Source organism: Oncorhynchus clarkii, chromosome 31 (genome assembly GCF_045791955.1).
Source record: "Oncorhynchus clarkii lewisi isolate Uvic-CL-2024 chromosome 31, UVic_Ocla_1.0, whole genome shotgun sequence".
NCBI lineage: Eukaryota > Metazoa > Chordata > Actinopteri > Salmoniformes > Salmonidae > Oncorhynchus > Oncorhynchus clarkii.
The window spans coordinates 31,930,857-32,072,031 of record NC_092177.1 but is presented as its reverse complement, the minus strand read 5'-3'; the positions used below and the strand labels follow the sequence as shown (position 1 = coordinate 32,072,031).

Here is a 141,175-nt window from a genome sequence, read left to right as displayed (position 1 = left end):
TAAAAGGCACATAAAATCAACCGTGTAATGTTTGGATTCAGTCTTGTGTCAGGTGAACGGTCGGGTCCTCACCTTTGGTCTAATCATTTCCCCGTAATCCCTAAACTGTTCCCTTTCAATTGCTACCATGGTTATGCATATTATGTTCACATTTCTTCTGCGAGAAACATTTGAAATGTAGCCCTATCCACATAGTTGTACGAGTGTAAAGGGTTAAATCCTCTGAGTAAAATGATTTTAAAAAGCCAAGCCTGTCTGGTTGCTTTCATTGACAAGGGACATTGCCTTCAGAAAGTATTCATACCCCTTGACTTATTCCACATTTTGTTTTAGATTTTATATTTGTCGTGTTACAGCCTACATTTAAAATGGATGACATTTATTTCTCTCACCCATCCACACACAATACACCATAATGACAAAGTGAAAACATGTTTTTAGAAATGTTTGCACGTTTATTGAAAATGAAATACAGAAACATCTCATTTACATAAGTATTCACACCCCTGAGACAATCATGAGTAGAAGTACCTTCGGAAGGGATTACAGCTGTGCGTCTAACTGGGTAAGTCTGTAAGAGCTTCCCACACCTGGATTGTGTAACATTTGCCCATTATTATTTTCAAAATTCTTCAAGCTCTGTAAAATTGGTTGTTGATCATTGCTAGACATTCATTTCCAGGTCTTGCCATAGATTTTCAAGTAGATTTAAATCAAAACTCTAACTAGGCCACTCAGGAACATTCCCTTTCTTCATGGTAAGCAACCCCAGTGTATATTTGACCTTGTGTTTTAGGTTATTGTCCTAATTAAAGGTGAATTATTCTCCCAGTGTCTGGTGGAAAGCAGACTGAACCAGCTTTGCCTGTGCTTAGCTCCATTCTATTTCTTTTTTATACTGAAAAACTCCCCAGTCCTTAATGATTACAAGCATACCCATAACACGATGCATCCGCCACTATGCTTGAAAATGTGGAGAGTGGTACTCAGTAATGTGTTGTATAAATAAAATATAAACTACCCTCCATTAAACTACTCTCCACTAAACTACCCTCCACTAAACTACCCTCCACTAAACTACGCTCCACTAAACTACCCTCCACTAAACTACCCTGCACTAAACAACCCTCCACTAAACTACCCTCCATCCATAAGCTCACTTTTCCTCTCTCCCCCAATCCTCCCCAAAGAAGGAAATATAATATAATAATTATAGCATGATTAACCCCTTTCATCACATCATTAACCCTGTTGGTCCCCAGAGCGGATCCTGCCTATGGGCAACAACACACACACACATGAAAGGCCCACTTGACTTGTAAAAAGCAGAGGCTGGTTTCCCACTTCTCCCCAGTCATATACAGTGCCTTGCGAAAGTATTCGGCCCCCTTGAACTTTGCGACCTTTTGCCACATTTCAGGCTTCAAACATAAAGATATAAAACTGTATTTTTTTGTGAAGAATCAACAACAAGTGGGACACAATCATGAAGTGGAACGACATTTATAGGATATTTCAAACTTTTTTAACAAATAAAAAACTGAAGAATTGGGCGTGCAAAATTATTCAGCCCCTTTACTTTCATTGCAGCAAACTCTCTCCAGAAGTTCAGTGAGGATCTCTGAATGATCGAATGTTGACCTAAATGACTAATGATGATAAATACAATCCACCTGTATGTAATCAAGTCTCCGTATAAATGCACCTGCACTGTGATAGTCTCAGAGGTCCGTTAAAAGCGCAGAGAGCATCATGAAGAACAAGGAACACACCAGGCAGGTCCGAGATACTGTTGTGAAGAAGTTTAAAGCCGGATTTGGATACAAAAAGATTTCCCAAGCTTTAAACATCCCAAGGAGCACTGTGCAAGCGATAATATTGAAATGGAAGGAGTATCAGACCACTGCAAATCTACCAAGACCTGGCCGTCCCTCTAAACTTTCAGCTCATACAAGGAGAAGACTGATCAGAGATGCAACCAAGAGGCCCATGATCACTCTGGATGAACTGCAGAGATCTACAGCTGAGGTGGGAGACTCTGTCCATAGGACAACAATCAGTCGTATATTGCACAAATCTGGCCTTTATGGAAGAGTGGCAAGAAGAAAGCCATTTCTTAAAGATATCCATAAAAAGTGTCGTTTAAAGTTTGCCACAAGCCACCTGGGAGACACACCAAACATGTGGAAGAAGGTGCTCTGGTCAGATGAAACCAAATTTGAACTTTTTGGCAACAATGCAAAACGTTATGTTTGGCGTAAAAGCAACACAGCTGAACACACCATCCCCACTGTCAAACATGGTGGTGGCAGCATCATGGTTTGGGCCTGCTTTTCTTCAGCAGGTACAGGGAAGATGGTTAAAATTGATGGGAAGATGGATGGAGCCAAATACAGGACCATTCTGGAAGAAAACCTGATGGAGTCTGCAAAAGACCTGAGACTGGGACGGAGATTTGTCTTCCAACAAGACAATGATCCAAAACATAAAGCAAAATCTACAATGGAATGGTTCAAAAATAAACATATCCAGGTGTTAGAATGGCCAAGTCAAAGTCCAGACCTGAATCCAATCGAGAATCTGTGGAAAGAACTGAAAACTGCTGTTCACAAATGCTCTCCATCCAACCTCACTGAGCTCGAGCTGTTTTGCAAGAAGGAATGGGAAAAAATTTCAGTCTCTCGATGTGCAAACTGATAGAGACATACCCCAAGCGACTTACAGCTGTAATCGCAGCAAAAGGTGGCGCTACAAAGTATTAACTTAAGGGGGCTGAATAATTTTGCACGCCCAATTTTTCAGTTTTTGATTTGTTAAAAAAGTTTGAAATATCCAATAAATGTCGTTCCACTTCATGATTGTGTCCCACTTGTTGTTGATTCTTCACAAAAAAATACAGTTTTATATCTTTATGTTTGAAGCCTGAAATGTGGCAAAAGGTCGCAAAGTTCAAGGGGGCCGAATACTTTCGCAAGGCACTGCATATGACTGGGGAGAAGTGGGAAATCAGCCTCTGCTTTTTACAAGTCAAGTGGGCCTTTCATGTGTGTGTGTGTTGTTGCCCATAGGCAGGATCCGCTCTGGGGACCAACAGGGTTAATGATGTGATGAAAGGGGTTAATCATGCTATAATTATTATATTATATTTCCTTCTTTGGGGAGGATTGGGGGAGAGAGGAAAAGTGAACTTATGGATGGAGGGTAGTTTAGTGGAGGGTTGTTTAGTGCAGGGTAGTTTAGTGGAGCGTAGTTTAGTGGAGCGTAGTTTAGTGGAGGGTAGTTTAGTGGAGGGTAGTTTAGTGGAGGGTAGTTTAATGGAGGGTAGTTTAGTGGAGGGTAGTTTAGTGGAGAGTAGTTTAGTGGAGGGTAGTTTAATGGAGGGTAGTTTAGTGGAGGGTAGTTTAGTGGAGCGTAGTTTAGTGGAGGGTAGTTTAGTGGAGCGTTGTTTAGTCAGGGATAGTTTAATGTAGGGTAGTTTAATGGAGGGTAGTTTAGTGGGGGGTAGTTTAGTGGAGGGTAGTTTAGTGGAGCGCAGTTTAGGGGAGGGTAGTTTAGTGGAGGGTAGTTTAGTGGAGCGTAGTTTAGTGGAGCGTAGTTTAGTGGGGGGTAGTTTAATGGAGGGTAGTTTAGTGGAGCGTTGTTTAGTCAGGGATAGTTTAATGTAGGGTAGTTTAGTGGAGGGCAGAAAATAAAGGGAGAGGCTCAGAAGAGGCAGAGAAGACGACGTTGGAGGGAGAGAGTATTCCTGAGCTCATAGTCCTAATTTTGTGGGCCGTTGTAAACCTATTCATGGTCCAGGGTTTGGACACCCTTTTATAGAAGTGGATCCAGTGGAATGTAGGGGATAGTATCACAGTTCAGGATAACAGGATTTTGGTGGCAGGTAGCCTAGTGGTTAGAGTGTTGGACTGGTAACCGAAAGGTTGCAAGATCGAATCCCCGAGTTGACAAGGTAAAAATCTGTCATTCTGCCCCTGAATGAGGCAGTTAACCCACTGTTCCTAGGCCGTCATTGAAAATACGAATTTGTTCTTAACTGACATGCCTAGTTAAATAAAGGTAAAAAAATAAAAAATAAGACCCAGATGCAGACAGGTCAAATCACAGATGTTTATTGACAAAACAAGGGGCAGGCAAACGACAGGTCAAGGGCAGGCAGAGGTCAGTAATCCAGGGCAAAGTCAGTACGGTACAGAACTGCAGGCAGGCTCAGGGTCAGGACAGGCAGATGTCAGTAATCCAGGGCAGAGTCACAAAGGTACAGAGCGGCAGTCAGGGTCAGGGCAGGCAGAATGGTCAAAACCGTAAGAACTAGAAAACAGGCGTACGGAAAAGCACGCTGGTAGGCTTGACGAGACAAGACGAACTGGCAACAGACAAACAGAAAACACAGGTATAAATGCACAGGGGATGATGGAGAAATGGGTGACACCTGGAGGGGGGTGGAGACAAGCATAAGACAGGTGAAACAGATCAGGGTGTGTGACAGATAGAGGGATAGAGGGAGAGGAGACAGTGAAGGCTAGATGACATGGGGAGTTATATAGGAATTACCAGGGTGCTTGTTAATAATGTCATACTGGCTTTAATGAGTCATCTCTGTGTCCCTGTCTGAGAGACTCTGGGCCAAGCAGACACTGGATTTACATCAATATGACCCCTGATAGTGCTTCAATGTCACGCAAACACACGCGTGCACACACACGTGCACTCACACGCAAAAAGCATGGCGAAGCATTTTCTCTAAACCCATTTTCTTCTTCTTTGATATGTATCCCTCACTCTCCATCTCTCCGAGGTCAAAGGTGAAGTTGAAGGATGCTGTCAGCAGCATCGGCCTCTCTGCGACTGACACTCTAGAGTGAATGCTGAGTCTCTAACACAATCATCTTCTACCACAGCACATCTCTAAGCTAGACTAGAGCCTGAGTCTGGTTTTGGGTCTGACCACACTGTGGTTGGTTCATGACAACCCTTCTGTGTGAGTTATTTCATCCCTGTCAGACCCCGGAGCTCTGCATACATGTCTAATCTATTTGATTATGTAATGGTGAAGTCATGATGTCATTAATATGGATATGCTGCCTGTCTGCCTGTCTGCCTGCCCTCATCCACCCATACCAAACACTATCTTGGCAGAGTGCCATGGGCTGTCCATAATGTGGCCTAAAGATCTGCCAGAGAGAGACGGATGAAAGAGAAGGATGAGAATGAGAGAGAGAGAGAGGGGGGGGGAGGGAAAGAGAGAGAGGGAGAGAGGGAAAGAGAGAGAGAGAGAGAGAGGGAAAGAGAGAGGGAGAGAGAGAGAGAGGGAGAGAGAGAGAGAGAGAGAGAGAGAGAGGGTGGCAGAGTGAGAGGAGGAGGGATGTTTTAGTAGAGCTACTTCTCTATCTACTTCTCATAACCCTGTCACCACCTCCCTCCTTTCATCTTCATCCCTCTTTTCCTCTCCTCCCCTCATCTCTTTGACCTTACATGATCATGATCCACACCAGACTAGCCATCTAATACCTAATTGGACCAGATTATGTGGCCAAGCTCAACGCATATAGTCAGCCACCAAAGCTAAGACATCGACACGTTCGTGCATCTTTGAGAGGAGCAGAGATCTTCTGTAATGAGAATCTCTGATGTATTTTCATAGCGTGGCTAGCTTGTAGGAGTTGCTCAGTCCGTAAGTGGTGGGGTAATGCATTATTAAGACTGGCGCAGGATGAATATTTTACATGATTTCCTTCATGGTCACAGTGTGACGGCACTCATCCAGCTCCTGCGTAGCATTTCAGACTCAACGCAAAGTGTGTGTGTGTGTTTGCATTGTCTGAGTGTTTGTTTGTGTGCATGTGTGTAAGGCAGTAGGATAGTCTCTCACGCTCTGTCTGTCATTTTGTCATCAAACTTTTAGAAACCCGCAGAGTCTCACATCATTCTTTTAGACAGGAAGCTTCCTGTGCCCTTGTTCTCCTTAGGTCTCAATTTCCTATTCTTATTCTCTTGTTCTTTGCATCCCCCTCCTCTTTCCATTTCTCCTCCTACTTTGCTCACTCTTTCCTCTTCTATCTCTCCAGATCAGTACTAATTTCCTAACTACTTTGGAAAATGCATTGCAAAGCTCCACAACCAGGCTGCTCTCATCTATATCCTTCTCCTTCTCCCTTCCAGCTCCTTCTCCCCTCCCCTCCATCTCCTTCTCCCCTCCATCTTCTTCTCCCCTCCCCTCCATCTCCTTCTCCCCTCCATCTTCTTCTCCCCTCCATCTCCTTCTCCCCTCCTCCATCTCCCCTCCATCTCCTTCTCCCCTCCTCCATCCCTCCATCTCCTTCTCCCCTCCATCTCCTTCTCCCCTCCTCCATCTCCTTCTCCCCTCCATCTCCTTCTCCCCTCCATCTCCTTCTCCCCTCCCGCTTCTTCTCCCTTCCATCTCCCCTCCATCTCCTTCTCCCCTCCAGCTTCTTCACCCCTCTAGCTTCTTCTCCCCTCCAGCTTCTTCTCCCCTCCATCTCATTCTCCCCTCCAGCTCCTTCTCCCCTCCATCTCCTTCTCCCCTCCAGCTTCTTCTCCCCTCCATCTCCTTCTCCCCTCCAGCTTCTTCTCCCCTCCATCTCCCCTCTATCTCCTTCTCCCCTCCAGCTCCTTCTCCCCTCCATCTCCTTCTCCCCTCCTCCATCTCCCCCCTCCAGCTCCTTCTCCCCTCCAGCTTCTTCTCCCCTCCATCTCCTTCTCCCTTCCAGCTCCTTCTCCCCGCCAGCTCCAGCTCCTTCTCCCCTCCATCTCCTTCTCCCCTCCATCTCCTTCTCCCCTCCATCTCCTTCTCCCCTCCATCTTCTTCTCCCCTCTGTGGTGTATTGAGAAATGTATTATGTGTTAATGAGTTTAGATTTAAAATGGTTGCAAATAGCCAATGGGATTTGTATGCAGGGGTTGAGTTGTTTGAATTAACAAATGATAATGGGGTTTCCGTTCTTGCATTGAAGTGATTGGATTACGAGATGCAAGGGCGGTAATAGTTCAATGATGTATTGGGGAGTTGGGCTGAAGACTGTGGAGAGTAGTCGACCGTAATGTGTTAAGGAGAACATTAAATAAATCTGTTCGGTTTATTACGCTTCGGAGTCTTCAGTAAAAGAACCCAGCATCTTAGGATGCAACACCCTCCATCTCCCCTCCCTCTCGCTCTCACCACCTTCTACTCTCCCCTCCATCTCCTTCTCCTTCTACCCTCCATCTCCTTCTCCCTCTCCCCTCCATCTCCTTCTCCCCTCTATCTCCTTCTCACCTCCTTCTCCCTTCCATGTCCGTCTCCCTCTCCATCTCCTTCTCCTCTCCATCTCCTTCTCTTCTCACGCTCCCCTCCATCTTCTTCTCCTCTCCATCTCCTCTCATCTCTACCTCCTTCTCCCCTCCTTCTCCATCTCATTTTCCCCTCCATCTCCACCTCCATCTCCTTCAACCTTCCATGTCCTTCTCCCTCACCATCTCCCTTTCCATTCCATCTCCTTCGCCCCTCCGTCTCCTTCTTCTTCTCCCCTCCATCTCCTTCGCCCCTCCATCTCCTTCTCCCCTCCATCTCCTTCTCCCCTCCTTCTCCAACTCCATCCTCTTCTCATCTCCATCTCCTTCTCCCTTACCCTTAATCTCCTTTCTCCTCTCTGTCTCCATCTCCCCTCCATCTCTTTCTCCTTCTCCCCTCCATCTCCTTCTCCTCCCCTCATTCACCCTTCCTTCTCTCCTTTTCACTTCCTCATCCATTTCCTTCTCCCCTCCAGCTCCTTCTCGACCCTACATATCCTACTCTCCTCCTTCTCATTCTCTCCTCCCTCTCCCCTCCTGCTCCAGACCCTCTCTCCTCCATCTTCTTCTCCCTTCCATGTCCTCGCTCTCCATCTCAACCTCCTTCTCCAACTCCATCTCCCCTCCATCTACTTCTCCCCTCCTTCTCCATCTCCAGCTCCTCTCCTTCTCCTTCTCCCCTCCTCTCCTTCTCCCCTCCTTCTCCATCTCCATCTCCATCCCCTTCTCCTCTACATCTCCTTCTCTCCTCCCCTCAATCTCCTTCTCCCCTCCATCTCCCTCTCCTTTTCCCCTCCCTCTCCCCTCCTTCTTCCTCTCCAGCTCCTTCTCCCCTCCACCTCCCTCTCTCCTCCAAATCCAACTCCTTATCCCCTGCATCTCCTTCTGCTCCCCCAGCTCCTTCTCCCTTACATGTCCTTCTCCCCTCCCTCTCCATCTCCTTCTCCTTCTCCCCTCCATCTCCTTCTCCTCCCCTCCCTCTCCCCTCCATCTCCTTCTCCATCTCATCCCCTCCCTCTCCATCTCCTTCTACATATCCTCTCCCCTCCTTCTCCTTCTCCCCTCCCTCTCCTTCTCCCCATCCATCTCATTTTCCCTCCTTCTCCTCTTCTTCTCCATCTCCATCTCCTTCTCCCCTCCTTCTCCCCTCCATCTCCTTCTCCTCCATCTCCTTCTCCATCTCCTCTCCTCTCTCTCCATCTCCTTCTCCATCTCCATCTCCTTCTCCTTCTCCCCTCCCTCTCCTTCTCCTCTCCATCTCTTTCTCCTTCTCCCCTCCCATCTATCTCCTTATCCCCTTCATCTCCTTCTCCATCTCAATTTCCTTCTCTTTCTCCCCTCCATCTCCTTCTCCCTTCCTTCTCCTTCTCCCTCCATCTCCTTCTCCCGTCCTTCTCCTCTCCTTCTCCCCTCCCTCTCCCCTCCTTCTCCCGCTCCCCTCCATCTCCTTCTACCCTCCATATTCTACCCTCCTCCTCCTTCTACCTTTCATCTCCTCTCTCGCTCCAATTCTTCCATTCAGCCTTACGTCTCCCCTAGCTCTCTTTCCCTGTCTCCCACTCCGTCAGCTCTGACCTCATCCCTCTTTCCCCCGAGCTCTCTTCCTGGACCTTCCATTCGTAGGTGAGGGGTGACAGCTGTTCCAGGTGACAGGGCTTCCACAAGAACATATAGGTTGTGGTGAGGGGACATGTGTGGTAGGGCCAGACTGTGGTATTAGGGCATGGTCGACTAACCGGTAACATGGTAGACTAGCGGTAAGGCGGGGTATTCTCCCGTGTTGAGGGTACGGTATGTGCCAGGGGCCAGACAACCGTGACTAAGTGGAGGAGGCGCTGAGCTAAATAATTCATTCCTATGGTAAGCTGTGTGAACACACACACACACACACACACACACACACACACACACACACACACACACACACACACACACACACACACACACACACACACACACACACACACACACACACACACACACACACATTAGTAGACACAACTTTCACAAACACACCCCCACACAGTGCAGAGTTCTAATCTTACTTCCTAATGTTGAATATTTATGGCAGAACAGAGAAACATTGTAGTGGGGTAATCTTTGTTATGTGATTATTATACAGAGCCTTCGGAAAATATTCAGACCCCTTGACTTTTTCCACATTTTGTTACGTTACAGCCTTATTCTCAAATGTATTCAATCTTTTTTTCCCCCCATCAATCTATACACAATACCCCATAATGACAAAGCAATAAAACAATACCAAGTTTACAGTAACCTGATCACCCAGGCCCAATCTCCACATGATGTCACAGCATCTAAAGGCTGTGTGGGGGATGAGACCCAATGTAAATGAGACCGAATTCCTGCGAGGACAATAAAACCATTTGCTTAGATTAGAGTTCACCCTGTCAAGATACAAGTTACCACAGAGATTGTACATCCATATACAGTTGAAGTCGGAAGTTTACATACACCTTAGCCAAATACATTTAAACTCAGTTTTTCACAATTCCTGACATTTAGTCCTAGTAAAAATTCCCTGTCTTAGGTCAATTAGGATCACCATTTTATTTGAATGTGAAATGTCAGAATAATAGTAGAGAGAATGATTCATTTCAGATTTGATTTCTTTCATCACATTCCCAGTGGGTCAGAAGTTTACATACACTCAATTAGTATTTGGTAGCATTGCCTTTAAATTGTTTAACTTGGGTCAAATGTTTCAGGTTGCCTTCCACAAGCTTCCCACAATAAGTTGGGAGAATTTTGGCCCATTCCTCCTGACAGAGCTGGTGTAACTGAGTCAGGTTTGTTGGCCTCCTTGCTCGCACACACTTTTTCAGTCCTAACCACACATTTTCTATAGGTTTAAGGTCAGGGCTTTGTGAGGGCTACTTCAATACCTTGACTTTGTTGTCCTTAAGCCAATTTGCCACAACTTTGGAAGTATGCTTGGGGTCATTGTCCATTTGGAAGATCCATTTGCGACCAAGCTTTAACTTTCTGACTGATGTCTTGAGATGTTGCTTCATTATATCCACAACATTTTCCTGCCTAATGATGCCATCTATTTTGTGAAGTGCACCAGTCCCTCCTGCAGCAAAGCACCCCCACAATGTGATGCTGCCACCCCGGTGCTTCCCGGTTGGGATGGTGTTCTTCGGCTTGCAAGCCTCCCCCTTTTTACTCCAAACATAACGATGGTCATTATGGCCAAACAGTTCTATTTTTGTTTCATCAGACCAGAGGACATTTCTCCAAAAAGTACCATCTTTGTCCCCAGTTGCAACCCGCAGTCTGGCTTTTTTATGGCGGTTTTGGAGCAGTGGCTTCTTCCTTGCTGAGCGGCCTTTCAGGTATAATATGTCGATATAGGACTCGTTTTACTGTGGATATAGATACTTTTGCACCGGTTTCCTCCAGCATCTTCACAAAGGTCCTTTGCTGTTGTTCTGGGATTGATTTGCACAAAAGTACATTCATCTCTAGGAGACAGAATGCGTCTCCTTCCTGAGCGGTATGACGGCTGCGAGGTCCTGTGGTCTTTATACTTGCATACTATTATTTGTACAGATGAACATGGTACCTTCAGGCATTTGGAAATTGCTCCCAATGATGAACCAGACTTGTGGAGGTCTACCATTTTTTTCTGAGGTCTTGGCTGATTTCTTTGGATGTTCCCATGATGTCAAGCAAAGAGGCACTGAGTTTGAAGGTAGGCCTTGAAATACATCCACAGGTACACCTCCAATTGACTCAAATGATGTCAATTAGCCTATCAGAAGCTTCTACAGCCATGACATAATTTTCTGGAATTTTCCAAGCTGTTTAAAGGCACAGTCAACTTAGTGTACGTAAACTTCTGACCCACTGGAATTGTGATACAGTAAATTATAAGTGAAATAATCTACCTGTAAACAATTGTTGGAAAAATGACTTGTGTCATGCACAAAGTAAATGTCCTAACCGATTTGCCAAAACTATAGTTTGTTAACAAGACATTTGGGGAGTGGTTGAAAGCCGAATTTTAAGTTACCTCAGAGATCGTTCATCCATATAGATAGCATCAGAGTTCTACCTCAGAGGACAAGTTACCACAGAGATCGTTCATCCATATAGATAGCATCAGAGTTCTCCTCAGAGATCGTTCATCCATATAGATAGCATCAGAGTTCTCCTCAGAGATCATTCATCCATATAGATAGCATCAGAGTTCTCCTCAGAGAACAAGTTACCTCAGAGATCGTTCATCCATATAGATAGCATCAGAGTTCTCCTCAGAGATCGTTCATCCATATAGGTAGCATCAGAGTTCTCCTCAGAGGACAAGTTACCACAGAGATCATACATCCAGATAGATAGCATCAGAGTTCTACTCAGAGCACAAGTTTCAGATAGATAACAGACATGGATAATATAGTATTATTATATCACATTCAATAGTCATTCCTATGGATATTTTAACAGAGAGATACATGGCCCCTCAGAGGGGGAATGGCTGGCTAGTCCTTTGGCATTGTCCTTTGTGTTTTGCTAGGCCATGCAGCCTCAGGTGACAGAGAGCACATAGTTTAGGACCGGGCCTACAACATAAAAAATAACAGCATGTTAGTTTTGGCTAAACAACAAAAATATATTTTAGGAAGAAATACCTCAGCTGGCTTGAGTGCATTAATGTTGCTATAGGAATGGCTTAGGTATGAATTATATTTTAATGTAGATATATTCAGTATTTTGGAGGAAGGAGAATTGTGTGTGTGTGTGTGTGTGTGTGTGTGTGTGTGTGTGTACCTTAATGACAACTGGGACAGAAGATTTCTTCCTGAATCCAGATTTGGAGGCGAAGACTTAATTCCCTGCATCATATATACACACACGATTACAGTCTCAGAGAGAGGGAGGGAGTGAGGGAGCGAGGGAGAAAAAGCGAGAGAGAGATAGAGACACAGAGAGAGAGAGACGGAGAGAGCTAGAGAGAGAGAGAGGGGGGAGGGGTAGAGCAAAACAAGGTGTACAATTGTAGCCTACTCCTTGAAATAAATCACGAAGACACAAATAGCATCTTACTTGCCTGTAACATCTCTGCTAAAAGCACAGGCTTTTACTGTTAGTGTGATATCAATGCACTAACTAAACCATAACAATCTACACATTACTAGAGATATGTCTGCATGGCCAAGTTGGAATAGTATGTGTGTGTGTCAAGAGTGTTTCTCACTCAACGCGTACAGTAAGGCCTGTTCAGTGAGCCTATTATAGCTGGAAGCCTTGGGTTGCAGTAGTGCTTTGCAGCATTGCGTATGTGGCCTAATCAACATGTCTATGTGTCACGGTGATGAATGTGATGGAGTAGGATACAGTTCTACACTGTACACAGCAAGTTGACCTCTATCCACACAGGGACTGGTGGGAACGTGTGTGTGTGTGACAGGGAAGCCCTTTTCCAGAGTCAGCGTGAAGATCGCGCTCGTGCGTGCCTGGGGAGGAGGGTTCGGAAGAGGAGTTTGAGGGAGAGGAGGGGTGGGGGTGTGAGGAGAGGAATCCACAGGGAGAAATCAGTGAAGGAGGAGAGAGAGAGGGAGAGGACAAGGCAGCCCCAAAGTGTGTGTATGTGTGTGTGTCTGTGTGTGTGTGTGTGTGTGTGTGTGTGTGTGTGTGTGTGTGTGAATGTGTGTGAGTGTGTGTGAGAATGTGTGAATGTGTGAATGTGTGTGTGTGTGTGTGTGTGTGTGTGTGTGTGTGTGTCTGTCTGTCTGTCTGTCTGTCTGTCTGTCTGTCTGTCTGTCTGTCTGTCTGTCTTTCTGGCCTGGTTGGAGGCAGCTGAGAACGGCATCAGGATGAAACAGTTTGATAACTACACTATAATGTAGAAAGAATAATTTTGTTTGTGACACTAAGCACACGGAGTTGTTCTTCTTAACTGACAGAGACAGGCAGGCAGGGAAGCAGGCAGGCAAGCAGGGAAGCAGGCAGGCTATCCCTTTATTGTTTCATCTCTATACTCGGGAGTCATGCTCGAGTCCTGCTCACTAGGAACAGTAAATCATCGTTCTACCATTTCCACTTGCAATACATCCCATAATTCTATTCAGAACAGATGGTTGATATCTCAACACAGGATTCGGGTTGTGTGGGTTTTTACTGAGTTCATAGTACTACAGCAGTACTATAGCGGTCTCTGTACTGGTGTGGGGTGTGGTGGTGACGTGATCCATTAATAGCTAATAACAAACATTTTGGGGGGAGAAACGCCATAGTCACAACCTTTTTGAACAGCTCATTGCTCCGGTAAGGAGGACGATATGAAATGTTGTAGCGGGGGTTTGCATGCTAGCGTTTTAGTCCGTCTCGACGTCAACCTTTTTTCTCCTAATACTACTTGTCAATCGTGTCAATTATGGGCTGGATTCTATGGGCTGTGACGTCACGTGTCAATCGTTGGCTGGATTCTATGGGCTGTGACGTCACGTGTCAATTGTTGGCTGGATTTTATGGGCTGTGACGTCACTTGTCAATCGTTGGCTGGATTCTATGGGCTGTGACGTCATGTGTCAATCGTTGGCTGGATTCTATGGGCTGTGACGTCACGTGTCAATCGTTGGCTGGATTCTATGGGCTGTGACGTCACTTGTCAATCGTTGGCTGGATTCTATGGGCTGTGACGTCACTTGTCAATCGTTGGCTGGATTCTATGGGCTGTGACGTCACGTGTCAATCGTTGGCTGGATTCTACGGGCTGTGACGTCACGTGTCAATCGTTGGCTGGATTCTATGGGCTGTGACGTCACGTGTCAATCGTTGGCTGGATTCTATGGGCTGTGACGTCACGTGTCAATCGTTGGCTGGATTCTATGGGCTGTGACATCACGTGTCAATCGTTGGCTGGATTCTATGGGCTGTGACGTCACGTGTCAATCGTTGGCTGGATTCTATGGGCTGCGTGAAGCAAATGCAATTCAATGACCACGTTATGGGCAATATGCCATCCTCTTCTAGATCGCGTTGACAGAGGGCCACTGATTTGGACATGTCTTGTCTGTCTGAGAAAGAGTGCATGTTTGATAGTGGGGTTTAATGTCAGAGGAGGAATTTCTATTCTTTCACTGTCACGACTTTCTACTCAACTCAGTCAGATGACCTATAACCCCTGTATCCCAGAATGCACTCTGCTGATGCCGAGTGGCAATTTTCCCATAATTCGCTTCTCTCCTTCATCCTTCTCCCTCTAAAACACCTGCTTTGATCAGCTTTGAGTCACTGAGACAGTTTTCTCTTATCAGGATTTGGGCCTCTAGCTAGTGCTGTAGCATCTAAAGCCCAGTTAACCATTAAAACTATGCACTAACCCAGCTTTAAAGGTTTTCAACCACAACATCTCTGATGACTATAGTGTTTCCTGTTGCTGGTTGAGAGATCACTATTCTTCACAGCGTACAAAGACATCTTCAAACAACAGAACAGAAGTGGTGTTTTTTTTTTTTTTTACAGTTATTAGTCATTTAGCAGACACTCTTATCCCAACCTACTTAGCGTTAAAGAGATTGAACGGGATCTTAAGCACTTTCAAATTCGTAACATATTGTATGAATTGGAATTTGTTACATATATATATATATATATATATATATTTTTTTTTTTTTTGCAGGACGTAACATATCATACTACGTGGGTGACGTTGTATACAGTTGTGCACAACTTTTGACAATCCGTTTTGGCTCATGAGCACTACTTTCAAAACTACAAGACTGAAATCACACAAAACATTGACACTGCATCTTTAATGTATTCATCTTAAGGTAACTAGGTGAGACAAACACATATCACAGCCCTGTAGTAACACTGTAGCATTAGCATAGCATAGCATTAGCATAGCATTAGCGTATTCATTACTGGACGCATAGCCTATAATAGCTACTGTGAGTGAGACAATAGTCTGTACATTTCCTTTGAAACTAGGCGATTTGAGCGTTGATGGCCCTCGCTTGCCTGTCCTGGTTTTATTCATCATGTGTAATCCTTCAAATAGAAAACAGATTAAGATTAACCCTGGGGAGAAGAATACTGTTTTTCTTATTTATACTCCTTTACTGAGTCAAATTACGCAGATAATAACTATGGGCCAAACAAGAACAACAGCAACATCAACAATAACTGTAGTAGCAAACAACGAGAGAGAAAGAGAGAGAGAGAGAGAGAGAGAGAGAGAGAGAGAGAGAGAGAGAGAGAGAGAGAGAGAGAGAGAGAGAGAGAAAGAGAGAGAAAGAGAGAGAGAGGCAAGTAGGGTAAGCACAAGTACTCACACACACTGCAGCTGGCCCCCATCGCCTGTGAAGGGAACCGGCGTGCAGGTTTCTAGCCCGCGAGAATTCCCTTTTCCAAGTGATTAGAAATCGGGCAGGCACTGAGTGAGCGGGAGCCTCTCAGAGGCAGCAGCTGTCCGGCCCACGGCTCCAAGTGGAGCGGAAAATCAGGATCATTTCATTGTGATAATTAGCCTCATATTTCCTGACTACTTCCACAGAACAAAGAGCAGAGAGGAATAGAAATACAAAAGAGTGCACTCCCTGCCTGGTTTCCCACAGTACCCCCCCCTCTCTCTCTCTCATGTGACTAATTTAATGCATACTGCTATTCTTAACAGTAAATATGTCTGTCAGCTTTAAATGTGTGGTTGCTCTAGACAAGAGTAAATGCCATAATTCATTATCAGATGCTTTCTGTTGGCAGCTGAACTCTTTCCTTCAATGGTTTAACCTCCTCATACATAAAAAGCACAACACACACACACACACACACACATTTCCATCATTGTGATCTGCGAGGAGTTAATTTGTGTGTTTTTCATGTGGTTCTTTTCTCTGGGAGATGAATCGGTATGTTTATCTCTCTATCTGTCTCACTCTGTCCCTATCTCTCTCTATCTCTCTGTGTGTATCACTCTGTCTTTATCTCTCTCTCACTCTCTCTCTTTCTCTCAATTAAATTAAATTCAAGGGGCTTTATTGGCATGGGAAGCACATGTTTACATTGCCAAAGCAAGTGAAATAGACAATAAACAAAAGTGAAATAAACAATCAAAAATGAACAGTAAACATTACACTCACAAATGTTCCAAAAGAATAAAGACATTTCATGTCAAATCAAATTGCTTACTTACAAGCCCTTAACCAGCAATGCAGTTCAATAAATAGAGTTAAGAAAATATTGACTAAATAAACTAAAGTAAGAAATTAAATAAAAAGGGGATTGGGTTCAATGTGAATAGTCCAGGTGGTGATTTGATGAATTGTTCAGCAGTCTTATGGGGGTAGAAGCTGTTAAGGAGCCTTTTGGACTCCGACTTGGCGCTCAGGTACCGCTTCCTGTGCGATAGCAGAGAGAACAGTCTATGACTTGGGAGACTGGAGTAGTTGACCATTTTTAGGTCCTTCCTCTGACACCGCCTAGTATATCGGTCCTGGATGGCAGGAAACTCGGCCCCAGTGATGTACTGGGCCGTATGCACTACCCTCTGCAGCGCCTTACGGTCGGATACCGAGCAGTTTCCATACCAGGCGGTGATGCAACCGGTCAGGATGTTGAGGATCAGCGTGGCAGATGTGTTGTTGCCTACCCTTACCACCTGATACCGAGCAGTTTCCATACCAGGCGGTGATGCAACCGGTCAGGATGTTGAGGATCAGCGTGGCAGATGTGTTGTTGCCTACCCTTACCACCTGGGGGCGGCCCGTCAGGAAATCCAGGATCCAGTTGCAGAGGGAGGTGTTAAGTGCCAGGGTCCTTAGCTTAGGGATGAGCTTTGTGGGTACTATAGTGTTGAACACTGAGCTGTAGTCAATGAACAGCATTCTCACATCCCTTTTGTCCAGGTGGGAAAGGGCAGTGTGGAGTGTCATAGTATGTCTATATACGGTGTTGTAACGATGTGCAAATAGTTAAAGTAAAAAAGGGAAAATAAATAAACATAAATATGGGTTGTATTTACAATGGTTTTGTTTTTCACTGGTTGCCCTTTTCTTGTGGCAACAAGTCACAAATATTGCTACTGTGATGGCACACTGCGGCATTTCACCCAATAGATATGGACGTTTATTAAAATTGGATTTGTTTTCTAATTCTTTGTGGGTCTGTGTAATCTGAGGGAAATATGTGCCTCTAATATGTTCAGGTGGGTCGGAAGTGCAGCTCAGTTTCCACCTCATTTTGTGGGCAGTGTGCACATAGCCTGTCTTCTCTTGAGAGCCAGGTCTGCCTACGGCGACCTTTCTCAACAGCAAGGCTATGCTCACTAAGTCTGGACATAGTCAAAGCTTTCCTTCATTTTGGGTCAGTCACAGTGGTCAGGTATTCTGCCACTATGTACACTCTTGTTAAGGCCCAAATAGCATTCTAGTTTGCTCAGTATTTTTTGTCAATTCTTTCCAACGTGTCAAGTAATTATCTTTTTGTTTTCTCATGATTTGGTTGGGTCTCATTGCTCTCTCTGTGTGTATCTCTCCGTCTCCCCGTCTGTCTCTCTCTCTCTGAGGAGGTTGGCACTTCGCCGTGCCCCTCGGGGTACCACCAGTAGGAGCTGAGGTTGGCGCTGCGTCTAGGCGCTCTTGCTCACCCAATTACACGCTAATCCCGACGCTCTGCCCAGTTCTCTCACAAGTGCATGCACACACACGCCCCAGCTCTCCCACCTGGTGGTCACTCTGTGCCTCTACTGGTTGTTCTCTCGCACTGTGAAACACCTTGTGCTGACATTCAGTCATGGTGATGTGCTGCTCACACTCACACTCACTGGCCACGGCATATAAAGTGACTAGACAACAGGATAGATAATAAACAGTAACAGCAGCATATGTGATGAGTCAAAAGAGATTAGTGCAAAAAGGGTCAATGCAGATGTAACTTACTATTTAGCAGTCTTATAGCTTGGGGGTAGAAGCTGTTCAGGGTCCTGTTGGTTCCATACCTGGTGCATGGTACCACTTGCCATGCAGTAGCAGAGAGAACAGTCTATTACTTGGGTGGCTGGGGTCTTTGACCATTTTTAGTGCCTTCCTGTACTGGGCCGTACACAATACTCTTTGCAGCACCTTGCGGTCGGATGCCAAACAGTTGCCATACCAAGTGGTGATGCAGCCAGTCAATATACTCTCAATGGTGCAGCTGTAGAACCTTTTGAAGATCTGAGGGCCCATGCCAAATATTTTCAACCTCCTGAGGGGGAAGAGGCGTTGTTGTGCCCTCTTCACGACTGTGTTGATGTGTGTGGACCATGATAGATCCTTAGTGATGTGGACACAGAGGAACTTGAAGCTCTCGACCTGTTCCAGAACAGCTCCATCGATGTGGATGGGGGTGTGCTCGGCCCTCCGTTTCCTGTAGTCCACGATCAGCTCCATTGTCTTGCTGATGTTGAGGTAGAGGTTGTTGTCCTGGCACCACAATGCCAGGTCTCTGACCTCCTCCCTATAGGCTGTCTCATCGTTGTCGGTGATCAGGCCTACCATTGTTGTGTCGTCTACAAACTTAATGATGGTGTTGTAGTCGTGCGTGGCCATGCAATTGTGGGTGAACAGGGAGTACAGGAGGGGACTGAGCACGCACCCCTGAGGGGCCCACGTGTTGAGGGTCAGTGTGGTGGATGTGTTGTTGCCTAGCCTTACCACCTGGGGGCGGCCCGTCAAGAAGTCCAGGATCCAGTTGCAGGAGGTGTTTAATCCCAGGGTCCTTAGCTTAGTGATGAGCTTAGAGGGCATAATGGTGTTGAATGCTGAGCTGTAGTCAATGAACAGCATTCTCACATAGGTGTTCCTTTTGTCCAGGTGGCAGTGTGGAGTACAATAGAGATTGCGTCATCTGTTGATCTGTTGGGATGGTTTGTGAATTGAAAGTGGGTACAGCTTTCTGGGAAGATGGTGTTGATGCGAGCCATGACTTTCAAAGCATTTAAGGGCTACAGATGTGAGTGTTACAGGGCGATAGTCATTTAGTCAGGTTACCTTGGAATTCTTGGGCTGAGATGGAGAGAGAAAGAGAGAGAAAATGAAATGAAAATAGAATAGTCTGTACTCAGCCACGAGAGAGAGAGAGAGAGAGAGAGAGAGAGAGAGAGAGAGAGAGAGAGAGAGAGAGAGAGAGAGAGAAAACACACTGAGTAATCTCCCAGAGAGAGAGAGAGAGTGAGAGAAAGAGAGAAAGAGAGGGGGGTGGAACCAAATGAGAGGCAGAAAGACAAAGAAAAACAGAGGAACTGGATAAGAGCCAGACAGACAAAGACAAGAGAATATTACTGGACAAAGCAAAGGATGTCGACACAGCCCAGCTAAAAAGATAGACACACGTACACACATACTGTAGATGGCATATTAAATGGCATATTATATTTAAGCAATAAGGCCCGAGGGGGTGTGGTATATGGCCAATATACCACGGCTAAGGGCTGTTCTTATGCACGGCGCAACACATAAGAAAAAACCCGGAGGTGCATTATTGCTATTATAAACATAATTAGAGCACCCGTGGTATACGTTCTGATATCATGGCTGTCAGCCAATCAGCATTTAGCGCTCAAACCACCCAGTTCCTAATATATGATATATTAGATTCCACAGCAGCAGGATAGGGTGTGGTGTAAGGTTAGAGCTCACGGGCTTGGTTCCTGACCCAGAGAGGCTGCTGGATCAGCAGTGTGTTTGGTTGGGCCACGTCAAGCAGGTCCTGTCAGGGGCTATCAGAGTCTGTGTGTGGTGACACATGATAGAGTCAGAACTCTGAGACAGTATCTGAGACTCCAACTCAGAACTCTGAGGCTGACTAACTGATGGAAAATGACAAATGAAAAATCAACATAGAAAAACAGTCTCAGAGAGAGAGAGAAACAGACAGACAGAGGGAGACAGAGAGAGAGAGAGAGAGAGAGAGGTTTGGGAGAGAGAGAGAGAGAAAGATATATATTTGAGAGAGAGAGTGAGAGAGAGAGAGAGAGAGAGAGAGAGAGGGGGGAAGAGAAAGAGATATTTGAGAGAGGGAGTGAGAGAGTGAGAAAGAGATAAACGAATGAGAGAGAGAGAGTGAGTGTGTGAGAGAGAGAGTGATGTGCCATCTCTAGTGATGTGCCATGTCAGCATTAGGTCAGAAGAAGATTAAGTTTCGTTTCATAAAGCACTGAGTCAGCCATCCTTCCCTCTTCCCCCCTTCTCATAGTAAAGGACTCCCTCTCTAAGTAGGATATCAATAGAGGTGAGGGTCTAGCACCACTCACGTTCCTCTTTGAGGACAGGCTGGTGCTAAACCTTTTATGGGCATCGCTTAGGATGAAGAACTGGTAAGACTTTTTGTATCATATATTTTATCAACTGAAACTACCGGGAATCATCTGCTGACATCCATCCCGACTTCACTGCTTTAAGCGCGCCCTAGTGGACAGTCCGTGCCCTGCACGTGGACTTTCAACAGACATGAACCTCTTCGTCTTTCAAACTGCTGTGATATATTAGGCCACCAAGCCAGTGTCTCAGAAGATCATTACAACAACAGCTAAACGTGAAGAATTTAGTCTACGTGCTACCGTTTCCCCTCAGGTGCGCATGCACGCACGGTCATCTGCCAGGTGCTGTGGATTCTTAGCTGTTCCTCTGATTGGTTTAGGATCCCGTTTAAACCCCATTCAAACTCCCGCTCTGCTCCCTCCTCTTTGTCACCGCGCCACACGCTGGAGAGATGTGCAGAACAGCCGCCGGTGCCAGTCCTCCACGCAACTGGAGTTTTGTTCACGGGGAGCTCAGTGGAAGGCTCTTTTTTAATATTAGATAGGGTTTATTTTTCATTGTCAGCGTTGCCTACGGAATTATGAGACTTGTTCATTGCTACGGGGGCTCTCGAGAAGTTGTATGTCTTTAATGCATGATATTAGTTTATAGAAGCCTCTACAGAGCGGATGAGAATCATCATGAATTTGCCGGTACCTGTGCTTGTCCTTTCGGCGATGTGTGCGTTTTGTCTCGGCACCATCCCTGGTAAGTACAGGAACTGGAACAATTGCATGTCTTGTACGATAAGTAAGGTGAGTTATAAACGTGTGGTGCTTGCGAGGGATAGCCTATATGGAACTGAAAAGTGCACTAGGTTAGGATGGAAATAGAGGTACCTCTATCCAAGTCACGGTGGGAGCATAACACATCTGGCCTTACATCCAAGTTACGATATGACCTTCCTCGAGATTCCAATTACTCATATTACATCTGACAAACTGGAAGCATTAGCTGCGCGCCTGTTTCTCCAAGCAACCAGAATCAATCTCCGGAGGACGCTCGCGCCGGTCTGGTTCAGTTTCTGCTGACAGACAGAACCGGTCGACGGAAGCAGTGACAGACACGGTGTCAGGTGACAGTGTCTGTCTCCCCTTCTGTTCTCTTTCTGAAACTAACGGTCATAATATCTATTGAATTATTGAAGGGTAATTTCCATTTGTCAGTAACACCCCAAGGCTATTCGTAAACAATTGGTATATATGTGTGAAGGTTATGTTGAAGATGGCAATATCTAAGTAGAGGGTTGCATTTTATTTCTAATGTAATACAGTTTTGATTCCTGGAAGGAAATGATGTTAAGGCTGACAGAATGGGAGCCGGAGGGTAAATTCGCTCTAGCTGCAGGTTATTGGGCACATGCACACCCACACCCACACATTTTAAACACTTTATTTTAATCCACCAATCATATTTTTCAAAAAAAGGATCTACTATTTCAAAGGTCCCTGTATGCACTGCCCTCAAGGGTACAGCGAGCACCTCCCTCTCCAAACAGCTAGGCTGCCCACGACAGCTGAAACAGAGCGGAACCTAGCCAATTGCTTTGCCCTAGTTTTTGTCAGGCCCTGCAATCTGGAGGCCACGGTCAAGCCTGTGGCTGAGACTGACGAATGTCAGCGCCTCCAGCTTGCACCTACACCGAGGCTGTCCAAGTGTCCAAAGCATACAGAAAGCCAGGGAGGGATAAACCGAGACCACAAAAAACACATCCTTTCAGCTACACACTCATCTCTCCTGGAGGAGATTCAGAGGAGTTTCAAGTCCTTTGAGAATCAGCCACAGGCTGCCCTGTTGCTGTGTCTGTGTCCCACTAGCCTTCTGTCTGGCTCTCTGCTCCACCCCAACTCCTGTGTCATTGTTCAGCTGTTTGTTCATACTCTGATTCGTATTACTCAACCCCTTTCATGCAACCCCAGTAAACACCATCTACGTGCTAAACTAAAATTAGTCACCTTTTGGTCTGTGACGCTTAAGCATTTTATATTCAAAATAGTTGTTTAATTGACATTGAGCTTTCGCTCTTCTCTCAGCCCATTTAAGCTCTCTCTCTTTTCCCCTTCCCCCCCCCCCCCCCCCCCCCCCCCCCCCTTCCTCTCCCATCCCCAGGTGAGTTTGGCTCTCTGGCTGACATGGAGGACCTCCTGTTAAGGAACCTGTTCCAGGGGTACCAGCGCTGGGTCCGGCCCATCCAGCACGCCAACGACACGGTCACAGTACGCTTTGGACTCAAGATCTCACAGCTGGTGGACGTGGTGAGGATGCCGTATGCATGCACAGGCACGAACGCACACACGCTAAACGCGCACCGTGGCGAAAGACCTTGCCATGTAAACAAACGGTAAAAGACATGGACATCTCAAAATATCTTGTCTGATTTGCTTGAGCCACGTAGTTGTTGTAATTCTGACCCTGTCCATGTTGCTCAAACAAGTAATGCTGAAAGAAAGGAATCTTCTAAACCACAGTGGAACAACTCCACTCCTGAGCTGACCAAGGTCCTGAAATAAAGCTGGTGGCCTCAGTGGGACTTCTATCTAGCTTTTTCTCTCCTTTTATGAAACTGTCGGAACACGCTCTTTTCCAACAGAGCTTTACACTTTTCAGGGCCTGATTTGATAAGGTGAGCTGGTTTAGCTCTTCTGTCAAAGAATACAAGCAGCCAATAGAACAGTCCCATTCATGGTCTTAAATATGAACCTTGCTTAAACAAACAGCAGGGTACATATCTCTCGCTCTCTGAGGGGAGATGCCTGTGGTATGTATGTAATTGTTTCAACTCAAAAAGAGAGGTTGTAAATACTAACTGATATCATACCAAATAATGAGAATGAAAGAATATAGGAAAAGAGATTGGGTGGAGGGGGGGGGGGGGGGGTGAGCTGAAGCACAGGAGTAGGAGGGATAGGAAGAGAGAGGTGAATCACAGGAGAAAGCGATAGAGAGAAGTGCTCTGCTTCAGGCTGATAAGTGGTGCCAGTGTTGCTAGCCGTCTGTCCTGTATTAGGTTACAGTCCACCTCTGGACTATGTAAACTAAAATCTTCAGTGTCATGTCATCTTGCACCAAATGATCCTAAAAGAAACTCTGAAATGGAAAGATAGAATATTCACATGAAAATCTGTCACCAATTGCATGGAAGCATATACAGTGGGGCAAAAAAGTATTTAGTCAGCCACCAATTGTGCAAGTTCTCCCACTTAAAAAGATGAGAGAGGCCTGTAATTTTGTTTTTCACTTTGTTATATACCCTTTGTTGGCAATGACAGAGGTCAAATGTTTTCTGTAAGTCTTCACAAGGTTTTCACACACTGTTGCTGGTATTTTGGCCCATTCCTACAGTGTGTGAAAACCTTGTGAAGACTTACAGAAAACATTTGACCTCTGTCATTGCCAACAAAGGGTATATAACAAAGTATTGAGATAAACTTTTGTTATTGACCAAATACTTATTTTCCACCATAATTTGCAAATAAATTCATAAAAAATCCTACAATGTGATTTTCTGGATTTTGTTTCTCATTTTGTCTGTCATAGTTGAAGTGTACCTATGTTGAAAATTACAGGCCTCTCTCATCTTTTTAAGAGGGAGAACTTGCACAATTGGTGGCTGACTAAATACTTTTTTGCCCCACTGTAGCTTTAGGCACGCAAATGCGTTAGTCCAGTGTCACTTTGATTATGGTTCACTAGCATCCTCAAACATCTAAACAATAAGCCAACCTTGTAAGAATTAAACTTAAACTTCCCCCTCATATTCATCTGGAGGTTGAGGGTTTTTTGTCTCAGGGACTTACTTCCATTGTGGTCCCTATGTTTTCCCTAAGTACATACAGTTGAAGTCAGAAGTTTACATACACTTAGGTTGGAGTCATTAAAACTAGTTTTTCAACCACTCCACAAATTTCTTGTTAACAAACTATAGTTTTGGTAAGTCGGTTAGGACATCTCTTTTGTGCATGACAAAAGTCATTTTTCCAACAATTGTTTACAGAACGATTATTTCACTTATAATTCATTATCACAATTCCAGTAGGTCAGAAGTTTACATACACTAAGTGGACTGTGCCTTTAAACAGCTTGGAAAATTCCAGAAAATAATGTCATGGCTTTAGAAGCTTCTGATATGCTAAATTACATCATTTGAGTCAATTGGAGGTATACCTGTGGATGTATTTCAAGGCCTACCTTCAAACTCAGTGCCTCTTTGCTTGACATCATGGGAAAATCAAAAGAAATCAGCCAAGACCTCTGAAAAACAATTGTAGACCTCCACAAGTCTGGGTCATCCTTGGGAGCAATTTCCAAACGCCTGAAGGTACCACGTTCATCTGTACAAACAATAGTACGCAAGTATAAACACCATGGGACCACGCTGCCATCATACCGCTCATGAAGGAGACGCGTTCTGTCTCCTAGAGATGAACATACTTTGGTGTGAAAAGTGCAAATCAATCCCAGAACAACATCGAAGGACCTTGTGAAGATGCTGGAGGAAACAGGTACAATAGTATTTATATCCACAGTAAAACGAGTCCTATATCGACATAACCTGAAAGGCTGCTCAGCAAGGAAGAAGACACTGCTCTAAAACCGCCATTAAAAAAGCCCAGACTACGGCTTGCAACTGCACATGGGGACAAAGATCGTACTTTTTGGAGAAATGTCCTCTGCTCTGATGAAACAAAAATAGAACTGTTTGGCCATAATGACCATCGTTATGTTTGGAGGAAAAAGGTGATGGCATCATTAGGCAGGAAAATGTTGTGGATATAATGAAGCAACATCTCAAAGCATCAGTCAGAAAGTTAAAGCTTGGTTGCAAATGGGTCTTCCAAATGGACAATGACCTCAAGCATACTTCCAAAGTTGTGGCAAAATGGCTTAAGGACAACAAAGTCAAGGTATTGGAGTAGCCATCACAAAGCCCTGACCTCAATCCTATAGAAAATGTGTGGGCAGAACTGAAAAAGCGTGTGCAAGCAAAGAGGCCTACAAACCTGACTCAGTTACACCAGCTCTGTCAGGAGGAATGGGCCAAAATTCACCCAATTTATTGTGGGAAGCTTGTGGAAGGCTACCCAAAACGTTTGACCCAAGTTAAACAATTTAAAGGCAATGCTACCAAGTACTACTTGAGTGTATGTAAACTTTTGACCCACTGGGAATGTGATGAAAGAAATAAAAGCTGAAATAAATCATTCTCTCTATTATTCTGACATTTCACATTCTGAAAATAAAGTGGTGATCCTAACTGACCTAAGACAGGGAATTTGTACTAGGATTAAATGTCAGGAATTGTGAAAAACTGAGTTTAAATGTATTTGGCTAAGGTGTTTGAACTTTCGACTTCAACTGTGTGTGTGTGTGTGTGTGTGTGTGTATATATATATATATATATATATATATATATATATATATATATATATATATATATATATATATATATATATATATATATATATATATATATATATATATTTTTTTTTTAAACGTTGTTTGCAAACTGATATGTGACAAGTCTTAATAACCAAAAAAAAAGCAACAAATTTGGGTCTCAAAATAGGTGTCACTCTGCCCCTCCTGCCCTGAACGACGGGTCGCCACTGCCCGCAATAGTGCCAGAGGCAGAGAATCCCAGTGGAGAAAGGGGAGCCGGCCAGGAAGAGACAGCAAGCAGCACTGCCTTGTCCGTTCACCTTCGCACCGCTGGACCAGACTGCACTCAATCATTGAACCTACTGAAGAGATGAGTCTTCAGTAAAGACTTAAAGGTCGATACCGAGTCTGCGTCTCTCACATGTATAGGCAGACCACTCCATAAAAATGTATCTCTATAGGATAAAGCCCAACATTTGGTGGACCGTAGCGTACGTGTAAGTGTGTACGACAGGATCAAATCAGAGAGATGGGTAAGAGCAAGTCAATGTAATGCCTTGTAGGTTAGCAGTAAAACCTTAATCAAACCCTAGTCTTAACAGGAAGCCAGTGTAGAGTGGCTAGCACTGGAGTAATATGATCAAATTTTGGGTTTCGAGGCAACATCCTAGCAGCCGTATTTAGCACTAACTGAAATTGATTTTGTGCTTTATCCGGGCAGCCGGCAAGCAAAGAATTGTAGTATTCTAATCTAGAAGTGACAAAAGCATGGATTAGCTTTTCTGCATCATTTTTAGACAAAATGTTTCAGATTTTTTGCATTGTTACGAAGATGGAAGAAAGCTGCCTTTGAAATATTCTTGATATGTTTGTCAAAAGCGAAGTCAGGGTCCAGAGTACCACCGAGGTCTTTCACAGTTTAATTTGAGACGACTGTACAACCATCAAGATTAATTGTCAGATCAAACAGATCTCTTTGTTTCTTGACCTAGACCTAGCATCTCTGTTTTGTCTGAGTTTAAAAGTAAACCATTTTCTGCCATTCACTTCCTTTATCTGAAACAGGCTTCCAGGGCAAGCAATTTTGGGGCTTCACCATGTCTCATCAAAATGTACTTGTGTGTCATTCACAAAGCAGTGAAAGTTGACATTTTTTTCCCGAATGACATCAAGAGGTAGAATATATAGTGAAAACAATAGTGGTCCTGAAACGGAAACTTGAGGAACACCTGAAACTTACATCCAGAGACAAACATATCTTTCCGACAGATAAGATCTAAACCTGGCAATAATTTGTCCGTGTAAACCAATTAGGGTTTCCAATCTCTCCAAAGATTGTGGTGATTGATGGTGTCAAACGGTACTAAGGTCTAGGAGCACGAGGACAGATGCATTAAAAGGTCATTTACCCTCTTCATGAGTTCAGTTTTATGATGGGGTCTCAAACCAGAATGAAGCTGTTCGTATACATTATTTGTCTTCAGGAGGCAGTGAGTTGCTGCACAACAGCTTTTTCAAAATGGAATGGGTGATTTGATATAGGCTAATAGTTTTTTTTACAGTTTTTTTTTACTAACTGATATGTGACGTGTTAATGCCAAAATAACAGGCAACGACGAAAACATTTGCAAAAAATGTGGGGCTCAAAACAGGTGGGGCTCTGCCTCTCCTGCCCTGCACAACAGGTCGCAACTGCCCGTAAGCTGCGCAACAACTTTAAAAAAATAAAATTGTGTGAAGTGGGGGATTCGTTATTGGCCAATAGTTTTTGTATTTTTTTATTTTCCGGTCGAGATTTGTCTTTTTCAAGAGAAGCTTTAATACTGCCACTTTTTTAGTGAGTTTGGTACACATCCGGAGGATAGGGAGCCATTTATGTTCAACATAGGAGGGCCATTCACAGGAAGTAGCTCTTTCAGTAGTTTAGTTGGATTAGGGTCCAGTATGTAGCTGACTATTTTTGTGACTGTATCAAGAGATATAGGATAAAAAAACTTGAGTGTCTCCATTGATTCTAGGCCCTGGCAGGTCTGTGCAGCTTCAGGACAACTGAGTTTTGGAGAAATTCTCAGATTCAAAGAGGAGTCTGTAATTTTGCTTTCTAATGATCATAATCTTTTCATCTAAGAATTTCATGAATTCATCACTGCTGAAGTAAAAGCCATCCTCTCTTGGAATGCTGCTTTTTAGTTAGCTTTGGGACAGTATCAAAAATATGTCGGCTTCTTATTCTCATTAGGTTGGAAAAATAGGCTGATCGAGCAGCTGTGAGGGCTCTTCAATATTGCACTGTACTGTCTTTCCAAGCTAGTCAGAAGAATTCCAGTTTGGTGGAGAGGTTATGGATATACAGTCAGTGTCCAGATTTCAGTTCAAATTTAGCCCATCTGAACAGTAGGCTACAGTTCCCTTGACGTGCCATAGGCCTACAGTATGTGAAGTCCCCATCTTGTGACTGGCATTTTGTGTAGCGCCTCACAATCGTCACATAACAGGCACTGCTATCCTCCCTCTTTTACCACGTCACCAGATCTTTCTAAAACATTACTTTTCACGCCCTTTATTTTCAACTCTCCATTACGCAGATTTTTCTCTTAATGATTTCAACTCTGACTCTTGTCCTTTTTGAATCCGTGGATTGATGTTAACGTTTTATGCCCGTTCCCAAAAGCATGGCGTGTTGGCTTTTTGACGACCGTACGGTTTGGCCCTAAAAGCTTAGGCTTATGCTCTAATACCAGACTAAAATAATAAAGGCAGAACCTTCATGTAGCCTATCAATATAAATTGCACAAGAGTGATACATTTTAGAAATTGTTTAAGGTGTAATCATGACATAGTGTAAAAAGGAAATGGAACACACAGCAAAATTTGATTCCATTTTAAATGACATCCGATACACATTTCTAACCTGGATGTCTCCTCTCCTCTGCTCCACTCTACATGACCTCTCTTTCTCTCTCGCTCTCTCACATACACACACAGGATGAGAAGAATCAGCTGATGACCACTAATGTGTGGCTGTGGCAGGTGAGGAGAAGGGGGGTGTTACTGTGGCTTGTAAGAGGCATAGAAACTGTTGTCCACAGAAGAGAATAGATGGATAACAATCTGTTTTTTTTTCCCCTCAACAGGAGTGGATAGATTATAAACTGCGATGGAACCCTGAGGACTATGGTGGGATCACATCGATCAGAGTTCCATCTGAGACTATCTGGTTGCCCGACATTGTGCTCTATGAGAAGTAAGCTCAATGATGATGTCATATGTTATGAAGGGTTCATTTAGCATAAAGTCTTCAGACAAGACAGTGTAACCTTCACCTATTTTCACACTAATAGCCCACATTGATACTCTATATCCTTTTTTGTTTGTTTGATGTATTCCTAAGAAATATATGTTTTTTACACACCCTAGAGAGCCAGTATGGAGGTTAGCTCTCAGGCTACAATGAAAGGTGGCCAGTGTGTAGGGGGAAAAAATATCTGAGTTCAAAAAGTACTTGTACTCAAAACCATGACGAATAATCCAAGGAGGCCGAGATGCAAAAATCATATAATTATATTAATCCATGCTCAAAAGAATACAAAAAGTGGAAGTGCAAGGTGATAGTAAAATAAGTTTTGGATTTATACACACCCTAACCATAATATTAACCCTAATCTTACCCCCTGCCCCTCTCTCCTCTCCCAGTGCTGACGGGCGGTTCGAGGGCTCCCTGATGACCAAAGCCATCGTTAAGTCCAACGGTAGAATCACGTGGACCCCTCCGGCCAGCTACAAGTCGGCCTGCACTATGGACGTCACCTTCTTCCCCTTCGACAGACAGAACTGCTCCATGAAGTTTGGCTCCTGGACCTACGATGGTAACATGGTGGACATGATCCTGTTAGACGACTATGTCGACAGGAAGGACTTCTTCGACAACGGCGAGTGGGAGATCCTGAACGCCACGGGGGCCAGAGGAAACCGGCGAGACGGGCTGTACTCCTTCCCCTTTATAACGTACTCGTTCATTCTGAAACGTCTCCCGCTGTTCTATACACTGTTTCTAATTATTCCGTGCCTCGGTCTGTCGTTCCTGACCGTGCTGGTGTTCTATCTCCCGTCAGATGAAGGGGAGAAGCTCTCTCTCTCCACCTCCGTCCTTGTGTCTCTCACTGTGTTCCTCCTGGTCATAGAAGAGATCATCCCGTCTTCCTCCAAGGTCATCCCTCTCATCGGGGAGTACCTCCTCTTCATCATGATCTTTGTCACCCTCTCCATCATCGTCACGGTGTTTGTCATCAACGTGCACCACCGGTCCTCAGCCACCTACCACCCCATGTCCCCCTGGGTTCGCTCCCTCTTCCTTCAGAGGCTACCTCGGATGCTGTGCATGCGGGGCCACACTGACCGGTACCACTACCCCGAGCTGGCGCCGGAGAGTCCTGAGCTGAATCCCCGGTCTGGGGGCCGGAGAGGGGGTCAGAGGAGCAGCGGGGCCCATGGACAGAGTCCTCTGGAGGGGAAGGAAGATGAGAGTCAAGCCTGGGTCACCATGCTGGAGAGAGCTACGTACTCTGTGCGTTACATCAGCTGCCATATACGTAAGGAACACTTTATCAGAGAGGTGGGTCACCATGCTATATGTTTTAATCAACATGATATGTAGTGTCATGCCATTTATATAATGTAATACTAAGATACTGAATTTGTTCCTGTTTCCCTGATTTTTCCTGTTCTTCCTGTTTTCAGGTGGTCCAGGACTGGAAGTTTGTGGCTCAGGTTCTGGACAGGATCTTCCTGTGGGCCTTCCTCACTGTGTCGGTCCTAGGGACCATCCTGATCTTCACCCCTGCCCTGCAGATATTCCTTAGTACCCCTCCCCAGTCAGGACCCAGCAACCCCCATTAACTCATCACCCCCTCCCCAGTCCAGACCTAGCATCCCCCTCCAACTCGGCACCCAGTCCAGGCCCTCTACCCCTCCTGAATTCCCCAAACTGAGGCCTGGACACCCGACCAACAACTCAACCCTGACCCCCAGTCTTGATCTATAGCCCCCTCTACCTCCAGTTTCTCCTGAGCTTTTCAGCCAACTGGCCATAGTCAGCACAGCCAACCCCCTACGGTGGAGCTATGCCCTGACCTCCCGTGCCACACCTTGAGTCAGAATTAGCACATCACCATGCTAGAGCAGTTCTGCTATAGATCTTTTATCCGTGTTTACATATTACATGGTCTTCATGACAGAGTTGACTCAATGTACAGAAGATGAATAACAAAGCTAATTAGAAAGGTGTTCAAAATTTGTATCAAAGCCACGATAGTATGTACAGTAATGTAGCATTCTGAAGCACAAACATTGACTGAAATATTTTGAATTAGTGTAAAATGTGCAATATATTCTCTGTGGTTACTGTCGATACCAACAGCATACTTAGTTATTCTCATTATACTCCTCAAAACCGTTATCGTCAGACCCAAATATTGTGATCTTAGTTAGTGTAAGTTTGTCTGTGAGTGGAATGGTAGCGGCATCCAGGCCGCTCTGATTGGACGATCAGTGTTCTATTTGTGGTGATTCGGGGCGGCAGGTAGACGAGTGGTTAGAGTGAATCCCCGAGTTGACAAGGTAAAAATCGGTCGTTCTGCCCCTGAACAAGGCAGTTGACCCACTGTTCCTTGGCCATCATTGAAATAGGAATTTGTTCATAACTGACTTGCCTAATTAAATAAAAATAAATTGTGGAGGGTCCTCATTCGCTAGGAATTGTTTGAGTTCTGTTTTTTTGTTCTGGCTGTTGTGACCTTTGACTTTTATTTCACACTTGTTTGGGCACTCCATCAACTAGTTAATTTAAATGAATTATTATTCAGGTACAATGACTATAGTCCCCCCAAAAAATTCCTCCGTCGATGTCCAGCCACTTTTGTGATTACTGTTAAGGAGTATGATGGGTAACACAGTGAATCAGACTCTACAAACCATCGTTCTGATGTCCTGATGTACATCAAATCATAATAAAGAGATTCTGAATACGGCAAGTTTGTATTTTGTCATGTAGTTTTGAATGTCTATATCCCTTCATTTGGATTGGCTTGGAACTCTGTTTGGAACGCGGATTGACGCTGCTGTTACATAGTCAAATTGCGCAAGATAGTTGTGCGTGTCGTATTTTATTCCACTAGGTGGCAACCTTGGTAAGACGATCTCCTACACGTCAACAGTCTGTAGGCCTATTGGAGGTGATTATTTATAACAATCCTTTGGTCCTGATTCTTCACTATACATGTTCTCTCTCACACACTGACACACACTCTTGCATGTGTTCTCATGCACACAAACACACGTCGCCACACATGCAGACACGCACATGCACAGCCACCATATCGAAAAGTAGACACCTTGCCAGAGTGCATGCAAGACAAACACAATGACATAAAGGGGGAAAAAATGAATTCTGTAGGATGCTTCTATTTAGGGACTGTATATGTGTCTTTGAGAAGCTGTACTATACTCCCTTCAATTCAGCTAGTAAAGTGCGTGGAACCGTTTCCTCCCAGGTCTAATGCTATACTGACATTGTATACAATATCACATTGAGCTCTTTGTTCTTCCCCTCCTTTCTTCCTCTCCTCCCTGTGTATCTCTTGACTTTTTTCACTCTGACTTCTAATTGTTTGCGAGAGGTCCAACCTTTCCCAGACACCTCATAACTCTGTTACCAATATGAAGATCTATGGTCTTCTTGGCCTGTTTATATCAGGGCAGTCATTGTGGCTCAACAGGGACTTGTTTCAGAACGACTTGTGGGTGTATTTCATCAGTGTCTTCACTGGGGTAGCTCAAGCGTCTCAGTGTGAATGCTGATTTTTGGATCAGTTTAGCCTTTTAGATCACAAAGAATAAGACTACATGGACATGGGGGACTTGACCCTAGATCAGCACTCCTACTGTGAGATGCATGTTGCTCTATCTATCTGGGAACTGTCCCTGTGGAACCCATAGTCCCAAACATCAAAGTCACAGAGCCTCAGACACAAACACCAAACCTCACCTGACCCCATTCCATCACATCCTTAGGTTATGAGTGATGTGTCCAGGCCCTGCTAAAGTCAGGGCAGTCTTAACGTGTGATGTGTCCAGGCCCTGCTAAGCCAGGGCATTCTTAACGTGTGATGTGCCCAGGCCCTGCTAAAGTCAGGGCAGTCTTAACGTGTGATGTGTCCAGGCCCTGCTAAAGTCAGGGCAGTCTTAACATGTGATGTGTCCAGGCCCTGCTAAAGCCAGGGCAGTCTTAACGTGTGATGTGCCCAGGCCCTGCTAAAGTCAGGGCAGTCTTAACGTGTGATGTGCCCAGGCCCTGCTAAAGCCAGGGCAGTCTTAACGTGTGATGGTCCAGGCCCTGCAAAAGCCAGGGCAGTCTTAATGTATTATGAGTGATGTGCCCAGGGCAGTCTTAACGTGTTATGAGTGATGTGCCCAGGGCAGTCTTAACGTGTTATGAGTGATGTGCCCAGGGCAGTCTTAACGTGTTATGAGTGATGTGCCCAGGGCAGTCTTAACGTGTTATGAGTGATGTGCCAGGCCCTGCTAAGGCCAGGGCAGTCTTAACGTGTTATGAGTGATGTGCCCAGGGCAGTCTTAACGTGTTATGAGTGATGTGCCCAGGGCAGTCTTAACGTGTTATGAGTGATGTGCCAGGGCCTGCTAAAGCCAGGGCAGTCTTAACGTGTTATGAGTGATGTGCCCAGGGCAGTCTTAACGTGTTTTGAGTGATGTGCCAGGCCCTGCTAAAGCCAGGGCAGTCTTAACGTGTTATGAGTGATGTGCCAGGCCCTGCTAAAGCCAGGGCAGTCTTAACGTGTTATGAGTGATGTGCCAGGCCCTGCTAAAGCCAGGGCAGTCTTAACGTGTTTCTGTGTGGACATAGATTGGGTGCATCTTAGTTTGCGTGTGTGTGTGTGTGTACATATTGGTACACGTGTGTGTGAGAGCGTGTGTGTGTGTGTGTGTGTGTGTGTGTGTGTGTGTGTGTGTGTGTGTGTGTGTGTGTGTGTGAACATTATCTGTGCAGATGTCCTGGGCAGTCTGTTAAATTTAAGTAACCACTCATGCAGGCAGGGGAGAGTGGACTACACACTAGTCTACTGGAGAGTGGACTACACACTAGTCTACTGGAGAGTGGAATACACGCTAGTCTACTGGAGAGTGGAATACACGCTAGTCTACTGGAGAGTGGAATACACGCTAGTCTACTGCATTAAATCCCATTAGTACAGCACATCTCATGTATAAAATGTTTTAAAAATTAACATGAGCCAAGCAGCTTTGTCCTCTTTATCTAACTCCATCTCTCAAGCATCCCTCCCTCCCTCCCTCCCTCCCTCCCTCCCTCCCTCCCTCCCTCCCTCCCTCCCTCCCTCCCTCCCTCCCTCCCTCCCTCCCTCCCTCCCTCCCTCCCTCATCATTCACTCCCAACCTCCCCTTTGTTTCCACCTCTGTAAAACACCATATCTCTCATTCTCTGCCTCTCTCTCTCTCTCTCACACACACACACACACACACACACACACACACACACACACACACACACACACACACACACACACGGTGCTTTCTGACTCCTGTGGTCTGTCCTGCTGCCATATCGGATCTCGAGCTCACAGTAGTGCTCCTGCTGGTAAAGACCAGGCCACTGAGTCTCTGTCACTCTGGATATCACCTCCAACAGTGTGAGAGAGCAGAGAGGAGGGGGGCGGGTAGAGAGAGAGAGGGGGGGGGGGGGGGGGGGTAGAGCGTGACAGAAGAGAGAGAGAGGGGGTAGAGAGAGAAATAGGGAAAAGATTGAAAAGAGAGGGAGGACAGGCTAGGGCGTTTCAGTCAGACAGTCAAAGTCTATGTTCTGGAAGCTTGGCACTCAAAATCTCTCTCACCCTAGCAGCTCAGAGTTCAGAAAATTTCCCCTGTGACAGATCTGTCTACTCTGAGCAGAGTGTGTGTATTATTGCTTACCTCAAAGTGTGTGTTTGTGTGCATTATGTGTTTACTGCTCTCAGTGAAAGGAAAGTCCCCCAGGAGTATGGAAGGGATAAGGCGTGGGAGGCAGTAGCACATTGGGAACAAATTCTCCTGGTGTCTGGTGTGTTAGTGACGCTGAATGAGGGTACACACACACAAACTCGCACACTCAGACACTCTTTGCCTCATCCCAAGCGGTGAAATGAGAGAGCAAATTTAGACCTGCAAACGAGTTCTAGATTCAGAGGGTGACATGGACACCTCCGCTGTCCCAGACAGGACAGACACGGCGCAGACAGAGACAGCACCACCAAGCACTGGACAGTTCCTGTCTGGTTCTCCCTCTCCCAACCGCTAGCCTATTGTGTGCAACGCGCATGTCAGTGTGCACAAATCAAACCGTCCTGCTGGGATCAAGACAACCGAACGGTAAAATAGCAAGAACAAACATGTCAATGTTGCTTTTCTTTAGATCGCTTTTTAAAGTAGTCTACACATGGAAATTCCAGTTTGAGAGAGAGAGAGAGAGAGAGAGAGAGAAGGCACGCTTTATTGCGTAGTGTTTCCCCCTCAACGTTTATCGGATTATATTCTCGTTGAAATTATTTATGGAAGGGACTAAATAGATCAATTGATTACTGTACAAGCCCGGCCAGAGGAAAAAAATAGGATAAACAGACCTAAATGAAGTTAATTAATACTAGAATGGCAAAAATGCCTTTTGACGGTTAGCACTAAACAATACTAACGTAGAGGAGTTCCACCTTTTAGCCCATTCATCTATTATACTTTACTGTCTATGACCTATTCACTCCCTTCCTCTGTTTTTGCTAGCCTATAGGTTACAACTCTCTCACAAGAACATTGATGGTCATATTTACTGTAAAACTATAAAACCAGACTCTGACCTCAACACTAAGCCCCTTCTGAATCTATAAACTCTTAGCGGGTCTTCACTAGTTGCCACAGCCACAAAGTATATTTATTCAATTTCTCTGCTTAAAATGTTATTTTTTTATAACCTAATCCTAACCTTAGCCCTAACCTTAACTACACTGTTAACCGTATGCCTAACCTTAAATGTTGACCAAAAAGCGAATGTTCGTTTTCATGAATTTTGACGAGCCAATGTGGAGTTTGTGGCTGTGGTAAATATTGGAAAGCCCTCTTAGCGGAGACGACGCGAACCCTGTCGCGCGCGTCGAACAGACCAGAGGAGCAAAGAGTCACGGAAAAGGTAAGCGAGCGAAGAGAGACATCCTAACGTCAGCCACAAGTTTGATGTAAGATTCACATGGTCATCATATCATGTTAACCGACAATTCCGACACCGGGTAGTTGGATTTTTGTTATGCACTAAAGTTATTTCATTATAGCAGACTATGATTTGACAATGTATGAGAATGTGTTTTAAGCAGCGTGCACACGCAAATGTTGTTAACCATATCTACCGCACTCACTCTCACCCTTTCCCAACCAAGTGCTCATATCCGAGCTGAGCGAGCAATTTCAATCTAGCCGCCAGTGAAGACTCGCGGGACGTCGGATTCCTGTGAACACAAGGATGCGGTGCCGCACGTTTTTTGGACCGTGTTCGATTGGGATCTATCTATGGATGGCGGTCCTTTTCAAAGGTATGGCGGGATCCAGGTCCACTTCTCTCTGTTGAACGATGTTGCATGTCTGTTTGGAGTATGTGGCGTCAATGTATGCTATAACCATGGTAGGCTAGTTAGTCTGGTTTGAGTTTTGGGTGGGACACTAGCTGATTAAACTCCACTCGAAGTTCATCCGAAACCTCCTTCACGGTGGAGTTTAGTCAGCCACGCGGGACACCAAAGCAGGCTAGGTCTAGTTTTTGGTTTTCCAGGTAGTTCTGGGCACATTTTTTTTTACAATTTGAAAGGAAGGAACACAGAAGGGGGTAATGTATATGAAAGGAAAGTGGCTTATTCTTCTTCTTCTTCTTCTTCTTCTTCAATGAAACCTGTTAGCTTTGATTAAAGCAAAAATACAGTTGTGATGCGGTTTGCTTTGGGAAGAGGCTACAGTGTTGTTGCGTTATTATACTTCATAGTGTCTTTTCCTTACTTGTCACAGTGCAGTCTGTTGTTAGGTACAGCAAGATTATGTCATCCATTCTAGATAGTAGGAGTTATGTACGATATAATATCATGCATGTGCAGTCCATCATTTTGGAGTTCATGTAAAATAGTTAAATGTGTGTGCGCACGTTGTGCTTATTCATAGGGATAATGTAATTCGTTATTTTTCACTGCCCCGTTCTCCCTCCCCTCCCCAGTGGTGGATTTACCATTAGGCAGAAGAGGAAATTGCCTCAGGCCTCACATCATCAATGGGCCTCATGAGCTGGGGATAATTAATACAAATAACACTAGTAATATATATTTTTTTATAATCATTTCTCTGTTTGAGTCACTCCATGCTCTGCACGAGTCCCCTCCCCATCAGCAGGTTGGTTCAGCAGCAGCAAAATCAGCAGGGAGCTTAAAAGTTACAAAGGAAACGCGGAGAGTTTTTTTTTTTTTTGCCTGGCCACTGTGCCTAGGTTAATTAAGACACATTGCCGACAAAAAGGGTCCCCCAAAAAGTAAATTAATCAAAACAGCTGAATAATAATTCATAATACATCAATTGTTTCTTTCCATACATATATGTAGCCGGTGTGAAATGGCTAGCGAGTTAGCAGTGCACGCTAATAACTGTTCAGTCGGCGACGTCACTCGCTTTGAGACCTTGAAGTGGTTGTTTACCTTGCTCTGCAAGGGCCGAGGCTGTTGTGAGCGATGGGTAACGATGTTTCGTGGGAGGCAGTTACAGATGTGTTCAGGGGTCCCTGGTTCTAGCCCAGGTTGGGGCGAGGAGTGGGATGGAATTATTAACACTGTTACATATATTTCATATCAATATTAATACAAGTGTCCTTAATCATCCACATAATGGTACATAATAAAGGACTATTCCACATTAAAGAGTTCACCTGCATTGTTTCACGCGATGTGATTGCAAACGTGACTTTCATTGACATTAAGCTGCAGCAACGAGGTGCTTTCAGGGTGGGCAGAGAACAAGAAAGAAAGATAATTGTTTTACATACAAATTATGTAAATTAAAGCATTTCTTTAGTAAAAAGACAGGTGCTGCTGATAATACTGCCATGGCCATCGAGGCAGAGGACATGTACTGTATGTGTGGCCCATGGCATGTCATACTATTTTTGGCCAGACAGCATCAGATACATGGGCTACATATAGTAATACAGAGGGGCGCTGTTTTGCTCACTCGGATGCTTTCTCCGGTAAGACAGTTTCAGCCACTTGCGAATTGTAGGAACATTGACTGGTGCACAGTGCACTGTTCGGATGCTGGACTTATTTTGGATGAACGTGCCAAGTTAACCTACATTTTGAAGTGATTTGTTTGACAATCATATGAACACATCATGACTGGTTGTGTTCATGACATATTTAAAGATAATAGATTTTTACAGTTAAATTACAAGTGTTTACTATACATCCATGAAAAAAAGGTTTTGTTGGGGGGGGGGCTCTGCATGGGGCCTCCAAAACACAAAAGCTCAGACACACCATTAGGGTTGCTGTTCACGTAGCAAAAACTGAAGCCGTCAGCAGCTCAGCCTTGTTAAAATACTGCAAACCAGAGGGTGGCAGTAGCGTTGTTTGGCAATGCGCGTCCGTGTGTGTTGCTTATGGTCTAGATTCCAACGTTAGCTAGCTAGCTGCACTAATGTTGCTATTTTGTAGAAAGCCAGATGGCCACAGCCAGATAACTACCTAGCAAGATGATGAAGAAACAATTGAATTCACTCTCCATAATCCCATACTGTCAGTGCCAGCCCATAGCCAAATGTTTGGCTATGGGCTGGCATAGCTAGCTAGTTAATGACACTGCACTAATTTGGCAGCTAACACAGGCAGCTGTTTCATAGAAACTAGCTCATATTTAATTATAATGTCAATACTAGCTACAGTGGTTAGCTAGCTTGGAGGAAGTATTTAGTGTTGTGTGCATTGCGTCTGTGCACTTAGCTAGCTACTATCTCATAGCCTACATTGTATATAAAGTGTGACTGGCTTATCCGTGGATGTACTGAGAAAATGTTCCTGTTTGTTGTCACTCCTGTTGGCTCCCCCACGTGGAGGTTTGTGCTCTCTGATTGGCTCAAAGTCATATGGTTGGCAACTGACGAGCATTGCGATTCTACAAGTAGAAAACGGTAGGTTCGTCGCTACCAGGTCAGCACGCAGCAAGTACCGCTTTTGTTTTAGCGAGACAAGGAACGGCCTCCGACTGGGATAAGTACCTATTAGCAGTCTATCGGCAGTGAGATTCTCTGTGTGTTTCATGCATAGGCCTTAGTCCTCCCCTGCCCTTCGTTCCCCCTTAACATCCCTGACATCTGAGTCCACCTTGTGCACTGTGACGCAGCACTTCACAGGGTTTACAGAGGTTTTTGGCACAGGGGCATCTAACCAGTGTGTTGCGTGTTACCGTCTCCACGCATTGTTTCACCGTCTCTTTGTGTGTATCAGAACACGGACACTCCCTGTCCTCACCTGTCCACTCCACTCACCTCACTGACCAGGGGACCGAGGGAGGCACCGAGGGAGGTAGAGAGAAAGTGACATTTTGAGTGTGTTTAGACAGTGCTTTGGTCTCAAGCAGACTTGTCCTACCATTGCCATTGTCTGATAGACAGACTGGTCTTTTTAACGGTTTGATTTATAGTTGACGCAGACTAGCTTTTTCTAGACTTTACACTCCTTACTCCCACTCGGATCGGGCACTCTTGTGCATGAGGCCATGCGATGCATACAGGCAAGTGTTAGTGATCAAATCATTGACACATTAACTTTCAGTAATGGCTGATCTATGTTAATTTACAATACTTTCTAAAAGTGTTCTATGAGATGCATCTGAAGAGTAAGATGAACTGTGGAGCAATGAAGAGATATTACTTTTACCAATTAAATTCTGTTTTTATTCTTTCTCTCTAAACCTCCCTCTAACCTCACTGGATCGATACAATATGTAGAGTTGCATGGCATCTGTCAATAAATGAATCTGTCTCTGATTCCTATGCAACACCTCACTCTTTCCCCTCTTCTCCCTCCCTTTCCCTCTCTTTCCCTTTCCCTCTCTTTCCCTCACCAGTAACTCCTGAGAGACTGTCTAGCCTCTCACTTTCTTTAATCTCTAGTTTATGTCAATTAAACCACTCCTGCCTCATCCTGTGTATTATTGATTGGGTGTTTTCGTGGCTTTAATGAAGTGTTTCTTATGAGCGTAATGATGTGATCTATGTGACTTTAAAGAGGTCCAGCCAGCCTTTTGGTAAGGAATGCAGTGATGATAGACTCGCGCCCTGTCCAGGGGTTGTACTTGTACCTCAAGCTGCCTCGCGCTACATAAACAGGCGCTTGTGCAAGGCTACTTACGCTGTTATTTTTTTTTTATCTGTGTAAGAGGTCAATGTTAATGTATATGAATGCATATACATGTGTAGCAGCTGTGATGGGTCTGTTCCACTGTGGCGTGACATTGGATTAGATTAGGATTAAAGACTAGGGACCTGAGATGGAGGCTGGGTGGGTGGGTCTGACCACAGGAGTATAGATTGTCAACCACTCACGTCATCTCAGCCCAGCCCCTATACCGTCATTACCATGCTAGTTTACCCTAGCCATACCACATACCCCTAGTTTACCCCCACCATACCCCACCCACACTCTGAGCCCAGTGATGCAGGGTGGGAGAAGGGGTTTCAACAGTAGCAACATTCACACACATTAATTAAGATGAAGAGTCAGCCTTAGAAAGCCACTGATGCTTTTCAACTCCCTCGTGTGAAAATGTGTAATTTCTTGTGGCATTGTTTTTATGCCTGAACTCTCTCTACTGTCCCTCTCCACTCACCCCCCCACCCTACCACTCACTTCTCTCTGCCCTCCATCCCTCTGTTTACCCCCCTCTCCCACTCACTTCTCTCTGCCCTCCATCCCTCTGTTTCCCCCCCCCCCCCTCTCTGTCGGTGGGTTTGGGTGGAAATAGGTCAGGGAATATGCACAACTATACTTTGATGTAAGAGTGAAGACAGAACATCTGTACTAGTTGTATTCCATCTGGAGCCTCCACTACCCAACAGGATACTGACTGGAAAGTAAAACACTGATTGTTTCAGTAAAACACTGAACACAATATTGAAAAATGTGCTTGAAATATCGGAACACTCTTCCTGTGGTCAAATCAATTCTATCTGTGTCACAAATGCCACCCTATTGCCTTTACAAGGCCCATAGGGCTCCGGACAGAAGTAGTGCACTATATAGGGAATAGTCAGAAACATGGCTCACTCGAGAGACGCTAACAGAGTCGGTGCAGCCAGCTGGTTTCTTCACGCATCGCGCAGACAGAAACAAGCATCTTTCTGGTAAGAAGAGGGGCGGGGGGGTATGCCTTATGATTAACGAGACGTGGTGTGATCATAACAACATACAGGAACTCAAGTCCTTCTGTTCACCTGACTTAGAATTCCTCATAATCAAATGTCGACCGCATTATCTACCAAGGGAATTCTCTTCTATTATAATCACAGCCGTATATATTCCCCCCCAAGCAGACACATCGATGGCCCTGAACAAACTTTATTTGACTCTATGTACAATGGAAACCACATATCCTGAGGCTGCATTCATTGTAGCTGGGGATTTTAACGAGGCTAATCTGAAAACAAGACTCCCTAAATTCTATCAGCATATCGATTGTGCTACCAGGGCTGGTAAAACCCTGGATCATTGTTATTCTAACTTCAGCGACGCATATAAGGCCCTCCCCCGCCCTCCTTTTGGAAAAGCTGACCACGACTCCATTTTGTTGCTTCCAGCCTACAGACGGAGACTAAAACAGGAAGCTCCCGCGCCCAGGTCTGTTCAAAGCTGGTCCGACCAATCTGATTCCACACTTCAAGACTGCTTCGATCACGTGGATTGGGATATGTTCCGCATTGCGTCCAACAACAACATTGACGAATATGCTGATTCGGTGAGCGAGTTCATTAGAAAGTGCATTGGAGATGTTATACCCACAGCAACGATTTAAACATTCCCAAACCAGAAACCGTGGATTGATGGCAGCATTCGCGCAAAACTGAAAGCGCGAACCACTGCTTTTAACCAGGGCAAGGTGACCGGAAACATGACCGAATACAAACAGTGTAGCTATTCCCTCCGCAAGGCAATCAAACAAGCTAAGTGTCAGTATAGAGACAAAGTAGAGTCGCAATTAAACGGCTCAGACACAAGAGGTATGTGGCAGGGTCTACAGTCAATCACAGATTACAAAAAGAAAACCAGCCCCGTCGTGGACCAGGATGTCTTGCTCCCAGACAGACTAAATAACTTTTTTGCTCGCTTTGAGAACAATACAGTGCCACTGACACGGCCCGCTACCAAAACCTGCGGGCTCTCCTTCACTGCAGCCGACGTGAGTAAACGTGTTAACCCTTGCAAGGCTGCAGGCCCAGACGGCATCCCCAGTCACGTCCTCAGAGCATGCGCAGACCAGCTGGCTGGTGTGTTTACGGACATATTCAATCAATCCTTATCCCAGTCTGCTGTTCCAACATGCTTCAAGAGGGCCACCATTGTTCCTGTTCCCAAGAAAGCTAAGGTAACTAAGCTAAATGACTACCGCCCCGTAGCACTCACTTCCGTCATCATGAAGTGCTTTGAGAGACTAGTCAAGGACCATATCACCTCCACCCTACCTGACACCCTAGACCCACTCCAATTTGCTTACCGCCCCAATAGGTCCACAGACTAGACACTGCACACTGCCCTAACCCATCTGGACAAGAGGAATACCTATGTGAGAATGCTGTTCATCAACTACAGCTCAGCATTTAACACCATAGTACCCTCCAAACTCGTAATCAAGCTCGAGACCCTGGGTCTTGACACCGCCCTGGTCAACTGGGTACTGGACTTCCTGACGGGCCGCCCCCTGTTGGTGAGGGTAGGTAACAACATCTCCACCCCGCTGATCCGCAACACTGGGGCCCCACAAGGGTGCGTTCTGAGCCCTCTCCTGTACTTCCTGTTCACCCACGACCTCGTGGCCATGCATGCCTCCAACTCAATCATCAAGTTTGCGGACGACACTACAGTGGTAGGCTTGATTATCAACAACGACGAGACGGCCTACAGGGAGGAGGTGAGGGCCCTCGGAGTGTGGTGTCAGGAAAATAACCTCACGCTCAACGTCAACAAAACAAAGGAGATGATTGTGGACTTCAGGAAACAGCAGAGGGAGCACCCCCCTATCCACATCGACGGGACAGTAGTGGAGAGGGTAGTAAGTTTCAAGTTCCTCGGCATACACATCACGAACAAACTGAATTGGTCCACCCACACAGACAGCGTTGTGAAGAAGGCGCAGCAGCGCCTCTTCAACCTCAGGAGGCTGAAGAAATTTGGCTTGTCACCAAAAGCACTCACAAACTTCTACAGATGCACTATCGAGAGCATCCTGTCGGGCTGTATCACCGTCTGGTACGGCAACTGCTCCGCCCACAAACGTAAGGCTCTCCAGAGGGTAGTGAGTTCTGCACAACGCATCACCGGGGGCAAACTACCTGCCCTCCAGGACACCTACACCACCCGATGTCACAGGAAGGCCAAAAATATCATCAAGGACAACAACCACCCGAGCCACTGCCTGTTCACCCCGCTATCATCCAGAAGGCGAGGTCAGTACAGGTGCATCAAAGCAGGGACCGAGAGACTGTAAAACAGCTTCTATCTCAAGGCTGTTAAACAGCCACCACTAACATTGAGTGGCTGCTGCCAACACACTCAACTCCAGCCACTTTAATCATGGAAATTGATGTAAAAAATGTATCACTAGCCACTTTAAACAATGCCACTTAATATAATGGTTACATACCCTACATTACTCATCTCATATGTATATGTATATACTGTACTCTATATCATCTACTGCATCTTGCCATCTTTATGTAATACATGTATCACTTGCCACTTTAAACTATGCCACTTATGTTTATATACCCTACATTACTCATATCATATGTATATACTGTACTCTATACCATCTACTGCATATTGCCTATGCCGTTCTGTACCATCACTCATTCATATATCTGTATGTACATATTCTTTATCCCTTTACACTTGTGTGTATAAGGTAGTAGTTGTGGAATTGTTAGGTTAGATTACTCTTTGGTTATTACTGCATTGTCGGAACTAGAAGCACAAGCATTTCGCCACACTCGCACTAACATCTGCTAACCATGTGCATGTGACAAATACATTTGATTTGAATAGGGTGCCACTTTAGACGCATTCTGTCTTAACAATGGGTTTTGGGGGTATTTTAAAACACTTGTTTAGAGTTGTAGAACAGCGCACATGTATTACTCCTTGCCGTTTAAAAACCTCATCTATCACTGTGACATTATTGCGATATGGGTCCTTTGTTTCTTCACCTTGGGATGGCTTTCTGACAGGCAGTTAAAAGGACACCCGTGAAGGTCTGGGTTGCCATTAGTTACATAATTTTGTCTGGGTTCTTGTGTGTGTGTGTGTGTGAGAGAGAGAGAGAGAGAGAGAAGTCCTTGTGATTTGCATACCTTACATAGCTGTGACTGTCTTCCCATCACTCTGCATTAATATCGCATGGTGTGTTTCGAGAGACAGAGCAGAGATTCTGGGGAGTGGTCGCGAAACACACTGTTCTGTCCCTTCCAGGGTCTAAACTCTGGCCCTATGTCCCTTACTGTTTTATTTTCTGTTGTTCTTTTTGAGATTTTGGGTGTTTCTCAATATGCGTACGACCGTGCTCCGAGCACGCAAATTAGAGTACGGCAGGGCCAGAGCAGGGCCAGAGCAGTCTTGGATGGGGCATGATCATTGAGGAGGGAGGGATAGAGGGAGGCTGCCAATCCTATGAGAGAGAGAGAGAGAGAGAGAGAGAGAGAGATGTCTTGTCTCAGCTTCTGTTTGCAGATGCTACCCAGAACAGAGGCCCTTTTACTGGTTCATGTGCTTCAGGGTAAATCAGCTCACAATGAAGAACACATTAGAACACAGACAACGCTCTTTATACGCCTACTTACAAGGCGTCTACTACCATCTACTAGATAATGCATTAGGACACTTCTTCTTTAGGCTTTCTCAGCCTACCAGTTCAGAGGCAGTTCTGTTTTAAAGCGAACAAACGTTACACACTATTAGGACGGTTAAACTTTTAAATTTGGTGTGGGAGGGTAGCCTAGTGGTTAGAGTGTTGGACTAGTAACCGAAAGGTTGCAAGATCGAATCCCCGAGCTGACAAGACAAACCTGTCGTTCAAACCTGTCGTTCTGCCCCTGAACAAGGCAGTTAACCCACTAGGCCGTCATTGAAAATAAGAATTTGTTCTTAAAACCTCTCTACGGTTTGTTGGACGCTAGCGTCCCATCTGGCCAACATCCAGTGAGATTGCAGAGCGCCAAAATCAATTACAGAAATGCTCATTATAATAATTCAGAAAACAAAACATATTTTACATAGGTTTAAAGATGAACTTCTTGTTAATCCAACCACAGTGTCAGATTTATATAATGCTTTTCGGCAAAAGCATACCTAGCCCAGAACATACCTAGCCCAGAACATTGCCCAGTTGACAAATTATTACAAACAGTAACCAGCCAAGCAGAAGCGTTACAAAACTCAGAAATAGAGAGAAAATGAATCCCTTACCTTTGATGATCTTCATATGGTGGCACTCAGAAGACATTAATTTACTCAATAAATGTTCCTTTTGTTCGATAAAGTAGCTTTATATCCAAAAAACGTTTTGTTTGTGTGTTTTCTTCAGTAATCCACAGGTTCAAACGCAGTCAAAACAGGCAGACAAAAAAAAATCCAAATTGTATCCGTAAAGTTCATAGAAACATGTCAAACGATGTTTATATTCAATCCTCAGGTTGTTTTTAGCCTAAATGATCTATAATATTTCAACCGGACAATAACGTCGTCCAAAAAAAAAGGTAAACAAGAAATGCACTCTCTCGGGATTGCACATGAAAAAGCTCTGTGACGCGTAAGGGTCCACTCATTCAGACTGGTCTTACTCCCTCATTTATAAGAATACAAGCCTGAAACAATTTCTAAAGACTGTTGACATCTAGTGGAAGGTATAGGAACTGCAAATTGAGTCCTAAGTCAATGGATACTGTAATGGCATTGAATAGAAATCTACAAAACCCAACAAAAAAACATTCCTGAATGGATTTTTCTCAGGTTTTCGCCTGCCAAATCAGTTGTGTTATACTCACAGACACTATTTTAACAGTTCTGGAAAGTTTAGAGTGTTTTCTATCCAAATCTACCAGCAGTTATATGCATATCATATCTTCTGGGCCCGAGTAGCAGGCGGTTTAATTTGGGCATGCTTTTCATCCAAAATTCCGAATGCTGCCCCCTACCCTAGAGAGGTTAACTGACTTGCCTAGTTAAATAAAGGTAAAATAAATAAAAATAAACAAAGACTCAGAGAATCAGTCAGGTGTCAGGACAGCAGAAACAAAAAAAGCTCATATTAATGGGGAATGAAAGATGGAGAGAGGGAGCGGTAGGAGCGAGAGAGAATGGCAGACAGAGAGAGATGGCTATCAATGTATGTCATTCTGTCAGAGTGTGCTGGGCTGGGCTGTGAAGCTACCAATCCCTCCCCCCCAGTGATGAATCACACTTCACCATCTGGCAGTCCGACAGACAAATCTGGGTTTGGCGGATGCAAGGAGAACACTACCTGCCCCAATGTATAGTACCAACTGTAAAGTTTGGTGGATGAGGAATAATGGTCTGGGCTGTTTTTCATGGTTCGGGCTAGGTCCCTTAGTTCCAGTGAAGGGAAATATAAACACTACAGCGTAAAATGACATTCTAGATGATTTTGTGCTTCCAACTTTGTGGCAACAGTTTGGGGAAGGCTTTTTCCTGTTTCAGCACAACAATGCCCCCATGCACAAAGCGAGGTCCATACAGAAATGGTTTGTTGAAATCAGTGTGGAAGAAATTGACTGGCCTGCACAGAGCCCTGCCCTCAACCCCATCAAACACCTTTGGGATGAAATGGAAAGCTGACTGCGAGCCAGGCCTTATCACCCAAATTCAATATCTGACTTCACTAATGCTCTTGTGGCTGAATGGAAGCAAGTCCCCGCAGCAATGTTCCAACATCTAGTGGAAAGCTTTCCCAGAAGAGTGGAGGCTGTTATAGCAGCAAAGGGGGGGACCAACTCCATGTTAATGGCCAGGATTTTGGAATGAGATGTTCGACGAGCAGGTGTCCACATACACTGCATGACCAAAAGTAACTAAAAAAATCTGGCATTCATTTAGACGTTTTTGCAGAAGAGCTCTTACTCGCACAATTTAACATCTAAGATGTTTGGTGCAGTATTTTTAATTATTATTTTTTGCATTAAAACGAGTCATCTATCGTTCGTTGACAACAAACACTTAATTGAAGATTCCACTGAGGTATAATAAGAATCCCTACTGTTGACCAATGAGCGACAACGGGACGTAAACTTCAGCTACCAAAATTCGTCTTTCCTCTAGATAAATTGTCGTGTGCACAAACAACCGGAAAAAAACCATGCCGAAGACCAAAGCAAACATAAACGTCACAAAATGTCACCGTTGTCTATGTACAAACTGTTCCGAACTGTTTCGGGGTGAGAAGCAAGCGGACGCCTTAAAAGAGAGCGAGAGAGACATAGCTTTACCGGTGTAAATCACAAAAAAAGGGTCAGGGTGATTTAGAGAGAGATTAGGACAGTGCGTTACTGGCCACTCACTTAATCTCCGTATCTCTTCTTCTCTCACTTTCTCTGCCTCTGTTTTCATCCCCTTGAGAGGCACACATGTAAATATTGAGTTTCACCACTTTGAGGTATTTCTCTTTCTTTCACACTCACCTACAGTATCGCTAATGAATCTCTCCTCTTCCATCTTTCTCACACTGTCTGTATGGAACCGCTCATTTCCCCTCTCGCCTTTTTTCTAACCAATCAGGGCCAAGGATGGAGAAAATAAAAAAATAAAATTCTTTACTCAATATCCATCTATTTACAATATCCACCTGTCAGTCGACTTTCAATCAATTGATAAGTGTTTGTACAACACATTTCCAATAGTATTTGATATTATCTATTTGTAATATTTTGACTCTCGCTATATTTTATATTTTATTTTATTATTGACATTTCTAAAGTGTTGTTGGGACATTAGCTCTAAGATAATGTCATTCAATGGGCTATTGTCATCATCACCCTGGGAAATCTGGGTTTGTTTTCACTTGTAGAGAAGAGGATTCAAAACAAAGAGTTGGATTTAGCTAACGGTAGAAGCTCAGCTACAGCCGATGCCAGCACCAAGAGGGCAGATTGCTAAATTGTAATTACTTCGCCACTATGGCCTATTTATTGCCTTACCTCCCTACTTTTACCTCGTTTGCACACACTGTATATAGATTTTTATATTGTGTTATTGACTGTATGTTTGTTTATTACACGTGTGACTCTGTCGTTGTTTGTATCGCACTGCTTTGCTTTATCTTGGCCAGGTCGCAGTTGTAAATTAGAACTTCTTCTCAACTGGCCTACCTGGTTAATTATCGGTGAAATTATTTATTTATTTTAAAATACAAAAATAAAAAGATGACAAATACAGTGGCTAGCTAGCTGAGGAAGTTATTTACTCTCGTTGATTGAGACAGGTGTCTGTCATCATGCCCAGTGCATAATTTGTAAATCGGGAGATCCTGGAACACCATAGTGAGCGCTAGAGGGGTTATCCGGGGGGAGCTCTGAGGTACCGGAACACATTGAGAAAAAAAGTGTCAAACACAACGTAGCAGCCAAGTTGCCTGATATTTATGGTGGTGAAACGGACAGCACTCTCCAAGGTGCTAATTAATTAAAATAATTTTAGACATCACTGCAGTATGCCCACAAACTTGAGAATAGCTGCGGGGCTTTACACAAGTCTGAATTTCTTATAGCCCCATTTTCTAGACATCAACGTACAGCAACATTTTTAGACGACACTGCAGAACACCCTCCATATGCACACATACTCAGCTGTGGGGCTCACCAGACCCGGATTTCATATCATTTTCAAGACATCAATGTAGCAGTAGAACAATATCTGAATAGAACTTCAAATAATATGCATCAAATGTAGGCTACAGCAGAACACACATATGAGAATATATAGGCCTCCTGCCTATGTGATAATGTGAAGCATATATTCAGATTACAAACTTGTTCTGTGCTGTGCAGGTAAAGTAACAGAAAATGTCCTACCGTAGTTTTCAAAACCTCCCACAATGACTCTCCCCATGGCAAGTCCGTTTAACTCCTGAGAGTCAACTTCCAATTAAAATCACGTTTTATTTCTCACATACACATGGTTAGCAGATGTTAATGTTAGTGTAGTGAAATGCTTGTGCTTCTAGTTCCGACAGTGCAGTAATATCTAACAATAATATCTAACAATAATATCTAACAGTAATATCTAACAAGTAATCTAACAACTACAGTTGAAGTCGGAAGTTTACATACACTTAGGTTGGAGTCATTAAAACTCATTTTTCAACCACTCCACACATTTCTTGTTAACAAACTATAGTTTTGGCAAGTCGGTTAGGACATATTCTGTGTACATGACACAAGTACTTTTTCCAACAGTTGTTTACAAACATTATTTCACTTATAATTCACTGTATCACAATTCCAGTGGGTCAGAAGTTTACATACACTAAGTTGACAGTGCCTTTAACCTTTTTAGGATAGGGGGCAGCATTTTCACGTTTGGATGAATAGCGTGCCCAGAATAAACTGCCTCCTACTCTGTCCCAGATGCTAATATATGCATACTATTAGTAGTATTGGATAGAAAACACTCAGCAGTTTCTAAAACTGTTTGAATGATGTCTGTGTGTATAACAGAACTCATATGGCAGGCGAAAACCTGAGAAAAATCCAACCAGGATGTGGGACATCTGAGGTTTGTAGTTTTTCAAAGCTTGGCCTACCGAATACACATTGAGATATGGATAAAGTTGCACTTCCTACGGCTTCCACTAGATGTCAACCGCATTTAGAAACTTGAATGAGGATTCTACTATAAAGGAGGGGCTCATGAGACCTCTGAGTCAGTGGTCTGGCAGAGTGCCTTGGTCTCATGACGGGCGCTCCCGACAGAGTTACCTCTCGTTCCAGTGCTTTTCTGAAGACAAAGGAATTCTCCAGTTGGAACATTATTGATGTTTTATGTTAAACACATCCTAAAGATTGATTCCATACATCATTTGACTTGTTTTTAAAGCACCCTAATGGAACTTTTTGAGTTTTTGTCTGGATGAAGTGCCTGCGCCTCATGAAGATGGATTACTGGGCTGAACACGCTAACAACAAGTGGCTATTTGGACATAAATGATTGGAACTTCATCGAACAAATCAGTCATTTATTGTCAAACTGGGATTCCTGGGTGTGCCTTCTGATAAAGATCATCAAAGGTAAGTGAATATTTATGCTGTTGTTTCTAACTTTGTTGATTCCAAAATGGCGGATATTCCTCTGGCTGTTTTGAGTTCAGAGCGTCGTTCTCAGATTATGCTTTTTCCGTAAAGTTCTTTTGAAATCTGACACAGCGGTTGCATTAAGAAGAAGTCTATCTTTAATTCTGTGAATAACACATGTATCTGTTGTCAATGTTTATTATGAGTATTATCGAACAAAACATACACGTATTGTGTAACATGATGTCCAATGAGTGTCATCTGATGAAGATCATCAAAGGTTAGTGATTAATTTGATCTATATTTCTGCTTTTTGTGACTCCTATCTTTGGCTGGAAACATGGCTGTGTGTTTTTTTGACTTGGCTATGACCTAACATAATCATATGTTGTGCTTTAGCTGTAAAGCATTTTTGAAATCGGATACAATGGGTAGATTAACAAGATGTTTTGGACTTGCTGTATTGGTCTTATTAATGTGTGAAAGTTACATATTTCCAAAAAATATTTTTGAATTTCGCTCGCTGCCTTTTCAGCGGAATGTTGTCGAGGGGTTCTGCTGCGCTAGAAAGGTTAAACAGCTTGTAAAATTCCAGAAAATGATGTCATGGCTTTAGAAGCTTCTGAGTCAATTGGAGGTGTACCTGTGGATGTATTTCAAGGCCTATCTTCAAACTCAGTGCCTCTTTGCTTGACATCATGGGAAAATCAAAAGAAATCAGCGAAGACCTCAGAAAAAAATTGTAGACTTCCACAAGTCTGGTTCATCCTTGGGAGCAATTTCCAAACGCCTGAAGGTATCACGTTCATCTGTACAAACAATAGTACGCAAGTATAAACACCATGTGACCACGCAGCCATCAAACTGCTCAGGAAGGAGATGCGTTCTGTCTCCTAGAGATGAACGTACTTTGGTGCGAAAAGTGCAAATCAATCAAATGTATTTAAAGCCCTTTTTACATCAGCTGATGTCACAAAGTGCTGTAAAGAAACCCAGCCTAAAACCCCAAACAGTAAGCAATGCAGGTGTAGAAGCAAATCAATCCCAGAACAACAGCAAAGGACCTTGTGAAGATGCTGTAGGAAACCGGTACAAAAGTATCTATATCCACAGTAAAACGAGTCCTATATCGACATAACCTGAAAGGTCACTCAGCAAGGAAGAAGCCACTGCTCCAAATCCGCCCTAAAAAATCCAGACTACGGTTTGCAACTGCACATAGGGACAAAGATCATACTTTTTGGAGAAATGTCCTCTCGTCTGATGTGAAACAAAAATAGAACTGTTTGGCCATAATGACCATTGTTATGTTTGAAGGAAAAAGAGGGTGGCTTGCAAGCCGAAGAACACCATCCCAAGCGGGAAGCATGGGGGTGGCAGCATCATGTTGTCGGGGAGCTTTGCTACAGGAGGGACTGGTGCACTTCACAAAATAGATGGATATTTTGAAGCAACATCTCAAGACCTTGACAGGGAATTTTTACTACGATTAAATGTCAGGAATTGTGAAACTGCGTTTAAATGTATTTGGCTAAGGTGTATGTAAACGTCCAACTTCAACTGTGCCTAATACACATCTAAAGGGGTGAATGAGAATATGTACATGTAGGTATATGGATGAGCGATGGCGAAGGTGCAATAGATGGTATAAAATACAGTATATACATGTGATATGAGTATTGTAAGGTCCCGGCTTTGATGCACCTGTACTGACCTCTCCTTCTGCATGGTAGCGGTGTGAACAATCAGTGGCTCGGGTGGTTGTTGTCCTTGATCTTTTTAGTCTTTTCTGTGACATTGAGTGCTGTAGGTGTCATGGAGGGCAGGTCGTTTGCCCCGGTGATGCGTTGTGCAGACTCCTCCATCCTTTGGAGAGCCTTGCGGTTGAGGGCGGTGCATCTGCCGTACCAGGCTGTGATACAGCCCGATAGGATGCTCTCGATTGTGCATCTGTAAAAGTTTGTCAGGGTTTTGGATGACAAGCCAAATTTCTTCAGCCTCCTGAGGTCTTCTTCACCACACTGTCTATGGACCATTTCAGTCTGCTGTCTCTTCATTGTTGGTAATCAAGCCCACTACTGTTGTCGTCTGAAACCTTGATGATTGAGTTGGAGTAATGCATGGCCACGCAGTCGTGGGTGAACAGAGAGTACAGGAGGGGGCTGAGCACGCACCCTTTTGGCCCTAGTGTTGAGGGTCAGCGAAGTGGAGATGTTGTTTCCTACCTTCACCACCTGGGGGCGGCCCATCAGAACGTCTAGGACCCAATTGCACAGGGCGGGGTTGAGACCCATGGCCTCCCGCTTGCTGATGAGTTTGGAGGGTACTATGGTGTTGAATGGTGAGCTGTAGTCAACGAACAGCATTCTTACATAGATATTAATTTTGTCCAGATGGGATAGGGCAGTGTGCAGTGTGATGGCGATTGCTTGAGGCTGTGATGCTTAGCCACCTTGTTTTTGTTTTTACATCTGATGCATAGGATGTTAATTTACTGTACATTCCACCCACTCTTTTGCTCGTTTATTCCCTCATTTCTAGACCCAAGCTCCCTACCTTTTTGCATTTTGTACAGCCCAACTTTGAATTATGCATGACCAGCCAGGGGTTATACGTTTGCTTGTTCTTGAACTGCAAATTGCACCTGCTCCGAACACTTCGTCGGTGGATGCACTGCCCCCCTCCCCCAGGTCCCCGTCTCCCTCTTCCACTGAGTCTGACTCACTAGGAGGCCTGCTAGCTAGTGGAGCTGCCGGTGGTGATGCTGAACTGGTGGGATTAGTATTGCCATCAGGAACAGTTTGCCGCTCACCCCTCTCCTCCAGCACTGACATTTCCTTGGCTCGTTCTGGGTTCGATTCACCATCTTTCTCTGGATTTTTGAATCCATTTTTTATTTGGCTTTCCCATGATTCAAATTCAGTAGGGAGACGACTCTATGTGACGTGATTATGTAGGGACCTCTTCACTAGCTGAACACCACTACCAAGATCTGTGTCAGGATCAGGTACTTACCCCACTGGCCCTCCCCATAACCTCTATGTACAAATAAAAGAGCAGGTCTGGAATCAGTGTGGCAGGATAGGATTATTACATAGAAAGATCACCACGTTTTTACATGATGGTCTTTCTGGGGGGGCAGGAAAAATAACGAGGGGGCAACTTGATTTAATACTGATCGCTATGATTAGAATGTCTACAGTGCAAACAGTTAAATAATTAATAACTCATGCCTCGAGAGGTACCGGATGCCGGAACAAACAAAGTCAAATCTGAGAGGTGCCGGATCCTGTTCCGGCAGGATCTGGCTGAAATTAAGCACTGGTCATGCCATGCGGCACTTTGGGGTGGACACTCACCTGTCTCGATCAATGACAGAAGACTTGAAATAGAAAAGATGGCGGCGCACACTGTTGAATTACTTCATAGAGCAGAAAAGTATTATTTTTTTTATAACGGAGCATTTTCTAAATTCAAACGGACACGGCAACTGGACACGGACATTTTGAGACTCCTGTTTCCGCGAGTCAAGGATGAAGACCCCATCACCAAGCTAAGGTCGGCTGAAAATTCTCTGTGCTACACCAAACAGTGCCTATTGTCATGACTGTCCTGATCAGGTCAGGTAACAGGAGACCACAATCCTACAGATTATCTCTCAACCCCAATAGAGGAGGAGAGATCTAGGGGTCTGAAGATGTGGGTTTTTTATGACCCCTCACACCCCTGGTAAATCTCAGGCCACAGACAAATTCCTTTGTTCTGTCACTATGGCGAACCAGCCTCAGAACATTAAACATGAAATAAAGGGACTTTGGAACAATGGTTTCTGTCAGCCACAATGGTGGTCATGACGATAGATGGAATATGAAAATGTATGTCATTTTTGTTTTGTTATTAAAGGTTAATAGATGACATTATTACGAAAACATTGTAACATTAAGAGTTTTCCCAGTATATGTTTGATGTTTATACATTGTACGCTGTATGGAAAATGTCCAAATCAAAGAGAATGTTATGGTAAAGATGAAATGTGAAGTTAGTTGTTTAAAATTGGATTTGAGTAAAATCTAGACCTTGCCTCTTAACTTGGTACGCCCAGAGAATTGCCCTAAAGGCGGTTACGCCCACTTCTGACCCGAGGGTATAAAACCTGTGAGTGAAGAATTAACATATCAGACTAAGTTACCCAAGCTGCAGCCAAGGTCTAGAAAAGTCAACGAACCCAAAACGCAGCACAAGTTTGAAGACAAATAAATCTTTTTCTACCCATGCTACTGATGAGTAGCTGTGTCTAAGCGGGTGAAATCAACCCGGACCACCTAGCCTCCACTCCCATCGAATGGAGGCTGTCCTCAGAAGACCCCTTCCAGACCAAGGGCGAGGGAACAGACCCCTAAGCCAAAAGGACACTGACATTGTGAGGACAACCAGAGTTGCGCCGGAGAAGTGCGTCATTGAGCAGCCTGAACGGTTCATGCAGGGATTCCACGGAGACCTTCCACACGTAATTACATCATTATATTCTGACCCATGAGAGTGGCAGTTTGGGGCAAGGCTAGGGTTAGAATAAGCAAAGCTGGCAAATTCACCCAAATGTATATTTCTCTCGTGTACTTTCTCTTTTTCGCTCTCTTTTAAATCTCCATTTTGGGTAACACGCGCCATAGTGCGTTGGCCTGTTATACTAAGTTCTAATCAATAGCCTAGAATGTGTTTTTGTGTATGTGTATCTTTTATCATTTTAGCTTTCTAGTAAATAAATACTCAACTAAGATTGGTGTGGTACGAACTCATTGGTGAGACCCGGGTCCGTGCAGATACCCGGATTATGCAACGTTCTGTAGAGGTAACTGATTAATTAGCGGCTGTTGTAAAATCGATATTCTGATATTCTTTGAGTTCATTTGGGAAATAGAAACTCAAAACTAATTTTCCCATGGTGCCCCAGGTTAAGGAGTTAATAATTGCTTGATTCAGTTAATCATGCAATTAGAAACCTTTAATCATTCGATAAGCAACAGTCGTCACATTAACTAATACAACGTCACGACACTATCCTATAACTCCCAGTAATAGATAACAACAATCTTTGGTTAAATCACATTATATTTTGTAATAATCTGTACTTACAGTTTTCTGCACTTGACTACACTTCCGACATAACTGAACTGCACTACACTGTTCATACACTGTATATTTTTACTTTTTCCCATAACATTCTTGTTGAATACTCAGTTCTCTTTTTGTTTGCATTAAATCTGGTCAATTCTTTGGCTATTGTCTGAACATATAAAACAATATAAATCTTCTGTGAATCCATGAAGGCAGGAACATTTTGAGGATTGATCTGAAAATGACCATATTTATTTTATGGTCCTTTGTCTGGCTCTGGGACACTGGCAGTAGTGTTTGGCATGATGGGCTGCAGAAGCAGAGTGCTTGTGGCGAATGGTCTCGCGTCTGTGGTGTGTGGCCAGCTGGATAAGACTTCCAGAAGTGGTGTTGGGCTCGTAGACCAACCACCAACTGTTTGGACCTCTTGCCGAAGATTTGCTGGCACTGTACGTCTCCTGGAAAGACATGTTTGTGTTGGGACCTACGTGTTTAGAGACAGACTTTTGTATAGTTTAGGGACATTGGGAGCTGCTTTTGACAGGAAAAATGAGTCAACAAAGTGAAGGGCTGGGGGGCTATAGACGGTGTGAAAATTCTTAAGGTGGCAGTTCTTACACAGTATGTGTTGTGTATGGGAGATTGAGTAGAAATGGCACCTTTCAATCGTTCCCTTACAAAACAATACATTTACTGTCTCTAAGCACAACCAAAACCCCCTTCCGCATCTCAAAGACCTGCCCGTAAACCTCCCTCAGCCCTTTGACTTTGACAGATCATTCTTGTCAATAGTAGCGGGGGGTTTTTGTAGACGTGTCTTTGTATTATGTTTTGAGAATCTGCAGAGAAAAATAACGAGGTGGTTGCCGTCTTGATTTTATACATTTCAGTGTCCCTTGCTGGTTTTTGTCCCACAATCTTGTTGTGCTCCATAAATCACAAGGTTTGTCCCCTTCCTCATGCTCGTGTACCCAAAAATGCCGCCGCTTTGGGGTATTTTTCAGCAGTGACTGTGGAAGCACTCCAGATAACCTGAGATTTACAAAGAGAAAGGGTCAAAAGATAAAAGGGGTAGACTAAATCGATTTCATGTTCTGGAAGGTTCTCTGTGGTCCTCAGGCTACATCTAACCACCTCTAACCCGATGACACAAACCCATACAAACAGTACCCAATTCACGTTTTATGCCATGCTTACTGTAAATTGAGCTATCTTAGCCGTCAGCTTGTAAATATTTTTCCCAATTTACCTTGGGGTTGGAAACACATGCTGGTGGAATCAGATTATGTACCACCTACAACAAAACACTCAACAATACACAATTTAACCACCCCACTAATTGTATTGATCTCTATTAGACTGGCTAGTTTAGCACACCTTACATAGACATTTTAATATTGTTAGCTTGCTGTTGGCCAGTTAGCGTCACTAAATTGGCAGCAAGATTGCTAGCCAGCTTAGAACCTACTAATCAACCTTATACAATTTATTATACACATTCATAATTACTACCAACACACAGTGTCACGGTATTCGTCATTTGAAGAAGAGGAATCATCGGACCAAAGCGCAGCGTCGTAAGTGTTCATGCTTGTTTTATTAAAACCGAACCCTATAACAAAAATAAACAAGAGAATAACCGAAACAGTCCTGTAAGGTGCAAAATACTAAACAGAAATTAACTACCCACAAAAACCATGTGGGGAAAAAGCTACCTAAGTATGGTTCCCAATCGGAGACAACGATAGACAGCTGTCCCTGATTGAGAACCACACCCGGCCAAACCAAAGAAATACAAAAACATAGAAAAGAGAACATAGAATGCCCACCAAAGTCACACCCTGACCAAACCAAAATGGAGACATAAAAAGCTCTAAGGTCAGGGCGGGACACACAGAGAGTGAGTTAATTATATTGACAATTCTGTTTTTTTCCCAGACAAGGGTGGAGTAGATGGCTACCAGATTGAGTTACTCTTATTTGCTAATGTTAGCTACCTTACATTAGCGAACATTTAGTAAAAGATAGGACGAACAGACAAACATGTTTATTCTGCTGATGGAAGCTACCAGTCTAGCAGTGACTACCATGGCATAGGCAAAATTAATTGACAGTGATGCGTACCTCTAATTGAGAATCTTCCATTTTGTTTTGAAGGGAGAAAACGATAGTATCGCATCACTTCTCAGCTGTCGTCGTCTAACTGGATTCCCCATCCGTTCAGCCTGAAAATCCCTCTGCTAATCGTTGGTCACCGTAAGCATCATTCTTGATAGCCGCAAACCACTGGCAGCACCTGGGTAAATTTCTGGTGGGTAGAACGGTGACAGATTGACTCATTTACGCTCTTGTTTGTAATTAGCACAGCCAGACAGAACACCATATGGGCATAATGACAAACTTTAGTGAAAAACAAATGTAAAAAAAAATGCTTAGAGAAGTTCTGAGATTAGTGTGTTGGTCGTTTGAAGTAAACCGCCATGAACCAAGTTTCTGGGCACTCCCACGTGGTTTATGAACTGGTACAAAAAACGACACTTGATTCAAAGAGTTTTTCAATTTAAATTATTATATGAACTTCTTGCACCCAACAGAATGCTATATATATGGGGCATACAACAATCTCAGCTCTGTAGATTTTGCTGTGAAGAGACAGAATCATTAGATGATTTATTCTGGTATTGCCACTATGTAGCTTGTTTCTGGTCACAGGTTCAGCAATGGTTAAAAAATCACAACATTCACATAAATCTCTTTAGAGATACTGGTTCCCATTTGGGAATCTACCCTCCCACGTTCAGCTGGAACGGTGGCGCATGGAACGCAAAAATATTCTTAGAAATATTTAACCTCCACACATTAACAAGTCCAATAGCTCAAATGAAAGATAAACACCTTGTTCATCTAGCCAGTCAGATTTCTAAAATGTTTTACGGCGAAAACATAGCACATATATATGTCAAACCACCACCAGACACAGCTCATTTGAATAGCCAAAACATGCAATCAACAAACGCAGGATTAAAAAATAAATCATTCACTAACCTTTTGAAAATCTTCATCAGGTGACAGTAATAGGACATGTTACACAGTACTTTTTTTTTTCAATAATATGCCATTTATATCCATAAATGTCCATTTACATTGAGTTCATGTTCAGAAATTACTCAAAAATGTCCGCAGGAAATCTAGGTAGCGCGGCAAGATAACGTAAATAGACATCATAAACTTTGACTAAATATACATGTTCTACATATAGTTAGAAAGATACACTGCTTCTTTATGCAATCGCTTTGTTACATTTCTTTTTAACGTTACAGAAATCGCACACTATTCAATATTCTGAGACAGCGCTCAGATACAAGCTACATTTCTCCGTAATGTTGGAGTCAACAGAAACACAGATTTCAGCATAAATATTCCCTTACCTTCAATGGTCTTCGTTCAGAATGTTCTGGAAGGCTTCATACTTACCCAATACATCGTTTGGTTTCAAGTCTTGCGTCTTTGTATTAGCTACTGCTAATAACATCAGCTGAAATGCACCCAAAATGTCCTCTGGTCCGGAAAAGTTGCGCATCAAAACTTCAAAATTACATATTATATGTCGACTAAACAGGTCAAACTAAGTGCAGAAGCAAGCTTTATGATGTTTTAAACACACAAAACAAATTTCAATTCAACCGGTCATCGTCTGTCCTTCTTTTGAGTGCTGGAACAAAGGAATGGCTGGGACCAATTCGCGCCACAACGCACAACATATTTTCTCATGGCACACACTAATTTCACTCCCATAGGGCCAATTCTCGCGGGATTTGAACGATTAAAAGCTCTACTGAATGAGGACATCTAGTGGAAGACATAGAAAGTCTCCCCAGAATCATAACTGGTTGGGAAGGGTGGGGGCGATGACGTCAAAGTTGCTCCAACTTTCATGACCACAAAAACTAGTTTGGAAGAATGCCTGCCCTGTGAGTTCTGCTATACTTACAGACATAATTCCAACGGTTTTAGAAGCTTTAGAGTGTTTTCTATCCAATAATAATTATTATATGCATATATTAGCAATTTTTGACAGATTTTTTTTTCAGTTTACTAGGGGTACCCAATTCCTCCAAAGGGGGCATAAGTCTGCCATATCCTTAACAGGTTTGAACCTTACAAATAGCACTGTTGGGCAATTTGGAAAGCCATAGTCAGTCAATAAATGATATAATAATACTCATAGGGAAGGTTTTCATCTTTAGTTCACAATCTGTGGATACGATTAGAAAGATAAAAGAATTATGTAAAACATCACAGCACAATTGAAAAATATTTGACACATGGAAACCAAACGAGGGAGGTCTATGGTGATAGGTGGGAGGGGCTGAGAGTGGCAGAGGGGTGGGATTAAAGAGCTGAGGTCTATGGTGATAGGTGGGATGGGCTGAGAGTGGCTGAGGGGTGGGATTAAAGAGTTTATGTTTGGTAATATATTATTGTTATGTGACTGCTTTATATAAAAGTACCATGTATGCAAAATGTAAATGTAAAATGTGTAGCAGAAAAGCTGTACAAAAACAAAAAGATATTTGTCCTCCGAAGAGGGGGGGTCGTGGAGGGGTTTAAAAAATAAAATAAATAATAATATATAAATAACAAAAAAAAAAAATTATAATTATAAATAAATACAAATATTAAAAATAAAAATGTTTGTGGGCACACCCAATCTACCTAGCAGGGTGGTATCAGGATTTGCTATGAATGCCAGACTTAGTGGTTCACTATGAGCAGACGAATACACAGGGACACTGCCTGATTCTACCAGGGAAATGAAAATGTGCTAGTTGTAGCTTGTGGTTTGGATAATGTTGATGTTTATGATTAAACATAATGTTGTTAATATAGTAATGACTATATGCCGTGGCAGAGCCAGGGTGAAACTCCCCTTTAACTTAAGCATTTTAATTCTTAAACATGGTCCCTTTATAGTGATTTATAGTCACTTTTAATCGACAAATGCTCGAATGGAAGAATAATCTAGTGGAGACGTAAACAGAAGTTTGGCACCAAAACCAGATGAATGGTCGTTTGACCACAAACGGATACATTTAGTATATTTTCATGATCAACGCTAAAATTACTGGCTAACATTGCTTCAATTACAAAATGTATTTTCAATAAACAGTTTTACTCAATCATTTTATTTGTTGTCGCTAGAATTATTAGGGCATTAAGAATAGATTCGTGACACCCTCAGTCGAATGTAGCACACAGCTGTAGGCAGGACAGATGTAGCCTAACAATGAAAAGAAAAAAGGAAGAAAAGAATAACCAATCACTGTTAGACGCTGGTCCTCACAAAGAGATAGAAACAGAGAAATATAACGAGAGACCGAGACACTATCTCTTAGCACACTCCTCCCCACCACACCTTCCGGAGGCGGAAGAGAGGAGTTAGCGGAGGCCTATCGACTCCTTGGTTAGTAAGAGGAAAAAAGGATGTGGCATTTGACTCTCCTCTTGTGTGTGAGTGTATGAGTGTGTGTGACAGACACTGAGACCAAAGAGATCATTTCTTCATTAGAGAAGCTATGAATATCATGAGATTGGGGACATGGAGGAATATGAGTGTGTGTGTGTTCTGTGAATCTGTGTTTGTGACTCCGACCTGAACCAAGCAGACGTGGATTTCTCTTTGTCTGCCAAGGAACCTGCTGCAATCCTCAATGCAGCTGTGTAACAAAATCATTTTAAAAGTAAATGGTATTTCTAGAATACACTTAAGTATCAAAAGTAGAAGTATAAATCATTTCAAATTCCTTATGAATTTGACAATGTTTCTGTCAAAATGTAACGAGCACTTTTGGGTGTCAGGAAAAATGTATGGAGTAAAAAGTACATTATTTTCTCAAGGAATGTAGTGAAGTAAAAGTTGGCAAAAATATAAATAGTAAAGTACAGATACAAAAAAAACTACTTAAGTAGCACCACTAGTTAGACCTGCCTGGAGTTACCTCCCACTGGCATTAAGGTACAAAAGCCCCCTCACCATGAGAAGGTGACTGTCCCAGAGGAATGTCATCTTGATATATCAGAGAGGAATAAAACATTAGAGAGGGTGAGAGGAAGGGGGGGGGGGGGGGGTGTTTCTGCCAAGCTGCGTATTATGCAGGAGATCTACAGATGCGATGATGTGCATTATGTGGATTGCATAATCTCAACACCTTTTCAGAACCCACAGGGCTGTGCCTTATACAGCAGGTGCTGAATTGCTAATAGTTATGTCAATGCACAAGTTATATGTATTGACGTGTACTATGGATAGCTCTTTAAAACCACTGTTATCAAAGGCTGTGTGCAACATGGGTGTTGTACAGAAGGTGTGCCTATACAGGTGTATAGATATGAAGTATGGGTGTATGGATATAGTATATAGACGTTTAAGTACGCGGCTGTATGAAGAAGTGGGTAAGTGTCAGTGTGCTGCGGTGCTCAGGTTTCTCTAACCCTCTCTGGCCGTGTCTAGACCTGACAGGTTCATGTAGCTTTAGTGTTCTGATCATGGAGTTCTGATCTCGTCATGCATCGACACCTACATTTAAATGTGTCCACAGTGTGTCCGGATTCCCTTTTCCCGCGCTATATTCAAATGCCAGTATCCATTCTACAAACGGTGGAATAGGCTAAATATGATACCGCAACAGCAACCGATGGCAGTAGCTAACTACTGTGGCTAACTACTGTAGCTAACTAGCCGGCTAACCTCTGTTAGCTAGCAAGCAACGCTAAAGGGATTGAAAATGGGTTAGCATATTAGCTAGCTGGTTAGCATTTAGGAGTCCAGCAAACACGTTCCTCACACGCTAGGAACGTATTTACTTGTTATAATGAAAAGGTGCCTCTCGGTCCCAAAACACAATTTTTGTGGAGACTTGTGGGAGGAGCGCTGATGACGTCGCCCACTCTATATGCTTTTGGTAGCCTGATTGTGTCCAGACTGAGGAGAAATCTACACACAATGCATCTCTGACCAGCTCCTGAAGTGGTCAGACAGATCCGATCACAATCAGACCACAAAGCCACTTTTGTGCGTCTAAACCCGTCTTTTCAATGCGATCTTCCTATTCTGATAGCAGAAGTCACATGTAAGTATCAAGTGTAGACACAACCTTTCTCTCTCGCTCTGAACTCCCAGTAGAGTCCTGTCCTGCTGTAACCTCACTATGGCCCTAATGGACCTCATCAGCAACACGCTGGGACAGAGACACTCTCCCTACAGTTCTCTCACTGTCTCTCTCTCCTTTCGCTCCATGATTTCTCTCTCTTTTATGCATATGTGACTGTCTGTGTGTGTCTTCCACAGACTGCCCTTCCTGGTGTTGGCTGTGCAATGGGGCGAGAGGTGTGAACCCAATGCCAACGTGTACTGTAGACTACAACTGCTTGCCTCTTCTCTATACAGTTGTCTATGAACCAACCCAGAACAGTGTGTCTAGGACTGGAGTGTTCGCTTGTGAACTCTGTCTGCACATTTCAGTTATGTATTCATTTCTCTCTCATGTATAAGGAGAACACATTTAGGCCATGCATCTGTTTAGCCATCGTTCTGAACAAACTCCCTTTTAGGATCAGTTAATGAACAGCCTGTGTGTTTTAATGACCATTGTCCTTAACTGACTAGTGCTGCAGGTAGTTTAGCCCCCTCTCCTCTCCTCTCCTCTCCAGAGAGGGCTCTTAATGGGATCAGTGGGACAGAGGGAAGAGAGAGGAGAAGAGTCAAGGGGATGAAAGCTGGTCCAGCAAACACATCATCCTAATCGCCACTGACCCCTCCCACCCAGCCAACTGAGAAACTGTATAATAGACATTTTATTAACTAACATGAACTCTCACTGGTTCCCTTGTTGTTCCCCAGGGTCCCTACAGGGGGAGCACCAGCGCAGACTGTACAAGGAGCTGATGGCCAACTACAACCGCCTGGAGAGACCAGTGATCAACGACTCCTCTCCTCTTCTGGTGGAGCTGGGAATGACTCTGCTGCAGATCATAGACGTGGTGAGGGAGGGACTGTGTGTTTGTGTGTGTCGGGGTGTGGGTGCGTGTGAGAGGGTGAATTAATTTGTCGGCTAGTTGTTTATGTGTGTGGAGGTGTATGTTGATTTAACAAGGACTGACACGGACTGACACTACTGGTGTGTAAGACAGATGTTTTAACTTCAAACATTCTGTTGAGAGTGTGTGTGTGTGTGTGTGTGTGTGTGTGTGTGTGTGTGTGTGTGTGTGTAGAGATGACGTACAGTGGCAGGTATGTACTTCTGAGATTAGGTCCCGTATCTGCAGACATGTACAGATAATGCACTTCTGCTGTTTGCCTCCTGTTATATAAGATCTCCCAGACAGACTCTCTGTCATTGCTCATCCATATATTTATATGTACATGTATATATTCTTATTCCATTCCTTTACTTAGACATGTGTTTACTAGGTATTTGTTGTGGAATTGTTAGATTACTTGTTAGATATTGCTGCACTGTCGGAATTAGAAGCACAAGCATTTCACTACACTTGCAATAACATCTGCTAACCATGTGTACGTGACCAATAACATTTTACTTGATTTGATTTAGAATCCATACCACAACTAATTGAGGCTCTTCTGAGGGCCAAAGGGGGTGCAACTCAATATTAGGAAGGTGTTCCTAATGTTTTGTTTACTCAATGTAAATCGCCAAATGAAGAAAAATGTGCCTACTTGAATGTCAGTTCCTCAGAAATGTAGACTGATGTGTGTGTGTGTGTATGTGTGCGAGAGAGAGTCTCACCAGAGGGATGCTAATGCAGCGCATTTCATGCTTTAGCAAAGATCTAGAAACTCCGTCACACTTCCCCACATGCTGTGTGTGTGTGTGCACTGTGTGTGTCCACTGATAGAGTTCTGCACCACCATTCCATCGCCTCACAGTCAGAACAGACCCATGTTGAGACTTTGACACATGGGACACATCACCACCCCATAGTAGGCTGTCTAATCCCTATGTTCTAGTCATTAGATCCTCAATAGCTCTATCATTCATTCATACACACACACACACACACACACACACACACACACACACACACACACACACACACACACACACCAGTGACCTGTGAAGGGTATGATCATACTTTTATAATTACCATCTAATCACCAGAGATATGTCTACAGTACCTCAGTAGCCTTAACATCTGGGCTGCTATGCTGCTTAATGATGCAGAGAGGGTTTGAAAGGCTGGCCATGGCTCACATCAACACCATCATCCCAGACATGCATGTAGGTCAACAGAGTGGAGCTTGTATGAACCTTTAGGGGTGTGTATGGTGTTTTAGCAGTGTTAGGAGTGTGTGTCCTCTCCTCCAGATTATCTTCTCTGTCAAGGGCCCATGGGGCAGTTGTGTTTCCCCCCTGGATGTCAGTCAGTCATTCAGAGCTGCAGAAAACAACACAAGTGTGTCTGTTAAACTCTCAGAGCGAACCAAACTGTTTCTGTGTTAAATATGGCTTTTACAATTCCCATTCGTCAGCCAGACTCTGAGGAATGAGGAAACGGAGAGGAAATATAGCCGGACAGAGCATGCAGAGTTCCCCTCAGGACTTTATAGTGTCTCTGAAATGGGTTTTGGCTTTGGCTCGCTCAACTTTCTCTCTATTCAGAGTTGAGTGAGTGATAGAGAAGTGTAGGTGTTTTACTGAAGTCTTGAGCTCCTACAGACGGTAGGCAATTAAGGTCACAGTTATGAAAACTTAGGACACTAAAGAGGCCTTTCTACTAACTCTGAAAAACAAAAAGAAAAAAGAAAGATGCCCAGAGTCCTTGCTCATCTGCAAGGAGGCATGAGGACTGCAGATGTGGCCATAAATTGCAATGTCCGTACTGTGAGATGCCTAAGACAGCCCTTCAGGGAGACAGGACGGACAGCTGATCGTCCTCGCAGTGACAGACCACGTGTAACAACACTTTCACAGGATCAGTACATCCGAACACACCTGAGGGACAGGTACAGGATGGCAACAACAACTGCCCGAGTTACACCAGGAATGCACAATCCCTCCATCTGTGCTCAGACTGTCCGCAATAGGCTGAGAGAGGCTGGACTGAGGGCTTGTAGGCCTGTTGTAAGGCAGGTCCTCACCGGACATCACTGGCAACATCGTCGCCTATGGGCACAAACCCACCGTCGCTGAAGCAGACAGGACTGGCAAAAGTGCTCTTCACTGACGAGTCACGGTTTTGCCTCACCATGGCTGATGGTCGGATTCGCATTTATCGTTGAAGGAATGAGCGTTACACCAAGGCCTGTACTCTGGAGCGGGATCGATTTGGAGGTGGTCAGGGGCGGTGTGTCACAGCATCATCGGACTGAGCTTGTTGTCATTGCAGGCAATCTCAACGCTGTGTTACAGGGAAGACATCCTCCTCCCTCATGTGGTACCCTTCCTGCAGGCTCATCCTGACATGACCCTCCAGCATGACAATGCCACCAGACATACTGCTCGTTCTGTGCGTGATTTCCTGCACGACCGGAATGTCAGTATTCTGCCATGGCCAGCGAAGAGCCCGGATCTTGCCCCGAACTGGGTCAGAATATAATGATGTAATTACTTGTCGAAGGTGTCCGATGGGGTATCTCCTCGTGGACCGAGTTCCTCCTCCTCCTCTGATGGCGACACCTCTGTTGTTACCGGGTGTAAGTCTATGATTGTCCACTCTATGTCAGTGTCCTTTCTCGTAGTGCTCTGTTTCCTCGCCCTCGTTCTGTGAGAGGGGTCTTCTAGGGACGGCTAATCATCAGTGGGAAAGGTTCCAGCGTGGAATGAAAGCAATGTAGACCCATGATTCCTTGGATAACCTGGTGGTCCTGCTTGAATTCACCTTCTTAGATACAGCTACTCAACCATAGCATTGATTGTTAAGAGTTTATTTTGTCTTCTTCAACCTCGTGTTGGATTTTGGGGATGCGACTAATCCTCGACCTTGCCTGCAGCGCACAGCCATCTAGTCTGATATGTAAATTCTTAACTCACATGTTTTAAACCCTCAGGCCTGTCTTTATGGCAAGTTCTCTGGGCATAACTAGTTACGAGGCAAGGTCTGGATTTTACTCAGATCCAATTTAGACAACTAACTTCGCATTTCATCTTTACAAAAACATTATCTTTGATCTGGACATTTTCCACACAACGTACAGTATGCAAACATGAGGTACATATTATTCAAACTCTTCAAGTTACAATGTCTTCATTATAACGTCGTCATTGAACATTTAATAACATAAAAAAAAGCATTAATTTTCATATTCCATCTATCGTCATTACCACCATTTTGATTTACGAAATATATTGTCCCAAAGTCCATTTATTGCATGTTACTGTTCTGAGATTGGCGCTCCATAGGGCCATCATACATTCCATTCCTCCACACTGAGGGGACAAAGGATTTTGTCTGCTGCCTTAAGATCTACAATGGGAGTGAGGTGTCATAATACCCCCCTACCTCTCTACCCCCCTTTGGTGGGGTGTGAGAGATATCTATGCAGAATTGTGGTCAACGTTAACCTGACCCGAACAGGCCAGTCATGACACCACCATAGTCCCTGTGCCCAAGAACGCCAAGGTAACCTGTCTAAATGACTATCGCCCCGTAGCACTCACATCTGTAGCCATGAAATGCTTTGAAAGGCTGGTCGTGGCTCATCATCATCCCAGACACGCTGGACCCGGTCCATTTCGCTTACTGACCCAACAGAGCCACAGATTACGACATCTCTATTGTACTCCACACTGCCCTTTCCCACCTGGACACGAGGAACACCTACAGTGCCTTCGGAAAATATTCAGACTCCTTGACTTTTTCCACATTTTGTTGCGTTACAGCCTTATTCTAAAATGGATTACATTAAAAAAATCTGAAGCAATCTATACACTATACCCCATAATGACAAAGCAAAAATAGGTTTTTAGACATTTTTGCAAATGTATTAAAAATTAAAAACAGATACCTTATTTACATAAGTATTCAGACCCTTTGCGATGACACTTGAATTGAGTTCAGATGCATCCTGTTTCCATTGATCATCCTTGAGATGTTTCTACAACTTGATTGGAGTCCACCTGGGGTAAATTAAATTGATTGGACATAATTTGGAAAGGTCCACAGTTGACAGTGCATGTCAGAGAAAAAAACCAAGCAATAAGGTTAAAGGAATTGTCCGTAGAGCTCCGGGACAGGATTGTGCCGAGGCACAATCCGAGGTACCAAAAAATGTCTGCAGCATTGGAGGTCCCTAAGAACACAGTGGCCTCCATCTTTCTTAAATAGAGATGGCCGCCCGACCAAACTGAGCAATCGGGGGAGAAGGGCCTTGGTCAGGGAGGTGACCAAGAACCCGATGGTCACTCTGACAAAGCTCTAGAGTTCCTCTGTGGAGATGGGAGAAGCTTCCAGAAGGACAACCATCTCTGCAGCACTCCACCAACGAGGCCTTTATGGTAGTGTCGCCAGACGGAAGCCATTCCTCAGTAAAAGGCACATGACAAACTGCTTGGAGTTTGCCAAAAGTCACCTAAAGACTCTCAGACCATGAGAAACAAGATTCTCTGGTCTGATGAAACCAAGATTGAACTCTTTGGCCTGAATGTCAAGCGTCACGTCTGGAGGAAACCTGGCACCATCCTACGGTGAAGCATGGTGGTGGCAGCATCATGCTGTGGGGATGTTTTTTAGCAACAGGGACTGGGAGACTAGTCAGGATTGAGTAAAAGATGAATGGAGCAAAGTACAGAGAGATACTTGATGAAAACCTGCTCCAGAGCATTTAGGACCTCAGACTGGGGCGAAGGTTCACCTTCCAACAGGACAGCGACCCTAAGAACACATCCAAGACAATGCAGGAGTGGCTTCGGGACATGTCTCTGAATGTCCTTGAGTGGCCCAGCCAGAGCTTAAATCCGATCCAAAATCTCTGGAGAGACCTGAAAATAGCTGTGCAATGACGCTCCCCATCCAACCTGACAGAGTTTGAGAGGACCTGCAGAGAAGAATGGGAGAAACTCCCCAAATACAGGGGTGCCAAGCTTGTAGTGTCATACCCAAGAAGACTCAAGGCTGTAATCACTGCCAAAGGTGCTTCAACAAAGTACTAAATAAAGGGTCTGAATACTTTTGTAAATATGATATTTCAGTTTTTTTTGTGAATTAGCAAAAATGTCTATAAACCAGTTTTTGCTTTGTCATTATGGGTTATTGTGTGTAGATTGATGAGGGCTTAAAACAATTCAATCAATTTTAGAATAAGGCTGTAACGTAACGAAATGGGAAAAAGTCAAGGGGTCTGAATAGTTTCCGAATGCACTGTATGTGAGAATTCTGTTCATTGACTACATCTCAGCATTCAAAGTCATAGTGCCCTCCAAGCTCGTCACTTAGTTAAGGACCCTGGGACTGAACATTTCCCTCTGCAACTGGATCCTGGACTTCCTGACGGGCTGCTTCCAGGTGGTGAGGGTAGGCAACAACACATCCAACACGCTGACCCTCAACACGGTGGCTTCTCAGGGGTGCGTGTGTAGCGTGGTTCGTTCTGCGTTGTGTACTTTTAATTAGGACGCTGCCACAACTGGAGGTCTGCTAGTTCAATCATTTTTATAGGCCCTGCACACGAAGAGACAACACACAATATGTTAGCCCTTGGCGCAGTCATAGCTCTCAGGCACCTGCGCAAGCACATGGACACTCACTCAAACACTGTCCCAAGTACTCACAAGTTATTTCAATAGATACTCTAGTTAGCGAGCTTGGTGAAACGTGTTAACATAAATCTTTATCTTGTCCACATTGTAACAAACTTATGGTTGCATAACAGCACATTGTGTGACATTTTAACGGTTTTATATTGAACAATTTCGGAGCCAAGGACAACCTTGCTATGCCGAAGGTCAGGCAAAAGAGAACAATAAGGGGGCATGGAAATACAGATAACCCGCGAAGGGTCAAACCAAAATATACAAAACTTTTACAATCACATGTATGTACAATATTGATCTGAAAAAGTGTTTGTACACCAAAGAATAACATTAGCTATGCAGCTGTAATTAAATAAACACACTGAATTATTATTATTATCAAATTATTAACATTCCCCTCTTGACCTGGCCTATTTGAATTGGTCCTTGTGTGCAACTTGGTGCATAATCTAGGGGAAGCAAGGAAAGAAAAAAAACATTTCACACCCGCAGGGCGACAGAGTAACCCAGTGTAGTCCCTTAATTCTAGACCCACAAATGGTCGATCAGCTGAAAAGCTATCCCGCGAAGGATTACGAAAAATAAGGGGTAGCTAATCCATTATTCAACCGTATACGAAAAATGCCATAAATTATTTATGCCGATGGACTACACGCAAAGTTACATGAATTGCCAAATATATTAGACAAACCCACAAATCATTCTAAGACACGCTTAGATTACTACATAAACATGTATATAAAAAGAAAAGGTAGGCAATATCCTGCCGTCACTGAGAAACCAGGAACTGTTTCATTTCCTGTGTAGACATAGTTTGTATTAGCCTATTCACTTGCTTAATACTGTCTAGTCCGAACACCCTCACTCAAAAACCTAGCAGGAATGTCACAGACAGCACTAACCCTGCTCAGAGGTCTGACCTCAGGATGGGGAGTATTACAGATTGGCATATTCGGAGCTAGCACACTTTCAGTTACAGACTCAACGCTAGTACTGTCAGACGACTGATCAGAATCCTGGTAGATTGACACAGACCACACTGACGAAGCATCTTCAACCAATGTATCTGTCACAGCATCATCCACACGGAATGGAGTTTCGCAATCAGAACTCTTGTAGGCTTCGTGGATATCTCTCTGGTCCACTTCCGCTGAGCACACATCATTTAAGGAGGCCTTCATATGGTTGTTCCACCTCACTTCCATCAGCTGGGACTTCACCATCCTCTTGGAGTAACCTCCCAGAAGACTCAGGAAGGCCTGCTACCCAGTGGACAGTCTGCTACCCAGTGGACAGTCTTCTACCCAGTGGACAGGCCTGCTACCCAGTGGACAGGCCTGCTACCCAGTGGACAGGCCTGCTACCCAGTGGACAGGCCTGCTACCCAGTGGACAGGCCTGCTACCCAGTGGACAGTCTGCTACCCAGTGGACAGTCTGCTACCCAGTGGACAGTCTGCTACCCAGTGGACAGTCTGCTACCCAGTGGACAATCTGCTACCCAGTGGACAGGCCTGCTACCCAGTAGACAGTCTGCTACCCAGTGGAAAGCCTGCTACCCAGTGGACAGTCTGCAACTCAGGAAGGCCTGCTACCCAGTGGACAGTCTTCTACCCAGTGGACAGGCCTGCTACCCAGTGGACAGGCTGCTACCCAGTGGACAGTCTGCTACCCAGTGGACATGCCTGCTACCCAGTGGACAGGCCTGCTACCCAGTGGACAGTCTGATACCCAGTGGACAGTCTGATACCCAGTGGACAATCTGCTACCCAGTGGACAGGCCTGCTACCCAGTGGACAGTCTGCTACCCAGTGGACAGTCTGCTACCCAGTGGACAGTCTGCTACCCAGTGGACAGGCCTGCTACCCAGTGGACAGGCCTGCTACCCAGTGGACAGTCTGCTACCCAATGGACAGGCCTGCTACCCAGTGGACAGGCCTGCTACCCAGTGGACAGTCTGCTACCCAGTGGACAGTCCTGGCGTCACTCCCATCCATTTGGCTGGACTCTGCAGACATCTCAGAGATCACGTCACCACTCGTTAGAGATCCATGTAGTAAGGTGTTTGATACGATATGTGTTCAGTGAGCTGTTCTTCACAATCACTATGTACACCTCACTTTCCCAGCGATCAGCCAGTTTCTTCTTGCCCCTGTCCCTCTTGTTAGCAAGTAGAACTCTGTCTCCCTTCTGCACCGAGTGACCCTTAGACCGTCTGTTGTAGACCTCGGCTTGTCTCTTTTGTTGCTTACTGGCATGGTGCTGGGCCAATGTCATGGCCTCTCTCAGATCCTCACCCAGAGACTGGACATACTTATCCACATCTACTGTGTCCCCATCCAACAGCACACTTTCAAACATAGCATCTACCGGCAACCTAGGGGTGCGTCCAAACATCAGGAAGAAGGGTGGAAACCCAGTAGTCTCATGAACAGTGCAGTTATAAAAAGTTATATTTTGGTTTCATCTGACCATATGACACTATCCCAATCTTCTTCTGGATCATCCAAATGCTCTTTAGCAAACTTCAGACGGGCCTGGACATGTACTGGCTTAAGCAGGGGGACACGTCTGGCACTGCAGGATTTGAGTCCCTGGCGGCGTAGTGTGTTACTGATGGTAGGCTTTGTTACTTTGGTCCCAGCTCTCTGCAGGTCATTCACTAGGTCCCCCCATGTGGTTCTGGGATTTTTGCTCACCGTTCTTGTGATCATTTTGTCCCCACGGGGGGAGATCTTGCGTGGAGCCCCAGATCGAGGGAGACTATCAGTGGTCTTGTATGTCTTCCATTTCCTAATAATTGCTCCCACAGTTGATTTCTTCAAACCAAGCTGCTTACCTATTGCAGATTCAGTCTTCCCAGCCTGGTGCAGGTCTACAATTTTGTTTCTGGTGTCCTTTGACAGCTCTTTGGTCTTGGCCATAGTGGAGTTTGGAGTGTGACTGTTTGAGGTTGTGGACAGGTGTCTTTTATACTGATAACAAGTTCAAACAGGTGCCATTAATATAGGTAACGAGTGGAGGACAGAGGAGCCTCTTAAAGAAGAAGTTACAGGTCTGTGAGAGCCAGAAATCTTGCTTGTTTGTTATTGACCAAATACTTATTTTCCACCATCATTTACAAATAAATTCATAAAAAATCCTACAATGTGATTTTCTGGATTTATTTTCCTTATTTTGTCTGTCATAGTTGAAGTGTACCTTTGATGAAAATTACAGGCCTCTCTCATCTTTTTAAGTGGGAGAACTTGCACAATTGGTGGCTGACTAAATACTTTTTTGCCCCACTGTATGTACCTCTGCACATCGACTCGGTACGGGTACCCTGTGTATATAGCCAAGTTATTGTTACTCATTGTGTGTTTATTATTACTTTTATTATTACGTGTTTAACTTTTCTATTATTTCTCTATTTTCAGTCTCTCTGCATTGTTGGGAAGGGCCCGTAAGTAAGCAATTCACTGTTAGTCTACACCTGTTGTTTACGAAGCATGTGACAAATTACATTTGATTTGATTCACTCACAGTCTTTTTCAGCCTTGTCTTAAAACTACTACGTTGTGATCTAGGTCAGGCTAGTTCTGCTAGACACAGATGGAGAGGGACCCATTGTTTAGTGGTTTATAGCGGTCCAGATGTTTTGGTTATTGTCGGTGAACGGTCTGGTTTAGTCCCCTGGTGTGTTTTTTTGTTGGTGTGGTCCAGTCCTGTGGTCAGGTCTAATCTAGGTCTGGTCCAGTCTGTTGGTCTAGTCTAGATGAGGTCAAGTCTAGTGGTCCTGACTCAGGGCAGGGCAGTGGGACTCAGGTGGTGAGGGGGGCCCTTGGGTCCTGTCTGTGAAACGCTCAATGCATGATTTAACCCTGTTTGGCTAACGGTACGAGCACAGCTGCCACTGCTCCACTGGGTGTGTGTGTGTGTGTGTGTGTGTGTGTGTGTGTGTGTGTGTGTGTGTGTGTGTGTGTGTGTGTGTGTGTGTGTGTGTGTGTGTGTGTGTGTGTGTGTGTGTGTGTGTGTGTGTGTGTGTGTGTGTGAGAGTTAATTTATTCTTGCTCACAGTTAAAACTGAAGAAATGCAGAATTTACATTACTAATTGCAAAACACTTATTATAAAATACATACATAATACGTGAAAAAAAGAATACAGAACACTTGAAACATTACAATTTTCATGATGGAAATTGAAATATTAAAGTGTGACTGTTAAAAATATAATATTTGGGGGAACCATTTAAGTTATTAGACAGTCTGATAGCGGTGGGTAGAGTGGAGTTTCGCAGGCGGTTCGTACAGGCAGTTAGTTATACAGGACAGTTTGTGGCTGTTTCTCAGGAGCCTGGTGGTGCAGTTACCTCTTTTTGTAGGGAGCAGGTCATTCAGTGTTCAAGAGTGTGCATGTCCTTCACCAGGTGCACTGCAGCCTGCTCTCGCCTGCTCTGCAGTGACGGAAGCTGTGGTTGGACTGCTCCACCTCTGGAGATGATCCTCAAGGCCCTCAACCATATTCCAGACAGGGCCTGACCAGTGTAGTGTATACTTTGACCAGATCATCAGTGGGTAGTGCAGGTGTTTTGAGGCCTTCCTCACTGACTGCTCCACACGTGTCACCATTGTGGTTTGCGTCTAGATGATACTTTGTTGTTGTTACCACTGGTACTTCCTGTCCTCCTAGGATTAGTGGTGCAGGTTGTGGATGGTCTCTAGAACAATATATGTTGTTGGATTTGGCTCACTCTTCCAGCTGCTTTTTGCCTCCAAGCCCATAGAAGTGTCCTCTTGTGGCACTAGAGGTGACCTCTGACCAAGGGCTAAATGTGCCATTTGCCATCACCCTCTTCCTTCTTCCGGTGGGGTATCTGTGGAGCCAGGCTAGTAATTTGGACACAGTTCAATGTCAGACAGACATTGCAGGAGCTTTGCGTGATCTTTGGACATGCAGTTGAAGTCGGAAGTTTACATACACTTAGGTTGGAGTCATTAAAACTTGTTTTTCAACCACTCCGCAAATTTCTTGTTAACAAACTATAGTTTTGGCAAGTCAGTTAGGACATTTACTTTGTGCATGACACAAGTCATTTTTCAAAAAATCATTTCACAGATTATTTCACTTATAATTCAATGTATCACAATTCCAATGGGTCAGAAGTTTACATACACTAAGTTGACTGTGCCTTTAAACAGCTTGGAAAATTCCAGAAAATGATGTCATGGCTTTAGAATTTCAGTTTTGTGGTAGTTTGTCTTTGCTTCCTTGATAAGCATTTGCGCTTTGTTTCTGTATTTTCTCCATTTCATTGTTTTTCACCATTTTCCCATCTGTTGAAAATCTTCTGTCTTTTCCTGATGGCAGCCTTTATTTGGTCAGTCATCTAGGACTTGTCCAGTGTTGTTGTTGGCATGCATACATCAAGTGCAGTTTGAATGCAGAAGTTGAATGTCTCCACTAGAGGTTGATCGATTCTGATTTTTCAACTCCAATACCGATACCGCCCAATTTTATAAATATATATATATATATACAGTATATATATATATATATATATACAGTGCCTTGCGAAAGTATTCGGCCCCCTTGAACTTTGCGACCTTTTGCCACATTTCAGGCTTCAAACATAAAGATATAAAACTGTATTTTTTTGTGAAGAATCAACAACAAGTGGGACACAATCATGAAGTGGAACGACATTTATTGGATATTTCAAACTTTTTTAACAAATCAAAAACTGAAAAATTGGGCGTGCAAAATTATTCAGCCCCCTTAAGTTAATACTTTGTAGCGCCACCTTTTGCTGCGATTACAGCTGTAAGTCGCTTGGGGTATGTCTCTATCAGTTTTGCACATCGAGAGACTGACATTTTTTCCCATTCCTCCTTGCAAAACAGCTCGAGCTCAGTGAGGTTGGATGGAGAGCATTTATGAACAGCAGTTTTCAGTTCTTTCCACAGATTCTCGATTGGATTCAGGTCTGGACTTTGACTTGGCCATTCTAACACCTGGATATGTTTATTTTTGAATCATTCCATTGTAGATTTTGCTTTATGTTTTGGATCATTGTCTTGTTGGAAGACAAATCTCCGTCCCAGTCTCAGGTCTTTTGCAGACTCCATCAGGTTTTCTTCCAGAATGGTCCTGTATTTGGCTCCATCCATCTTCCCATCAATTTTAACCATCTTCCCTGTCCCTGCTGAAGAAAAGCAGGCCCAAACCATGATGCTGCCACCACCATGTTTGACAGTGGGGATGGTGTGTTCAGAGTGATGAGCTGTGTTGCTTTTACGCCAAACATAACGTTTTGCATTGTTGCCAAAAAGTTCAATTTTGGTTTCATCTGACCAGAGCACCTTCTTCCACATGTTTGGTGTGTCTCCCAGGTGGCTTGTGGCAAACTTTAAACAACACTTTTTATGGATATCTTTAAGAAATGGCTTTCTTCTTGCCACTCTTCCATAAAGGCCAGATTTGTGCCATATACGACTGATTGTTGTCCTATGGACAGAGTCTCCCACCTCAGCTGTAGATCTCTGCAGTTCATCCAGAGTGATCATGGGCCTCTTGGCTGCATCTCTGATCAGTCTTCTCCTTGTATGAGCTGAAAGTTTAGAGGGACGGCCAGGTCTTGGTAGATTTGCATTTCAATATTATCGCTTGCACAGTGCTCCTTGGGATGTTTAAAGCTTGGGAAATCTTTTTGTATCCAAATCCGGCTTTAAACTTCTTCACAACAGTATCTCGGACCTGCCTGGTGTGTTCCTTGTTCTTCATGATGCTCTCTGTGCTTTTAACGGACCTCTGAGACTATCACAGTGCAGGTGCATTTATACAGAGACTTAATTACACACAGGTGGATTGTATTTATCATCATTAGTCATTTAGGTCAACATTGGATCATTCAGAGATCCTCACTGAACTTCTGGAGAGAGTTTGCTGCACTGAAAGTAAAGGGGCTGAATAATTTTGCACGCCCAATTTTTCAGTTTTTGATTTGTTAAAAAGGTTTGAAATATCCAAAAAATGTCGTTCCACTTCATGATTGTGTCCCACTTGTTGTTGATTCTTCACAAAAAAATACAGTTTTATATCTTTATGTTTGAAGCCTGAAATGTGGCAAAAGGTCGCAAAGTTCAAGGGGGCCGAATACTTTCGCAAGGCACTGTATATATAATGACAATTACAACAATACTGAATGAACAATGAACACTTATTTTAACGTAATATAAATACATAAATAAAAATCTATTTGGTCTCAAATAAATAATGAAACATGCTCCATTTGGTTTAAATAATGCAAAAACAGTGTTGGAGAAGAAAGTAAAAGTGCAGTATGTGTCATGTAAAAAAGCTAACGTTGAAGTTCCTTGCTCAGAACATATGAAAGCTGGTGGTTCAATATTCCCACTTCTTCAATATTCCCAGTTAAGAAGTTTTAGGTTGTAGTTAGTTATTATCGGAATTATGACGCGTTGACTTTTTCTCTCTATACCATTTGTATTTCATATACATTTGACTATTGGATGTTCTAATAGGCACTTTGGTATTGCCAGCCTAATCTCAGGAGTTGATAGGCTTGAAGTCATAAACAGCGCTGTGAAGCAAGCATTGCTTAGAGCTGCTGGCAAACACAGTAAAGTTTGACTGAGTGCTTACGAGCTTACGAGCCTGCTGCCCCTACCACCGCTCAGTCAGACTGCTCTATCAAATCATAAACACAGAAATACGAGCCATTGGTCATTAATATGGTAAAATCCGGAAACTATAATTTCGAAAACAAAACGTTTATTATTTTAGTGAAATACGGAACCGTTCTGTATTTTATCGAACGGGTGGCAACCCTAAGTCTAAATATAGCTGTTACATTGCACAACCTTCAATGTTATGTCATAATGATGTCAAATTCTGGCAAATTAGTTCGCAACGAGCCAGGCAGCCCAAACAGTTGCATATACCCTGATTCTGCATGCAATGAACGCAGAGAAGTGACACATTTTCCCTAGTTAATATTGACTGCTAACATTAATTTATTTAAACTAAATATACAGGTTTAAAAAAAATATACTTCTGTGTATTGATTTTAATAAAGGCATTGATGTTCATGGTTAGGTACATTCGTGCAACGATTGTGCTTTTTTTTGCGAATGCGCTTTTGTTAAATCATCCCCCGTTTGGCAAAGTAGACTGTGATTTGATGATAAATTAACAGGCACCGCATTGATTATACGCAACGCAGGACAAGCTAGTTAACCTAGTAATATCATCAACCATGTGTAGTTAACTAATGATTATGTGAAGATTGACTGTTTTTTTAGAAGATAGGTTTAATGCTAGCTAGCAACGTACCTTGGCTCCTTGCTACACTCGCGTAACAGGTGGTCAGCCTGCAACGCAGTTTCCTCGTGGCTTCCTCATGTAATCGTCCATAATCGGCATCCCAAAATGCCGATTACCGATTGTTATGAAAACTAGAAATCGGCCCTCTATTCTCCACCTTTGCATCGATGTTCTCCACCTCATATATGGCAGACCAATCAGTGCTTGCCATACATCGTGCCAAGGCCTCTTTTCTGTTCTGGGTTACCAGACGTTCTTTTCCCCCACTGCACCTCACATCTCCCTCCCAATGTTGTGTTTGGGGAGAACAGCAGACATTGTGATCACTGGATCCGAGAGATGAGCAAGTACAGTGGGGGTGTTGTAGTGATTCTTCAGATTTATAATGATCCAATCTAAGATGGAGTCCCCTCTGATCATGTCCACTTGTTTCATGTCTGGATGGGAGTTTGTCAGCATCTTGATGGGGAGGTGATTAAAGTCTACACAGCATGGACATCCTGAGGACATGGATAGTATTTATGAGATAATCCACAGTGTTCTGCTGAAGTGTTTTCTCATTTGCCCATAGTGGATGGTAGAGTACTCCCACTACCAGAGTTGAAACTGAGCTGCCGAGTGGTTTAGGACAAAGCTGAAGCCACATATACGGCAGGGGCGGCAGGTTGCCTAGTGGTTAGAGGGTTGGCCAGCAACCGAAAGTTTGCTGGATCGAATCCCAGAGCTGACAAGGTAAAAAATCTGTTGTTCTGCCCCTGAACAAGGCAGTCAGCCCACTGCTCCCCGGTAGGCCATCATTGTAAATAAGAATTTGTTCTTAACTGACTTGCCTGGTTAAATTGAAAATAAACTCCTCTTTCTCTAGGTCAGTTCTTCTCTTTTCCTGAATACTGTGATTTACGTCCATAGCTCCTCTCATCCCCTCTCTGGACCAGTCGTTTCTGAACAGCTGATAGTCTCGTACGAAAAGAGATTCATCTGGGATATTTTCACGGGCCCAAGTTTCAGTGACCCATCCAGTAACTGCATTTACTGATTGAAGGAGCAGTTCAAATTCATCCACTTTGTTTACCAATGATCTTGAATTACAAACATTCGGAGTCTCTGGAGCATGCTGGGACGTATTTTGCGACATCCCATAATTCAGTTAGAGCTCTGCATTGATGTGAGAGATCGTGTTTTCCATGTATATTAGGTCTGTTAGTAACTTCTATTGTTAGTATTTTCCTCCTTCTGCCCTTACCAGCTGTTCCCGAAGCACTGAAGTTTGTCTCGGATATGCAGTGCCAGAGGAGGTGCATGTCTTTTGTAAATCCGTAGAAAATGTGATGAGTTTTCCAGAACGTTTGTACAATCCATCGCTATCAAAGCCACTCTTAATCCGCTAAAAGAGCAGGAAAAGTATGCAGTGCCATTTTTTAAAACATTTGAAACAAACATTTGAAACATTGTAACAGGTGTTACTGTTGACCGGCTGCCAGGAAGCTTCACCATACACTGTAATAATGTGTGTGGGTGTGTGGTTTATCCCAGCTCTCACAGTCTCAAGTCAGAATTAGACGTTTATCAATGTTTCTCAAACGTAACATTTTGAAGTGTTTAAGGTTAACCTTTCGGCATTAACTCCACATTTTTAAGGTTAGGCATGAACTCACAATGGTTAAGGTAAATGTTAAGGTTTGGGATAGGCTTAAAACAAAAATATAAAAAACAATCTTCTATCGCTGGATTCAAACAGGCAACATTTGGACCTTTGGAATCAGAGGCAGATGCTAACAACCATCCACCATCATCGTCCACAACGCCCGGCAAAACCCAAACCTACTTGAAGGTACCCGTGCTCACTGCTGCCCCTAGTGGCTGGTTTCCACGTCATCTCCCGACGTCCTCAGACATGGATGGACGTCAAATACTGACTTGTATCACAGGTGACCTGGCTGGGTTTATCATGCAGAGCCGTCTTTTAGTTTATTTTCCAGTTACATTAAACACTTAATGTGGCCCAATGTTGACCTGAGTTATGCAAAAAAAAACAACCTACCTTTGTCTCTCCTCAGATTTCTAAATTGAGTAGGTGAGAATGTGACACTTGATTATTTCTAAGGAAGAGCTGCTTTAAGCATGAAATCTCTCCCTGTGTTCCATATGTCATATGTAACCTTTCAAAGTAGCCTTCCTGTCGCCATAGCTACAGCACAGCTCTACACATGGTTCAATGAATCACAGTTACAGGCAATAACATTACTGCTTGATTACGTGTGGTAATGGTAATCACTGGCAGTAATGTCTCTAGATCAACAGTAATAAACTAATTTGGTATTCCAGTAGCTGATTAGCATAGTCAATTTAGCCTTTCTGACACACTGGTCATTGGTCAGGCCATCCGAATGCAAACACGCCAGGCTTCAGTAGCTATTGTAAGCCAGCACAGCTCGTATTAACATAGCAGATTCAGTATTAGCCTAGCGTAGTCCAAATGGTCTCAGAGCCTGTTTTCTGTTAGCATAGCACGGTGGATATTAGCCAGGATACTGTATGTTAGTGTTTCCTAACACATTGATCCTCAGGGAAGCACTGACAGCTTTAGAGTTGTTAATGTGTTTATCACCTTTATGTAAACAACATTGACTGACTGGCGCTCCACACACACACACACACTGAAGGAAGCGCACATACAGGTAACAGCCAAAATAAAGGAAACACCAACATTACGTGTCTCATTAGGGTGCTGGGCCACCATGACCCGCCAGAACAGCTTCAATGCGCATAGATTCTGTAAGTGCCTGGTACTACAGTGCTTTCAACGTTCCTAACCCTTGACTTATTTCACATTTTGTTGTGTTACAGTCTAAATTGAAAATAAATTAAATAAATGTTTTTTTCTCAACCATCTACACACAATACCCCATAATGACAATGTTTTTAGAAATGTTTGCTAATTCATTGAAAATTAAATACAGAAATATCTAATTTACATACAGTACCAGTCAAAGGTTTGGACACCTACTTATTCCAGGGTTTTTCTTTATTTGTACTTTTTCTACATTGTAGAATAATAGTGAAGACCGCAAAACTATGAAATAACACATATGGAATCATGTAGTAACCAAAAAAGTGTTCTTCAAAGTAGCCACCCTTTGCCTTGATGACAGCTCTGGACACTCTTGGCATTCTCTCAACCAGCTTCATGAGGTAGTCACCTGGAATGCATTTCAATTAACAGGTGTGCCATGTTTAAAGTTAATTTGTGGAATTTATTTCCTTCTTAATGCGTTTGAGCCAATCAGTTGTGTTGTGACAAGTTAGGGTTGGTATATACACGATTTGGTAAAAGATAAAGCCCTTATTACGACAAGAACAGCTCAAATAAGCAAATAGAAATGACAGCCAAATCGTTACTTTAAGACATGAAGGTCAGTCAATACGGAACATGTCAAGAACTTTGAAAGTTTCTTCAAGTGCAGTTGCAAAAATCATCAAGCGCTATGATGAAACTGCCTCTCATAAGGAACGCCACAGATATGGAAGACCCAGAATTACCTCTGCTGCAGAGGATAAGTTCATTAGAGTTAACTGCACCTCAGATTGTAGCCCAAATAAATGCTTCACAGAGTTCAAGACACATCTCAACATCAACTGTTCAGAGGAGACTGTGTGAAACAGGCCTTCATTGTCGGTTTGCTGCAAAGAAACCACTACTAAAAGAACACCAATAAGAAGAAGAGATTTGCTTGGACCAAGAAACACGAGTAATGGACGTTAGACTGGTGGAAATCTGTCCTTTGGTCTGATGAGTCCAAATTTGAGATTTCTGGTTCCAACCGCCGTGTTTTTGTGAGACGCAGAGTAGGTGAACGGATGATCTACACGTGTGGTTGCCACCGTGAAGCATGGAGGAGGAGGTGTGAGGGTGCTTTGCTGGTTACACTGTCTGTGATTTATTTAGAATTCAAGGCACACTTAACCAGCATGGCTATAACAGCATTCTGCAGCGATACGCCATCCCATCTAGTTTGCGCTTAGTGGGACTATCATTTGTTTTTCAACAGGACAATGACCCCAAACACACCTCCAGGCTGTGTAAGGGCTATTTGACAAAGGAGAGTGATGGCGTGCTGCATCAGATGATCTAGCCTCCACAATCACCTGACCTCAACCTAATTGAAATGGTTTGGGATGATTTGGACTGCGGAGTGAAGGAAAAACAGCCAACAAGTGCTCAGCATATGTGGGAACTCCTTCAAGACTGTTGGAAAAGCATTCTTCATGAAGCTGGTTGAGAGAATGCCAAGAATGTACAAAGCTGTCACCAAGGCGAAGGATGGCTACTTTGAAGAATTTAAATTATAAAATATATTTAGATTTGTTTAACACGATGTCTACACTATTACTCTACAAGATAGAAAATTGTAAAAGTAAATAAAAATCCTTGAATGAGTAGGTGTGTCCAATTATAGATGGATTTATTGATTGATGCTGTAATTATTCACACCCCTGAGTCAAATCTTCGTAGAAGCACTTTGGCAGCAATTACAGCTTTGAGTCTTTCTGGGTAAGTCTCTAAGAGCTTTCCATGCTTGGATTGTGTAACGTTTGCCCATTATTATTTTCAAAATTCTTCAAGCTTTGTCAAATTTGTTGTTGATCATCGCTAGACAACCATTTTCAGGTCTTTCCATAGATTTTCAAGTAGATTTAAGTCAAAACTGTAACTTGGCCACTCAGGAAAATCCACTGTCATCTTGGTAAGCAACGCCAGTGTAGCTTTGGCCTTTTGTTATTTGTTATTGTTTTGCTAAAAAGTGAATCAGTCTCCCAGTGTCTGATGGAAAGCAGACAACCAGGTTTTCCTCTAGGATTTTGCCTGTGCTTAGCTCCATTACATTTTTTTATTATCTTGAAAACCTCCCCAGTCCTTTAATGATTAAAAACATACCCATAACATGATGCAGCCACCACTATGTTTGAAAATATGAAGAGTGTTTGTCAGTAATGTCTTGCATTGGATTTGCCCCAAACATGACACTTTGTATTCAGGACAACATTTTTTTTTGCAGTTACTTTACTGCCTTGTTGCAACCCGGATGCATGTTTTGGAATATTTGTATTCTGCACAGGGTTCCTTTTTTCACTCTGTCAATTAGGTCACTATTGTGGAGTAACTACAATGTTGTTGATCCATCTTCAGATTTCTCCTATCACAGCCATTAAACTCCGTAACTGTTTTAAAGTCACCATTGGACTGATGGTGAAATCCCTGAGCGGTTTCCTTCCTCTCGGGCAACTGAGTTAGGAAGGACGACTGTATCTTTGTAGTGAATGTGTGTAATAGATACACCATCCAAAGTGTAATTAATAACTTCACCATGCTCAAAGGGATTTTAAATGTCTGTTTTTTAATTATATATTTTTTACCCATCTACCTGTAGGTGCACTTCTTTGCAAGGCATTGTAAAACCTCCCGGGTCTTTGTGGTTGAATCTGTGTTTGAAATGCACTGCTCGACTGAGGTGGGGTACGTAAATGAGATAGTCATTCAACTTATTATGTGACTTGTAAAGCAAATTTGTACTCTTGAACTTATATAGACTTGCCATAACAAAAGGGTTGAACACTTATTGACTCAAGAAATTTCAGCTTTTAAGTTTGAATTAATTAGTAAATATTTCTAAAACACAATTCCACTTTGACATTATGGGGTATTATGTGTAGGCCAGTGGTACCAAATCTCAATTTAATCCATTTGAAATTCAAGCTGTAACACAAGAAAATGTGTAAAAAAATCAATGGGTGTGAAGACTGTCTGAAGGGATGTGACACCTTTATTCCAGTGGAAATTCCATCATTAGGTGTTTTATTGATGCACCCAATTGAACATACACTATATATACAAAAGTATGTGGACACCTCTTCAAATTAGTGGATTCTGCTATTTCAGCCACACCCATTGCTGACAGGTATATAAAATCGAGCACATAGCCATGCAATCTCCATAGACAACCATTGGTAGTAGAATGTCCTTACTAAAGAGTTCAGTGACTTTCAACGTGGCACGGTCATAAGATGCCACCTTTCCAACAAGTCAGTTCGTCAATTTCTGCCCTGCTAGAGCTACCCCAACTCTAAGTGCTGTTATTGTGTCGTGGAAACGTCTAGGAGCAACAAAGGCTCAGCCGCAAAGTGGTAGGCCACACAAGCTCACAGTACGGGATCGTTGAGTGCCGACTGACTACCGAGTTTCAGAATGCCTCTGGAAGCAACCTCAGCACAATAACTGTTTATTGGGAGCTTTATGAAATGGGTTTCCATGGCCAAACAGCCGCTCACAAGCCTAAGATCACCATGTACAATGCCAAGCGTCGGCTGGAGTGATGTAAAGCTCACCGGCATTGGACTCTGGAGCTGTGGAAACGCGTTCTCTGGAGTGATGAATCACACTTCACCATCTGGCTGTCCGAATCTGGGTTTGGCGGATGCCTCCTACCTGAATGCATAGTGGCAACTCCTTGGTGGAGGAGGAATAATGGTCTGGTGCTGTTTTTCATGGTTCTGGCCCCTGAGTTCTAGTGTAGGGAATTCTTAACACTACAGCATACAATGACATTCTAGATGATTCTGTGCTTCCAACTTTTTGGCAACAGTTTGAGGAAGGCCCTTTCCTGGTTCAACATGACAATGCTCCCTGCACAAAGTGAGGTCCATACAGAAATGCTTTGTTGAGATGGTTGTGAAAGAACTTGACTGGCGTCAACACCATCGAACACCTTTGGGATGAATTGAAATGCCGAATGCGGGCCTAATTGCCCAACATCAGTGCCCGACCTCACTAATGCAATTAAAATGTTAGCTAATGATCTTCAGCCCCTCATCATTTGAGTGACAGCTAGCAAGATGCACATTGATGGTTTTACAGTGAAAGAAGGCTGGCCCAGGCCTGCCTAGCATTATCCATTGAGGTTTCAAGGTGTACCTAATGGCTAGGTGACACAGCAGGGAGAGAGAGAGAGCAATGACATACTGCAGATATCTGCCCATGTACGATGTAGTACACAATTTTCGGGGGACCCGTTTTGGCTCTTGAGCACTACTTTCAAAACGACTGGCTATAAAGTATGCAAATCTTCCTGGAAAGTCTCTTTAAGATAATGCTGGATTTGATGGCATGGGGTGTTTGTGTTTGTTTGTGTGAGAGAGAGAGAATTCCTTTTTTTCACATCCCACCACATCCTGTAAATTGTTTTCTTCATCATGCTAGCTAATTACTTTCCAATCTGTTGATGTCTCTCTGCTGCTCGTGTAGGGGAGCCAGTTAGTTTTGATTGGCTCCTGGCTCCTCATGGACAGCAATTAGACAGGTATCAGACACCAGCTGAGACACATTGTTAGGCAACGGATGGGAATGATAACAATCTTAAAAAATTAAGATAGGAAATATTGTTTTAAATGCCAAGGTCTTTTGACATTTTGAAGACAGTACATTTCTATGGGAGAGACACACTCTGTGTGTGTATCTCTCTCTGTGTGTGTGTGTGTGTGTGTGCTGCTGTGATCACCCTTGAGTTGGATGGTTAATGTTTTCCCTTCATAGATTTGACCCTAACATCCCCCAACTCCCATCTCCCCCCCGACCCAGTTTGCTAGTCAGACACCATTACTGCGGGATCAGACCACGCACATTGAGAGGGCGATCTGCAAACCGTCTCTACCGTCTCTCTCTCTCTCATTCTCTCTCTCTCTCTCTCTCTCTCTCTCTCTCTCTCTCTCTCTCTCTCTCTCTGCTGTGTGTTGGGTTGTTTAGGTCCACGGGGCTTGTTGTTTGAGATTTTGAAATGAGGCATCTAATAATGATGTGCTACAGCCTCCACTGACAAACCAATGTGTAGAAAAACACTGTGCTTACATAAATGAGGCTTTTAGAGAGGTTTCACACCCCAGTTGTTTTGCACCCATGCTGAACCTACAGTAGGCACTCAGCAAAACCTTACCTCTTTCTATTCACTGTGATGATTTCCTGCTGTGGCGGTTCAATTGAATTGTTATTTTCTTCTCTGTTTGCTCAGGACGAGAAGAACCAGGTTCTGATGACCAACGCATGGCTACAGCTGGTGAGTGGAAATGGTTGAGGACTGAATGACACTGTGACTCATGATGTTCTCATATCCCCCCATCCCACCAAAAAGGCAGTAACACCATCTCAAGTTGATATGCCGCAGGTGTTGTCTGGTACCACCACATCCTGTTAGTTGTATATTGAGATGACAATAGCCTGTCCGTATTGTCTCTTGAAATATTGCTTCTGTTAAGTTAAAACTGCTAGTTTCTCTTAGCCAGTCTGAGCTTGATCCAACATATTGGATTGGACATAGAGCTTTGATTGCTTATCCCGATGTTTCCTTGGTAATCTGGAGGATACATGCTTATGGAGAGTCGATGAGGTTGGATTTGTGAGAGGGGCATGCGGTCCACCCTGTCTGGTCTCTACCATCAACACGACCCAGGAGAAGGAGAACAACGATTGCCTCCACTCTCCACAGTCACTACAAACAGACCTCCGTCCAATTTCCCATCAATTCATTCAATTTTTTATCGAGTCATTTACTCCTTTATAGAAGTCTTCCTGACAGGACGTCAGCCTCAATTTTCTAGCCAATCAGTGTCATTGCTGTGTGGTTTATGCGACGCTTCCCAGGCGGGCCATGGGAAATACATTTCAATGTCTGTCAACTAGCGTGAACTCATAAGAGACAAGTGCTGTCACAACCCTTCAGTTGACAGACTGCCAAGACCCAAGCTCAGACTGGATCTTTTATCACAGACAGACTGCCCCCCACCCCTCAACACTGGACTGATGTACCTCTTTGCTGTGTGATTATATCTGATGTGTATCTCTGTGTTCTGTCTTCAGTACTGGACTGATGTACCTCTTTGCTGTGTGATTATCTCTGATGTGTATCTCTGTGTTCTGTCCTCAGTACTGGACTGATGTACCTCTTTGCTGTGTGATTATCTCTGATGTGTATCTCTGTGTTCTGTCCTCAGTACTGGACTGATGTACCTCTTTGCTGTGTGATTATCTCTGATGTGTATCTCTGTGTTCTGTCCTCAGTACTGGACTGATGTACCTCTTTGCTGTGTGATTATCTCTGATGTGTATCTCTGTGTTCTGTCCTCAGTACTGGACTGATGTGTACCTGAGTTGGAATCCAGAGAACTACCCCGGGGTTCAGAACCTACGTTTCCCCTCCAGCCAGATCTGGACCCCTGACATCCTCCTCTACAACAGGTGTGCTCCCACAACCCCCATCTTCTCCCATGATCCTCCCATCATCCTCATCTCCTCCCACAACTTACTGATGCAGTCATTTATGATTGATCCTTTCTTTGGATGAGTTTAGAGCTGAGATTTGGTTGATAAACCAACAGCAACGGAGCATCTGTGACCTGCATCAGCCTGCCTGGAGGGACTGGAGGGACAGGACCTGAATGTGGAATATGTGTTTAGTCTGGAAGTCTCCCGAAGTATGTGTGTGTGTGTGTGTGTGTGTGTGTGTGTGTGTGTTTCTCTCTGTGTGAGTGTGTGTGTGTGTGTGAGTGTGTGTGTGTGTGTTTCTCTCTGTGTGCGTGTGTGTGTGTGTGTGTATCTCTCTGTGTGTGTGTATCTCTCTCTGTGTGCGTGTGTGTGAGTTAGCATTGAGATACAGTTGGGTATATGTGTTTTTAGACGTGAACAGTGTTTGGAATCAGGTCGGGTTTATTCTGTCTCATCTCTTTGTTCTTAACCCCTTTCTCCTGTTAGTGGGGAAAGCTTACAGAGATGGTATCTATTCCGCTTCACTTTGCCATGTAGGGCAAAACCAAAAGTAAATGCACTAGCTAGACCATGTAAGAAATATATGGAGAGAGGTAGGCACACAGAGAAGTGAAGGAAGTTCAGTCCTTTTTCTAAGAGGGTTCATTCATAATGATTCACTGGGGGGTTCAAGCCCTGACTGCTGATTGGCTGACAGCTGTGGTATATCAGACTGTATACCACGGGTATGACAAAGCATTTATTTGAACTGTTCTAATTACATTGGTAACCAGCAACTACTACTACTACTGCTTCTGCTACTGCTAGTACTACTACTGCTTCTGCTACTGCTAGTGCTACTACTTTTACAGATCTGCCCAGCCACGCAATTAATTAACTTGATCTCCACTGTAAAAAGCGCCTAGACATTATCTCCGACATTTGCAACATTTCGATCTCCACAGTCTCCCGTATTAATGAATGTGTCGGCAGAGGAGAGAGGAATGCAGTTTTTCTCAGCCAGTCCAAATCACCAATCAGCATCCGAACTGGTAAAACAACATGAAATGTAGCTAGTTTGCTGTGTAGTTGGCCAGCAACCTGCAAAGTTCCCGGAATGATCCACCAGCGCTTGTTTAGTTTAGCTTTACATGGCAGTCAATGGACATAGAACTAAAGTGTCATGTATTGTCATATTATGTCTTGTTCCTGTTCTTTCTCTTCACTCCGTCTCCCTCTGCTGGTCGTATTAGGTTACCTTCTCTTCCTCTCCTTCCCCCAGCTGTTCCTCATCTTCTCTAACTACCTCGTTCACCCTTTTCCCACCTGTTCCCTTTTTCCCTCTGATTAGGTCTCTATTTCTCTCTCTGTTCCTGCTTCTGTCTTTGTCAGATTCTCGTTTGAGTTTCTCATGCCAGAACCAAACTATCGTCTCGTTTGCTTCACCCTTGTCCTGTCCTGTCGGAATCTGCCTGTTCATCTGATGCTACGTGTGATCAGGTACCTCTGTCCTCTACGACCCGCGCCTACCCAGAGAGACCAGCAGTCTGTCGCCGCTAACCCAGCTATTCTCCTCTGTTGCTAAGAAGGGGACTCTAACCCAGCTATTCTCCTCTGCTGCTAAGAAGGGGGACTCTTCTGTGAATATCAGAAGGACTTTATGATTCATTTGTCGCCCTCTCTGCGGGTTGTCTATTTTGCCATTATATACATTTGAAGAGGATCTATGTCTTCCCTGTGTTTTGACATTAAAGGACTCTGTTTTTGTTAAACCGCTTTTGGGTCCTCACTCACGTGCATAACAGAAAAATCTGCCCAAGAATCCAACCTCACAGAACAGATTCACCATCTCCGCCTCGATCCACCGGCCACTTCCAGGGCTTTCGAATCTCCGGAGCCCAGAATCAATAACCCGCCGTGTTACTCTGGGGAGCCCACTGAATGCCGCTCGTTCCTCACCCAGTGTGATATTGTGTTTTCTCTCCAGCCCAACACTTACTCCAGGAGCACAGCTCGTATCGCCTACGTCATATCTCTCCTTACTGGACGGGCTCGTGAGTGCGGCACGGCAATCTGGGAGGCGAGGGCTGAGTGTACTAACCAGTATCAGGACTTTAAGGAGGAGATGATACGGGTTTTTGATCGTTCTGTTTTTGGGGAGGAAGCTTCCAGGGTCCTGTCTTCCCTATGTCAAGGTAATCGATCCATAACAGATTACTCTATTGAGTTTCGCACTCTTGCTGCCTCCAGTGACTGGAACGAGCCGGCTTTGCTCGCTCGTTTTCTGGAGGGTCTCCGCGCGGAGGTAAAGGATGAGATTCTCTCCCGGGAGGTTCCTTCCAGCGTGGATTCCTTGATTGAACTCGCTATTCGCATAGAGCGACGGGTTGATCTTCGTCACCGAGCTCGTGGAAAGGAGCTCGCGTTCTCCGTTGCCCCCCTCTCCGCATCACTACCATCTTCCTCCGCCGGCTCGGGTGCTGAGCCTATGCAGCTGGGGGGTATCCGCATCTCGACTAAGGAGAGGGAACGGAGAATCACCAACCGCCTCTGTCTCTATTGCGGTTCCGCTGGTCATTTTGTCACTTCATGTCCAGTAAAAGCCAGAGCTCATCAGTAAGCGGAGGGCTACTGGTGAGCGCTACTACTCTGGTCTCTCCTTCAAGATCCTGCACTACCTTGTCGGTCCATCTACGCTGGACCGGTTCGTCAGCTTCCTGCAGTGCCTTGATAGACTCTGGGGCGGAGGGCTGTTTTATGGACGAGACCTGGGCTCGGGAACATGACATTCCTCTCAGACAGTTAAGGGAGCCCACGGCCTTGTTCGCTTTGGATGGTAGTTCTCTCCCCAGGATTCAGCGTGATACGCTACCTTTAACCCTCACTGTCTCTGGTAATCATAGCGAAACCCTTTCTTTTTAAATTTTTCGTTCACCTTTTACACCTGTTGTTTTGGGCCATCCCTGGCTAGTTTGTCATAATCCTTCTATTAATTGGTCTAGTAATTATATCCTCTCCTGGAACGTCTCTTGTCATGTGAAATGTTTAATGTCTGCTATCCCTCCTGTTTCCTCTGTCTCTTCTTCACAGGAGGAGCCTGGTGATTTGACGGGGGTGCCGGAGGAATATCACGATCTGCGCACGGTGTTCAGTCTGTCCAGGGCCACCTCTCTTCCTCCACACCGGTCGTATGATTGTAGTATTGATCTCCTTCCGGGAACCACTCCCCCCCGGGGTAGACTATACTCTCTGTCGGCTCCCGAACGTAAGGCTCTCGAAGATTATTTGTCTGTAGCTCTTGACGCCGGTACCATAGTCCCCTCCTCCTCTCCCGCCGTAGCGGGGTTTTTTTTTGTTAAGAAGAAGGACGGGTCCCTGCGCCCCTGCATAGATTATCGAGGGCTGAATGACATAACAGTGAAGAATCGTTATCCGCTCCCTCTTATGTCTTCAGCCTTCGAGATCCTGCAGGGAACCAGGTTTTTCACTAAGTTGGACCTTCGTAACGCTTACCATCTCGTGCGCATCAGGGAGGGGGACGAGTGGAAAACGGCGTTTAACACTCCGTTAGGGCACTTTGAATACCGGGTTCTTCCTTTCGTCCTCGCTAACGCTCCAGCTGTCTTTCAGGCATTAGTCAATGACGTCCTGAGAGACATGCTGAACATCTTTGTTTTCGTTTACCTTGACGATATCCTGATTTTTTCACCGTCACTCCAGATTCATGTTCAGCACGTTCGACGTGTCCTCCAGCACCTTTTAGAGAATTGTGTTTTTGTGAAGGCTGAGAAGTGCACTTTTCATGCCTCCTCCGTCACATTTCTCGGTTCTGTTATTTCCGCTGAAGGCATTAAGATGGATCCCGCTAAGGTCCAAGCTGTCATTGATTGGCCCGTTCCTAAGTCACGCGTCGAGCTGCAGCGCTTTCTCGGCTTCGCGAATTTCTATCGTCGTTTCATCCGTAATTTCGGTCAGGTGGCAGCTCCTCTCACAGCCCTTACTTCTGTCAAGACGTGCTTTAAGTGGTCCGTTTCCACCCAGGGAGCTTTTGATCTCCTCAAGAATCGTTTTACATCCGCACCTATCCTTGTTACACCTGACGTCTCTAGACAGTTCGTTGTCGAGGTTGACGCGTCAGAGGTGGGCGTGGGAGCCATTCTTTCTCAGCGCTCCCTCTCTGACGACAAGGTCCACCCTTGCGCATATTTTTCTCATCGCCTGTCGCCGTCGGAACGTAACTATGATGTGGGAAACCGCGAACTGCTCGCCATCCGCTTAGCCCTAGGCGAATGGCGACAGTGGTTGGAGGGGGCGACCGTTCCTTTTGTCGTTTGGACTGACCATAGGAACCTTGAGTACATCCGTTCTGCCAAACGACTTAATGCGCGTCAGGCTCGTTGGGCGCTGTTTTTCGCTCGTTTCGAGTTTGTAATTTCTTATCGTCCGGGCTCTAAGAACACCAAGCCTGATGCTTTATCTCATCTCTTCAGTTCTTCAGTAGCCTCCACTGACCCCGAGGGGATTCTCCCTGAGGGGCGTGTTGTCGGGTTGACTGTCTGGGGAATTGAGAGGCAGGTAAAGCAAGCACTCACTCACACTCCGCGCGCTTGTCCTAGGAACCTTCTTTTCGTTCCCGTTCCTACTCGTCTGGCCGTTCTTCAGTGGGCTCACTCTGCCAAGTTAGCCGGCCACCCCGGCGTTCGGGGTACGCTTGCTTCCATTCACCAGCGTTTTTGGTGGCCCACTCGGGAGCATGACACACGTCGTTTCGTGGCTGCTTGTTCGGTCTGCGCGCAGACTAAGGCCGGTAACTCCCCTCCTGCCGGCCGTCTCAGACCGCTTCCCATTCCCTCTCGACCGTGGTCTCACATCGCCTTAGATTTTATCACCGGACTGCCTTCGTCAGCGGGGAAGACTGTTATTCTTACGGTTGTCGATAGGTTCTCTAAGACGGCTCATTTTATTCCCCTCGCTAAGCCCCCTTCTGCTAAAGAAACGGCACAAATCATCATCGAGAATGTTTTCAGAATTCATGGCCTTCCGTCAGACGTCGTTTCGGACAGGGGTCCGCAATTCACGTCTCAATTTTGGAGGGAGTTTTGCCGTTTGATTGGGGCTTCCGTCAGTCTCTCTTCCGGCTTTCACCCCCAGTCTAACGGTCAAGCAGAACGGGCCAATCAGACTATTGGTCGCATCTTACGCAGTCTTTCTTTTCGTAACCCTGCGTCTTGGTCAGAACAGCTCCCATGGGCAGAATACGCCCACAACTCGCTTCCTTCGTCTGCGACCGGGCTATCTCCTTTTCAGAGTAGCCTCGGGTACCAGCCTCCGCTGTTCTCGTCTCAGTTCGCCGAGTCCAGCGTCCCCTCCGCTCAGGCTTTTGTCCAACGTTGCGAGCGCACCTGGAAGAGGGTCAGGTCTGCACTTTGCCGTTATAGGGCGCAGACTGTGAGAGCCGCTAATAAGCGTAGAACTAAGAGTCCTAGATATTGTCGCGGTCAGAGAGTTTGGCTCTCCACTCAGAACCTTCCCCTTAAGACAGCTTCTCGCAAGTTGACACCGTGGTTCATTGGTCCGTTCCGTATTTCTCAGATCATTAATCCTGTCGCAGTGCGACTTCTTCTTCCGCGATATCTTCGTCGCGTCCACCCGGTCTTCCATGTCTCCTGTGTTAAGCCCGTTCTTCCCGCCCCCGCTCGTCTCCCCCCCCCCATCCTTGTCGAGGGCGCACCTATCTACAGGGTCCGTAAGATTTTGGACATGCGTCCTCGGGGCCGTGGTCATCAGTACCTAGTGGATTGGGAGGGGTACGGTCCTGAGGAAAGGAGTTGGGTTCCCTCTCGGGACGTGCTGGACCGTTCGCTGATCGATGATTTCCTCCGTTGCCGCCAGGTTTCCTCCTCGAGTGCGCCAGGAGGCGCTCGGTGAGTGGGGGGGTACTGTCATGTATGTATATTGTCTATTATGTATATTATGTCTTGTTCCTGTTCTTTCTCTTCACTCCGTCTCCCTCTGCTGGTCGTATTAGGTTACCTTCTCTTCCTCTCCTTCCCCCAGCTGTTCCTCATCTTCTCTAACTACCTCGTTCACCCTTTTCCCACCTGTTCCCTTTTTCCCTCTGATTAGGTCTCTATTTCTCTCTCTGTTCCTGCTTCTGTCTTTGACAGATTCTCGTTTGAGTTTCTCATGCCAGAACCAAACTATCGTCTCGTTTGCTTCACCCTTGTCCTGTCCTGTCGGAATCTGCCTGTTCATCTGATGCTACGTGTGATCAGGTACCTCTGTCCTCTACGACCCGCGCCTACCCAGAGAACCCAGCAGTCTGTCGCCGCTAACCCAGCTATTCTCCTCTGCTGCTAAGAAGGGGGACTCTTCTGTGAATATCAGAAGGACTTTATGATTCATTTGTCGCCCTCTCTGCGGGTTGTCTATTTTGCCATTATATACATTTGAAGAGGATCTATGTCTTCCCTGTGTTTTGACATTAAAGGACTCTGTTTTTGTTAAACCGCTTTTGGGTCCTCACTCACGTGCATAACATAAAGACCAGAGAACACCTAAAATTGCACTTGACAACCAGTGTTAGTGAATGTAGCATCAGGTAAAAAATACAAATAATAATAATAATCTTGCTTTTTAATGCTGGTAACGTGTCGGCTTCGCCTCGTGGCTATGACCACGTCACAGCCATGATACAAATGCCATAACATATGGACTTGAATGTATTATTGCTTAATTCCAATCTCCATGCGCGTACACACCCAACACACACCACACACACACGCACACAACACCACATGATCACAGGATTAAGGAGAGAAACAATGGGTATTTAATCCTGATTTTAAAAGCACTCCCCATCTCACCCCTCTTCTCTTCATCTAACCTGCTTCACTCCTCACCACGTCCAAAAAGGTCAAAGGTAACAGGAAACATACTTGTCATTCATGTAAAATGCGTCTGTTCTCTTCTATTCTTCATGCTCTCACATTTCTTTGGCGTGCACTCGTTTACGATGCTGTAAAGAAGATACGTGACGGTTAGGGTCATTGGTTTGGGTCATGTGACGTAAACATCACAGATGTTGAGGAATTTCACCATAAGAGCAGAGTTAACCTTGTAGATCATGTCATGGCCCTGTAATAGAGGGGAGCTGCCGAGGAGAACCCGTTTCCGAGTGTTGCTGAGGTTTAGCTTCCCCAAAAGGGAAGTTCAAATGTGCAGTCTGCTTCCATGATGTCGACACACAAACACATAGAGACACACATTGACACAGCAGACGTTCGTGACATAGCATGCGCCATTAAACCGTCTGTCGTGAAAGCGTAAGCAATAACACGCTAGTCTGACAGCGGTGTATAGCAGAGGAACCCAGTCTCATTAGCATGCTTTTGAGGTGCGAAACCGCAATAACGAATGTATTCACTTCTATTGCGCTTAATTAACGAGAGCCTTAATGAGTCAGTTCAATACATCCCATGTATCTCATCAAAAGACCGTTTCAGTGTGGAGGGCTGTATAGGCACAATGGAAGGATCAACAGCATGTGACAGATTAAGCATTCTTTTTCTGCATTCCATTTCATTCATTTCCCCTCTGAACGATCCCTTCGCTTCTCAGTCTGTCTGGTATTCAGCCGCCGAGCGCTGGGGGATGAAAAGGAAGTTGAACACGTCTCTGATTGCTGTTTGTTTTTGACTCAGCACATAGCAGGATTTGACTTCAATGTGGTTGATTCCATTGATAAATTGCCATGAAGGAATCGTTGAATGAATCCTTATTAGTGACGTGCTTCGTTGACACTATGTGCTGAATGTAATGGCATGGGGGTGTGAAAGGCTGTATGTTGTTGTATTACACAGAAACAATTCAAACATGACACGCATAGCTAATCTCAGGAAAAGGTACATTCACACGGAGCATTGTACACACCCACATTTTATTATGGTATTGTACTATGGTACAAATACTATAGTACTATAGTGTTCTTGTGTACTAAAGTAGTATTTACAGTTAATATCGTAAAAATACTGTGTATATACTATAGTAATTACTGTAGTGTTTTTGTGGACTAAAGGAGTATTTACAGTTTACTATAGTATAAATATTGAAGTGTATACTATAGTAACTACTGTAGTGTTTTTGCAGACTGTAGTATTCTGAACTATTTACTATAGAGTTTTTTGCAGACATTACTGTAGTATTCACTGAAGTGTTTTTGCGCCCTGTCGTATACTGTAGTATTTACTATAGTATTCTACAACATTCTATAGTAAGTACTACACATGATCGAGGGATATTAGTGTGTAGTATAGTATTTTACAGTACACTACAGTTTACTACATAATTGTATAGTAAGTACTGTCGTAATCTATAGTAAACTGTAGTGTGTTTTTCATGTGGGCACTGACAATTCTACAGCGACAAGTACACACATCTCACGCCATAACCTCGTGTAGATGTGGATCAGCATCAGGCAGACTTTAATCACCATTAGATCAGTTACTACATGACCATCTCCCTCGTCAGAGAAGGACAGGGCTAAAGTCAATGTTTTCATAGGATCCATCAGACCAAGGACATCCAAGTCAAGGAGCCAGGCGGGACATGCACACGCCGCACAGTAGTGTCTCTAGCCCTTGGGCGAAGCATACTCTCAAATAAATTGCAGTCATTTAGCAGACGCTCTTATCCAGAGTGACTTACAGGAGCAATTAGGGTTAAGTGCTTTGCTGAAGGGCACATCGACAGATTTTTCGCCTCGAACTTTCGGTGGTCGGCCCAGCGCTCTTAACCTGCAAGGCTACCTGCCGCTGTGACTATGACAGCAATGTGAACGGACACATTCAGTTTAAAACAAAAAAAAGAGCGATATAATCACTCTCTCTCTCTTCAAATCAAATCACATTTTATTTGTCACATGCGCCGAATACAATATTTCCCGTGAAATGCTTACTTACAAGCCCGTAACCGACAGTGCCGTTTTAAGAAAAAAGAGTTAAGAAAATATTTACCCCCCCTTCCTTCTCTGTACTGAATATTGTGTGTATGTGTATTTATACTGGGAACATATGGAGATGAGGCTCACCTTGTCATCACACTGTTTCTCAGTGCGATAGGCATGCAGAGATAGAGATGGACATATCCCCACTCCAACTCATCAGGCCCCTGGGGCTGTCACCCTGTATGCCTGATCCTAATGATCTGGGAAGGCATATCCAGAATAATGTGCTTGGATAACTTCTACTCTGTTTCACAGAGGCATTAGCCATACTATTTCCTCAGCTTATGGAGAGAGCAAGAACATAGAACCCTGGCTGGACCTCCGAAGAGACTGTTCTCTTATTCTTCTCTCTTCCTCTCGGGGCAGACTGGACTGGCTGTCTCTTCTGCCCTCTGGTTGGATGTTCCTTTCCATGTCTCTTACTTCTCTCTTGCTTTCTCTGTGTGTCTTTCATTGGGTTTAATCTCTCTGTCTCTCTCTCTCTTGAGCTGCTCCATCTCATTACCACGCGTGCGTGGAGGTGCAAGAATGAGGTGTTGAGTAAGTGGAGAAGACAGCAAGGTGACTCACGTCCCCTGGTTGCAGAAACCTGTCACTACCTCCGTTGTTTGTCTGACCTCTGTGTGTCGCCAGAATGCTTTGTCCCCTTTCACTGTGCTCACATGTCTAGGACACATGTCCAGGGCTTCTCTCTCTCTCTCTCTCTCTCTGTGTGTGTGTGTGTGTGTGTGATTTAAACTATGTGCCCCCGCTCTCTGTTCCTTCTCTCAGGGGTATCACCTGTCCCATTGTGTGTTAACACGCTTCTATCTTTGGGGTGTGTTTTGTCAGTTTCTGGATTATGTTTATGTGTTGTTTGATGTTCCCTGTTTTGTGTGTGTGTGTGTGTGCATGCGCACTCTGGCACACACACTAGCTGATATGTGTGCTGATTGCAGTGGAACGCGGGCAGAAGCTTTCTGACACAATGAAGCAGAGGTCTGAATAATTCAATGAGCCAGGGATGGCAGCGACACACACAGCCCCAACAGCCCTGCACATGCAGCCCTATCTCCCCTGCCTCACAACACAGACACACACACATACACACATACACACACACATCTCCTGCCCGACCAGCACAGATAACACACTGACACGAACGAGAAATTGATGACGCTACTAAACTCTGAAAAGGTAGATCATTCAACCTACTGAGTGGAGCAGGAAGGAGAGATAGGGAGACGAGGGTAATCAGTAAATCCTCTCTCAGGCTCGGCCTGTCACCGCGCTGAATGAGTGTGTAAACCTGAGGACTGTGTTCCCAGGCGCGTCTACGTTAGCGCTTGGGGTGTCTCGTGGTTGTCTGGGGGATAAGTGGTCATTGATAGGGGTCTGAATAGAACTGTCAGGTGCCTTAATGGGTTTCCACTGCTGGGTTCCACTGCTGGGGATGGACCCCTGACAGAAGGGGAAGGGAGGGTGGGCCCCATAGGACCCGCAGTTTGTGTGTTCGTTTCTGATACTGTGCTACCTGTGCTACCTGTTCTAGTGACGTTGTGGATGTGTTTTCGTGTGTCTGATCATATCTGATAATGGTTCATTCACACAGGTAAGATTCTACACCCAGTCGCTCCAACTACAACGTCAGTCCCACCTAATCACTGGATCCATCCCCCAGCTCTAACCCTAGCATCATGTCCACATCCCGGTTCAACCCTAACCCCTAGCCTCAACCCTAACCCTAGCTTCATGTCCACATCCCGGTTCAACCCGAACCCCTAGCCTCAACCCTAATCCTAGCTTCATGTCCACATCCCGGTTCAACCCTAGCCTCATTCCTAATCCTAGCTTCATGTCCACATCCCAGTTCAACCCTAGCCTCATTCCTAATCCTAGCTTCATGTCCACATCCCGGTTCAACCCTAGCCTCAACCCTAACCCTAGCTTCATGTCCACATCCCGGTTCAACCATAGCCTCAACCCTAACCCTAGCTTCATGTCCACATCCCGGTTCAACCCTAGCCTCAACCCTAACCCTAGCTTCGTGTCCACATCCCAGTTCAACCCTAACCCTAGCTTCATGTCCACATCCCAGTTCAACCCTAACCCCTAGCCTCAACCCTAACCCTAGCTTCATGTCCACATCCCGGTTCAACCCTAACCCCTAGCCTCAAGCCTAACCCTAGCATCATGTCCACGTACCGGTTCAACCCTGACCCCTAGCCTCAACCCTAACCCTAGCTTCATGTCCACATGCCGGTTCCATCCTAACCTTAGCTTCATGTCCACATCCTGGTTAAAACCTAACCCCTAGCCTCAAACCTAACCCTACATTCATGTCCACATCCTGGTTCAACCCTAACCCTAGCCTCAACTCTAACCCTAGCTTCATGTCCACATCCCGGTTCAACCCTTAACCCTAGCCTCAACTCTAACCCTAGCTTCATGTCCACATCCCGGTTCAACCCTAACCCTAGCCTCAACCCTAACCCTAGCTTCATGTCCACATCCCGGTTCAACCCTAACCCTAGAGCCAGATTGCGCTGTTCTGTGAAGGGAGTAGTACACAGCGTTGTACGAGATCTTCAGTTTCTTGGCAATTTCTTGCATGGAATAGCATTCATTTCTCAGAACAAGAATAGACTGACAAGTTTCAGAAGAAAATTCTTTGTTTCTGGCCATTTTGAGCCTGTAATCGAACACAGAAATGCTTATGCTCCAGATACTCAACTAGTCTAAAGAAGGCCAGTTTTATTGCCTCTTTAATCAGCACAACAGTTTTCAGCTGTGCTAACATAATTGCAAAAGGGTTTTCTAATGATCAATTAGCCTTTTAAAATGATAAACTTGGATTCGCTAACACAACGTGCCATTGGAACACAGGAGTGATGGTTGCTGATAAAGGGCCTTGACTTATCAGCCTTTTCCAGCAACAAAGGTCATTTACAACATTAACAATGTCGACACTGTATTTCTGATCAATTTGATGTTATTTTAATGGACAAAAAATGTGCTTTCTTTCAAAAACAAGGACATTTCTAAGTGACCCCAAACGTTTGAACGGTAGTGAATATAATTGAGTTTATAAAGCCGCATACAAACATGGTCTCTTTTTTTGTTTATTTGAGTAAAGCAGCTCCAAAATGCAGGTGTTTCAGCCCAGCTCAGTGCTTTCTGTGGTGGTGGGGCAAGCCAGCAGAAAATACGGAGCTTTGCGCCGTGTTTGGCTCAGTGTTCCGTCACTCATGGGGACGCTAGAAAATTCAAGCCCCTTGGATGCTGCCATAGAGTTACATTAGAAGTGCCCATCCAAGAAGGCTCAAGGTCTCCCGAGCTTTCAAGCGCCTCCAGCACACAGGCACTGTTGAGGCGAGTGACTCTGAACTTACAATGGCTAGCCCCAAGTCCTTTTCTTTTCTTGTACATTTTGTTATTTGCCTCATGACTCCTGCATGCTTTGTTGACTATGAGCTTTCTTGTTTACCCAACTGTGGGACAGACTATGTTTGTTCCCACACACGGGACTCCGACTCTCTGTTGGTTACACAGACTTTTGGCCTCCCATTCTATTCTAACCACCTCTCGACGGCTTTGCATTCATGTTACCTGATACAATTGCTGTACAATATGATCTTGTTGCCATCTAATGCACATTCAAATGTCATAAATCAACCCTGAAGAGATCTCCTAGTCCTCTGCCGTGCATTGATTGTATTTCTGCTGATGATATCTGGAAATGTGCATGTACACCCATCTACTGTTGCTAGCCCCAATTCTGACTTCTGACTGTGCTCTGATATCTGCTTCACTGATTTCTGCTCTCATAAAAGCCTGGGTTTACTGCACGTTAACACTAGAAGCTTATTTCCTAAAATGGATCAATTGAAAGTGTGGGTTCACAGCTCCAATCCAGATGTGTTGGTCATTACTAAGACGTAGTTAAGGAAGAGTGTTTTGAATACTGATTCTAACCTTCCTGGTTATAACCTTTTTCGGCAAGACAGATCTTCCAAAGGTGGGTGAGTGGCAATCTTTACCATATAGCTCTTTGTTGACTGTTGCTGGGTGTTATCGTCCTCCATCAGCACCGGCCTGTACCCTACCTGCCCTAGCTCTCTCCTGGCCCCTTACACTAAGTCTGAATTTATCCTGCTAGGTGACCAAAATGGGGATATGCTTAAACCCCCTGACCAAGTCCTAAAGCAATGGGACTCCCTAAATCTTTCTCAGATTATTACCAATCCCACAAGGACTCCTAACACCCAGAAAAGGCTTCTCTTCTTGATGTTATCCTCACAAACAATCCTGATAGGTACAGTTGAAGTCTGAAGTTTACATACACCTTAGCCAAATACATTTAAACTCAGTTCTTCACAATTCCTAAAATTTAATCCTAGTAAAATTCCCTGTTTTAGGTCAGTTAGGATCACCACTTTATTTTAAGAATGTGAAATGTCAGAATAATAGTTGAGAGAATTATTTATTTCAGCTTGTATTTCTTTCATCGCATTCCCAGTGGGTCAGAAGTTTACATACACTCAATTAGTATTTGGTAGCATTGCCTTTAAATTGTTTAACTTGGGTCAAACGTTTCGGGTATCCTTCCACAAGCTTCCCACAATAAGTTGGGTGAATTTTGGCCCATACCTCCTGACAGAGCTGGGTTGTAGGCCTCCTTGCTTGCACACGCTTTATCAGTTCTGCCCACAGATTTTCTATAGGATGGAGGTCAGGGCTTTGTGATTGCCACTCCAATACCTTGACTTGAGGGGGACATGTGGCCATGTGGCGTGTGGCCATTTTGTGTCCATTTTGGTTGGGTTCAGGAAGTATGGTTGGGGTCATTGTCCATTTGGTCGCAAATGGGTCTTCCAATCTTTAACTTCAAGACTGATGTCTTGATATGTTGCTTCAATATATCCACATAATTGTTCTTCCTCATGATCCCATCTATATTGTGAAGTACACTAGTCCCTCCTGCAGCAAAACACCACAACATGATGCTGCCACTCCCGTGCTTCACGGTTGGGATGGTGTTCTTCGCCTTACAAACCTCCCCCCCCTTTTCATAATGATCATATATGACAATGATCATTATAGCCAAAGAGTTCTATTCTTGTTTCATCAGACCAGAGGAGATTTCTACAAAAAGTACGATCTTTGTCTCTAGGAGACAGAGCGTGTCTCCTTCGTGAGCGGTATGACGACTGCGTTGTCCCATGGTGTTTATACTTGCGTACTATTGTTTGTACAGATGAACGTGGTGCCTTCAGGTGTATGGAAATTGCTCCCAAGGATGAACCAGACTTGTGGAGGTCTACAGTATTTTTCCTGAAGTTTTTTCCTGAACTTTAATATTCACATGGAAAAGTCCACAGACCCACTCCAAAAGGCTTTCGGAGCCATCATCGACTCAGTGGGTTTTGTCCAACATGTCTCTGGACCCACTCACTGTCACAGTCATACGCTGGACCTAGTTTTGTCCCATGGAATAAATGTTGTGGATCTTAATGTTTTTCCTCATAATCCTGGACTATCGGACCACCATTTTATTACGTTTGCAATTGCAACAAATAATCTGCTCAGACCCCAACCAAGGATCATCAAAAGTCGTGCTATAAATTCACAGACAACACAAAGATTCCTTGATGTCCTTCCAGATTCCCTCTGTCTACCCAAGGACGCCAGAGGACAAAAATCAGTTAACCACCTAACTGAGGAACTCAACTTAACCTTGCGCAATACCCTAGATGCAGTTGCACCCCTAAAAACTAAAAACATTTCTCATAAGAAACTAGCTCCCTGGTACACAGAAAATACCCGAGCTCTGAAGCAAGCTTCCAGAAAATGGAAATGGCGCCACACCAAACTGGAAGTCTTCCGACTAGCTTGGAAAGACAGTACTGTGCAGTACCGAAGAGCCCTTACTGCTGCTCGATCATCCTATTTTTCTAACTTAATTGAGGAAAATAAGAACAATCCGAAATTCCTTTTTGATACTGTCGCAAAGCTAACTAAAAAGCAGCATTCCCCAAGAGAGGATGACTTTCACTTTAGCAGTGATAAATTCATGAACTTCTTTGAGGAAAAGATTATGATTATTAGAAAGCAAATTACGGACTCCTCCTTAAATCTGCGTATTCCTTCAAAGCTCAGTTGTCCTGAGTCTGCACAACTCTGCCAGGAGCTAGGATCAAGAGAGACGCTCAAGTGTTTTAGTATTATATCTCTTGACACAATGATGAAAATAATCATGGCCTCTAAACCTTCAAGCTGCATACTGGACCCTATTCCAACTAAACTACTGAAAGAGCTGCTTCCTGTGCTTGGCCCTCCTATGTTGAACATAATAAACGGCTCTCTATCCACCGGATGTGTACCAAACTCACTAAAAGTGGCAGTAATAAAGCCTCTCTTGAAAAAGCCAAACCTTGACCCAGAAAATATAAAAAACTATCGGCCTATATCGAATCTTCCATTCCTCTCAAAAATTTTAGAAAAGGCTGTTGCGCAACAACTCACTCACTGCCTTCCTGAAGACAAACAATGTATACGAAATGCTTCAGTCTGGTTTTAGACCCCATCATAGCACTGAGACGGCACTTGTGAAGGTGGCAAATTACATTTTAATGGCATCGGACCGAGGCTCTGCATCTGTCCTCGTGCTCCTAGACCTTAGTGCTGCTTTTGATACCATCGATCACCACATTCTTTTGGAGAGATTGGAAACCCAAATTGGTCTACACGGACAAGTTCTGGCCTGGTTTAGATCTTATCTGTCGGAAAGATATCAGTTTGTCTCTGTGAATGGTTTGTCCTCTGACAAATCAACTGTAAATTTCGGTGTTCCTCAAGGTTCCGTTTTAGGACCACTATTGTTTTCACTATATATTTTACCTCTTGGGGATGTTATTCGAAAACATAATGTTAACTTTCACTGCTATGCGGATGACACACAGCTGTACATTTCAATTAAACATGGTGAAGCCCCAAAATTGCCCTTGCTAGAAGAATGTGTTTCAGACATAAGGAAGTGGATGGCTGCAAACTTTCTACTTTTAAACTCGGACAAAACAGAGATGCTTGTTCTAGGTCCCAAGAAACAAAGAGATCTTCTGTTGAATCTGACAATTAATCTTAATGGTTGTACAGTCGTCTCAAATAAAACTGTGAAGGACCTCGGCGTTACTCTGGACCCTGATCTCTCTTTTGAAGAACATATCAAGACCATTTCAAGGACAGCTTTTTTCCATCTACGTAACATTGCAAAAATCAGAAACTTTCTGTCCAAAAATGATGCAGAAAAATTAATCCATGCTTTTGTCACTTCCAGGTTAGACTACTGCAATGCTCTACTTTCCGGCTACCCGGATAAAGCACTAAATAAACTTCAGTTAGTGCTAAATACGGCTGCTAGAATCCTGACTAGAACCAAAATTGTTTATCATATTACTCCAGTGCTAGCCTCTCTACACTGGCTTCCTGTCAAAGCAAGGGCTGATTTCAAGGTTTTACTGCTAACCTACAAAGCATTACATGGGCTTGCTCCTACCTATCTCTCTGATTTGGTCCTGCCGTACATACCTACACGTACGCTACGGTCACAAGACGCAGGCCTCCTAATTGTCCCTAGAATTTTTAAGCAAACAGCTGGAGGCAGGGCTTTCTCCTATAGAGCTCCATTTTTATGGAACGGTCTGCCTACCCATGTCAGAGACGCAAACTCGGTCTCAACCTTTAAGTCTCTACTGAAGACTCATCTCTTCAGTGGGTCATATGATTGAGTGTAGTCTGGCCCAGGAGTGGGAGGGTGAACGGAAAGGCTCTGGAGCAACGAACCGCCCTTGCTGTCTCTGCCTGGCCGGTTCCCCTCTTTCCACTGGGATTCTCTGCCTCTAACCCTATTACAGGGGCTGAGTCACTGGCTTTACTGGGGCTCTCTCATGCCGTCCCTGGAGGGGGTGCGTCACCTGAGTGGGTTGAGTCACTGATGTGGTCATCCTGTCTGGGTTGGCGCCCCCCCCCCTTGGGTTGTGCCGTGGCGGAGGTCTTTGTGGGCTATACTCAGCCTTGTCTCAGGATGGTAAGTTGGTGGTTGAAGATATCCCTCTAGTGGTGTGGGGGCTGTGCTTTGGCAAAGTGGGTGGGGTTATATCCTTCCTGTTTGGCCCTGTCCGGGGGTGTCCTCGGAGTGGGCCACAGTGTCTCCTGACCCCTCCTGTCTCAGCCTCCAGTATTTATGCTGCAGTAGTTTATGTGTCGGGGGGCTAGGGTCAGTTTGTTATATCTGGAGTACTTCTCCTGTCCTATTCGGTGTCCTGTGTGAATCTAAGTGTGCGTTCTCTAATTCTCTCCTTCTCTCTTTCTCTCTCTCGGAGGACCTGAGCCCTAGGACCATGCCCCAGGACTACCTGACATGATGACTCCTTGCTGTCCCCAGTCCACCTGGCTGTGCTGCTGCTCCAGTTTCAACTGTTCTGCCTTATTATTATTCGACCATGCTGGTCATTTATGAACATTTGAACATCTTGGCCATGTTCTGTTATAATCTCCACCCGGCACAGCCAGAAGAGGACTGGCCATCCCACATATGCTCTCTCTAATTCTCTCTTTCTTTCTCTCTCTCGGAGGACCTGAGCCCTAGGACCATGCCCCAGGAATACCTGACATGATGACTCCTTGCTGTCCCCAGTCCACCTGACTGTGCTGCTGCTCCAGTTTCAACTATTCTGCCTTATTATTATTCGACCATGCTGGTCATTTATGAACATTTGAACATCTTGACCATGTTTTGTTATAATCTCCACCCGGCACAGCCAGAAGAGGACTGGCCACCCCACATAGCCTGGTTCCTCTCTAGGTTTCTTCCTAGGTTTTGGCCTTTCTAGGGAGTTTTTCCTAGCCACCGTGCTTCTACACCTGCATTGCTTGCTGTTTGGGGTTTTAGGCTGGGTTTCTGTACAGCACTTTGAGATATCAGCTGATGTACGAAGGGCTATATAAATAAATTTGATTTGATTTGATTTTGTGATGTGTGTTTTGTCCTATATTTTTCTTAATTTGAAATAAAATTTTTATCCCAGCCCCCGTCCCCGCAGTATGCCTTTTGCCTTTTGGTAGGCCGTCATTGTAAATAATAATTTGTTCTTAAGTGACTTGCCAATTTAAATAGATTTTGGCCACATATAAATTACGCCAAATCACATATCTACTGTAGCATTGATTGAACTGGTCCTGTCAACATCATACTTTCAAAATCTTAGCTAGCAGTCATCATCATGAATCAAGTCGACATTCTGCTGGCAAATACTTCTTAATCCCTGTCAGAGAAATAATGAAGAGAAATTATAGATTAAACATATTGGTGCTCATCGGCCATTGGACATAAACATTACACAACAAGTTGGAAATCGCAAATGTTTTGGAAGGAATCAGTGGCTAACTGAAAGCATTGCAAAGCAATCATTAGCCTGCTATTCAGTGGAGTTGCTGTGTGGTCCCTAGTCTAAGACTAAGGGTCTCTTTTTCTAGTTTAAAATTATAAACATTCAACATTTGCCATGATGTCAATGAAGCATGATTTGTGCCGCGCTCAAAACAAATGCCAGACTTTGATGACAAAGTTTGATGACAAAATTTGCCCACGAGGGACCGCCGCGCCACCTTCCTGTCTAAGTGAGCACAGCAAAACAAGAGGAGTCCAAAAATGTATTGTATGCTGCTGCATAAATTCTGTAATATGCCAGGGAGATGTATACTGTAGCTTAGAAAGTAATACTAAGTGTATGTTGTGTAGTAAGCTGTTAGTAGCCCATGTGCCTCACCCTAATAATTTGGTTTATTTTCACCGCTTAATTTTGCCTACGTTTCTGACTTGGTGGTGCAACATATAGCCTATTTTTGAGAAATGTAATCATCAAATATTGTAAGAGCTTTCATTGTCTGCTTATATGCCCCCTTTATTTATCCTCCAGTTCTGACTTTGTATGCAGGGAGAACACTGTAAGAACGGCCCATGTTCGGAATTCTTTTGCTGTACATTTCAAAAGTGCTGACCAAATAGTTATACTGACTATGTCCGTTGTAGCTCGCTCATTAATGTCTTAAGAGGCAATCCGTGATTTTTATTATCTGCTTGTCTTCCCCTTATGCCATAGTTTGTACATCTCAATTGTCCAAAAAAAAAACACATTTGTTAAGGCAAGTCAGCCATATCAGCTATGTTTTTTTTTAAAGGCAGTAAATGAGACTGAATGAACGGTTTTGCTGCCAGACAAGGCTCTGCTGATAGCCAGGTGTAGCAGTGGTAAGGTGTTGGGACTGCTGTTGGGACTCTGCTGTTGGGACAGCTTTATGTAGGCCCTAACAGTTTGTGGGCACCGTTTGTCACTGTTATAGTGCAATTAGTGTATGTGTGTGTCAATGTAGATCTGTGTACGTTACTCACAGGGTGTGTATGTTGACACAGGACAGGTTGTCTGACTGTTTTAACTTCTCTAACTCAGGCTTTAGCTAACCTCTAAACACATATGTAATATGCTCTACCATAGAAATGTGTGTTTACAACAACCCAGTAGTCAGTAGCAGTGCAACAGCCATAAACAGGCATAGCAGGCGAGCTGATTACTTATGAAGGACGACAGTGGTTTGTTTATTCCCTGACTGTCGCTGCATGTTTAACCACTTATGACATCATCAGCTCACCTGGGCATCACCTCTGGTCCTGTGTTGGCTGGTCCACAGCTAGCCATGCATAACACTTCACTGAACATTACTGTGACAGGTTGGGCTGAGGCAGCAAAGACTCACACGCACCCAGGCACGCACGCACGCACACACCACCCCTTTCCCTCTAGACCTGCTTGTCTTTTATCATGCTATACTTAACAGGTAGAATTACTTATTCTCTCTCTCTCTCTCTCTCTATCTCTCTCTGTCTCTCTCTCTCTCTCTCTCTCTGTCTCTCTGTCTCTGTCTCTGTCTCTCTCTTTCTCTCTCTCTCTCTCTCTTTCTCTCTCTCTCTCTCTCTCTCTCTCTCTCTCTAATACACACATACACTCTGTCTCCTTGTATTCTGTCTTGCATCACAAATACATCACAAATATACAAGTAAGACTTTTTGTCTTGGATCTGTTGAGATGTCACAGGTTAAAGGGATGCATCGCTCTCTCTCCTTCTCCCTGCAGCGCTGATGAGAGATTTGATGCCACCTTCCACACCAACGTGCTGGTCAATGCGTCGGGTTACTGCCAGTACATCCCCCCGGGCATCCTGAAGAGTACCTGCTATATAGACGTGCGCTGGTTCCCCTTCGACGTCCAGAAGTGTGACCTGAAGTTTGGCTCGTGGACCCACAACGGCTGGCTGCTGGACCTGCAGATGCTGGACGTGGACACGTCTACCTACATACCCAATGGAGAGTGGGACCTCGTGGGTACGATGTGGTTAATCTCTCTCTCAGCATGTATGTCCATGCCTCTGTCGTTATCTCTATAGAGGTGGGTGGGAATGGGGTTGTGGGAGAGGGGGTGGGGCTGTCACCCCAGCCAGTTGCGACCCATCTGGGCCAGTGGAGGGTCCCTGAGGGGGGTGTCTGCGTATGGGGGTGGGGGGGGGGGGGGGGGGTTGTCAGACCTGATCCCGATGGCACATTTCATGTTTCCTCCACACTGCCAGAGAGGGCATGTTACTGGGATTAACTCTGCTTAGCAAAATGAACACGTGTTTGAGAATGTGTGGAGATCCCCATCCTGTGTTATTTGTTGCCTGTATGTCCTTTGAAATGTGTGGTTTGTGTGGTTCGTACTTGTGTGGCTCGTACTTGTGTGTGTCAAAGAAAATGTGAACAGTCCATCGTTGAATCAATGTAAATGCAGTGATTTTGAATCCCCCCTCTGTGTTTCTTAATGTGTGTGTGTGTGTCTCCTAGGAGTCCCTGCCAAGCGTAATGAGCTGTACTATGACTGCTGTAAGGAGCCCTATCCTGACGTCACCTTCACCGTCACCATGCGAAGACGAACCCTCTATTACGGTCTCAACCTGCTCATCCCCTGTGTCCTCATCTCTGGCCTGGCCCTGCTGGTCTTTCTGCTGCCCGCTGACTCCGGAGAGAAGATCTCCCTGGGTAAGGAAGGAACGCCGGGAAGCCATCTTGGATTTTTGTATGTTACGGAGTACTATCTATACTGGACTTCTGTCAGGTTTATTAATAGATATCGCAGGGTCAGCAGTTACCTGTAATCTCTCCCAATTGGTAACTTGCCTAAACTGTCAGTCTAACAAGTCAGTTTAGCCAAGAGGTTATAAGTCTGACAATCTTATCTCGCTCGCTCTACCAGAATTTTGCCGGAGGTACAGCCGACTAGTGCTGTCTAACGCTACTGTACCAAGTAATTTTTTTAATATATTTTTTACAAATTAATATTTGGGGTCAAAGTATCGATATAATATTGTCCAAAATATTATTGCGATATGTAGCTGTATACATATTTCAAATCAAATCAAAGTGTATTTGTCACGTGTGCCGAATACAACAGGTGTAGAGTGAAATGCTTACAGGCTCTAACCAATATTGCAAAAAAGGTATTAGGTGAACAATAGGTAAGTAAAGAAATAAAAACAACAGTAAAAGACAGGCTATATACAGTAGCGAGGCTATAAACAGTAGAGAGGCTATATATAGTAGAGAGGCTACGTACAGTAGCGAGGCTACGTACAGTAGCGAGGCTATGTACAGTAGTGAGGCTATGTACAGTAGCGAGGCTACGTACAGTAGCGAGGCTACATACAGTAGGGAGGCTACATACAGTAGCCAGGCTACATACAGTAGGGAGGCTACATACAGTAGCGAGGCTACATATAGTAGCGAGGCTATATACAGTAGAGAGGCTATATACAGTAGCGAGGCTATAAACAGTAGAGAGGCTATATACAGTAGCGAGGCTACGTACAATAGCGAGGCTACGTACAGTAGTGAGGCTACGTACAGTAGGGAGGCTACATACAGTAGGGAGGCTACATACAGTAGGGAGGCTACGTACAGTAGCGAGGCTATGTACAGTAGGGAGGCTACGTACAGTAGGGAGGCTACATACAGTAGCGAGGCTACGTACAGTAGCGAGGCTACGTACAGTAGCGAGGCTATATACAGTAGAGAGGCTATGCACAGTAGCGAGGCTACGTACAGTAGCGAGGCTACGTACAGTAGCGAGGCTATGTACAGTAGCGAGGCTATATACAGTAGCGAGGCTATATACAGTAGAGAGGCTACATACAATAGCGAGGCTACATACAGAAGCGAGGCTATAAACAGAAGCGAGGCTACATACAGTAGGGAGGCTACATACAGTAGCGAGGCTATATACAGTAGCGAGGCTACATACAGTAGTGAGGCTATATACAGTAGCGGGACTATAAAAGTAGCGAGGCTACATACAGACACCGGTTAGTCAGGCTGATTGAGGTAGTATGTACATCTAGATATGGTTAAAGTGACTATGCATATATGATGAACAAAGAGTAGCAGTAGCGTAAAAGAGGAGTTGGTGGGTGGTGGGACACAATGCAGATAGCCCGGTTAGCCAATGTGTAGGAGCACTGGTTGGTTGGCCCAATTGAGGTAGCGTGTACATGAATGTATAGTTAAAGTGACTATGAATATATGCTAAAAAGAGAGTAGCAGCAGTGTAAAAGATGGGTTGGAGGAGGCACACAATGCAAATAGTCCGGGTAGCCATTTGATTACCTGTTCAGGAGTCTTATGGCTTGGGGGTAAAAACTGTTGAGAAGCCTTTTTGTCTTAGACTTTGCACTCCAGTACCGCTTGCCATGCGGTAGTAGAGAGAACAGTCTATGACTGGGGTGGCTGGGGTCTTGACAATTTTTAGGGCCTTCCTCTGACACCGCCTGGTGTAGAGGTCCTGGATGGCAGGCAGCTTAGCCTCAGTGATGTATTAAGCCGTATGCACTACACTCTGTAGTGCCTTGCGGTCAGAGGCTGAGTAATTGCCATACCAGGCAGTGATGCAACCAGGATGCTCTCGATGTTGCAGCTGTAGAACCTTTTAAGGATCTCAGGACACATGCCAAATATTTTTAGTTTCCTGAGGGGGAATAGGCTTTGTCGTGCCCTCTTCACGACTGTCTTGGTGTGTTTGGACCATTCTAGTTTGTTGGTGATGTGGACACCAAGGAACTTGAAGCTCTCAACTTGCTCCACTACAGCCCCATCGATGAGAATGGGGGCGTGCTCGGTCCTCCTTTTTCCTGTAGTTCACAATCATCTCCTTAATATTGGTTACGTTGAGGGATAGGCTGTTATTCTGGCACCACCCGGCCAGGTCTCGGATCTCCTCCCTAGTGTGGCTGTCTCGTCGTTGTCGGTGATCACTGTTGTCGTCTGCAAGCTTAATGATGGTGTCGGAGTCGTGTCTGGCCATGCAGTCGTGGGTGAACAGGGAGTACAGGAGAGGACTGAGCATGCTCCTCTGGGGAGCTCCAGTGTTGAGGATCAGCGTGGCAGATGTGTTGCTACCTACCCTCACCACCTGGGGGTGGCCCGTTAGGAAGTCCAGGATCCAGTTGCAGAGGGAGATGTTTAGTCCCAGGATCCTTAGCTTAGTGATAAGCTTTGCGTGTACTATGGTGTTGAACGCTGAGCTGTAGACAATGAATAGCATTCTCACATAAGTGTTCCTTTTGTCCAGGTGGGAAAGGGCAGTGTGGAGTGCAATAGAGATTGCATCATCTGTGGATCTGTTTGGGCGGTATGCAAATTGGAGTGGGTCTAGGGTTTCTGGGATAATGGTGCTGATGTGAGCCATTGCCAACCTTTCAAAGCACTTCATGGCTACGGACATGAGTACTACGGGTCTGTAGTCATTTAGGCAGGTTGCCTTTGTGTTCTTGGGCACAGGGACTATGGTTGTCTGCTTGAAACATGTTGGTATTACAGACTCAATCAGGAACATGTTGAAAATGTCAGTGAAGACAACTGCCAGTTGGTCAGCACATGCCCGGAGCACACGTCCTGGTAATGCGTCTGGCCCCGAAGCCTTGTGTATGTTGACCTGTTGAAAGGTCTTACTCACGTCGGCTATCGGAGAGCGTGAACACACAGTTGTCCGGAACAGCTGATGCTCTCATGCATGCCTCAGTGTTGCTTGCCTCGAAGCGAGCATAGAAGTGATTTAGCTCGTCTGGTAGGCTCGTGTCACTGGGCAGCTCACGGCTGTGCTTCACTTTGTAGTCTGTAATAGTTTGCAAGCCCTGCCACATAAGACAAGCATCGGAGCCGGTGTAGTATGATTCAATCTTAGCCCTGTATTGACGCTTTGGCTGTTTGATGGTTCGTCGCAGGGCATAGCAGGATTTATTGTAAGCTTCCGGGTTAGAGTCCCGCACCTTGAAAGCGGCAGCTCTACCCTTTAGCTCAGTGCGAATGTTGCCTGTAATCCATGGCTTCTGGTTGGGGTACGTACGTTCAGTCACTGTGGGGACGACATCCTCAATGCACTTATTGATAAAGCCAGTGACTGATGTGATGCCATCGGAAGAATCCCGGAACATGTTCCAGTCTGTGATAGCAAAGCAGTCCTGTAGTTTAGCATCTGCTTCATCTGACCACTTTTTTATAGACCGAGTCACTGGTGCCTCCTGCTTTAATTTTTCTTGTAAGAAGGAATCAGGAGGATAGAGTTGTGCTCGGATTTACCAAATGGAGGGCGAGGGAGAGCTTTGTATGCATCTCTGTGTGTGGAGTACAGGTGATCTAGAATTGTTTTCCCTCTGGTTGCACATTTAACATGTTGATAGAAATTTGGTAGAACTGATTTAAGTTATTTTCCCCGATCACTAATAGAAATGTGTGTTTACAACAACCCAGTAGTCAGTAGCAGTGCAACAGCCATAAACAGGCACAGCAGGCGAGCTGATTACTTATGAAGGACGACAGTGGTTTGTTTATTCCCTGACTGTCGCTGCATGTTTAACATCTTATGACATCATCAGCTCACCTGGGCATCACCTCTGGTCCTGTGTTGGCTGGTCCACAGCTAGCCACGCATAACACTTCACTGAACATTACTGGGACAGGTTGGGCTGAGGCAGCAAAGACTCACACGCACCCAGGCACGCACGCACGCACACACCACCCCTTTCCCTCTAGACCCGCTTGTCTTTTATCATGCTATACTTAACAGATAGAAGGACTTATTCTTGCTCTCTCTCTCACTTTCTCCCTCTCGCTTTCTCTGTCTCTCTCTCTGTCTCTCTGTCTGTCTCTGTCTCGCTCTCTCTCTGCCTCTTTCTCTCTGTCTCTCTGTATGTCTCTGTCTCGCTCTCTCTCTGCCTCTGTCTCTCTGTCTCTCTCCAGGTATCACGGTCTTGCTCTCTCTAACAGTCTTCATGCTACTGGTTGCTGAGATCATGCCCGCCACCTCAGACTCTGTGCCTCTCATCGGTGGGTTCTGTGTGTGTGTGTGTGTGTGTGTGTGTGTGTGTGTGTGTGTGTTATATACATTACCCTCTGTCCTCTTATGGTTTTGTTTGATTGGCTGTGCATTAGTGAGTGTAAAGCCAGAGAGTGTGTGTTTGTATTAATGTGTGTGTGCAAATCTTGTGTCAATGTGTATGTTTATACAGTCTGTGATCCTCTGAGGGCCTCGCTAGGTTTGACTAAGCGGTACATTAATAAGTTATTAATGTCATTGAGGGCTGAGAGCCTATGTACTAGGGTGTTCAATCAAAATCATACAGTACCAATCAAAAGTTTGGACACACCTACTCATTCAAGGGTTTTTCTTTATTTTTACTATTTTCTACATTGTAGAATAATAGTGAAGACATCAAAACTATGAAATAACACATATGTAATCATGTAGTAACGAAACAATTAGCCACCCTTTGCCTTGATGACAGTTTTTCACACTCTTGGCATTCTCTCAACCAGCTTCACATGGAATGCTTTCCCAACAGTCTTGAAGGAGTTCCCACATATGCTGACCACTTGTTGGCTGCCTTTACTTCACTCTGCGCTCCAACTCATCCCAAATACATCTCAATTGGGTTGAGGTCAGGTGATTGTGGAGGCCAGGTCGTCTGATGCAGCACTATATCACTCCTTCTTGGTCAAACAGTCATTTGGGTCATTGTCCAGTTGAAAATCAAATGTTAGTCCCACTAATCTCAAACCAGATTGGATGTGAAATGTCAATGGAGCACTGAGCATATACTCTACCAAGCCTTTTTGTTTTCAAAGCCCTTTACATTGATTATCAAAAAGAAGGGAGGACCAAGGCACTCTGCATATCATTCATTAAAATGCCTTTATTTGTATGGCTTTGTTCAATGGATACAAAATGTCAAAAATCTGACGCGTTTCGGCTGAGTCAGATTTTTTTTTCTTCATTCCACCTATTCCACTCCAGCCATTACCACGAGCCCGTCCTCCCCAATGAATGTGCCACCAGCCTCCTGTGATATACGTCCAGTATGTCAGTGTCAATCCCTTAATGTTATGATGGAGCAGGACGGTGTTGGAACTGACGTACACTGGCGATGATACTGTCACCGTTATTAGTAGGCTGTGACAAGCCAGGCTCCCCGTGAGGAGAGGAAGAAGAGCAAGCCAGGCTCCCCGTGAGGAGAGGAAGAAGGGCAAGCCAGGCTCCCCGTGAGGAGAGGAAGAAGAGCAAGCCAGGCTCCCCGTGAGGAGAGGAAGAAGAGCAGAACGAAAGGCTGGATGGTGGGAGGGAGGGAGATGAGTAACCTTTAGGGGCTAAAGTTCTGAGAGAGAACTTCAAAGGCTTCAGCTGCTGTGATGAGACACTCGTGATATGAGGGTAAAACACTCACTAATTCAGCCATCACCTCTCTCTCTAGTGTGGAGGCTTATGAGGAGTGGATGTGTGTGTGTGTCTGTGTCTGTCGACCTATGCAGGTTCTATACATCTTCCTGCAAAATAGTCCTACATTTGTTAACCATGTAAATATCTGTGCATTTGCGCCAGAAACTGTTAGTTGTGTTTATGATGTAATCAATCAGATTTGATGTCCCATTGACCAGCAGGGAGGCTCAGTGCTCAAAAACCTTGAGGAGTCAAATAAAATGAATGATGCCCGTTTTTTCTATGAACTACACAGCGCGTTTGTCTGCCAGTGAGTTATACTTCAGAAGCTGCCTGTACATTTCAGTCTGTTTATACATTATACAGCAGTGCTTCTCACTCCTGCTGCTAGAAGGCCATAGTGTTTGCAGGCTTTTGTTCCAGACCAGCACTAACACACCTGATCCGTCAAATCCACGTTGATGATTAGTCGATTGGTTGAATGTGTTTTTTGGGCCTCGAGACACTGAACCACAGTCAGGGTACTGATGAGGTCCCACTATACCCAAAAAGTGGTAACGTCAGCACCCTCTCTCATCCCCCCCATCCTACCCTTCCCTGGCCTGATCCATCTCTGTGTGTCTCACTCGAACACACTCATGTAGATTTGTGTGTGTGTGTGAATGTGAAGCTGCTGACAGGCTCCGATGGGGATGGGCTGGGTAGAGTTCTAAGTGAAGGGCAGTGTTAGTCAGCACTCTGTAGGTCTGTAGGGGCATCTCTGCACTTCCCACCTCCACTCTGCTGGATTAGACTCTGGCAGGACTCCTATCTGGTGTCTTCATCCAACTCTTCCTTATTAGAATCCAACTCTTCTCCTGGATCCACCTCCTCCTCTTTCTCATACTTATCTTAATTTGTGTTCTGCTTCCGTGTTTTCCTCCTCCTCTTTTCTCCTGCTCTCTCCCTTACCCTTCACCATACTCTTCCTCTGTCTTCTCTATTTCACTCCTCCTCCACTTCCTCTCTTCCTCCCTCCTTCTCCTCCTCCCTCCTCATCTTCTTCTTCCTTCCCATCTTCCTCATCTTCCTCTTCCTAAGCTGACTAGGATAGCCCTAACCCCTGATCCCACAGTGGGTCATGTGCACTTTGCCCTGCTAGCATTTCTTCTTGTCTGAACTGTTTAGCGGTTGTTTGCTAACAGAGAGAGGGAGGGGTGTGTGACTGGCCTGGGAGGCAGCTACAGAGCTGAGATATTTGGGGCGGAACAGTGTTGAGTTAACGCTTGAATGGGGTGAAGCTCCCCTCACATCCCTCCCTGCCTCCCCCCAGTCCCTCCCCTGAGAGAACCCATTCATGATGTGCCCTCAGTGACTCGGCACTAAAGCTCGGTGTTGTTGGCCCTCTCTTCTGTTTTACTGCTGTTATTTTATTGGGTTGCTTGATTTTCCACTGCTATACAACGACACACTCACCTGGCGACCTATTCCCTATTGAGTGCACAGCTTTTGCCATGACCAGTGCCATTTGGGACACACATTCTCCTTTTTCCTTTGGTCAGTGTCTGTATCACGTGTGATGCTACTTTGTTAATGTTTGATGTGGTTGTGGCTTTTGTTTTGTAGCTCAGTACTTTGCCAGTACAATGATGATAGTGGGTCTGTCTGTGGTGGTGACTGTTCTGGTTCTGCAGTTCCATCACCACGACCCACAGGGCGGCAAGATGCCCAGATGGGTGAGTCCCGCTCCCAGTCTTCATCATATCCCTCATCATCATTATCGTTATCATCATCGTCTCCATTGTGTGTGTGTCTCAGTCTCAACCCCCTCTTCTCTCTGTCCAGGTCAGAGTGGTGCTGTTGAACTGGTGTGCCTGGTTTCTGCGAATGAAACAGCCAGGTGAGGAGCGCAAACCCGCTGGCTACCAGTACGGCCACCCTCCCCAGCAACATTCCAGCGCCAGCTCCATCGAGATGGGACCTATGGGCACCGTGATGGGCCTCACCCCGCCCCTCTCCCAGGCCCCCTGCCCCACTGGCACTTCCAATGGCAGCATGAGCCTCTACTTCAGCTACAACGCTGTGGAGAGCCCCCGCTGTCCCACCTCCAGCGACTCCGGCGTGGCGTCGGGGGGACTGGCCCAAGGGACCCCCTGCGAGGAGGCTGAGCCCCCAGGGGGAGGTGCTGGAAGAGGGAGAGGAGGTGGTGGAGGAGGAGGGGGGTTGATCTTTACTCCTCCGGAAGTCTTTCAGATCCTGGAGGAGGTGTCGTATATCGCCCAGCGCTTCAGGGACCAAGATGAGGAAGTGGCGATCTGCAGCGAGTGGAAGTTTGCTGCTGCCGTGGTGGACAGGCTGTGTCTGGTGGCCTTCACTTTGTTCTCCATCATCGGCACCTTCACCATCCTCATGTCTGCTCCCAACTTCTTGGAGGCCGTCACCAAGGACTATCTAAAGAAATAGTGTCAATATATTCAACCGTATAGGCCAGTTTCCCCAAACACAGTGTTGTGTCTTTGGCTATGCCAGATTAAGTGATATGACATGCTATTCTATAAAATAATTTATCCGTAATTAATATTACCTGATTGAGCTAATCATGTAAATGTAATTAACTAGAGAGTCGGGGCACCACGAAATAATATTTATAGAGGTGTTATCTTCCGAATAAAGACCTAGTAATATCTTACATCAATAGCAGTCAATATTAATCATCACGTTAATTCAGTCTCATCTGAAAGTTGTAAATTCTTGGTTATCTTCACGAACCCTGGCTAACAAGTTGAATCAGTTGAAAATTGGGTTTAATAATTGATTTACTAAATACCTAACTAATCACACAGAATTACACATACACATACTCAATCATAACTTGATTACAAATTACGTCGGGCGGAACAGTTACGACAGCTTGTTACACAAAATAAAAGGGGCTGGGTTTGAGTGAAAGAGCGGGAAGACTGAGGAACAAAGGAAAGGGCGAAGCTGTGCTATCGTAAATACAATATCTTATGTATTCTAAATTACCGCCCATTTGGAAAAGGAAAATGCAATAAATATTTACTCTGAGCTGCTCTTCAGTAGGTTGGTGGTAGATGGAAGGCCGTGTTGCCAAACTTTGTCCTTTGAAGAATGTCTCTAGTGGTCAATTGGATACGTTGTAGTAACGTTGTTGTGTGAAAGACGGGATACTCTGTCTGTTCCTTCCTGACCCTCGTTTGCAGCGGCTGTTGCTAACTCAACGGCTAGGCGGTATCACTTCTGTAGTGAATAAGAGTTCAAAGTTCATACCATTCGCAATTATTATCTGTTATTATCTGAACCATTCTGACATCGGACCGTCGTCCTCACATCCTCGGAACAGAAGGTTATATTGTCGTCAAGGCTTTATATAGGAAGGGAGAAACGGGGTGTGTTTCATAGTTTACAACCTATGTCTCTTCACGTGGGCGGGCCACTGAGTCGGGCCTAATTCACTCATGAAAACCCAAATCTCACATTTTAGAAGCTAAAATCACATTTCATCCCATCACAAATCATTTCATATTCAAACATTTAAATTGAACAACAATTCCATGTGAATCCAATAACTCTGATGTGTAGACTTTCTACTGTAGAGTTTATGTCATCTTATCATTGATGAGAATGTCTCAGATGACAACCGAACTGACATCATATTCATTAAGTACCACCGCATATGTTCAATTGGTCGGATTACTAGAATATAGTTAATTTCCCCCCCACCTTCTGATGTTCCCAGAATCTCTGTTAATCAAGGTGTTTGCAAATGTAACATCAGTAGGGTAGAGAGAGGAAAAAGGGGGGGAAGAGGTATTTATGACTGTCATAAACCTACCCCCAGGCCAACGTCATGACAACAGATTAGGCCTAGGTCTGGACTAAGAACAACTTTCAATGGAGAATCTCCATTCAGCATGCTTTGTAGTACAGGACTAGGCCAATGCTGTGTACGGGAAACAAGCCTTACATGTTCTATCCAGATTACTCTGGAGTATATTTGAGAAAATTGATTTTAATGTAAATAGATGTACACTGAACATCAATGCCAGGGTTCTCCATAGTCCCTCTCCTCTGCTTGGATCCAGCTTAACCGAGGTTGTTCCTGTTTGTTGCCATGCCATCCAGATATCTCATTATAATATCAACTTGACCTTTGATCTTTGGATTCCTGGGCATGCATTCTATGACCTTTAGAACTTTACTGGACTCTCTGGACTTTGTGACATTATGTAGCATTGTTAAAGTAACTGTGTAAATACAGAGATGTTTCACTGTGACCAGGACCTTCTTATCGTATTCTAACCATTTTACTTTCACGATATTATAAGTTTGCGTACTGTACATACCCACGGTTTACTTTTTGCTTGTCGATTCTAAATAGCAGCTAACTTTGTCACGGGTGTAGAAGTAGTTGGGTGTCCTCTAGGTCCACAAATGACGTCATTAACTCTGACATTGACTGTGCCACTCTATGATAGCATTGAATGATTTGTGACGTCATGGTGTAAGACTCACATGTACATTAGAAGAGGACTCAACCTTCAACAACCTGCAACAACAGGAGCTATGGAAACAAACCGCTGGACAAAGACATGACCATGCGACTATCAGTGGATACTGAACTACTGCACCGGCTGCTAGACGGAAGAAACTCCTGCTGAGACGGAGGCTGTCCTAATATAAAAAGGTGGTGGGTAGTCTAGCGGTTAAGAGTGTTGGGCCAGTAACCGAAAGGTTGCTGGTTCAAATCCCCCGAGCCGACTAGGTGAAACATCTGTCGATGTTCCCTCTGGATAAGAGTGTCTGTTAAATGACTAAAATGTAGTGTGGACACCGTAATGCCCCCATACATCAAATAACTACAGTAGATCCACGTAGTATTAGTAATTGCAATCAGTTGATAGACATGTGTTGTATATAGGGGAATGAATATAGTGGTGTTACATTAACATGGAGGATGTCTGTCTCTCGTGATAACCTCTGACCTCGTAGAGGTCACTTTGACTAAAGATCACAGGGGCTGACTCTTCCTGTTTTTATTGATTGAAACAAACTCAGATGTCATATTTTGTTTTAATGTGGTATTATTATCCATAAAGACCATGGTATATGAAAGCTCTCAGGGCAGATAGTTAAGTTCAATGACTTATTGACCTGCCTGTCATGTCAGAGAGTAAGTCCGTGTCTGTCTTTTTCTATTAATAACCATTGTTACTGTGTACTGAACATATTCCCCCCACCCCACAGTCAGTCTTCCTCTGTTGTATCGGTTGTCACACTGCTGTCCTTCTCTTCCTGTGATTTCGTTGCACTTCCCTAATAAATCTCCCATGTAGCCCAAGAAAAGATCAACCTGGACTATCAATATGGACATGAATGGGACAGGAGAGGGTCTGACTGGGTGTATATGTGGCCGACCGCCTTGATTCGGTCTTATGTAGCACAATTTGAAACTCTTTTTTTAAATGTTTTTTTTTTTTTACATTTGATAAAAGCAGAGAATCAGAGCTAGAAAATGATATATCATACACTGCATTTGAGGAACAATGGGAAAGTAATTCTGCTTTGAAAGTTGACAAGCTTGTTCTGTCCTAATAACAACAGTCACGCAATCAAGCTAACTGGCTAACGTTGGCTAGCTTGCTAGGTACTTCCAGACACAAACGAGAGAACTGCTCGCCTTAGCAGAGCTGGATAGGCTGTTTTTTTGTTATCCAGAGCGTTGATGAATGCGACTCTGCTGCTGGCAACAATTTACTATTTTTTGCGAATGTTTACGGGTGTTGAGCGTTTGTAAATTCGTCAGTTATTCTGCGATCTGGCACACAGACGAGAGTGCGCTGAAATCGGAGTAGATAGCCAGAGCGAATTTACCAGCTACGTCTATCAACAGTTGTCGCAGTGACATTCTATTGAAATAGTTACTTGCATAGTGGAATCTTTTGTTAAGACATGTAGCTAGCTAGCTAGGTAAGCAATGAAACATAATCCCAACTCGTGATGTTACTACCCTGCATGAATCTGCAGGTAGCTAACCAACCAGCTTCAATGTTAGCTAGCTAACATTAGGCTATAACTAGCAAAGCAAATGGCTCTATGATACGAGTAATACAATCACACACGTATTAGCTAGCTAGCTATCAGAACACTTAACCTGAAATCGAAATTACTTTCTGACAAAAATTAGAAACGTGTAATATCTGAAAATGTAGCTAGCTAGACTATCTTGCCCGTATACCTCATAGATGGACGCTTCTCCCTGTCAAGGATGCCATGGTTGCCCTTAGTTTGAAGATGTAATACGGAGACTGGTGTTTACTCCATCTCCTTAGCTATCATAGTCTAATTCCACTGATTTCAAAACTCGGCCCTCCAAAAAGTGAAGAGAAACACTTATGCAGTTCTACGACGCAATACATTTTTTTAAAGCAGCGTTAGACAGGATTACCTACACAAACTGACCAGCTCAAATAGATAGAAGCATGCTATATGGCAGACCAATCCCAACTCATCTATCGACATGTCCAGCCCACTAATTTTTTCAGCCAATCATAGCGGGAAGGTTGCTGACTTTTCCTGTGGCTAAACCAACTAGGGTCGTAATTTTGAATTTAAAAAAAGTTTATGTTCAAACAGCTCTCCTGTGAAGTAGTGACCCGCGACATATGCCTAGTTTCCTGAAACAAGTCACATATGGGCCTACTGGGTGTATATGGGCTGACTGGGACTTAGACCATGGAAATATTTAAATATCCAAGGGATCTCTCCATATTGCAGGCCAATCATTATTAGCAGGTTTAGGTAAGTTACTTTCCAAATGTAATCTGTTACTAGTTACCGGTCTAGAATTGTAATCAGTAACCTGATTTTTGGATTACCCAAACTCAGTAATGTAATCGGATTACTTTCACTTTAAAGAGATACTTTTGTATATGTTTTTAGCCATTAGTTCTGAAAGTAGCGCTCATGAGCTAAAAGTGGTCCCCGAAAATTGTGTACTACGTCACATGCAGATTTGTGCATCACGTCATTGCTCTCGCTCTCACTCTGCTGTATGTGCATGATGTGCCTCTTGCTAGCTGTCACTCAAATGGCGAAGGGCTGAAGTTCATTGGCTGATCTCGAATAGGAAAATGGCGCAGCACAACTTCCAGAAAAACAGTCCCTTTCAACAAGGAATTTTGTGGCTAATTGAGGTAAAACAGTCATTCTGCTCATGGATTATGTATGTATGAACTACACATTAACACAACCAGCCCAAAGCAGGAGGTTTAAAAAATACTTAGTAGTCTTCAGAGTTCCGGAGCATGTCTTTAATAATATCCTCTTCATCCTACCCCCTCCTTTTTCAAACATTCTGTTAAAAATCGCGCAACATTTCAGCGTCCTGCTACTCATGCCAGGAATATAGTATATGCATATGATTAGTATGTGTGGATAGAAAACACTCTGAAGTTTCTAAAACTGGTTAAATCACGGCTGTGACTATAACAGAGCGTGTGTTTCATTGAAAAGCTGGTCACTGAAATGCGCCCCTTTCATGGATTGTTTAAAGGAAACCAAATTTAATATGGAGACGGATGCAATTCCTACAGCTTCCACACGATGTCGCCAAAAACGTCATTTTCATTGACATAAATCCTTTGAGACATTACCAATAGATCCGTCATTCCATCCAGCCTACCTCAATCGATTTTGGAAGATTGAAAAATGGACACTGTTTTCTTGACTAGCTGCTATTGAATACAGATCGCCCAGTAATCAATTTGATCGCTTATTAACGTTTACAAATACCTAAAGTTGGGTTATAAAAGTAGGTTGAAGTGTTTTGTCAAAGAATATAGGCAACTTATATAATTTTTAAACATGACGTTGCGTGTTGGAAGAGAGCTTTTTTCCTGATGCAGACAGGCTATACAAATGGATATTTTGGGCATTCATGGACGGATTTAATCGGGAAAAAGACCAATTTGTGATGTTTATGGGACATATAGGAGTGCCAACAAAGAATATCATCAAAGGTAATGAATGTTTTATATTTTATGTCTGCGTTTTTGTGTAGCGCCGGCTACGCTAATTCTTTTGTTTACGTCGCCTTCAGGCATTTTGGGGTGTTGCATGCTATCAGATAATAGCTTCTCATGCTTTCGCCGAAAAGCATTTTAAAAATCTGACTTGTTGGCTAGATTCACAACGAGTGTAGCTTTAATTCAATACCCTGCATGTGTATTTTAATAAACGTTTGAGTTTTAACGAGTACATTTAGCGTAGCGCATTTGCATTTCCAGGTGCCTACTTGAGACGTCTGCGTCCCAAGTAGGATCAAGAAGTTTAAGAGGCATTAGAAGACAAAAAGGATCCATTAAACACATTTAATGTGTCTTCATAGTGGTCTCTGACTTGGTCAGACTCGCTCAGGTGGAACAAACTTAAAATTGCACCTTTTTTCAATGCTGAATTGAATGTAATTGAGAAAACAGAAAGGTGTCAATGTATTTTTTAAAGTAACAAAAAAAAAAGCAATCCAAAAAGTAATCTAGTTCTTTAATCTGATTAGAATATTTTTGCTGGTAATGTAACTGATCAGTTAGTTTTGTTTGTAATCAGATTACATGTAATCAACCCACACCAGATTATTAGCCTCAATGCCATAGCATTCTACTCTCACTGCTAAAGTAGCTGACCATCCACGAGTCTTGCAACACGTTCACCAATCGAGACCTTGGGACTGTAAGGTTCTGACAATTTTGTCAAAAATGAGTTAGTCACATATAATTGATCTTTAGATGGGTCTTCAGATGACTGTGGAGTTATATTTTTGGAAAAATCATATTTTAAATGTAACAAATGAAAGTTCTATCTGCCTAAAACCATTTGAACTTGGCCCTATAAAGTTCTATCTGCAATCCAATCACAAGCCTGAACAAATACAAATAGACCAATCAGAACACATCTTTGCCATCTCCCTCTAAGTATGGTCTAGGCTAGTGTAGCCAGCAACAAAGGTACCAAGAAAAAAAACAAGTAAATGATGTCACGTTGTTGTTCAGTGATGACAGTAATTAATCTGATGATCAGGATACATAACTTAATGTATTTGATGATTTATTCTGACTATCTTGGTAAAATAGTGTTATTCTATCATTTATGTATTCAAATAGCTACGGTTTTCTTAAACTGATTCAGAAGTGTCATATAGAACCCTGTGGTTGAACCCAGATTGACATTTCAGAGCAATCCCACTGGGCACAGACGTCAGCTCAATGGTCTAATTTTGATTTACATTTACTAATCAAATCATATTCGTTATTCCACATTTATTCAACTTCATCACATTGATTGTTTGGGTTGAAATGACGTAGAAACGTTGTTGATTCAACCAGTTTGCAATTGAACATTCTGTGATTGCACTCCCCTAAAAACATATTTACAAATGTCTCAAGGAAACTGAGGGAAGTCTATGGAGATGAAAACCGTTTCAGATGTGTGAACCCTATATGATTGCCTATACTATGGCTGAACAGTTATTTGCAGAGGAACCCAATGATTGTGGATCAGCGCAACATTTATCAGTATTATGTACTGTGAACGGATTAGCTTGTCTGAAACACCCTAACACAGGCGGGAGGCATAAAATGAACAGACCAGAGGCAGTGGTTGTGATTCCTTTTCTTGTGATTGTTTACTAAACGGGTCTTCTTTCGCCCGACAAAATAACTCCAGTACAGGGTAACATCCAACGCTGAAACACCAGCGTAACAAAACAAATAAACATAAACTAAGCTGTTGACCAAAAGGCCGTGGCCAAAAAAAGGAAAGCAAAACAACAAATGGATACTCCTGTCTTTAAACTATCATCTACACATAACATTTCCAGGAGGAATGCTTCTCTCTACCTACAGTTTCCTGCGAAAGTATTCCCCTCCCTTGGCATTTTTCCTATTTTGTTGCCTTAAAACCTGGAATTAAAATAGATTTTTGTGGAGTTTGTATCATTTGATTTAAAACAACATGCCTATCACTTTGAAGATGCAAAAAATATTTTTTTCCTGTGAAACAAACAAGAAATAAGACAACAAAACAGAAAACTTGAGTGTGCATAACTATTCACCCCCCCCCCCCCCCAAAAGTCAAAACTTTGTAGAACCACCTTTTGCAGAAATCAAAGCTGCAAGTCTCTTGGGGTATGTCTATAAGCTTAGCACATCTAGTCACTGGGATTTTTGCCCATTCTTCAAGGCAAAACTGCTCCAGCTCCTTCAAGTTGGATGGGTTCTGCTGGTGTACAGCAATCTTTAAATCATACCACAGATTCTCAATTGGACTGAGGTCTGGGCTTTGACTAGGCCATTCCAAGACATTTAAATGTTTCCCCTTAAACCACTCAAGTGTTGCTTTAGCAGTATGCTTAGGGTCATTGTGCTGCTGGAAGGTTTCCCTCAAGAATTTCCCTGTATTTTGCGCCATCCATCATTCCTTCAATTCTGACCAGTTTCCCAGTCCCTGCCGATGAAAAACATCCCCACAGCATGATACTGCCACCACCATGCTTCACTGTGGGGATGGTATTCTCAGGGTGATGAGAGGTGTTGGGTTTGCGCCAGACATAGCGTTTTACCTTGATGGCCAAAAAGCTCAATTTTAGTCTTATCTGACCAGAGTACCTTCTTCCATATGTTTGGGGAGTCTCCCACATGCCTTTTGGTGAACACGAAATGTTTGCTCATTCTTTTACTTTAAACAATGTCTTTTTTCTGGCCACTCTTCCATAAAGCCCAGCTCTGTGGAGTGTTTGGCTTAAAGTGGTCCTATGGACAGATTTTCCCATCTCCACTGTGAGGCTTTGCAGCTCCTTCATGGTTATATTTGTTCTCTTTGTTGCCTCTCTGGTTAATGCCCTCCTTGGCCGCCCATCAAAACTCAAGGACCAGGCCTCTCTTGGCAGGTTTGTTGTGGTGCTATATTCTGTCAATATTTTAATAAAGGATTTAATGGTGCTCGTGGGATGTTCAAAGTTTTGGATATTTTTGTATAATCCAACCCTGATCTGTACTTCGCCACAACTTTGTCCCTGACCTGTTTGGAGAGCTCCTTGTTCATCATAGTGCCGCTTTCTTGGTGGTGCCCCTTGCTTAGTGGTGTTGCAGACTTCGGGGGCTTTTAGAACAGGTGTATATATACTGAGATCATGTGACAGATCATGTGACACTTAGATTGCACACAGGTGGGCTTTATTGAACTAATTATGTGACTTCTGAAGGTAATTGGTTGCACCAGATCTTATTTAGGGGCTTCATAGCAAAGGAGGTGAATACATATGCACACACCACTTATCTGTTTTTAAAAAAATGTATTCATTAAAATAAGTAAAAAATCATTTCACTTCACCAATTTGGACTATTTTGTGTATGTCCATTACATGAAATCCAAATAAAATTAAATATAAATTACAGGTTGTAATGAAACAAAATAGGGGAAAAAAGGGGGGTGAATGCTTTGGCAAGGCACTATATAGCCTGCCTGGGTTAACAGAGAGACAAGGTTCCCCAGTAAAATAAGCTTTCTCTAAGGTATGAAAATCCGACAACCTAACCTACTCCCAATTCTCTCCCAGCTCCTCTCCTGGCACCTCTATAGAATATAGAAGAAGACACAAAGCAATTAGTGGGCCAAGCTGTGTACTAATTGGCTTTCCACTGAGTACCTACCCCCTGAGGAGGGTGCTGTCGCGTCATCTTCCTCTGGCTGGTCACTGAACCTTCGCAGTATGCAACAATTGCACAGCCATATTGTACAGGCGACACTAAAGTGACATAGAATGGAAAACTGCCGCTGTGCTGCCTCTATCCATTCTATTTCTATGACCTCAACCTCTGACATCACTTGGGTTCTGTTCTGCCTCTGCAACTCCAATCTGTTCTAGTGGGCCCAGTACTGTTGAAAGTGATGTTCAATGATCTTTCAGGTTGTTGTATATTCAGCCCACTTGACATTTCAGAGAACTTAGTACCCCACTGATGGTACTCCCAAAGTATAATGATGTATAAAGCTTAGCGAGCTGAGAGGGATTATCGATAGTTGAGGATTAGACAGTTAAAACAGTCCGTCACAAACTGCCATGGCCACATACGCTCAGGGGAAGTTGGTATGACTGTCCAGAAATTCTAGGCCCAGTCGTTAGAGTGTAATATAGGCCAGGCATTCCCATGCCTTGATAGGAACCCCTCTGTGCGCACCATTGAGTTCGTTGTGTGCCAAGATCACCATCACGGTCGTCGTGTTGTAGAGGATTGTGCGTGTGTGTGTCTGCCCATGTGAGTAAGAGATAGGGATGATGTTTTAAAAGGGTTTTAAAGGCTCTGTGTTTATGGTTAGTGGAGGATTTAACAGCCAGATGACAGTGTGTGTTTTATTGGAAGATTTACCTCCACCCTCCCCAACACCATAGATGACACATGAGAGAGATGGAAAGAGGGGAGAGAAAGAAAGGGAAGAGAGGGTGGGGGAGAAAAAGATGGAGAGAGTGAGAGAGATGAAGAGAGATTTGAAAGTAGGGAAAGGGAGTACCTCAGAAAGACATTGAATAGGGTAGTAAAGAACATTTCTACTGATGCAGTGATCATCTTAAAATTACTGATCATCTCTAGGATAAAGATAAGACTGGGCTCTGGCTGTGGCTGTGTGTGTGTGTGTGTGTGTGTGTGTGTGTGTGTGTGTGTGTGTGTTTGTCAGTGTGTGTGCCTGTGTGTTTGACAAGGCTGTGGGTTAGCTGAGTTGAAGCTGATGCTAGCGAGCTAACCTTTAACCCTCCTTGCCTGCTTCTCTGCAGCATTGCCTAAGGGAATGGAGGGATGTAGAGAGGGAGAACGGGTGTGTCAAACTGACACTTATATAACTCACATCCCACACACACAAACACACACATGTTCCTCAATAAAGTAGCTATCAGCAAAGTCAGAGCTAGTAAGGGGGACATTTTTCAAAAGGAAGTGTTAGTTCACAAAAGACACACACACACACACAAAATACTTTATTTGAATCCACCAATCAAATGTACATAAAAAAAAGCCTGTGAACGTTGCCAAGAGTGCCAAATATCAGCTTGCACCTACACCCGAGGCTCTCCAAGCGTGCCACGGGGGGCTGGTATATAAGAAGCTGATCGGCAAAGGCCTGCTCCATGTAGCCGTCCATCCCTTTCCTCGCCCCAACCTGGGATTGAACCAGGGAACCTCTGAAGACAGATGATATATTATGCCAGCATTATGTGACTTGTGTGTTCGCTTTGGTGTTCGTCAGTTTTTCATTTTTGTTTTTTTACGTCTGTTCGATCACAAAACGTTTTCTTGAGCCAAGTCGAAGTTTGGTAGCCGAAGTCTACGCCCCCTTCATCTGTGAGTTGTCAACAGTACTTCTCCCACAGGAGTGGGATAATATGGACAGGATTCTTAATTTTTTTTTTTTTGAAGCAAAGGTATTTTTAAGGGAGTTCTGCTATGGGCAAACCCAACCTAGTATGCTGGGCGGCTTAATGCACACACTAGCAACAGTCATCAAAATAGTTCAAAAGTAAAAACAGTTATAATAAATGAAACAGTTGGACAATGGATGAAGATACTCCAAACGTTTAGAATTGTTTTTTTCCCCTTCAGATATTGACTGAATTATAGCACACACATTTTTACTTGCTGGGACAAATAATGGAGTTCAGTGATTTTGGCGGGAATTCAGGTATTCAATTTATTGTCAAATTTCACTTTTGTTTTCTTAGAATGCAGTCATATATATAAAAATACACATATTCTAATAGTATGAGTTTTTTTATTAGTATTTTAAAGAACGTTATTTGTGCCTAATTTGCATAAATACAATGGGTGGAACAGGGCTGCAAACGCCCAAAACTTGCCTACCTACAATCACCTGCCCAGCCTCATTAATTCATCAAGTGTGTCAATAGCAGGATACCCTCGGTTTATAGATCAACACGCTTGGCTCTAGATTACACCTATCTATACATACTTTACATTGTTTGTGAGATCAGACATATTTTTTCAACTTTTTTCAATTCTACAAAAAATGTAAAGCCATCAAAATAAAGTTCTTTCTCCTCTTCCTTGTGTGTCAAGACGGTGCGGACTAAGTTTTAGTGTTCTTATAGATGCAACAGAAGGACAATGTACCTTCAGAAAGTATTCATACCAGTTGACATATTCCACGTTGTGCTACAGCCTGAATTCAAAATGGATTAAATCTATTTTTTTGTTCTCACCCATCTACACACAATAGCCCATTATGACAAAGTGAAAACATCTTTGGAAAGGTATTGAAAATGAAATACAGAATTCTCTCATTTACATAAGTATTCACACCCGAGTCAAAACATGTTAGAATCGCCTTTTGCAGTGATTACAGCGGTGAGTCTAAGAGCATTGTGCATCTGGATTGTACAATATTTGCACGTTATTCTTCTTAAAATTCATCCTGCTCTGTCAAATTGGTTGTTGATCATTGCTAGACAGCTATTTTCAAGTATTGGCATAGATTTTCAAGCAGATTTAAGTCAAAACTGTAACTTGGCCACTCAGGGACATTCAATGTCGTCTTGGTAAGCAACTTCAGTGTATACAGTGCCTTGCGAAAGTATTCGGCCCCCTTGAACTTTGCGACCTTTTGCCACATTTCAGGCTTCAAACATAAAGATATAAAACTGTATTTTTTTGTGAAGAATCAACAACAAGTGGGACACAATCATGAAGTGGAACGACATTTATTCGATATTTCAAACTTTTTTAACAAATCAAAAACGGAAAAATTGGGCGTGCAAAATTATTCAGCCCCCTTAAGTTAATACTTTGTAGCGCCACCTTTTTCTGCGATTACAACTGTAAGTCGCTTGGGGTATGTCTCTATCAGTTTTGCACATCGAGAGACTGAAATTTTTTCCCATTCCTCCTTGCAAAACAGCTCGAGCTCAGTGAGGTTGGATGGAGAGCATTTGTGAACAGCAGTTTTCAGTTCTTTCCACAGATTCTCGATTGGATTCAGGTCTGGACTTTGACTTGGCCATTCTAACACCTGGATAAGTTTATTTTTGAACCATTCCATTGTAGATTTTGCTTTATGTTTTGGATCATTGTCTTGTTGGAAGACAAATCTCCGTCCCAGTCTCAGGTCTTTTGCAGACTCCATCAGGTTTTCTCCATCCATCTTCTCATCAATTTTAACCATCTTCCCTGTCCCTGCTGAAGAAAAGCAGGCCCAAACCATGATGCTGCCACCACCATGTTTGACAGTGGGGGTGGTGTGTTCAGGGTGATGGCTGTGTTGCTTTTACGCCAAACATAACGTTTTGCATTGTTGCCAAAAAGTTAAATTTTGGTTTCATCTGACCAGAGCACCTTCTTCCACATGTTTGGTGTGTCTCCCAGGTGGCTTGTGGCAAACTTTAAACGACACTTTTTATGGATATCTTTAAGAAATGGCTTTCTTCTTGCCACTCTTCCATAAAGGCCAGATTTGTGCAATATACGACTGATTGTTGTCCTATGGACAGAGTCTCCCACCTCAGCTGTAGATCTCTGCAGTTCATCCAGAGTGATCATGGGCCTCTTGGCTGCATCTCTGATCAGTCTTCTCCTTGTATGAGCTGAAAGTTTAGAGGGAAGGCCAGGTCTTGGTAGATTTGCAGTGGTCTGATATTCCTTCCATTTCAATATTATCGCTTGCACAGTGCTCCTTGGGATGTTTAAAGCTTGGGAAATCTTTTTGTATCCAAATCTGGCTTTAAACTTCTTCACAACAGTATCTCGGACCTGCCTGGTGTGTTCCTTGTTCTTCATGATGCTCTCTGCGCTTTTGACGGACCTCTGAGACTATCACAGTGCAGGTGCATTTATACGGAGACTTGATTACACACAGGTGGATTGTATTTATCATCATTAGTCATTTAGGTCAACATTGGATCATTCAGAGATCCTCACTGAACTTCTGGAGAGAGTTTGCTGCACTGAAAGTAAAGGGGCTGAATAATTTTGCACGCCCAATTTTTCAGTTTTTGATTTGTTAAAAAAGTTTGAAATATCCAATAAATGTCGTTCCACTTCATGATTGTGTCCCACTTGTTGTTGATTCTTCACAAAAAAATACAGTTTTATATCTTTATGTTTGAAGCCTGAAATGTGGCAAAAGGTCGCAAAGTTCAAGGGGGCCGAATACTTTCGCAAGGCACTGTATTTGGCCTTGTGTTTGAGGTTATTGTCCTGCTGAAAGGGGAATTTGTCTCCTAGTGTCTCCTGTAAAGCAGACTGAACCAGGTTTTCCTCTTTGATTTTGCCTGTGCTTAGCTCTATTCCATTTCTTCTTATCCTAAAAAAAACTCCATAGTCCTTGCCGTACTGTATACACATAACATGATGCAGCCACCACCATGCTTGAAAATATGAAGAGTGGTACTCAGTGATGTGTTGTGTTGGATTTGCCCCAAACATAACACTTTGTATTCAGGACATAAAGTTAATTTCTTTGCCACATTTCATGCAGTTTTACTTGAGTGCCTTGTTGTAAACAGGATGCATGTTTTGGAATGTTTTTATTTTGCACAGGCTTCCTTCTTTTCACTCTCATTTAGGTGTTCTGGAGTAACTACAATGTTGTTGATTCAGCCTCAGTCCTCTCTTATCACAGCCATTAAACTGTCGTTGCTTGAAAGTCACCATTGGCCTCATGGTGAAATCCCTGAACGGTTTCCTTCCTCTCCGGCACCTGAGTTAGGAAGGACACCTGTATTTTTGTAGTGACTGGGTGTATTGATACACCATCCAACATTTAATTAACCCACTAGAGTCGATTGACGCCGGTGCGTCAATCTAAATAAAATAAAAATTAAATCCCCATCAAAATCATTCAGTTTAAGCTAGAGATACTCATTATATTGGATGCGTTTCAATCCACCGCATCCGCCAGTGTTGCACTTCACAGAGCTAGGAGCGGTGTTTGACAGACCATGAAAATCGGTCTTCATTGTTTGTGAGATCAGACATAATATCACTATAATCCGAGTGTTCATTTTCTGCAGTTGCTTTCATTTCAGTGCATCTAATTTATAAACATTTAACACTGTATTCAATTAACTTTTTTCCATTCTACAAATAAAAAACATAATAAATAAAATCGGTCTTCTCACTTAAATGTCCGAACGGTTTGACCTACGAACTATTATGACCCCTTTATGGAAAGGGGAGACTCTCATGATGGTTTTCTCCGTTTTGCTCTAGGACCCCCACACGTGTCACGGGACTCGTCTGTAGGCAACCGGTACGGTTAACAAAAATAACTAATGGAAGTATGAGGGTAGTTTTGTGCCTTCCCAAAAAAGTGGTTAAATATGTTTAAAAAAAAAAATCAAATATTTCCCCCGCAAAATGATTTCTTCATATCGCCTAGATTTAGGACAGACACTTCAAAACCTTGTTTCTTATGATTTTTATTTTTTACTCCCTTTTTTACATTTATGAATGTCTTATTCAATGCGTTTCTAAGGGCTTTAGTAGTAAAGGTCAACTTCAATATTTTATTTTAAAAAATAAAAAATTATACATATAAAATTAGTATTTTTTTTAGACCTAAAGGGGTCCTAAAATTCCAAATCAAATGGCTAAATCATCCATAGTTAGAGCATCTTAAAACAATTCCATATGTCAGCCCCCCCTAACGTCTTTAGACTCTAAATAATTAATAACTTCACCATGTTCAAAGGGATATTCAATGTATGCTTATATTTTTACCCATCTACCAAACGTTGCCCTTCTTTGCGAGGCATTGGAAAACCTCACTGGTCTTTGTGGTTGAATCCGTGTTTGAAATTCACTGTTCGACTGAGGGACCTTACAGATAATTGTATGTGTGGGGTACAGAGATGAGGTAGTCATTCAAAAAAAATCATGTTAAACACTATTAGTCCATATAACTCATTAAGTGACTTGTTAAGCAGATTTTTGCTCCTGAACTTATTTAGGCTTGCCATAACAAAGGGCTTGAATACTTATTGACTCAAGACATTTCAGCTTTTCATTTTGTATTAATTTGTGAGAAATTCTAAAAAATATAATTCCACTTTGACATTATGGGGTATTGTGTGTAGGCCAGTGGTACCAAATCTCAATTTAATCCATTTTAATTCCGGGTGTAACACAACAAAATATTGAAAAAGTCAAGGTGTGTGAATACTTTCTGAAGGCACTGTATTCCATTGAGTACATTTCAGCCCTTAACGGGGTGTGTTTGACAGGTCATTACAATTATTTCCGCGGTTGTAACGTTAAACGGGAAAAAACGACAGGCACAAGCAAGAGTATGAAAGAGTCACAGGAGTCAAATGAAAGCAATCAATCCAGTGAGATTTAAGTGCCAGGTGGATTTTTCACCCCTCAAACACAGGAAATAGACAGCTGAAAGACAGATCCTCAGATGGGCGGGGCATGCATGTTGCTCGTGACACACACACGCACCTGATCAAATCAAATTTTAGTAGTCACATGCGCCGAATACAACAACCTTACAGTGAAATGCTTATTTACGAGCCCCTAACCAACAATGGAGTTTTAAAAAATATGGATAAGAATATAGCAAAATACTAATTCAAGCTAATGGCCAATGCTTTTTGGCTCAGAGACAGACATTCGCCTCCTTATGGGTTAATCCCTGTGTGTCCGCCAGACAGACTACCCCAGCTCTAAGTACCTCAGACAGGGGGAGGGAGGGAGAGACAAAGAGAATGTGAAAGCAGATGAGAGGGTGGAGCAGTCCAGGGACATTTGTGTGTTGTGTAGTGTGTGTGTACCTCAGCCTATCAGCAGAGGCCTGCTTCCTACAGTTATGAGAGAGAGAGAGAGAGAGAGAGAGAGAGAGAGAGAGAGAGAGAGAGAGAGAGAGAGAGAGAGAGAGAGAGAGAGAGAGAGAGAGAGAGAGAGAGAGAGAGAGAGAGAGAGAGAGAGAGAGAGAGAGAGAGAGAGAGAGAGAGAGAGAGAGAGAGAGAGAGAGAATATGAAAGGAAGAGAATATGAAAGGAAGAGAATATGAAAGGAAGAGAATATGAAAGGAAGAGAGGGGGAGTGAGGAAGATACAGAGTCAGATGATAAATGAGACAGATAATATAACAGTTTATTGGCGTGCAGGTTTGTCAGTCCTATTTAAACATCACACACACGCCTTCCTTGCAGCTGAAGTTAATGAGGTACATATTGATTACCACATAAATTAGCCGCTGCTAAAAATGGGCATGACACGACATCCCTGCAAGGTGCAAGGTAAGTGTAACTATGCGTACATAACGTCGCATTAAGTTTCACTGTGAAAAAACGTTCTCGTGGGCACACAAATCCACAATAATGTAGGCCTATGCCATTGCAAAATGGAATGCCTCTAACCAAACATGAATAAATCCTCTTCGAACTGAAAGAGTCTCCTTTATAAGCCTATGGTTAATGTATAACCTACTTGTTGGATGGATTGGATGGGCATTGCTGTCTAGCTGTAGGCTAGTTGTCTAGTGACATTGTTGACCATCGCCAACTGATCCAGCAAAGAAAACCAATACTGAGGAAAATAATGAAGATAAAGAAATGGTCTAGTACTTCTGGTTATGGAATGGCAGGGAGAACACCAGTGCCTGTGTCCACCTGAAAAACAAAGCAATGTGCGCTCTAAACAGCTGACTGACAAAAGAAAACAATGACAAATCAAAGGATACATCTAATGCATTGGAATAAAAGCCTTTTTTTAAATCAAAGATGCATTGCAAACAAATGGCGAAAATGAGGAAGTTCAAAGAAATATCTGTGTAAAGTAGGTCAGCTGAGGCCGAAATTCAGCACTACTGAGTGGACAGCCACATAGAAATAAATGGTTTAAACCATGAAATGTTTGTTTAATTTGGATGTTTTTCTTTTCATATTTACCACTGTAAAACATAGCTGCCATACATTTTAAACAAATAAGAGAATGGTTAAATTAGCATTATTTTAGAGTCCCCCCAAAGTTTGACTCTTGTTGCATTTAGAGGAGCTAGCATCTCATTCAGGGGAGCTGATCGAGCTAATCTATTCCGTTATCATCATCCTGGATCCCGCAGAGAGAGATCCCCAACTCCTGTCAGCCTCCTTCCATCCAGACTACATCCTGGATCCCGCAGAGAGAGATCCCCAACTCCTGTCAGCCTCTTTCCATCCAGACTACATCCTGGATCCCGCAGAGAGAGATCCCCAACTCCTGTCAACCTCTTTCCATCCAGACTACATCCTGGATCCCGCAGAGAGAGATCCCCAAACAGATGAATTCAGCTCTGTGTACAGAGACAGGAGGGAGATTTGGACGCCTGCCGTATCTTGATTGTGTACGCAGGATATCTTGACGGATAAACAAACATAAGCTCAAGGCCACTTCCATAAGCCAACCCAACATGATGCAACCCTGTAGTTCTACATTACAGCACCGGCTGACTGCCTCTCTCTCTCTCTCTCTCTCTCTCTCTCTCTCTCGCTCTCTCTCTCGGAAATGAACTTGAGGTTTGTCAGACCGCCTTAGAAAGCATCTGGCTTGTCCAGTGTTTGCTGCACAGAGAGAATAAAGTGTTGTATCTGCCAAAATTCACCTCACATCAGTCACTGACTGGTCTTCCCTGTCTGCCCGACCCTGCTGAGTCATGGCAAATGATTACCTTGGTGTACATTTATACATTATATCATCCAAGAATAGAATGAAATGGTTCAATAATTGAAATGACCATTATTCACAGACTGTAGCTTTAAGCTGCTGTCCTGTAGCTATGCCCATCAATTCAAGATGGAACTTTGTATCATTCACTGATATTGTTAATATACTGCAAAATTCACCTGAGCTCCGTAGACTGGTCTTCCCTGGCTGTGTGACCCTGCCGGGACCCCTGTCACATCTGATCCTGCTAGGACATGATGAGCATAGTGTTGTGTACTGACTGCACCACAGGGGCTGCATTTCCGCGAGATGCCTGCTGGACCTGACAGAGATAATTGCGTCAAGGTCTGCATTTTTTACGCTGCTGGCGGTCAGGAAGACATTTGGATGAAAATATTTTTTGTCGTCCCTCAGATTGTTTGGAAACGGTCCTCTTTCTGCTTTGTGCGCGTTAGCCTACCTATTGTATTAAAAGCACATATTTTCCCCCATTATTCACACACTCAGAATTCGCTGCTTCAACTTCCGTAGCCTATCTCTCCTAGCTGGGCGTGAGAGTTCAAGTGGGCCTAGTACGTGTGGCCTCATTGAAATGGAGTCGGCTGCCTACAGGGGCGGCGAATCACCTGGCAGTTAAGTTCAATATGAAACAAACTTAAATACGATTAGACTGTAGTTTACTAGAGCGCCTGTAAATAAAAAAATATTGATAATGGAATGAAGGAGAGTGCTGAAAACGCCGCGAGTCGAAGTGCAATCAAAACATGTCAGAAGATAAGTATTGATTACCCATTTATTTGTCTCTCCCTTAAAATCGTCCCCCTAAAAAGGAAGGATATATCCTACAGGGCTATGCAAAACTTAGGAAGTGCCGCTGTCCTCATTCTTCCTGCTTCCAGTTCAATAGACATACCTGGGAGATCAGGTGTGCATGTGGTCTTAATTAAATAGAGTAGGCTATAGCCTATGCATGGGCAGAGAAGCGCGTGGCAGTTCTTTTCAAGGTAATGTACTTCCTAAATATGCCTACGACTAGGCTATAGCTTACTACATTGCCTAGAAATAGGCCTAAATTATTGATCACCCATATTTTACCGTCTGAAAATCTTCCCACTTCTCAAAAGGTAACTATAAAAAAATTGCTCGAGAGAAAGTGCAAGTCTCTCCAAATCTGCTCTCTTCAAACAACATCTAGCATAGTGGCTGATCTTGCCCAGTAATACAATAGAAGGGCCATGTGAAGCCTGTAACATTAGAGCTGTTTATTACTGTGTCAGTGTGAAAAGCCCCCCCCCGTCCCCAGTGAAAGTTGCGCCCCTGGCTGAAGCACTAGGGGTAAAGCAATACAACTGTATACATGAGTAATGCTTTTGAAATCCAATGAAATTTAATTTCGGGGTATAATATGGCAGAGACCTCTATACCTGGTAAAGTGTTGGGTCGGCAGATATAAGTTATAAGGAAAATAGTAGAAATGGGGGTGTCTGTGTGTGAAAGAGAGATGGGAAAAGTGAGAGAGAGAGAGGGAAGAGAGAGACCTACCACAAACTCCCTCCATCCCACCTCAGCGTACAAATTGCCCTGACCACTGCACCAAAACTAAGGTTATCTGCAATGTGGGGAAAATTCAGCCAAATGACATCCAAATGATTTGAACAGAAGGGGAAAACATATTTATTTTTCATGCTTTGACTAACTCTGGAACTAACGATGGAATATTAATGCCTGCGTTGAAAAACAGCTCCTTCACATCAGATAAAAGAGCAAGTTTGATTGAAATTCCTATTAGGTACATTTCATTTTTTTTAAGACTAGTTCATATGTTTTGAATCATGTTTATGTACGGATTAAGTGCGATATCCGATGTTTGTTTTGATGGTGTTCTGGGGAATGTTTCATGGCTAGCTCCATCAGTAACGGATGGCTTGTGATTGGCTTGGCATAGTAAACAAATTCTCTCATCTCTGTTGCTCTTCTTTATCCCCTGCTGCTCCCACCCAGACCTATCCTTCCCTTACAAAAAAAGGTGCCATCTATACCCTAAAAGGGTTATTTGGCTGTACCCATAGGATAATCCTTTGAAGAATCCTTTTGGGTTCCATGTAGAACCATTTCCACAGATGGTCCTACCTGGAACCAAAAAGGCTTACCCTATGGTGGACAGCCGAAGAACCCGTTTGGAACCTTTTTTCTAAGAGTGCATCAAGCTCCCTCCCTCCCTCCCTCCCTCCCTCAAGAACACACAGTAAAAACCACCCAGGGTGCTGCAGGCTCAGCCGGGTGTGAGATGAGTGCAGCCTCCCATTGCCCCAGCATCTGTCCAGTCCTCTCACCCTGACCGCCTCGGCACACCCCACTCTCTCATCCCATCTCATACACATTATTAACCTTCCTAACAGCCCTCTCCTGCTCTTCTAGACCAGGCTGGTGTGTGTCTATAGCAGTGTGTCAATCAGTGTGGAACCCTGCCGTCTAACCCCCAACAGAGCAGTCCTAAACATACTGCGAGCAGAGCGAGAGAGAGAACGCGAAAAGTAAGAAGCTGTCAACTGTTGTGGATGCTTGTTTTGCAAATGTCAATGTTTACCCATAAATCATTTACATTTGTCTGAGACATGGATTTATGTGCGGTCTAAGATCAACCGCTGAATTTGAATGTGTCTAGATCATAACACACCTGCAATTTCATGTCACCAGTAATGGCTGCCACAGGAGGCTCACATTCCCGAACATAATTACTAACCTACCATTATACCATCCCTGACAACCATGTAGACGGCAGAAGTAATAGGAATGTAAATGAAGACTTGATATGGGAGAAGATAGAGAACCTGGGGTGGGTAGGGACTCCTGTCATCCATCATGCCCACCCACAGTGTCTTATCTCTTGGTACTCATGCAGGCCAGGGTCTCTGACACCTCCCAGTGGGCCGGAGGAGACTGTAATAGAGATGACATTACATACAACACATTCTGGATGCCGAGATCAACTAAACAGGATACGAGGTCATCGCAGGAGAGCGGGAAAATCCCTGTGCACAGACATGACACCAATTATATTGGTCGATATATGTTCATATGCACTTTACATCGGTATGGTTTTATCTAACACATCTCTAATGCTGTGACTAGATCTAAAGTGAGATGTTTGGCAGCCGAGCCCAAATCGTTTCTGTTCAGATGACAATGACACCTGGCCATAGTAGTAACACAGATAGAACAATGAGACCGATATTTCACTGGATGTATAAATCGTGAGGCATCCGCTTGGCGTTTCCACCTACTGCCAAATATGGTAGTGAGAGGAAGCCCAGTGTCCGGGCAGTGGGAGACGATGGAACGAGATGGATTTTGGCCGACATTCTACAAATGTTCTTATCGATGAAACATTTGATCTCAACACAGTTTTCTGTTCCCAAAACTAGAATATGTTAAGAACAAAGTACACAAAGTTTTGTAGACTTTGCAAAAATGATTTATATATTTTTTTATCACATTGTTTAGAAGATGCGCAAAGGCGAATTTGAGTTATTGCACACGCGCACTTCACAGAAGAGGTGTTCCTTAACCAAATCAAATCAAATCAAATCAAATTTTATTTGTCACATACACATGGTTAGCAGATGTTAATGCGAGTGTAGCAAAATGCTTGTGCTTCTAGTTCCGACAATGCAGTAATAACAAGTAATCTAACTAACAATTCCAAAACTACTGTCTTATACACAGTGTAAGGGGATAAAGAATATGTACATAAGGATATATGAATGAGTGATGGTACAGAGCAGCATAGGCAAGATACAGTAGATGGTATCGAGTACAGTATGTACAAATGAGATGTAAACAAAGTGGCATAGTTTAAAGTGGCTAGTGATACATGTATTACATAAGGATACAGTCGATGATATAGAGTACAGTATATACGTATGCATATGAGATGAATAATGTAGGGTAAGTAACATTATATAAGGTAGCATTGTTTAAAGTGGCTAGTGATATATTTACATCATTTCCCATCAATTCCCATTATTAAAGTGGCTGGAGTTGAGTCAGTGTCAGTGTGTTGGCAGCAGCCACTCAGTGTTAGTGGTGGCTGTTTAACAGTCTGATGGCCTTGAGATAGAAGCTGTTTTTCAGTCTCTCGGTCCCAGCTTTGATGTGCGTGGCCACGCAGTCGTGGGTGAACAGGGAGTACAGGAGAGGGCTCAGAACGCACCCTTGTGGGGCCCCAGTGTTGAGGATCAGCGGGGAGGAGATGTTGTTGCCTACCCTCACCACCTGGGGGCGGCCCGTCAGGAAGTCCAGTACCCAGTTGCACAGGGCGGTGTCGAGACCCAGGGTCTCGAGCTTGATGACGAGCTTGGAGGGTACTATGGTGTTGAATGCCGAGCTGTAGTCGATGAACAGCATTCTCACATAGGTATTCCTCTTGTCCAGATGGGTTAGGGCAGTGTGCAGTGTGGTTGAGATTGCATCGTCTGTGGACCTATTTGGGCGGTAAGCAAATTGGAGTGGGTCTAGGGTGTCAGGTAGGGTGGAGGTGATATGGTCCTTGACTAGTCTCTCAAAGCACTTCATGATGACGGATGTGAGTGCTACGGGGCGGTAGTCATTTAGCTCAGTTACCTTAGCTTTCTTGGGAACAGGAACAATGGTGGCCCTCTTGAAGCATGTGGGAACAGCAGACTGGTATAGGGATTGATTGAATATGTCCGTAAACACACCGGCCAGCTGGTCTGCGCATGCTCTGAGGGCGCGGCTGGGGATGCCGTCTGGGCCTGCAGCCTTGCGAGGGTTAACACGTTTAAATGTCTTACTCACCTCGGCTGCAGTGAAGGAGAGACCGCATGTTTTCGTTGCAGGCCGTGTCAGTGGCACTGTATTGTCCTCAAAGTGGGCAAAAAAGTTATTTAGTCTGCCTGGGAGCAAGACATCCTGGTCCGTGACTGGGCTGGATTTCTTCCTGTAGTCCATGATTGACTGTAGACCCTGCCACATGCCTCTTGTGTCTGAGCCGTTGAATTGAGATTCTACTTTGTCTCTGTACTGGCGCTTAGCTTGTTTGATAGCCTTGCGGAGGGAATAGCTGCACTGTTTGTATTCGGTCACACTGAAATATGCAGATGATGCTAGAACACGCCAATAGGATCTCACTAGCTCATGCTTGGCTCTGTTCACCTCCTTGCTTGTTCTGCCCACTAGGACTCATATGTTCCCAACGGAAGTGACGAGCTGTGGTCTATCTTGGTTTAGTTCTAAAACTCTTTAGTAGTAATCTGTGGTCTGCATAACATCATATGCCCATACCTACTGTGTCATTCACTGTGCCAGTCCGCTTCAACAGCAGGAGCAGCACTCTAATGGAACGACATGCTGGGCTTTACAGAGCCCTCCCTCTAAGAGCAGCAGCCATGAGACAGACAGACGCACACTGACTGTACACAGATCATCTCTGGGAATTAGGGCAACTGTGGATGTGCATTTGGATTATTACTCTGGGCCATTTTAGAAAACACTCCTGGGTTGATTCCTCTCCTGACAGTGTTAACCCATGACTGAAGCAGCTGACCTGGTACATGTAGCTACATCTATGTTGTGTACCCTTTGGGAATGCTATCTCAGACAGAAAACAGGTAGGCGTCTGTCAAGTTCTCTGTTCCACATGAAATTACCTACCGGTGCAAATGACCTAAATTGTTATTGCTCACAGACCAATCTGAGCAATGTCTCTGCAGAATGTTTGTGTGTGTGTGTTTACTGTACACTGTTTACAGGATGATATGCTTGTCAGAACCCCTCTGGTTGTCGGCCCGGATATCCCTTAGAGGCTTGACTGCCTGCTTGTCTGCCTTGATCAGGGGTGGGCGGGACACAATAACACACAGTACAACCAACTGCCACACACAGGAAATAAACGAACACAAGCAAAAACACCTAGCTAACAGAGTTTAAAACCTTGGGACAGAATGGAGAGGGTTTGTTCTCAATTTTAGTAGCAGACCCCCCCAAACCCTGTCCACTCTACCAAAGGAGGGAAGTGTGAGAGTTGTCCAAAGAGACAAAAAGTTATATCCATTAATGAGAACAGACACGGCCCAGAACCCCCAGAAGAGGCATTATAAAAGCACTCCCAAAAACCCTTCTGTTCTAACTCAGAGGCTAGCTCCAGTCTACTGGGTCTCTGGGCAGTTCAAACACTTACAGAGAGGAATAGGGAACTGTATTAAATCCGGGGAAAAAAATATATCTGTTAAAAAGATCAGTTGGCTCCAGATTTCTCAAACGTTCTGTATTAAATACATTTATCCAGGTAAGACTCGTTGAGATGGATGTTACAAGGAGCCCAGGCCAGAAGGCCGCATCACAATCAACCATACAAATCTACCATGACATGACCCACAAGCTCACCCGTTCTCAAGGGAACATTTTCAGTCGCTCCTGCAACGGCGGCAGTACCGATCTGCCACTGTCGCTTACCGTAGCGTGGCCCTGTCTGTCAGACAGACTCACTGAGGAGAGGTG

At 44.0% G+C, this 141,175-nt stretch overlaps 2 protein-coding genes across 2 annotated transcripts; both read left to right on the top strand.

Moving 5' to 3' along the window:
• The first annotated feature begins 21,076 nt into the window (after positions 1 to 21,076).
• On the top strand, positions 21,077 to 31,269 carry LOC139390428 (neuronal acetylcholine receptor subunit non-alpha-3-like). Its single transcript, XM_071137548.1, has 6 exons — positions 21,077 to 21,302; positions 22,704 to 22,849; positions 28,959 to 29,003; positions 29,108 to 29,217; positions 29,667 to 30,585; positions 30,711 to 31,269. The coding sequence occupies exons 1-6, from the start codon at positions 21,224 to 21,226 to the stop codon at positions 30,867 to 30,869; spliced, it is 1,458 nt and encodes a 485-aa protein (XP_070993649.1). The 5' UTR covers positions 21,077 to 21,223; the 3' UTR covers positions 30,870 to 31,269.
• Positions 31,270 to 36,543: 5,274 nt separating this feature from the next.
• On the top strand, positions 36,544 to 116,400 carry LOC139390426 (neuronal acetylcholine receptor subunit alpha-7-like). The gene is made up of 9 exons (XM_071137546.1): positions 36,544 to 36,613; positions 63,632 to 63,771; positions 85,886 to 85,930; positions 86,999 to 87,108; positions 107,287 to 107,534; positions 108,030 to 108,224; positions 112,473 to 112,559; positions 115,552 to 115,661; positions 115,771 to 116,400. Exons 1-9 carry the CDS (start codon positions 36,544 to 36,546, stop codon positions 116,386 to 116,388), a joined length of 1,623 nt encoding a protein of 540 aa, XP_070993647.1. The 3' UTR covers positions 116,389 to 116,400.
• Positions 116,401 to 141,175: the final 24,775 nt, after the last annotated feature.

Bases quoted from the DNA above. Each gene is read 5' to 3' on its own strand.
- LOC139390428 (XM_071137548.1), top strand. From the start codon at position 21,224: ATGAGAATCATCATGAATTTGCCGGTACCTGTGCTTGTCCTTTCGGCG. The intron at 29,004-29,107 runs GTGAGGAGAAGG...TCCCCTCAACAG, and splicing joins CTAATGTGTGGCTGTGGCAG to GAGTGGATAGATTATAAACT. The intron at 29,218-29,666 runs GTAAGCTCAATG...CTCCTCTCCCAG, and splicing joins GACATTGTGCTCTATGAGAA to TGCTGACGGGCGGTTCGAGG.
- LOC139390426 (XM_071137546.1), top strand. From the start codon at position 36,544: ATGCGGTGCCGCACGTTTTTTGGACCGTGTTCGATTGGGATCTATCTA. The intron at 63,772-85,885 runs GTGAGGGAGGGA...CTGTTTGCTCAG, and splicing joins TGCTGCAGATCATAGACGTG to GACGAGAAGAACCAGGTTCT. The intron at 107,535-108,029 runs GTACGATGTGGT...TGTGTCTCCTAG, and splicing joins TGGAGAGTGGGACCTCGTGG to GAGTCCCTGCCAAGCGTAAT.